The following is a 144,179-nucleotide window of genomic DNA, read 5'->3' as shown; positions in this document are numbered from 1 at the left end:
TTGTTGTATGTTATAGAGCAGTGATTTTTTTAAAAAAAAATATATACATTTTATTGATTTTTCACAGAGAGGAAGGGAGAGGAATAGAGAATTAGAAACATCGATGAGAGAGAAACATCGATCAGCTGCTTCCTGCACAATCCCCTACTGGGGATGTGCCTGCAACCAAGGTACATGCCCTTGATCAGACTCAAACCTGGGACGCTTCAGTCCACAGACTGATGCTTTATCCACTGAGCCAAACCAGTTAAGACTAGAGCAGTGATTTGTGTGTAATTTTCATTCTTTTGTTTTCAAGATGAAGATTTTATTGTAGAGGACTTGTTCCTTCACCATTGTTCTGTACTAGATGAAGGAATAGACAAGTTTTTTTTTTTAGCAAATAATCACTAGATCAGAAAATCTATATCTGGATCTGATAGTGAGGTGTGGACATCATCTAAGATGATTTACTTCAAGCTAGATTCTAAAATGAATGATATTTAGGGTTACTTCCTATGGAAAGGGATAAATAGACACTATTAAAATGTATGTATATGAAGAAGGATAATCATGGATGCCCACTAGTTAAAGGGGTAGGAACCATTGATTGCTTAATTCAATACTTCCAACCTCCTTTTTTCTTGCCCAACCCACCATAGAGGCAAAAAGAATAAAATAAAGAAAACTAAATATATGCTTTCTTGGCTTCCTTGGAACTAGGGTGAGCTATATGACACATTTCTCAACAAAAAGATATAAAGGTCAGAGGTAATGTGTGAACACTTTTACTTTATTGATAAAATGAGAAGACACCACTAATATTTCCCTTACCTCATTTTTCCTAACCTTAAGGTAGACATGAGACTTGGTGATATGCCACCCCTCTGATAACTAAGAAAAAAACAAAACACCAAGAGAATAAAAGAACTACAAGCAATGACACTGCTATGCTACTGAATACATGCCAGCAACAATCAACATCCTGATTCTTAAGAGAAAAACAAGTACTCATATTAGTTTGTGCCACTGTTGACCAGCTTTGCTGTTGTTTGCAGCTGAAAGCATTCTTACTAGCACAGTCCTCTGTAATGTAATTGAAGTCTCTAACATCATTATTCTAGTGAAAACAATGGTACATTTTTCACTTTACATTTTTATCCTTTCTGAGGTCAACCTCTCTGTTTCCACACAGTGCATGTGGGATATCTGTTTTTTTTGCTATAAAATCTGTCAGTGTACAATTTTGTAAGAATACCAACTGGGCAAACAATACAAGGAGGCAGATGGATATTATGATATGTGAATCTTTCCAGAATCAAATTTTATATTAACAATTTAGAACCCCAAAAGTTATCAGAAGGAAACTAAAGATAATTGAATAGACTTGAATCAATAATGGAAAATTCCTAAAACTTAAGCTAGGACTTCCAAGCACCATTTCCATGATAGGTATTACTAATAATTACAGCACATTTTCTCACAGATACCACTTAATACTTGAGAATCCTTTATGATGAAAAGTTCCAGGCAAACCTTACCAAGTAATTGGAGCTTGCACATAATGTGAAAGCTATCTTTATTCAATAAACAGTTGTGTGTTTTTTTAAATTGTAGGTATGGTTTTTGATCCAAACACAAATCCATGCTCATCAGGAATTGATAATATCTTTTCTTGGAAGGAGAATGCAGTGCAATTGAATATTTCAACTGTTTTTCAACCTTTTATTAACCTTAAATCTTAATTGACCTTGTCATCTTCATGTGTACCTAGTCAAGACGATGCAAAGAGTATCAATGAATTATTATGATGTTGTTACACATTATTGTGACATTGTACTAATCACTATAGCTAGTAAATAACTGATGCCCTTTTTATTGATAATTTATTGCTTTTATCTCTGTCCTTTATCTTTGCACCTGAACATTTGAAACTTGGTCAAAACTATTCTATTGTTATGTATAAAAATATGCCTTCACTACTCCATTACAAAATATTATTAATTTTCCCTTTTGGAAAAAACAAACTAGATATGACATTCAGAAGACTGCTCTCTCCAATAAGGAAAATAGATCCTTGCTTGAGTGACCTTCCATTTCCTCTTTCAACTCTATCTGACAACTTAACTTAAAGGACAGATAAAAAGGAGAAGAGTTATTGGGAGTTAATGCTTAACACTTTCCTGCCAGGTACATGGAATGTACTTATTTGATCTGGGCTATACTGAAAGAGTACTAAGAGATAACAAAATAAAGAGAGATGTTATCGAGAAACTCAGGCAATTTCTATTTGGTGACCTGAAAGGAAAGAATTATATATGAGTAGAGCAAATAAAAAAAAGTGCAAATAAAAGAAAATATAGTTTATGGGAAACAAAGTAAAGTTTAGTGAAATTTTAGATATAAGTATATGTACATAAAATGTCTAAGAAAAATAGGCATCTGCTAAAAGCAACACTAACAGTATAAGGTATGTGAAAAATATAGAAAGATTGATATAAAAGTATCCACAGAGAAAAAAATGGCACAAAAATTCTAGCTCCCCAGAACAAGATGACATGATCTAGAAAAAGAACTGTTAAGTTCTCTCATTGTAGGTGACTCTGTGAGCCACCCCCAATTCCCCCAAGGGAGAAAACAGAAACATCATGAAGTAAAGACAGGGACAAAATGAAGAAGTTTTGAATTTGTATTCATTCATTCTCTTATTCAAATATGTAGTGAGTTTTTACTAATACTGAGAACGATTCTAGGTATATATTATAACAGTTAGCAAAAACCTCAGAACCTTTGCCCTTGTGAAGCTTGAGTTTCTAGTGAGGGAGAAGTAGTACAGCAATAAGGAAACAGGGATAATGTCATTCCTTACTGTGTAATTATGTAAAATTAAACCTGAGTATTTGACAACGTCTCAGATATCACAGCCCTGTTGTCTAATGAAATCAGTGTAAGAGATAAATTGCATATTTGCATAAACATATAGCCTTGCCTGTTTCATGAGTCAGCATCCTTTCCTATAGGAAACTATCGTGTGGTAAAAGGCAGAGATTCCATTCCTCATTAGTAAGTGAAGTTAAAGTAGTTATTGCAGGTTGCTTTTCTTGACCTTGGCCTTAGGCCAAGGAGAATTAAATTCACAAAGAAAAGGGGATAAAGCAAGATATAACAGTAGAAAAGTCTCTAAGAAATTAGTAACAATAATAAGGCCCAAGTATTCAGAAAAAGAAAAAACAACAAATCTTTTTTAAAGGTAAATATATAAATATATGTAATAATGGGTTAAGGAGTAATGTTTTCAGTAAGGCCTGCTGTTCTAGGCTGGCCATCCATCCATTCATCCATCCATGTATTCTAGTAGGAGTGAGCAGCTTGTGCAAAGTCATAGGCAAGTTTATCCTCCCTAGAAAAGAGGAGCTCTGATATAAGTTGGCTTGCAAAGTCATATTCAAATCCCACAGAGTTTTTTCTGAAGGCTGATTCATGGGAGGAAGAGAGATTGACATAAGACATATATTTCTTTGCCCAGCCTGTTTCTCTTCCTGTGCATTGCCAACCCTGTATTTCCTATTTAACAATAGGCTTGGATGCCTGCTTTCCCAAAGTTCTTAGATGTCTCTGTCAGTAATAGAAAAAAAAAAAAATCAAGCCAAAATCCCAAGAAGAGAAATTAGCCTCCTGTCAGAGAACTGAGATACATTTGCCATGAATGATATAGAGAGAATTCATAAAGAATTAAAAGAAGCCCTGGGACATTTACGTTAAATACAATCAGTCTTACATAGACATACATCGTGGAAATCCACTCTTTAACATTTCTTCCCGAAGACAAAATTAAATAATGATTCTCTATAAAAACATTATAGATCTCCTTTTACTTAATAATAAAAATAAAAAAAATAAAAAACACAATTAGAGGACACTTTTTAAACTCAACTTTTGTTTAGCCCACCTTGAATTCTTAACACACTTTCAGGCCTATCCTTGCAGCAGTAGAGAGATTCCGTGAACTAGAGATTTATAACATATGACAACTTAACCCAGATCCTTATGAAACTGGAAGTGAGTCAGCAACATTAGAGCTGCTTGAAATTCAGGGCATTTCAGAGTGACAGGGGGAAATCTTCAAAAATTTCACAGAGAATATTTTACTCTCAGAAAAATTGCTGAGACGTCTTCAGAGGCAAAGGAGTGGCTGAGTTTTTATTTTCCATGGCTAACTGGTGAATGATCCAAGGCTTTGCAAGCCTAGATCAGAGAGCCGACAATAGTAATGGCCACAGCATTACCATCATCAGGCTTTCCAGTTGCTTCCTAAAAAGTGCTTAACTTTCAGTGATTCCAGTTCCATTCAAGAAGACAATCTCTACTCCTCAATGCAGGCTACAAAGCATCACTCATGCCTGACTGTCCCCACGGGTCACCTACCCTAGATTCCTATTTCTCTCCTGTATTCCTATTGCCAATATTAGTGAAATTTTTATTTTATTTTATTTCCTCTGTGGATCATGCTCCAATTCATTGAGTTGATCCTTGATAAGTTCATAATATAAAAATACATAATTAGCATACACAGAAATAACAAAAACAGCCTCCATGTATTGTATTCTCAGTGTTTAACATGAGACTTGTGCCTAGGTATATTTTTCTAATTTTCACAAAAACCCCTGAAAAGTGGACTACCTCTCTTTCAGAGCTCAGGAACCTGCATTTTGAGAGATAGGTAACCTGTGTAAGGTAACACAGCTAATATGTGGTAGACATGGAATTTCAGGATAGGTTTGTTTGATGTCCAGGAACACTATCTTCCCCTGCTTCTTTCCCTAATTAATTCATCTGTGACTTTCAAAACTCAGTGATTTGAAACTATGCCTAGAAAGGTTTCCTCTGATGTCCCTGCCCTTATGGATAGAACAGGAGATTCTCTAGCCATTTGAAAGTAATTGAGGACTCCTTGACTCATTGCTTTTACTCCAGAGACCTCACTAGCTTGCTGGTCTGTTTCTCTTCTTAGATGGTGAGGAACAAGCTGGTATTATTTCTTCTCAGTAGCCACATTACCTTGCATAGAGTAGAGCCTGATCCATGACCTTTTGGAAATGAATGGTTTGAAAGGTGATGCTTGGTGATTCAGGGACCAGATTAAGCCCAGGAAGTAACCATCTCAAGTCAATGCCAGTCACTGCTGTCGGAAGCTACCCTTTCTTACACTAATAATTTGCTGCAAACACCAAAGGGAAATATCTAAGTGTTGCTAAAAATCCAGGGCTTTGTTTTTGTGAACCTTCCCTCCTTCCTCTCCCAGGCCAATTCACCTTCCCAAATGATTGAGACAACTAAAAGACAAAGTCATCTCCCTCCAAGGTTTAGAAATGATCATGAAAGGTGGCTGCTAAGGGGCCTGTGTGAAGGGAAGTCTTGATAAATGCCATTAAGGAGCTTTATGCAACTGTAACCAGGAAAAATTAGCTGGGTTCATCAGCTGGGGGTTAGGGGACCTAGGAAAAAAATTTACTGGCTGACCTTAACTATGGAATTGATTTTTCTTTTTTCCTAGATCCCATGGCAAGAGTGGAAAAGGAAAGAACTGGAGGCCACTAGAGATGGAGAGAGGAGACAGTAAAACTAAAGGGACTTTCCTTTCCTTTGAGAAGAAATGTACTTTTTGGAGAGAAGAGCCCTGTAAAGAGGAGACCTCACCAGAGTCTACAGCAAACTAAAGCCATGCATCCCTTGGGTTCTATAAGGTTGGAAGTTAAAAACAAAGTCATAGAGCAGGTCACAGAATCAGGGTCACAGTTGGGGACACTGATTTCCTGCTTCACTTCCCAGGGTACTAAATAAGGCATATGGGCTCTCTCTCTCTCTCTCTCTCTCTCTCTCTCTCTCTCTCTCTCTCTCTCTCTCTCTCTCTCTCTCTCTCCTGCCCTCACTCTCGCTTTCAATCTCTCATTTATCTCTGTGTCTCTCTATCTGTCATTCTTTATTCTCTCTCTCTCATTTAATATCTCTATCTCTATCTTTCTGCATTCAGCAAGAAAGTACTGTTCCACGTAAGAATCTTCATATATGTTTACTAGCCAGTATACTAATATATCTTCAATCATTTAAATGACTCTCTACCCTTCTGTTGAAGAGGACTGGTGGGAGTCACAGGTAGTACTGTCTACTAGGGAGCTGAATCCTTTCCAAAGTATGCCATTTATTAAAGGATGAAAACCTCCTCCTGGCAGAGATGGCTATCACAGAAGTTGCAGTCATTTGCAATTAAAATAAAAAGATAATCAAGATTTCTTTTTAAATGTCAGCTCTAGTGATTTCTAAACTGTGACCATGATTCTGTATAATAATATCTATTGAAGAGGGTTATCACACTTAACTTATGGGAACTATAAGTATCAAAGGAGGGGATGGATCTCAGGCCCCGCAGTGCTTGAACAGAGAAGCAATTACCTTATTGCTGCTTGCTGTTATTATTAGCCACAATTATTAATATGACTCCCATTTTACAGACGAAGAAGCTGAGGCTTTTCAGAGTTACATGCCTGCCGAGTCATACAGCTGGTGAGTACCGATGGGGCAAGGATCTGGGGCCAGGTGGGCTGTGTGAAGAATATGTCATTTTTTAAAAAATAGAAATAGAAATTTAATTTTTTAAAAATAAAATAGAAAGAAATGCAGCATCAGATGAGCAGAGGGGTTCATGTGGCTGCCTCTTTGCCTTAACTAAGAGTGGAGTGCCAAGAAATGCTTTGCACAGGCTCAGTACCAGGAGGGTCCGCACCATTGTTATCTCATGAGAAATCAGCAGTTGCTTCCTGAGCTAGTTTCAGGAAAGCCTCCCTCATCATTGTCTCAGAACAAAGTTGCTCATGCTGCTTTTTTGTGGAAGGTGCGTTAACTCCTTGGAACTCAATTTCATTCTGACAACTTATTCATCTTCCATCTTATTTCTCATCACTGACCCTGAGCTTATTAGAAAAACCTTGGGGAATATCAGTAATGGCACCTTTTCTTTTCTTTCTTTCTTTTTTTTTTTTTTTTTTTTTTTTTTTTTTGACAAGTTAGTCCAGAATAGATTTAATATCTGAAAAATTGTTATTGATTGAAACTAGTAATTCTAAGTGAATAGTTTAAAACTAATATCTTTTTTTTTTTATTCTTTTTCTCCCTAGCCATTTGATACCTGATTTTTTAAAAGGGTGTCTTCCTACATGTTCAAGAAGCTATAAAAATGTCCATGACCAAGGAAATGTTCAGTAGCATAGAACCTCTCCAGGGGCTTAAGCTATTTCCCACTGAATCTCCTACCAAGAACAGAGCTCAATATATAGTAGGTGCTCAATAGATATTTTTAAAAATTAGAGAAAGTTATTCCTAATTGGAGCTTATTATTCAGAAATTTAGATGCTTGGATCCCAAAATGTGTGTGTGTGCGGGGGGGCTTTCAGTGGGACTTCTGTGATCAAGGAACTGGTAGCAGTTAGGTAAAATAGGTGACTGCTACTCAGTGAGATTTGAGAAGCAGCAAGGTTTGGTCCACTTCAAAAATTTCTTTCTGGCAGCAACCTTTTACCAGGTGAAATTCCTATCTTTGACTCTGCTTTCAGTACCTAAAAAATGGCACTGATTTGGCATTAAGACTGTTAGCCCAGATAAATTTATTTTTAATTAGCCAATTGAGACCTTGGACCCCTAAAGGACAAAAGTTATAGGGATAGGTGAGTCCCTGTTACAGAGATAATCTAACATTCTTGACCAAATAAGTGGCATGATTAATGCTGCTTGAGCAGAGGGAAGAGGATCATGGCAAAGTCACCAAGTCAACTAGCCCTGACCCAGTTCCATGTGAATAGCATGGGTTTGCTCCAAGAAAGCCACTTTTGCATGGCCCATGAGAGAAACATAGCACGTTAAACAACCATGGGCTTAGAGTCTGGAAAATGTGAATTTTTCCAGCTCCATCCCTTTTGAGCTATAGGGTTGGTGACTCAGTTTGTGTTTTGTTCAGTTCCCTGATCTATAAAGTGGCTATAGTTGCCTCTTCCATTCTTCCAATTATGGCCAAGAGGCATAATTGAGATCACAAAAATGCCTACTATAGGGTTTAGTAGGAAAGAGGAATTTTTAAATAGTAGCTCTTAGCATAAATATGATTCCTTTATAAGAAATATACATCCTTCCTAATAATGAAAAAATGAAGAGGACGCAGAGAGAGAGGAAATTGAAACAGTAGTGAGGGAAGCAAGGCCTGGAGTACTAGTACTTAACAAGCATCTACTCTGAGCCATTTACTCAAACACTTCCTGAGAGAATGAAATCCCTCATACAAATGTTGTCTTCTCTAACTTTTCTCTCTTCACTTTACCATAACTCTCCAACCTTCATTCTTCATTCTCCCCGAAATACAGAAACACTGATGAAAAAGGAGAAACAAATGGGAGGAAGAAGGAAGTTCTGTACTAACCAAAAGATTAATTGATTGAGTGCCACACCATGCCCTTCAACTGAAAACTCTGAGCAGCTTCATGGGGATGTCCCATGCAGCAAATGAACAATTCCTTCAGAGTAAAGGCCCCCATATCAAGTGGGAAGTTAGTGTGCAGTGCTCCCAAAACTTCCCTCAGAAACTCAAGAGAAAGTGACTAAAAAGAAGGGTAGGTCAATCACAATCACAGCTGAACAGAGCAAGGTAATATTGTCTTCTCGTCTTGGAATATTCCAGAAGAGAAGTCCCATTTCTCCTGTAACTTTTTATCCCCTCTTCAGAAGTATTCAAATGAGTTGAGACAACTGCTTCACTTGGCATTTGGATCTATCTATTAGTGACTAGAGGCCATGAATGCTTAGTCATTTTTTAGCTCATGTCACTGCCACTTTGTTCTCACACTTGACACTGACTCCAATAACCTTGTAGCATCTGCCCTCCTGATTCCCTGAAAACCCTGAGCAGCCTGCTTCCAAGAATGCTCCTTCTAATGTCCTTTTCTCTCTCTTTCTCTCTTTTTTTCTTTTTGACAAGGAAAAGAGCTATCAGGTTTCTTAAACATTCTTGAATAATTAATTTCTGGAGTCCTTGTCCTCACTTCTGCCCCTCTGTACCTCACTGGCATTAGCTCCAAGATCTGCTGCTTTTCAAACAACGACCTGGCACTGAGCTGAGGTTTCCAAATGTTAACTCCCTGGCACTGGTCCTGTTGGTGCTGAAAGAATTCATCCCTGCTTTGCACACAATCCTTTTCATTTTGATGCATATCAGGGTCAACTCTGCTTTCTTGCCTTGCCTGCAAGGTGGTTTGGAGGCCATGGCCCAGAGAAAAGAGGAGAGAAATCTTCCTGTTCTTTTCAGACCATTTCTAGCCATTCTCACCTGAGCATTAAGAAACTAACAGCCCTCCCAGACTCTCACTCAATCAAATATGAGCAGAGTCAAGAAGATAGACTCTCCCTACATACCAGTTTCCAAGACTTCCCTCAGAGAGGTCTGCACATGAACCATTTGCATGAAATTGCTCAGGGGAAGGCTTAAAGTTTCAAAGACAGAAGAACCTTTTCCATCTGGATACCACTATTCATATGATTATTTTAGCTAATTGACAGTGAGCTATTTATGATGTCTCCTCTGGGTTGAAGGAGTAGTCTCATCTGCCTGAATATGGTTTCCATATTCTCTGTCTTGCTTTTATAATCTGAATACAAATAGACCTTAATAAGAGGAAAACAAAGAGAGAAAAAATCATGGGTGAAATAGAGAACCAGTTCATTCATTCGTTCAAAAAGTTTTCTTGGAGTCTACTATGTGGATCTGCAAAAGGTTTTGTGGATTCAAAGACATAAAAGACTTAGTCTCTGTCCTCCAGAAAATCACAAGTCTAGAGAATTAAGAGAAATTATTCCAATAGTGTAGAAGCAGAGCCTATTACTTAAGAGAAGTATTTAACCAAGTCGAAGGGAAGATTAGAGAAGTAAAATAAAAATTCTTAGAAGAAGTAGTGTCTGAATTAAATTTTGATAGAAATGACAAAACAATTTTGGGAGGCCTACTGTGGGTCAGATACATTGACAAATGCAAAATAAATGTGAACAAAATAGGCTCAGTCCCTGATATTGTAGAGCTTAAATTCCAGATCAGAACCTAGAGAAGTGTGGCTGAGGGACCTTGCAGGAGCTTAGAGTTTACTTGTGAAGGGCAAATATTAGTTAATGATTATTAAATGTTTCTATGTGCTAGGTATTATACTAGATATATCATATTTAATCTTTAGAACATTTTGTAGCAGGTTCTGTTATTTACATTTTGGTGATAATATAACTGAAATTTAGAGAACATATATAATCTGTCTATCATTATAGGCCTTATAAATACCCTGTTCCCTCAAAAATAAGACAGTATCTTATATTAATTTTTGCTCCCAAAGATGTGCTAGGTCTTATTTTCAGGGGATGTCTTATTTTTCCATGAAGAAGAATACGGTACACATTTATTGTTAAATGAAAATAAAGGGAATTTATTACCTGTATACGGTACAGTAGTATGGTAGTTGTCAACACAAACCAGACAAACTGTGAATCCTACAGTATCAAGAATTTTCTCATTTATTCAATGACAATCATGTCATCATCTTCTGGAACATCATCATAACAATCCAATTCCTGAATTTCCTGGTGAATTTCTTGTGACTCCATTTCTTTCAGAATCAGTGGACCAAATCTCTCACGTATAGCCTGGGGTGGGGGGCTTATTTTCGGGGGATGCCTTATATTTCACCCAGAAGGAAACCTGTAAGTAGGTCTTATTTTCGGAGGATGTCTTATTTTCTGGAAAACACAGTACTAAGTTTGAGATTTTATCTTAGATGTATAAGTCTTACCCCCAAGCATGGATTCAAGGAAAAAGATCAGGACCCCTCTGATAGAGGAGAGGGAGGACACTCCATGCAGAAGGAATGGTTTTTAAAAAGTTTCATAAATATGATAGAGTAGGTTATATTCCAAGGATGGAGTAAGAATAGAGCTATATAGTACAGGGTAGCAACAGGGCCAAGAGCATAGTGAAAATAATGTTTCGGGGAGAGGGTGAGGGCCATTCTTAGATAAATTCATACTAAATCCTAATAATTCTGCATTTAGTTCCAGAGAGCTAAGTGAAACTACCCATGAACTCTAAATGAGGGCAAATAGGATAAAATGAGAGTTTTAGATGCAATATTTTGACTGTTAAATGGAAGACTTAATACAATTAATTATACCTGGAATAATGAGGATCAAAATGGATCAATTTGAGATATTTAAAAGAAATAGAATAAACAAGACATGGTGAAATTAAATATGGTAATAAAACAAGGAAAAACATTTAGGATAATTCTTAAGTTTTTGTCCAGGGTAGTTTGAATTGATGGCAATCTCTGAAAGGAATTTTAGGGAGCAACATTGTCTTTAAGGAGTAAGGATGCATTCCATTTGGGATATATTGTGTTTAAATTTGCAGAGCAAACTCAAATGAAAATGAGTTAGGTCTATAAGTTTGAAGGTTGCGGGGGGGGGGGAGTTATTTCAGTTAAAAAAATTGGTTTAGAAGTAATCTTTAATAATTTTGGGGAGACCAATGTTATTATAGTTAACTAGAGGCCTGGTGCATGGATTCATGTACCAGTGGGGATTCATGTACTGAGGACAGCCTGGCCTTCACCCTCTCACAATCCAGGACCCCTCGGGGAATGTCGGAGAGCCAGTTTCAGCCTTATCTCCCCTCAGGCCCAGTCCAGAAAGGAGGGAGCTGAATCCTGTACATTGAGTGTCTGCCCCCTTGTGGTCAGTGCACATCATAGCTGGTCATAATAGTTGCTTAGGCTTTTAAATATATATAGATACTAGAGGCCCAGTGCATGAATTTGTGCACCAGTGGGGTCCTTCGGCCTAGCCTGTGGGATCGGACTGAAACCAACTCTCAAACCCTGAAAGGACCCAGATTGTGAGAGGACCCCACCGTTGCATGATTGTGCCCAGGGAGGGACACAGGAGGTTGGTCAGCTGAGGAGGGACTGCAGAAGGGTTGCAGGGCATGTCCAGCCTGTCTCGCTCAGTCCTGATCAGCTGGACCCAAATAGCAAGCTAACCTACCAGTCAAAGCATCTACCCCCTGGTGATGAGTGCATGTCATAGCAAGCAGTTGAGCAGCCTTAGCATATCATTAGTATATTATGCTTTGATTGGTTGAATGGATGATCGGACACTTAGCATATTAGGCTTTTATTATATAGAACAGATTATATATTTCAAGCAGAACATACATAGAGAAGAGATGATTAAAGCAAAAAGCCAGGAGGATATCTACATGAAAACCACAAGTAAAGGAAAAGAAACTAATAAAGGAGAATATGTACATGTAGCCAGAGTGGAAAGAAAAGATAAGAGGTCAATGCACTAAGTTTATTTTCCTATTTCCATACCATGTTAGAAGCTATCCTCCCCCTTCACGTTAGAGACCTAAAAAGTAGTGCCTGGAGAGGTGAAGCACATTGGCTAATCACTTACAGCTGTTCAATGTTAAAATCAGAACTAGAGCTTCTGGTTCCAAACTTGGTCATGTTTTTTGTGTGTAAATGTTTTTGTGGAGGGGATGTTAATTTTTTGTTTGTTTACTTCCTTTTACTGAACTGTCTACAATAATGTATAGGAACTTTAAAAAAAATCTTAATTAAAAAGATGTATTCTTTGACCTCAGATTTCACCATAGCTTTCCATTTTTTTCAGTCATTTAAATTGCCCATCTGAGCCACTAAGAAGACAGGGAAGTATGCTCTTTATTTGCCAAGTTCTTTTACATAGACAAGCCCAGGAAATGTCAGATCCATTGCACAAAATGGACTTTATTTCTCCATTTTATATTGAAGAAAACGAGGCAGAGATGTAAAGAAATAAATTTATTAGGGTCACACTGATAAGGTAGACAGTTGTTCCATTGTCAGGTTGTCCTAATTATTTCTCTTATTGTCAACATGGAGTTCCAGTGCTGACTCCATAGGCATACTACTCAAAGGGACAGTTTTAGGGGAGCGATCAATAATAAAAAGGGGGGGTAGGTTGATTTACAAGTTTTTCTCTAAATTGGGGAACTGAGGTGAATTCTAAAGTTGAACCATAGTTTTGGAAAAAAACAGTGATATCTTTTAAGAAATGCCAATAATTGAGAACTGGCTCCAGAGTTATTAACGAAGTCAGCATTTTCTATTTTCAAAGCAAGTCTATCATTGTGCAGGGAACTCAGCCTCTTGTGTTGGAAATGAGTTAATGTAGTCAAAATATGACATGCTATTTTTATTCCTTACCCAGATCAGCCAAAGTCTAACAATGCATTTCAAAGTACTGCTGATGGAAGCTCCACCTGAAACCTGTTCTCCCAGATAAGTATCTTCATCCCATTCATCGTTTCAAGGAAAGAAATCTCGCTGCACGGCAGCATTTTCATCTGTGTTGGTTTCAGCTAAAGATAAATTGTTCTGGCAGCACACTAATTAATATCAGTCACCTGGAAAGCAGAAATTGGGAGACAACAGGCCTCTCTTACTTGATAAATAGATTGCTGGTTAAAGGATGCACATGATGTGACAATTCATTTGGCCATGGAAATAGCAGAAATGAGAATTTTTGGACAGATATTTAGAAGGGCATGAGCAAATCTTCCCTGATTTCATCCATTTGAGGTCAGGTGAGGCTTTAGCTCTAAGAATCAAACATCCCTAAGTCCTGAGGATCAGCACAAATTCTCTTCCTCCAGAGGAAGTTCCTCTAAAACTATAGCTAGATTGTTAAAATAATGGCCAGCTCTGGGTAAGCCAGCTCTATGCCCCAGTCACCAGCATCCCCCTTGCCTGATCCAAATTCTCAATAGGGGTAGGGTCCAAACAATTGTCCTGGGTAATGTGTAATCCAAGCAATCCCAAATCAGAACCGTGCAGCTAGAAAAGAAAACTAAAAGATGTTGAGAAGCAAGAAGCACAGAGAGCTTCCCCCAACCTAGCCTGTTGGGAGAGAAATTGTCAGGCTTTCAGGTAAAACAGCCAATGTTTTGCATGGACCAGGTGGAGTGAGCTTGTGATAACTACTCAGAAAAGAAGAAATCACATTGTTGCCATAGCAAAACTGTTGTGTCAGAAGGCAGTTCTTTTAATAAGCCAAGAGAGAGGAAAATGCCACCTCATGAGTATTCCTTACACCTAGTTTCTCAGAGGCTTGAGGAATCCGGACTCATGAATCATAACTTGCCACTTACATGTGATCTTGAGAAGAATGATATTTAAGAAACAATTCAGAGCCAGGCCATTTGGAGATTAGTTTAGCTAAAAATAAAAATTCTGTCAATTTCTATCCATCCAACCAGTCAGCCAGCAAACTTCCACACAAACTCAAAGGGCAAAACAAAAGTAAATTAAGAAATAAGAATATATTATCATTTCTATGATAGAGATGAAAGTGCAAAAGACACAAATAGGAAGGTGTCACCCTACCCAGTTTGGCTCAGTGAATAGGACATCAACACACAGACTGAAAGGTCCCAGGTTCAATTCTGATATCTTGGCTGTAGGCTCAAAACTCAGCCCTGATCCAGGTAGTGCAGAAGACAACCAATCTTCTCTCTCGCTCTCTCTCTCTCCCTCCCTCCCTCCCTTCTACTCTTTCTAAAAATCAATGGAAAAATATTCTCGGTTGAGAATTTAAAAAACAATGAAGGTGTTAATTCTACAAATCTGGGGCAGAAAGTGGGGAGACATAGGTCAGGAAAGTTTTTGTAAAAAAAAAAAAAAAAAAAAAAAAAGAAACATTTTAACTAAATCAGTGAAAGATGGCAGACAGATTAATCTTGAATGCTTCCAATTTTCAGTAGAGATCTGGGGGAAAAAAGTTTTATCAATTCTGCTTCTCCCACTGCCCAGTTCTAAATACACAGGGTCAGTTGAGGCAATAAAGATCCCACTTGGCCTTCACTATCCATCCTCCCTTCTGCGTAGATTTGTTCCAGTAGATCTTGGGATATTTCTTAGTTATACATTCATTACTTTGTATGCAGCCACTAGGTTGCAAATTGCTTGAGGTCAGGGTCTCATTAATTCACCTTGTCACTTTGTGACTAAAACAATGTCTGGGACATAGCAGATATTTTTCTAAAGTTTGTCTAATGCTATCTAATAAAGAATATGCTAATTGACCCTCACGCCATTGCAAAGATGGTGATGCTCACAGCCAATAAAGAGGGAATATGCTAATTGGCTGTCCCACCCTCAACAATGACAGAAAGAACCTACAGCCAATAAGGAGGGGATATGCTAATTGGCTGTCCCACCCTTAAAGATGGTGGCACCCAGTCCCCTTAGTCCCAGCCCAGGCCTGCCTCCAGGTGGGCCCAGCAGCTCCGTGCACCTGCCTCCAGAGTCCTCCAGTCCCCTTAACCCCCCAGCAACCCAGAGCCATTACAAGGTTTAGGCAAGCCTTGGAGGGTGGCTACCTAGTCACCCAAGGCCACTCGAGGCTAAGGTAACCAGGTCTGGCTGAGGTTTGTGCTGCTGGTAGTGGCAGCAGCAGAGGTGTGATGGGGTGCACCTTCTCCTGATAGTCAGGTTGCCTCCTGCCCCTGAGGGCTCCTGGACTGTGAGAGTGTGAAGGCCTGGCTGAGGGATCCCCTGCTCATGCACCAGGCCTCTATTACTATGTATGCTTCCATGTTTGATTAAAGGTAGGAACTACATAATTTATTCATTCTAGCACAGTGTTCAAAGTTGACAGTCAATAAATGTTTAATCTGCAAATGAGCCTGGCCAGTGTGGCTCAGTGATTAAGTGTGGACCAGTGAACCAGGAGGTTGAGGTTCGATTTCCTGGTCAGGGTACATGCCAGGGTTGCGGGCTGGTTCCCTAGTAGTGGGGTGGGGGGGGGGGATAATAGGCGGCAACCAATCAATGATTCTCTCTCAATATTGATGTTTCTACCTCTCTTTTCCTTCCTCTATGAAATCAATAAAAACATAGTTTTAAAAAATGCAAATGAGTGAGAAGTTTCTTATAAGAATATAAGTGTGTTAATGATACATTTACTATATGTCCTTCTAGTTACCCAGTGTCCTTGTCCTTCCTGCCTTCCTCTAGAAAGTGAGAATGTGGGTATTAAGATTTCTTTCACTCTTGCCCTAACGTAAGTGGCTTTCAACCTGAAATTACTTGAGCAACAGTGGCATAGAGCTGGTAATGCCTATAGTTTATCTTTCTCAGGGGTGCTTTCAGTTCAATTTAAAAAACATATATGAATCACAAAATGTTGAATTTACAGTACTAGTTGTAAGCCATAGAAGAGGTATTTTGGAGAAAGGACTCTGCCATGAACCTCTCAACAAATATTGTGGTTGCATCTGCCTCATTTGTAACAAGACTGATTCTGCCTTCCTTTGCAGCCACACATGGCTGGTCAGTCAATATCCATGTTGTCTTTATGGACTTGGTTTGTTCCACATGAGTTTGTCTTTGTCAATGTATTGCTGGTTAGTGTCCTGATAGTATATAGTATATAGTGTCTGGCAGCTTGTGGTGTAACAGAAATAACAATGATAGCCTATATTCTAACTCAGTCACTACCATTGTGTGAGCTGAAGCCAGGAATGTACCCTCCCTATGTAACCCTGAGCATCCATGTTTGTGTCTTCAAGACCCTCAACATGACATCAGTTTTATAATTCCCTGAGTTTTACTTATCTTCAAAACTAAGATTTCATAAAGATAACAGATATGGTATGTCACTTTATTTTATTCTTAGGCTTCCTTTGGAAGGAGGAGGGCTGACCTCAGAGAAATGTAGGGATTTCTACCATTTTGTGTGACTTGTTCCTTGGGATGATTCGGTAAGCTGCCAAGAGGTTCACAGACCATCTGAGCCTTCCAAACAACCCATTCAATCCCAGCCTGTCTCCTGATCTATATGGAGGGTTAGCAAAACCATAGAAAAGGAAATTCTGGAAATGGAATATCATTTATATAGCTGTTGGGTAATGAGGGAGAAAAAAAGGAGAAGGGGAAGGGATATATCACATGGGAGAAGTATCTTCTGCCATACAGATTCATGTCAGGACACTCTCCTTGAATTTACACAGGCATAGATTGTACACAGTGGTCCTAAATATGAAAAAGCCTCACAGAGAAAGATGCCCTCCAAACAGATTCACAACCAAATTCCAGCCAGATTTTCCTAGCGTGAAATAAGGCATTTCCTCTATTAAACTCAACTTCCTTTCAACAATTCCTTTCTTACTTGGCCCGTGAAATGACCACGAAGAGATAATTTCCGGGGCAAATTGGTAGAAAAACCCCGATGCGGACAGTTCCCCTTCTGACTGCTGCCTAACTTCCATTTGCTGAATATCACATGAAGTAGTGGTTCAGGGGTTTCAAAGGAGAGCTCAGTCGCAGAAGAAGAGAAAAGCCCACAAAGTTCTCCAAGGTGCCTACTGAAGAGTTATCAGGCCATAAATCTAAATGTCAGTGCTGTTTCCCTGATTTGCACATTTCAGACCAATTTGGTAACTTTTTTTTTTTCATTTTTATCTGCACGCATGAAGTGCTTTGGAATACTGAAACAATTTAGAATCATATTTAGTTTGCAACAGTTCAATTAACTTAAGTGCTCAAACATGCTCCCCAGCTGGTAACTAGTTTAATCGGTTACTATTACAAGAAATAATTTCTTTAGTGCTGGGACTCCCCAATGTCCTCTCTGGAGAGGATGTGGCCATTCACGGGTATGTGGGAATGAGAAGGTTAGAAATGTGGCAAAAATATCTGATTTCACACACACAAAAAAGAAAAAGCAAAGAATTAACTCTTTTATTAAAAAAGAAAAAAGAAATAACTGCCTAGGTATGGGTTTCTGTTTTATGCTGTGATTTTATGACCGCCTGTTCCCTTGGAATATCTTTATAACCACTCCCTAAGCAAGATCACAGTAGATCAAGGGTCGAAAACTTTGAAAGATATTGGGTAAATGCACTTAACCATGAGCCAAAGTGATAAATAGAAAACTAAAGTGAGTGTCAGGATCGCTGTGAAGAATGATTAGCCAGGAAAGGTTAAGCAGCTGCTAAGGCAACTCCAAACACCTGGAAGGAAGGATTTCCTTCTGGCTTCCACCAAGGCTGAATTGTTCTAATTGCATTTGCATTAGAAGGCACCACTAGCAAATTGCAAAAAGGATACATACAGTAAAAAAACATTATGCAAATTTGTAAAAGACACAAAATATACTGCATCTTACTTCTGGATATATGGCTGTGTGGTCAAAAGAAAAATAAATGGATGGGAATAATAGGCACCAATCACAAAAAAACTGGTCACAACTGAGAAGGGAAGGAGAGAAAGGAGATGAGTTTTGTGATTTGTTTTAGGAGAAATCTTAAACATAAAGAACAAATGTTAATATTCATATATGGAGTTCTATTCCATTATTTTATGCATTTATGTGTGTGTTTAAAATGTTTTCTAATTACAATTTAAAAACATAGTTCAAAGAGTCCATGACAATTCCTGTTTTGCAGCCATTGTTAAATCAATCATTTCTTGGACATTTTCCTCTCACTGTGTGGCCCACAAGCCATAGGCTGTTTTTTTAAGGTTCATAGAATTCCAAAGACCAAAGTCCATGACTTTGCACTTCATAATTTTAACTAACCTCATTGAGCTTGCCCACTGGATTGGGAATAGAGCCCAGATAAATGCACCCTCTTGTTTTCTGCTACTGGTGCCAGATCCAACAAGGACATTACCCCAAAAGATCACCCATAAACTGGGGCTGTGAGTGCTCAACTTCTCTCATGTATTTGTCAACAACCTTTCTACAGCCAGGTCTTAGGATGACCTCAGAAATCCGGTACTAGACACTCATGGACCCAGTTTATGGGATTTAATCAATTCTTTTGAGCAGACACCAGGTTGGTGAAAGCCAATTGCTGTCTAACTGATACAGAACCACACACACACACACACACACACACACACACACACACACATACACACACAGAACCAGATGCTTTGAAAGGTTAATTCTCTGCTTCCCATCTCTACTGCCCTAGCTGTACAATCACCTCTTTTGTTTATATAATCCCATAGAGTGAGTGGGCATAAAAGGCAAATAAGAAACCATGGGAAGTCTTTGCCCAAATCTTGCTTTGTACCTGAAGTTCAAATGTGTTTGGTTAACCTTCTATTTTTTTTTTTCTATTTCCTTCAGCTGACCTTTCTAGAGTTGGTCCTTGCCATGGAATGCCATGGCAGAAGGTGACTCTGTGAGAACCTGGTGCCATATGACAAAGAAACTCTTATGAGCTCTTTATGAATTGTTTCATTCATCAGGAACACACATGGGAACTCTCTCTGTGTGCCACCATATCTGTCATTATATATAGAAAAATGTCAGCCCTACCATCAGGTACTTCCCACCCTCACTCACTGGCTCCAAACATTGGGTGGTGAACTCCAATTTTTGCTTTCCTCCTATTATTTTCCTGTTGAACTATCTGAAATACAATTCAGATTGTTGACCATAGGAAAGGCAGCTTACTGAGTAGGTATGAGAATGTTGATTTCAGGTAGCCAGGTAATTGGAGGGCAAGGAAGGTCCTTGATTAGGCCATGCATGGCCCTTGATCATTAAGGTCCCTGACATGAAGGCAACAATGGCCATATCACAGGCTGTGTGACCAGTTTGCTAATTTATCCTTCTCTAAGAAGTAGGGCAATTAATCATTATTCCGTGATAGAGTACACATATTCCCAACAAATAACAGTAAAAAGCTTACAGAGGGCACTACCCCTAAGCATCATGAAACATTAGTCATCAAAGAGCATAGGAACCAGCCTGAAAACCTGCTAAGTGGTTAAACTAGAACAAGCACATCCTCATTTCCTTTCCTATATTCTAGGTGCACAGGGAAGCTACAGGAGGAGAAAAGAGACCTGGTTGGAGACAAAGTAAGAAAGCAATGAGATGAATGAAGACAATGATTTTTCAACAACACCCAATCAAACAAAGGAAGTACCTGTGAATTCCCTTAAATGACTTGCTGGAGCGTATTGTGCCTGTAACTGTATTGTGGAGCCACTTTCATTTCATCAATTAGTATTGTTAAAGAGAAGCTTGACTATAGAGTTCCTAACAGCAGCAAAAATAAATCCCCTCCAATTAAGTAGTCTAATAAGCTATTTAGGATTTTACCACTTAACATTCTTTCCTTCCCATTTAATTTTGGTTTTCACTTGGTTGTCATCTTGTTGAAAATCCATCACAGAAAACTACATGGGGAAAAAAAAAAGATAATGTTGCTAAGTGCCCCTGATGTTCCCAAATGAGCAGAAGTACAATATTTTTTCTAAATCGCCCCAGAGTTTTTTCTCATAATTCAGCTTCTTCCTACTAGAAGTTAATATATGAAAATGGTCAATATGCAAATTCAAATATCACACTAGCTCCTTGCCTTCTGTAAGTGCTATATGCATAAATTTGAAACAATACAATATTTTAAGATCCTTGATTATAATAATGCCTTGGTGTGCATATCTGCATGCATAATTGTGCTCATTTAATTTAATCATGAAAATATTATCGTATCATTTGGTTTTCTCCTCTAAAAGTTCTCTGACTCTTTTCAGTTAATTAATTCCACTTTGCCCCTTCTAGGCGTCAGCTGATGTTCAGTAATGGTCTTTGAACTATAAGGAGTATGGTGAAATTCCTATGGATTAAGAACAAAAAAGAGGTATATGGGAAGGTGGTGACCTCTTGTCCTCATCATGAAAACTGGTAGGCTTTCCTGGAGAACCTTGTCCTAGAAACACCTGTACTTTATGGTCATTTCTTCCTCCTAGTTTGCAGGGCCCCTGAGAATGTGCCCAGGGGCAGTCACCTGGTTACAAGAGAAGCCCTGGAACCCAACCCATGTGACCTACACATTCCACATGCTCTAGTGGACTGGAGCTTTGGGGACCTTGCAGAATTACTGGAATCACATGGAATATATTTAGGTGAGCAAAAAGGTGGAGGACATTGAACTTAACTAAGCACTAGAAGAATAAATAATGCCACAGGAATAAAACAGGATATTTTGAATGAAGGGTAGCAACACCACTCAAAGGTCATTGCACATTATTCTTCCCCCACCAAGAAAACCCTACTGTGTTTCTTGCAAAAAAAAACTATGTTCCATTGCTTGAACATGTTAACAGAGACCAACGAAAAGAAATAGATTCCTTTTTGCCCATCAATAGAATCTATATAGCATCTTTCCCCCCAGGGATTAATTCCACTTTTGATTAAATCTTTCTGAGATTTAAATCACAATGTTACAAACCTCCAAGGAACTCCTCTATGAGTTGTGACCTTCTTTATTACTCTCTGCTGTTTAATAAAGTACGAAGATTGATTTATAATGGTATGTAATGTGTTTGAAAACAAGAAATAGCAATGAGAATTGCAAAATGTAAGATTAATATAAAGTTAAAGATTCCAAAAAGTATGCTTCAGTTAAAATATTGTATAATTAATACTGAGTTATGTGTAGCTACTAACACTAGTGTCAAATGAATATAATAATGTTGTTATGACTGTAAATTATACCCAATGATAAGCTAAATAATGCTACAATGAAGGGAAAACTGGCTACCCTGCAAAAGAGTTTTTGAACCAATATCATGTTATACGCTTTATACAGACTTTGGAGGACTTTTGAAATGAAACAAAGTTCTTTAAAAGAAACTGTTCATATTCAGTGTTCGTTTACCTTAGCCAGCCTAATTTTTGGATTAATAAGTAGTTTGCCATTAGGATCATCAGGGCTGGAAGTGATTTAAAGTTTGAGGAACATCAAATAAATTCGTTACAATTCATCAGGATGTCCCGGCGCTGGATCAGCATCTATATCTGCTGCTTCTTAAAGATCCCTCTTTAGCCTCAAAAGGTTTCAAAGGCTAAAAAGTTAACTCTTTAAAAAGAAAGACTTGTATTATTCTAATGCCCTGGCTTGTTCCAGCCAGAAGATTAAAAAATATTCCATACAATTTAAGGGACAGTGGAGATAAGCCTGTATCTGAGGCTTGTTCACTGCATCTCAGAGTGCTGAGTACCATGGTTTTAGGTGAGTGCATTATTTGGGGAAGATAATGGCAAGTTTTTATTTTGTGCTTTGATAAAATAAGTGGCAGATTTGAAGCTGTTACCAAGAAGAAGTAGGACCTTGGGGAGTCTTCTTTGCATTCCTTAGCAGATATTCATGTACAATGAATAGTTCTACCACATTTCTAATAATTAAAAGCATGCTTTTTTCTCTAGGAGATGGGGTTAAGGGACAGGGACTAGAGTATGTCTAACTACTTCTTCCCAATCCAATACTTCTGTTGGGTCTTTCAGTAAAAGTTGCTGGGAGTGGGACCGGCCAACCATGGGAAATTTGGAGACAAGACACAGTGGACACAGCAGACATCCTAACAGCAAGCAGTGTTGGCAGCTATCAGCTTATCCCATATTTAACCTGATGACTTACATATGACGGGTTGGGGGGAGGGGACTGCCTCCCATGATAAATCTTCAAAAATATTCATTTCTTCCACAGTAGAACCGCTTTCTAAGCTGAATGTTGAGTAGGTTACTCACTAGAGGTAATTGGCTTGTACTTAAAAATACACACTTTCTGGAGATAAGTAGAAAAACAGATCTCGTCCGTGGAATCAAGTCCCACATCACTTCTCATTCAAGGAGTCACCGTTTCTGCCTTTGCCATTCACAAGGAGACAAGGTAAAATGCAGAAGGTACCCGTTACCTTAGAGGGGAAATCCATCCATGAATATGGAAAAGCAGGGAGAAATGAGGACGATGCAGAAGGGAAAGAGAATAGTAAGGAAGGAGCACTGTGGCCTCAACTGAGGAACATGCCACAAGTGTGGTTCCCATAAATAAGAAAAGCAGAAGTAAATTTGAAACATTCGTTTCCCTTTATTAGCTCAGTGAGGCTGATGTGTACTGCACATTTAAAAAAAATCACAGGAATTTTCATACAATGAATAAAACCACAACAATACATGTAGAATTGGCAGGTGGGGAAGAAAAAATAAAGCCCAGCAAGGGCTCAACTAATTGCTCACTTTCCCTCTTCAGCATAATTCAACCAACAGTATTACACTTTCACCTACAAATCTTAAAGTAGCTCCATCAAATCAGCAGTTCACATTATTGAAAATGTCTGTCACATAGGTACAAATTTAGAATCATCACATTATATTACATGGCTATTCTAGGTCATCTATAGATCAGGTCTTAGACTACAGTGATTGAAGTTCTCATTACAGCCATCAGAAAAGGACACATAATCATTACCTACTGTAAGCTCACATCTAAAGGCATGAAAAGGTTTCCTTTTTGCAACTGACCAACCATCATACCCCAATAGTGCAAAGTTCCCTCTCTGCTGCTTTTAATGTTGACAGCCCAGGCGTTGCTCTCTCGGAGTCATTTAGCAAAAGATTGATTCTGTTGCACTGGAAGAATTATTCTGCTACATCTCTTTAAAGAAAAAATACAAACACACACCCACATTTCTAAAGCACCAGTTCAGTCGCCAAAATTGTAGATGTGGTACTTACCACAGTGTGAAGGCAATGGCCTGTGGTCATCTATGCTGAAATTTGCCTCCAGTGGTGATGGGGTGCATGTGTTCATTTGAAAGATCCTCTCCAAAAAAGAAAAATTTAAAAATAAAAGGAATACAGTTTACATTTTGATGGGCTACCCACAGTGTCTGCATAAGATTCAAAAGCTCTATTCAGATGGTTTAGTGATTCTCTCTTTGCACTAATTTTAGATGCAATTTGAAGTCCATGGGAAAAAAGAAAAAAAAAAACAAAAACAAAAAACTATGATCTTTATAGGAACAATATTTGTCAGGCCAGAGGGGGAATAAATTAATTCTCAACATGAGATCTATAATGCTGTCTTTTGATAAGTAAGAAAAGGAACCCAGTATTCTTACTCATGTTAACAATCCAGAGCAAGAAGAATATATTTAAAACTGGATCACAAAAATTTAAAGGCAAAATAGAGAACGCATCTGGTCCTTGAACACATAATATGATTTACTAAATATTGATTTCTTAAAAATAATTTATTGCTCTTAATAGTCTTTTTTATTATTATTATTCTACAACAGAAGATACTCAGAATTCAGAAAGAAAGACTGTAAACTTCAGTTTGGCGTTCACACAGAGTTTAAAATACCTGCATTTAACCTATAGAACAACAAGAATTAGGCGGATTAAAGATGTGTTACTGTTGTAACGCAGAACCTGTGAACGAGTTTATTTCATAGTATTTTTTTATTGCTTTCTATCTACTTAGAAATAAGAAGCCAAAAAACCAAGCAAGCATCTGACAGGACAGACAGTGGATCCACTCAGAACACAATATGCTGGTGATAAATGAATGCAGCCATCAAAATTAGCTGCATTGGCCTGGGGGTGAAATCCATTTTATAAGATCGTGTTGGGCAAGAGAAAGGAAAAGAACGATTAAGAAGTAGGCGTTAGCATGTCTTCCAGAAAAAGTCATGTCAGCCAAACCTTGATGGAATCTTAATTTAAAAACGTGAATACACACTCCAAACTGTACTGACTTCCAGGGCTCCACACTCAGATGAAATCCTGATGCTCAAAATGGAGGTTTTTTCAGAAGTTTTTTTGTTTGTGTTTTTTTATTAAATTTAGCAGAAGCAATGTCATCAAGAACAACATCATGGTCACATCGGAGGCCATGCTAGTGCAAGCAGAAACACTGCTTCTGCAAAAGCTGAGTTTCCCAAACGAAACACTGAAACTCCACCCTGAAAACGGCCATGCATCCTAGGTAGAAAATTTCCACTGGCTTGAGGATTTTCATCATCTCATAATTTATAATAAATAGGCTATCTGCAACCAATAAATATGTCTCTTTAGTAAACAAAGGAATGAGATATCAGTATTTATACAGGATGCATAACTGTAAAAAATACAGATAAATACCATCATCATATTCTGCCAAGGGAAAGAGATACTGGCTTCAGAGATGGTCTTCAGACACACATTGATTATTGTAAAAATCATACTGCAATTATTACTTCAGCATTTTGTATCAAATTAAAATCACAGGAATTAAAATGAAACAGCATTTTAAAAAGATTTTTTGACCTCTAGTTTCAAAACTACTGTTGATAGAGAAAATAAAAACATTTCTTAATGGTTACCCATTGAGACTTTACATAAAATCATGATATCGTCTAGAAAAATTTTAGATGAGAAAATTTTCATTCCCCTAACAAATCCAGTGTATAAAACTTCAAAGAAAAACAAGCAACAAGAAAATGTGGAAAAATATCGCAGAAGTGGTTAATACCTTTAGGGGGCTAGGATATTTCTTGACAAGATGCTTAGATCAAAGCTCACCTAAGAAGGGATGGATATGCGCGAAGCATCATTTTGTTGCTGCACTCAACGGACACACACACTGTCTTTTTTGTTTTTGTTTTGTACAATCAAATATATATAAGCAGTAAGTTCAGCTTCTAAATAGGTTAGTGTACAATAGTTGTTTCACCTCATAATTACATTTGAATATTCTTGATTAAGAAAAATTCAGCAGTTTTGAAAAGAAGGCTGCATTTACAGTGCATAGCTGTAACAAAAAAAAGAACATTGTTGTATAGTATGTACACAAAATAAAAATACTCCATTTAACATCTGTAAATACTTAACTACATTGGAGAGTGTAGCAATTACACTATCTGAACACATCGCAGAGAGTTCTACCCAACTCTCATTCTGTAATGTAACACCGCCCCAGCTCCTCAGAAAGAACCATTGGCCAAGCTGCACAATTGGCCATGGACAAGGCTTTTGAATTTTGCAGTGGAAGATCAACATTTTTGGACATTTACATGGGTGTCAGGATAAGGACGAATGACAGAAACTTCAAAATGTTAGGAAAGTTTATCATTCCAGTGCCCGCAGTATCCTCTCCCACCCAGATTCCATGGCCAAAGGAAAAAAAAAAAATGAGAGAGAGAGAGAGAGAGAGAGAGAGAGAGAGAGAGAGAGAGAGAGAGAGAGAGAGGGAGAGGGAGAGGGAGAGGGAGAGGGAGAGGGAGAGGGAGAGGGAGAGGGAGAGGGAGAGGGAGAGGGAGAGGGAGAGAGGAGGGAGAGGGAGAGGGAGAGGGAGAGGGAGAGAGAGAGAGAATATTAGTTCTATGGAACCTGTTGTTTCCTCGGGATTGTCATATAATCATGTTAAGAGAGAACACTTGCTTCAAGTTGATTTTGTACTTTCTTAAAAAACAAGAGTACGAAGGCTGATGCCCAGACATCAGTAGCTGTCATTTTAGGGTGACTTGTGGTTCGTTGTTAGTTGGTTGGTTGGTTGGTTGATTGGTTTTCTTTCCTTTTGAATTTATTCATTTTTTCCTTTTGAATAGAATATGAACATTTTTGAAGTTCTAGGTTTTACGTGTGTCTTCTTGGAACTGCTGCCATTTGAAGTGGTTTGCCCTGGTACACTCTGGTCAGGAGCCCCCAGTCCCCACCTATACATACACACTTCCCCCAAACCAGGCACACATGCGTACACACACACACACACACACACACACACACACACACACACTCACCATCACTGAGAGACTCCAGGGAAAGCGAAGCTGACACCCATGAATAAACATGTGCTTACTGGATATCCATTCTGTCTCTTGCTTCTTCAGCAGCTGTGTTCATGTAAACCATTGTTGTTGTTGTTGTTGTATTGTTGTTGTTTTGATTTGTTTTTGTACAGAGTGTAAAGTAGGAGAAATTCCTAAGTATGACTTGCAATAGTCTGTTAGGGGAGGACGCACTGTCCCGTGAGGTATTCACCGTCCCTCTGTCATCCTCAGGCAGGGAACATGTTACCTGCGCAAGCTTCTCTGAGCTTCTTTCAGTAAACTATCGAAATCCAGAGAGTCATACTTGCTCTTGGTGGAAGCAGGGTCAAAGTCATCTGAGTTTGAATCTGAAAGAAATCCAAGCCAGGTGAGATGCACCCTTTCCTGATGGTCATCAACTCAATCATCACATTTAAGAAGACCTTATATAAGAGCAGCTTATCTAATCAATATACTTAAAAATACTCTAAAATTATATATAGAATTTAGGTTGAGGTGTGGTGTGCACTCAAAATACTCATATATTGATGCATTTTAGATTTAAACTCTCCTGGAAGGTAGTCAAAATAGACTTTAATAGCAAATATTCAATAGCAACTTATCCAAGGATATTCTTTGACAATAATCCCCCAACCCTCCCAAGGCATGTCAACCCACTCACCTAAGGTTCCTCAGCAACTTAGGTGGAGAGACAAGAGTAGAAGATGGAACTAATTTTCCTATTCAATGAGACTAATTTCATTTAGCAAAAACCCAGCTGAGTTGTAGGGAGAGAATCAGAAGTTCACCCACTCCCCATACTGTTGCTCTCTCTTAAGGTAGGAGAAACATATGACCCAGTCACCTACTACATACTTTTGGGTATCCCAGAAATGACTAGTGGCACAAAAATCTTCCAAATTAGAAGATCTAGGGAAATGTTTCATGTCTAGAGAGCCTAAATTCAGTCTTTTTGTTAATTAATAGGAGACGGAAAATATGCAGGTGAAAATAAAGCCATGGTCTCTCTTGAATCCTTAAACTAGCCCATGTCAGCTTTTGTGCTAAGTTCCACATGCTAGTTCAAAGAGCCCTTTATGAAACCAATGTGTTTCAGCAATGTTGGATGTAAAGTGAAAATCTGTTAACTATTTCTGATTTTCTCCATTGACATCTCAAAAAAAAAAAAAAAAAAAGTCAGATATTTTTGCTGGCCTTGCAAGTGAGAAAGAAAAAAAATTCTTTAAAATATAATGAAAACCTCTTTCAAATACTTTAATTCTAATGAAAGCACTGATTTCTAAGGGAAGACAGTCCTTTCTGGAAAACATTAATAATCCTACCAAAATATGAACATTTCCATGTTTTACCCAGACCAAGTCCAGAAAATAAAAGGCTCCACATGACAGAGAAGTGTAAGACTCAGTAATGTGGAGGTAAGGTCATTGACCTCCAAGATGTTGTGCTGAAATGGTTGCAATCCCTCAAACCCTGTAGCCCCAGACTGATGTTTAGCATTTGCTATAATCCACTCTAACCATCCTAGCTTCAGGAAACAAATAAATTCCTGCACTTCTTTTTCTCTTTCATTCTCACCACTCCTTGTCTTTATGGAATTTGTGTCAAGCAAGTTTTTTCAGGTAAGAAAAAAACAAAACAACATTTAGAGTCAGACCCAGGCATAAAAGCAAGAACAGAAGTGGCCAGTCTTTCCTCACTAACATCTTCTATGGTTAATTCTTAAATGATAATGGCTCCCACCCTTCTCTTCATGGCCAAATGACTAGTTTGCTTGTATTACTAAAATCTCACCAGAAGCTGATGTTCAAATCAAAATCTTGTTTTATAAAAACCAAAGGCAAGAAAACCCTGCTCATTGCTAGAAATCAGCCTGGAATCAGAGTTCCAGTTGCACTGCAGATGGAAGGTGAGAGAGTCTGCTAATGACTGAATGTGCATGACAGTGAGGTCAGCATAGGCCCATCAGGAACACACATAGTTATCTTTTCTTGGAGAAAATATGGAGAAACATTAAAATGTCTTGAATTTGGATTATTCTGCATGAAATCCAGAATTTCAGTGTTTCCATATTTTTATTAGCAAATACTAAATGTACTTTGAAACAGTGGTTCTTAAGACTTTCCTCACTGTGAAATACATAGGCGGGAATTTACATATATACCCACATATATGAGCACACTAGGCACCCTAAAGTCTTTTTGTTGCATGAAGACAGAATGTGGTTACATGTACTTCCTGAGGCAATGCCATCTATCCCACCACTTTTTCTACACTAAAGGAACGATGCTGCAACACAATTCAAATATAATACAAAGTTTGATAGAAATAACCCAAAAAACACTCTAATTATTTTTAAATAAATTGTTACAAATATTGACAGTGTATAAGTAAGAAACAAATCACATTACAACTGTATTCCTGGCACCCAGAAAACTGTTGGCACAAAGTAGATACTAAATTTAATATTTGTTAAGTTTTACTAAAGTTATGGGTGAAAATATTTGTGTTGAGATCTTGGAATGATTTACCAATAAATGAAAAGGGCTTATGAAAAGTTATGTATATATGCATAAAAATTTGTGATGGATATTTTATTTCCTTCATTTTTTTCTTATGTGTTTAAGTTCTACACCATAACTAATTTGTGATCAAAATTATTATATTTTTTTGTATTGACCCAACCTTCTCTTCTGGTCAGATAGTTGTAATTTAATTTTTATACTTCCTCTTTAAGATTTTTTCGTTGGGATTTTTTAGAACGATCCATTTTCTTATTACACAGTAAATAAACACACAGATTACAGAGTCATAGAAACCAAAATTAAATCCTGGCTTCACCATTGTAACTTTGTCTCTTTAAATTCTGAATCTCATTTATAAAACTGGCTCATAAATCGTAACTGAAATCACCATGTTTTGCACTAATATTATTGCAATGGCCTCAAGAGTATTGAAATAGGGTGGGCAAGCTAACTTAATTTGGGGTAGCAAAAATAATACACAGAATAAAATTGGTTAAATCTATCTGAAATACTTGGTCACTTTGCTCTTGGTAAAATGTGTCTGCTTCATATCATTTTCACTTTACATCTGACACACACGACAGCTCACAATCCCCCTAATGGTCCAGTATATACTTCTGTTCATCACATTCAGTGGCCGTGACCTGACACATTGAACGTGAACTCTTCCGGGGACAAAAACCAGACACATATGAATGTTGTTCAGCTCCAAAGCCAATGCTGATTCTTCTATTTAAAAATAATTTGAAACTCCCAACTTCTCATTACCATCACTTTAAATAACCATAGCTACTCTTTATTGAGCAACTGCTTTATGCCGGACACTGTTAACAGCTTCACAAACATTAATTTAATCTCCACAGCAGCAACATAAGATGTGTTACCCAGGAACAACCAGAATCAGAGAGAGTTTGTTTGCTTAAGGTCAGAAGCTAAGTCAGGTTTCAAACCTAGGTCTGCAGGATTCCAAAATTCTGCAGGTTTTTTGATTCCTCTGTGGCTGTGTTCACTCAGATCGGCTGTGCTTCATGCAATTGGCGGGCTTGAGGGAACTGGAAAAACCCATGCTACTACCGTGTGCATCAAACACACTTTTCAGAAAATACAGAGCTAGCTTAGCAAGGCAACGTTTCATTGCTGCTGGCGAGGCGGTGAGATAACGAGAGGGGAAGCATTCTTCTTAGAAATATTTCAGGAAGGCTCTAGTTCAATTTGGAAATACCATTCAATCCTCCCTCTCCCAGTGATGAATCGTGATCTAAAGGCCCCTCTAGGTAGCTTATTTTAAACTCTAGATGTTTTGAGAGACTAGAAGCACCCTTGCCTTCATCTCTGAAGGAAATAAGTCAAATCAACTCAAGACTTCAATCTGTCTTGACTGTTTTTATCAGCCAACATTTGAACAAATGACTTGCCACCGCTTATATTTTCATCCCTGGGCCTCTATCTCTAACAGTCAGCTACCTCTCCCCTGCTTCATACTATCTATTTAGTTTTTGTAGTGAATTATAGCATATTCTCCCTGAACAATGCACACTACCTATATCAATTACTTTAGGAAGACATCGTTTCGGTGGAAGGGAGAGAAAAAATCCTAGTATTTGGTATTCATTTCTTTCGTTATACCAAGCCAAAGTAAGTACAGATAGAAACATAATAAGGTTTAGATGTATATATTAATTTTTTGATTATTAGTGTAACTGATTTAAAATAATTGTCATAAGCAAGAGACATTTGCCACTTTCCTACCTTTACCAAAGAACCTAAAGTCTTACAATACACACATTAGATTTAAAAAATCACATGCAAAAGAAAAAAAGAAAATTTGAAAGAAAATTAAGATGTCAATTGTGACATTATTTATAATATTACAAATTGAATAAATATTTAACTATAATGGAAGACTGAAATATAATGGCATTATTCACTGAACAGAATACTGTGTTGCCATTAAAAAGTGTTGATAAATTATTTTTAATCCTGTGAGTACAGTGGAAAATGAGCTTGTATAATATTAATTGAGATAAGTAGAATTTAAAAGTATATATATATATATATATATATATATACTTATATATATATACTTATATATACATATATATATGTGTGTATATATATATATATATATATATGTGTGTGTGTGTGTGTGTGTGTGTGTGTGTGTAATACGACTCTAACTATAAGAAATTAGATATTCTGAGACAAAATACTGGAATGTACAACACACGCTAAGTCATAGTGGTTATCTCTAGGTGATAGGCTGATAGCTAATTTTCCTATTTTTTTTTTTTAGCTTTTTTATATTTTTAAAATTTTACCCCTTGACTCTGTACAACTTTTAGAACAAGAAAAAAAAATCAATACTTATGGATGCTTCAGTTTTCTTGTCTGTAAAATGGGAATGACAATGATAATATCTATCTTCCATGATTGTTCTGGTAATTAAATGAGAAAACACTTGCAAAGCCCTTGACACAGTGCCTAACATTTAGAAGAACTAAAAAATAACATTTTCTCTTTTTTCTCTTAAAGAAAATATAATGTGATCTAACATATAAAATTTTATTTTCTTCTCTCAGGGTGTACTTTGTTGAAAATATTAACATATCTAAGTTTTTATAATAATAGAAAAGAACAAGACTTTTGTACATTCTGTTCCATGAAACAATGATGGTAAGGCCATAGGTTTGGAAAAAGTCTTCAGGGATGGGAACAGAAAAAATGGCAAATTATAGACATAGATATAGACACATGCAGACATACACTGTACCTACATATACACACAATACATATACACTCAAAACGCAACATACCACCTCCGTATACAAACAATGCAGAATGTCAGCATCTGGGAAGATAGCACAACAAATTTACTTCTTCCTTTTGTTGCCCAAACCTACACCCTTTGTTTCTGAAACTGTCTCGTGCATTAAAAAAATGATAATATAAAATTTCTATTAAAATATTCCCTCTAGTAAAATAATGGTTCAAGCCAATGTGCCTTCGGTTTACATTTACATTTACAGTTTGAGCTCTACATTATGAATTCCTCATTCTATGTACAATAAAATCCATACCTAGGTCTGCATAGTTAGACTTGAAAAATTGCTTGCGTCCACAAAAGTACAGCTCGAAGTCAGTTTCATTCGACCTGCGCAAAGTATATCCATTTTCAAGAGCAGCAAAAGCATCACAGGTGTAACGGTAAGTAATGAAACCATAGCTGTCTCTGCAGTGGACAAAGAGGAGAAGTTCAAAGCTAGTGAGGAAGCATTAGCATATATGACTATAGCACTTTCTACTTTGGAAGACTCTGCTGGTGCCCACATCTGAACCACTGTGCCCATTTATCAGTGTGATTGTCCTGTCAAGCTGCTAAATACTTATTTCTGGGACAGGAAATCTCAACTAGAAAGATTAATAAATAGGGATGAAAGAAAATAAATAAGGTTCTGAACTCAACATGTCATCTGTCAAAGCATCCCCATCCTAGTCATCTTAGGGCCATAATTTTTTACACATGTCAGCTTTTAAACAAGAAATAATCTTGAAGATTCTCACCCATCATCCCGTAGATTTACTGTGCACTCCTCAATTTCACCAAAAACTTCAAAACGGTCCCTCAGTTCTGTCCGTGTTGTGTCAGGTCTGATTTTGCCAACATAAATCACACGGCGTTCTTCCTGGGGGTGGGGGAGGAAAGAGAGACTTGCTAGTTCTGGAGATAGGAAAGAAGTTGAACCTCTAGAAGTATTCATAAAGGGACAGTCATGCAGAAGAAGAACCCACAGAGCATGCCAGTTAAAGAAAAACAAACACTAAACTGAATGAAAGGCTATGCTGGAACCAAGTTTTAATTTCCATTTTGTCAATATCACTCTCTTCCTTTACATACTCTCTTTTTGGAACCCCATTCTCTTCTACTTTTCCTACTCCTCTCTGTTCTTCAGTCACATGAATTTTTATATGTTAGAAAAGAAATATGTGTAATGTGACCACTTTATCACTGAATAACTGAACAATAACCTGTTAAATATTTTAACTCCTGTGACTCAATTATTAATTCTCAAAATTGGTAAGAAACTGACCTGGCTCACATAACTGTATAATTTCTCATTAACTCAGAATATGGAGATGTGCAATTTTTCCCAGTTTTATTGAAAAAATAACTGACACAAATCACTATTTTATTGAAAAATAACTGACACAAATTTTGATACACTGCAAAAGAGTGATTTCTTAAACTCTAGTATAAATAACCATTACCTGAGGTGCTTATTAAAAATGTAAACTATTGGGATTTATACCAGCTATAATAAAAAAAGAACATTTGGAAGATAGGGTTCAATGATCTTCATTTTTAACAAGCATGTCCAAGTGATTCTGATGCAGGTGGTCCAGAGACAATAATTTCAAAAATACAGTCTTAAAATGTAGACTATTTTAAGCCATGAGTATCCAAAGAATTAGAGTTATAAAAGAGGCTATCAATTTCACTTTGCCAATGAATCTTATTTTAGAACCAGACTAGAAGGGTGTGGCCTACTTTCTACTTTTCTCTAGTAGAGTAAATATCATCATAATCTGAAAGTCATTAGCAATTTATAACCTTTAGAATATGAGAGGAATATTTCATAGCCGGTGGATATATTTCTCAAAAATTAAAAAAAACAAAACAAGACAGGTATGCATTTCTTAATGTAAGAAGCAATCTTATAAATCTTGCTCTAAAAAGACAGGCCAAAGGCCACGATGTTCCTTAAAACTGAGAGAGGCAAGAAGGCAAGGAGTTAATATAAAGAATGTGCTTACCAACTAGGCTACATGTCTATCAAAGAAAAACAAGAATGGAATGAACTTCAGGTTGCTGAGATTTAAGTTAGATGGAAGCAAAGACGAGAAAGCACAGGACTAAGGTACAGATTTTGCTTGCCTCAGAGTTTTCCCTGGATGTACTGAGATATCTTGTCTTTGATGATGTGAAAAGTAATTTAGGCCCAAGGCAAAGAGATGTCCCATGTTATTTACTGAATTTCCTTTTTTTTTTTTTTTTTTTTTTATGTGCCCCGCATTTAGTGAAGAACCTGCCAAAGACCAAGCACTCAATAAGTGCTTATGAAATATAACTGAACAACTCAGACTCTGTAATAGATATCATCTGAGGTGATCTAATCACTCATGTTTCATCTTCTTTTATCTTATGCAACCCTCCTATTTCTGTTTCCATGAGGAAGTTCCTCTGAGCTTCACACTCAAATAACCAACTATCTACTTGACATCTTGGGTTAGATATCCCCTTGGTACCTCTAGCTGGACCAACATCACCCAAACCAAACCCCCCAGTTCTGCTCTCTCCCCAGGAGTGGGTCTTTCTTTCCTGTTCTTGGATCAGTGAAATTAACACCATACCATCTAGCCAGAACTCAAGACAAAAACCTGAGTTCCTTTCTTGATTAATCCCTCATATCCAATCACTCATTAAGTCCTGTTGATTTTTACCTCCTAAATCTCTCACTAATCCATCTCCTTTATTATATCTCCCTAAACCAAGCTGCCAGCATCTCCTTCTGGACTAGTATGACAGCCTCTTAATTTGGACCCCCTGTATATGTTTACCGTCCTCTAGTCTATTCTTTCACTTGGGCTGAGTAGCCAATTACTGTCTACCACATTTCCAGGGCTTCTCCTAACATTTAAAGAAAGTCCTAAATCATTAACAGGACCTGCAGGGCCCATCACAGTCTGGACCTGTCATCATCATGGGCTTTATCTCCCTCATTACATTCTTTCCTTTACTCTCTTTTCCAGCCACCTTGAGTGTCCATCAGTCCTTAGTATATTCTGTATTGCTTCCTTCCCCAGGGCCATGGAGCAAGCCATTCCCCTGCTACTTAGAACATCCACCTTACACTGTCTCTAGCCCCCGCTCCACCAACATATACATACTGTCCAGAATTATACTGAACTCAACAATCATTTTCTTTCTGAGACTTGAAATAAGGTCAGGATTTTTTTGGTTGTTCTACTAGGATACTCTATCCCTTATAGTTCTATGCCCAATTGTAATTGAATGATTAACAATTTATTCACTGATTAATGTCTAGTTCCCCTAAAATGAAAGTTTCAGGAAATCAGAGACCATATCTGCCATGTTTAAGGGTACCTAAAATATCAATCTCAGTGAATATTTGTTGAAAAATCAATCAATCACCAATCAATTAATAATTTTTAACACTTACTCCATACCTTCCATAACATCAAAGATGCTTAAGTGTGGACTGTACTTTATGAAGCAAAAACAATAGAGAAAGAAAGCCAAGGTTTGAAGCTTTATCATAGGATAAACCTTGCCCACGTAGCTCAGCTGAGTAAATTAATGATTTGTTAGTACAGGTTAAAGTGTAAGAAATGTGGAATAACTACAAGTTGGTAGGACTTTAACTCTTAAAAGTCACTTCTAAGAATCAGGTGGTGCTTAGCTAAAACAGTCGGCAAAACACAATTCCCCTGACAGTGGCTATTGAGCCTAAGTAACTGACCAGATGATATAAAGCAAATAGAGCAGGCTGCCTGATTCACTTCCATGTAGATTGTATATCTCAATTAAAGGCTGCACCGTGTTGTTCCATAGCAGCCAGCACATCAGGAGGTCAATAAATATAAACGGATGGTGAGGCCAACCTGGCGCAATGCTGTGCACTTGAGCAAGGGATTCATAACATCACATTCCATTCTATTTATGCATCCAGCTCCAGCCAAACAGTTGAATGTGATGGGACCGCTATCTAAACTTCCTGGCGCCTGCTTGCATGGGTGTTCTGAATTTCTTTTTTTTAATGAGCCTTTTTAGTAAGGTTACTACTGAATAGAGGAAAAGGAGAGGAGATGCAGAAAGAGAGAAAGAAATTGAACCATCACAAGGAAATTGTTCAACTACCATTATGGGAATACACATAGCCTACAGATTCAAGTGAATTCAAAGTTAAAGATAAAATCGACCATATGCACGTCCATATGCAGACATATTGGGACAGTCTCTGAATTGCTTCTTTATACAAAGCTTTAGGCAACAATGATCCTACAAAGGAGATAAACCAGAGGACCTTTTACATCAGCTATGGATACAGTCTGCAGGAAAAAGAAGACACAGCCTGGATGAGAGGAACAGAAATCCAAAGATTGTTCAGAGTCATGTATTATTTACTTGTCTATTATCTTTTTTTCATAAAAAACAGAACTGGGGACACATCTTGCTACCTTACAAAGACCAGAGATTGAATACATATTAAAATGAAATTATTTGAGTGCTTGGTTTTCCCAGTGCTAAAAATGAAACTAAAAAGGCATCAGAAGGTCTAAAAAGCAAAGACAAAAATCTTTCCAAGATTGGCCAAAATGTCTAGCAGAAAACTGATTATTTTTAACATGTTGCAGTTTTATTAGACTGATGAATAGATTGCATATCTTTAAAAAACCTTAATATTTGCAGCCAATTTTGCAAGACATTAATTTCTAAACAGGAGATGAAAGGAAAAGAAATCAAAATGCTTAATAACATTTCCAACTTCTTAAAGACTTGGAGGAACTATAAACCTTTGGCAAAAGCTTTTGAAAAATGATTTTCAGACCAGTTTTCACTATCAAGGAGGATGGAATATTTATCAAATATCTTTTAGCTTCAATTTTCATAAGAGCTAGTTTGCTGATGGGGTGGATAATAAAACTAAAGATGTATGTTGCATTAACAGGTATGGTAAATCCTCATTATATCAAAACAGAAGAGATAAATAAAGAGAAATAAAGCCTGACTGAATGACTGACTTTGCATTATCAAAGCCTTTATCAGAAAGTGTACAGAGCCTCCCAGTTAGTAGCTGGAGAAGGCAAACAATGTTTCTCATTAAATAATAAGCTACTCTTGATAAAAGTGATTTGACTATGGATAAAAATGAAATTAGCCCTAGCTGAGTGGCTCATCTGGTTGGAGGCTCATCCTGTACTCCAAAAGGTTGTAGGTTTGATTCCCAGTCAGGACACATAGTATGTAGGATTCAGGTTCAGTTTCTGGTTTGGGCAAAGTACTGGAGGCACTGATTGATATTTTCCTCTCATCTCACTTTCTCTCTCTCTCTTTTTCTTTCTCTCTAAAATTAATAAAAACATATCCTTCAGTGAGGATTAAAATATATTAAAAAAATAAAATTAATAAGGATGCTAACATTTATTGTCTAAAATATATTAAGTACTGGTTCATGTTTTTCATGGGTTAACTCACCAAAATGTTCTGCATTACTAACAACAAAAAACAGAATCATAAAATTTGGATTTTCAGAACTTTTATTCCTCATTTCAAAATAAAATAAATTTTAAAATCCTCCTCCTTTGCTAAGAAAAAATGCATGTCAACTTTGGCAATGAAAGATTTGTGTTCATTGAAACATTTGCTACAACCTGACTTCCTCAAAAATTCCAAGGATACTACACATGCTATAGATGAGATAGAGGAGATGAATGGATAAATTCCATGCCATTTCTAGAATCAATGGAATAGTTAGGTCCTCTATCAAAAGGAAAAACCTGAGGGTGTAGCCATAAAAAGATATGGATAGACAGAACAAAATGCCAAATCTCTGACAAAAAAAAAATGATTTTTTCTTTTGCCTTTAATGTTGATTACAAGCCAACTAATTCAGCCACTCAGTGAGTTTATATTACTAGAGTGCACTCTTAGGTAGAAAACATAACTACAGTATTCCATTTTCGAAGTTATCCCCATCCCAGAAGTACTCAGACATGCTCCTTCTTAGGGTATAAGGTAGGATAAATAGGAATAAACCCAGGTTAGTCTACTTAATAGACAATCTGCAAGTAAGAGCTAAGATGCAAGTATACCCAGTGACAAGTCAGAAAACATGAAAATTATAGACTCAGAGTATGTATAACTACTTGTGATAAAACTAATTTCTAAATAATGAGCTTAGAACTCAAAATATATCCACCCACCTAAAATATTTCTTAAAAAGGGCTGGAATAGAATGCTACTTAACTTTCTCCATAAAAAGAGAAGCTATGAGAAATTATACATTTCTTTTCATTTGGAAGAAGTGGATCATTATCAGTGATGATGCACTATCCCTGGCTCCTCGGCTGCATACTAACCAATGGAGGAGAAGAGAAATGAAATGCCACAGCCACTACCCAAGCACATCTGGTTTTGGTTTTAAGCACTGAGCCATATCATAATGTCTAGATTTGCCCTTTTAATTAACATCCCATTATCATGTTTTCTGGCAGGAAACTGTACAAATTGCAAATGGAGCTGGACTTAGAAATCCACAAGAAATTAGAGCAGTGACAGTTTAGACAGTAAGTACTAAACTCTGGCTTGCTTAGTTTCAATAAAATTTGAATTGTTTCAAGCTTATGAAACTGAGAAAGGCAGAGGGTGAATTGGTTTCTGAAAGTTTACATGGAAATTGGAGGAAAGTATCAATAGCAATATTCAACCACAAGTATGATTCCGGGTTAGTAGTTACTAATCAGTAGTATTTGCTTAACTCTCCTATGTGGTAAACTCAAGTCAATATAACTTGAGTTTACCACATAGACTTTTAGAGGCATTGCTATGAAAACTTTAAAGATCTCCCAAACCATCTCCTTACAGAACTCAAAGCAAAAACAATATGGACCAAAAACAAAGGTAACAAAGACTACCTTAATTCTGTAGAATACCTATTACTAAATGACTTTCACATTATTTTTTTTCCTTATGGTAACTCTGTTTTCTTGGTTCCCTAATGGTATGATTGATCAGAAGTAATGTAAAATCCTGCACTACACCCAAAGCATTCCAAACATAATTTGCTACTCATTTAAGAGTATCTCAAAACTCTGAAGAGAAATCACCTACTTGACCAACTTGGGTAGACTGTCCTAGTTCTTTAACTGTTTCATGAATGACTTTTCAAGTTAATCTATTCCAATGACTCAAAAATCATTGCCTGTATCTCTTTGCCCAAGTACATAAAAATAAACTTCGCAAAATATATTTTGGCATAAGAAAGCAGATCATTTTGAGGAAGGAAATCAATCCTGTGGGTAAACTCATTAAGTAGTTCCACTATGCCTCCAATATAGACTTCAAAATCTTTATCACGACTTACAGAACCCTTCAAAGATTTGGCTATCATGGAGCCCTCCAGACTTATTTCTTGCTGCTCTTATACCCAAGTGTTCTAGTTAAATGACTACAAGATGAATATACCTTGCTTTTTTCCAGAAATTTAGTGTGAGTTATAGCCTCAGCCTAGAATAGCAATGTCCAAGAAGAATATAGTGCAGTTCATATAATTTTAAATTTCCTAAGAGGCACATTTTCAAAGTAAAAAGGACCCAGAAATTTAATTTTAATGATGTATTCTATTTAGCTCAATATCTCAAAAATATCATTTCAACTTGTCATTGATATAAAAATATTAATGAAGTATCTTACACCCTTTTTTTGTAGTCTTTAAAAATCCAATCTCACTTTTAGTGCATTCAAATTTGGGACTAGCTGAATTAGCTACTTAGCTAATAGCTACTTTGTTGGACAGCACAGGTTTAGCAAACCTTTACCTTCCATTGTTTTGGTTACAGATCAACCTCACCCTTTTCAAGGATGACCTCCCTCATTCCCAGGTCTGCATGCCCATCTATATGTCACCATAGCATCTTAGATGTATCTTCTACAATAGCACTTAACACACCTCATTACCTCTTGGTTTATCTTTATCTCTCAGTAGACTTGAAGCTCCCTGGCTGTAGAGCACCAAGTCTTACCTAAATTTATATCCTCAACACCAATAAAATGTTTGTCACCTAAAGGGTCATGAGCTTTCACTATGTTAAACAGAAATAGCATATAGTTATTGAAGTGCACATTGGTTTAACAGTGAGTCCCAAATCTTTATATTAAGCTCTTACTATCTAGAGGTCACTGTGATAGAAAATAATATCTAGGTCATAGATTGTTGCTTAAAAAAAAAAGAGTCAATATTCTCAAAAATATAAGGTTATTTTATAATTATCTAATATAATCCAAGTTGTCATTTGTACTATAAAAGCCATCTTCCAAAGAAAACTGATAAAAGGTTGTCTTAGTCAAATAATTAACTATGAACATTCAATATTTGTGACAAAATGAGAAGGTGGGGTTATATCTGCTTTCAAGAGGTTAATGACCTAAGATGCTTTTGGCTCAAGATGCTTATGGACTGTAGATCAATCATGCTATTAGATCTATTTGGAAAAAAGTTAAACTAGCAAAAAGGCACCTACCTTCCTTCCTTTCTTTTTTAAATTTAAATTCTTTATTGTTTGAAGTATTACATAAGTCCCCCCCCCCCACCCCATTAACCTTTCCCTGGTCACTCCCACCCCCACCCTAGTACATTCCCTCACCCTCCTTTCTCCAACTGTATCCATTGGTTGTGCTCATGTGCATGCATACAAGTTTTTTGGTTGATCTCTTCTCTTACCTCCTCACCTGATCTCCCTCCCCCCACCCCACTTTCCCTCATAGGTTGGACAGTGTGTTCAATGCTACCTCCCTTTCTAGACTCCAGCTAAGTATCTGGCACTAAATTATCTTTGGAAGGAATAAAATAAGCACATGTAATTTATCTACATTTATTTATATAGCTTTGGTTATAGCTATGCTGTATTTTGCCCAAATGAGTAAGTATATTATTCAATAATTAATCTCTCTTTAATGGCATACTTCTAAAAAGAAACATGAAGGCTTTTATAAAATATGAATTTACAAACACTGAAATAACTATTTTTCTTATAGGCTTATGCAACACAATTCTCTTTTATAAAGATTAACTATAATATGCCATATTAAAAGGCTTTGTAAACTACATGGCACTATATAAATGTGAGTTACTATAATTATTGAATAGGCTATTAATTAAAAACAGCAAAATTAGAAATATTAAATTTTTAATTTTCATTAGTCTTCTTAAGTGTTAACTAATGACACTGGCAGATCTTAATATCACAGCTCATTTGAAAGTTGAGAAAAAAAATGAGGAAAAGTGTTGTAATTTTCAAAAGACCCATGATTCAGTCATAGGTAGATTTAAAGTTAAGTGACAGCAAACACCCTAGACCTTTAGCCTAAGTATTCAATTACATCTCCCTTTTTCCCCCTTGAGTGCCTACGATTAACAAATCTCTCATTTAACCTTTTTCCTCCAGCAGATAACTGTTGGCCAATGCTTGATTTTGACTTCATTAGTCAGTTTTTTTCTGTAGGTTTTTCAAGATTTTATTGATGGTAGTGGATTTTCTTAAAGGAACTATATCCATCTACCCTTTAAAATTCCATTCCCTAAGTCTTGGTTTCCTTGTATGCAAGATATGTCAAAAGCTGATCTTCATGGAAATGATTCTCAACAGCTAGCAAGACAGGCAGCAATTGCAATGAACAAAAGCAGTACCATTTCTAACCAATTAGCCATGGCTCCCTGGAGCACCTTGAGACTCTACAGAGCCTTTGGTGGGAAAGAGTGCCATAATCAATTAGCAATGTCTGCCATGGACAAGCACTAGACACTGACAACTGGAGTGTCTCATATGTCTTCCAAGATCTATAATAGATTGATAAGCAATGAGTGGGAGGCAGGTAAAGTCTATCAGTTAGTAAGTAGCTGCTAAAAAACATATTGATCCACAGGGAAAAAAATAATTTAACATAACCTCGATCTTTCCAGTAAAGGGTTAGTATGGTCTATACGTCATGTGAATATAATGCCCTGCCATAAGTGGTGCCAAAATACATAATGGGTTATTGACAAATAGTTCATAAGAAATGTGATGAGTCAACTGCCCAGTTAGGTGTTGACTCAGCACAAGAAAGAAATGATGACTTTCTTAGCAAATTTTCTTCTACTGCCTCCTTTAAATCTAAGAGATCCAGTCTCTTCATGGACAATATAATCCTCACACCTGCCAAAAAGACAGAACAGTGATCCCACCTCATTTTCCACTCAGAGAAAAAAGCAAGAAGAACTTATCAATTGACCCCATGGAACCAGTGCCTGACTGAATAACTCTCTCCTGCCTCCATTTTTGAACACAGTAATGAGCTTCGAGACGAATGGGCTTTACTGATTTATCATTTGGTTCTCCAATACTCTGTGTGAAGAGAGATTGGGGACTCACTGATGTTTTAATGTCAAGAGGCTGGATATTGCATATTCTAACAAAGCCTAGGCTTTAGTTTATTTTTAATAAAAAAAAATAAAAATAAAAAAAGAGGAGAGAAAAGGAAACAAAAGAGAAACCCTCATTTAAAACGAAAGTTAGCTCCAAGCTGCTTACAATTGCCTTCTGCCTCTGCCTCTCCCTTTGTTTGGCCCTTTCAGACTCGCGCTTCTCATACTCTCTGCGGTATTCTTCCCTCTTCAGCCTTTCGTGCTGATATTCCTCGTAGCTGTCATACCTGAGAAACACAACTTCATCATTAAGTCAACCACCTCCAGTGGCACGAGCAAAATGAATAATAAGCTGGGGAGGGGCAGGATTTAGATAACATCTTGTCATCTAAAGGCCGGGATGAGAGGAGCCCAAGGAAAATGACATGCATAATTACCTGGGCCTACGGCTGTAGGGTGATCTTGAACGTGATCTCGAGCACAGGGGAGAATTTCGGTGTGCACGGTGTCTGCAGTGGCTTGACTCATAGTAGTAGCAAGATCTGGGGAGAGAAGAGAAAAACAAAAAGGGCATTTGCAACTGCCACTTAACCCCTGTTGATCAGCACGACTGAACATGCCCAGGAACGCTGTATTACATAAACTGGCTTTTTCTTCCTAGAGACTAGTGAGATTTCCCAGTGACAGTTTCTGATCATCTAGTCAGCTCAGAGGTCTGGGAGTGATGTGTTCTCTCCAGCATCTCTTATTGATGTTAACACCGAGCGCCAGTCTGGTACACTGTCAGCTTTATCTTGCATGGATCTCAACTATCCTTGCACAGGGCAGCTCTCCAGGTAATGGAAAAAGTTAGATGAGCAAGTTTCTTACAAATTGCTCTCTCTGATCTGACTGGCTCAAGGCACTGTGCTCAAGGCTGACAGATTTAAGAGAAGATGAGGAGCGATGTATGTGTAACAACAATCTCATTAGTTCAGTGACACCGGAACGCAGTGATGAGGAGCTGGCCTGCCTGTGGGTTTAAATGTTTTTGGTGGGTTGTGGTGTATTTTTTGTTTGTTTGTTTTATATCCTAGGAATGCCTTTTGCTCTGGGTGGGTGTTGACAAGATTTACCTTGAAGAGGATCTACTGCCTGGGGACCTTGATCTTGACCTGGAATAGGGTGATCGAGAACACGACCTGTGTCGAGAAAAGGACCTTGAACGAGAGCGCATCCTTTGGGGTCTTTGAGAAAATAAGGATTTGGGTGGTGAAACAGAATCTCTACATGGAGAGTTAAAGGAAGAGCAGGAAGGGGACACATCAAAAAATGAATAGGACTGCGTGCCGTCCCAAGGGTAGTTCAGTTTATCACTTTCATCTTCGCTGTCATCAAACAGGCCATCCATGGCTAGTCCAGAATTTATAAACATAGGTAGTTTGGAGAATTGTTCATTACTGAAATCACTGTCCCTCAGTTCACTGGTCTTGTCTGCTTCGTCGTCGAAAACAGCTTGACTGGGATAACCAAAGTGCTTGTTGAGCTCGGCGCGGATCTCCTGGTCCTGGAGCTGTTTCCTGGTGCTGAAAGGAGAGACCTGCTTGCTCCCCTGCAGAGTCTCTCTCATGCAGCACGTGTCTGAATCCATGGAGGAACAAATTTGCCCCTGCCCACTGGCGGAAGCATCTTTGTATTCTAGTTGTCTAGAGTCTTGGAGCTCCTGTGATATATTGATGAGTATTTCTGTTTTGGAATTGATTGACTGACAGTAGTCATGGTCACCAAACAGCCGTAGACTGGGCCGCTTAGCCTTCCTTTCCTCGTGTCCACTGGTGAGCACTGAGGCCTTGCTGAGTTGCGCATACAACTCAGATTGCTCGGGCCCTTTCTTGGTGGAGTTGTTGCCTTGGGTACCTTGGGTACTGGGATATTCGCTGTACCGGAGCTTCTTCGATGGTGGAGGTACCACAGTCTTGCAAGAGGACTTCAGCTTTGGAGAAGCCCTGAAAGGGTTGTCTTGGTTGGCTTTATGAGGAGGAGTTGTGGGTGGAGTTAGGCCTAAGGGGGGGGGGGGGGGGAGGGAAGTGGTGGGGAGAGAGAGAAGAGACAATGTTCTTAAATGCCAGGATACATTTTCCTAACTTTACTGAGATTTCAGACAATGGTTAAAACTGGGTGAAAAAGAAGGAAACAAAATTCAGGACAACACCTGCTAAAATAACTCTCTCCCCCCTAAGCTCCTGTCTCCAAGAAAAGATGGATCAACTGTGCCAGGCAGCTGTGCGAGTCATGATATTGCGTATTTCAAGCACCAATGCTAACAGACCTGCTTTCCTGGAAGCATTAATGCATCCCTCCTGGCCTCTAGGCGCCAGGCACCACCAAAGGTCAGATTTCCAAGGACATCGCATCCTTTGCATTATGGGAAATGCACTCAGTGGGGCTCAGGAGAACCAGGGAGTAGCTTTGATAGCTTTTGTCTGCAAAGAATGCTGCCAAGGATGCAAGTGGCTCAGGATTTTTGTTCAATCAAGGAAATCTACCGGTGAAGCCAGAGAATTTGGAAACTTAAAAAAAAAAATAGATGGATGATGGCAAATGCGGAATGACATAGGCAACGTGGAGATAAGTTTAGTAAAATACATGTGAATGCAGGGAACTAGACAACTCTACAACTCGATGGCAACAATTCTTTGTCGCCACAGTTCATTAACTTAGTAAACCGTGGCTAATGTAGGTATAATACATTCTTGTAAGCATAACTAATACATTCTGTCTAAAATATGGTTCTGCAGCAGAAACCAAAGTGAACAGTAACATGAATTATTGCAGTGACAGGGGACCATTTTATTAAAGCTCAACATTAAGGTAGGTTATGAGGCTGAAGGACTGAAAGGAATCCAAGCTTCAGCAACTAACTAATTTAATTTTTTTAAATAAAGAAAAAGGGGGAAACCCCATTAGTTGTTTGTTGCCTTTTGTGATTTTCTACAGAAGGACAGAAAATTCCATCAGCAGCCCCTGTGGGAGAGTCTGTGAAGTATAGTTGCCTCTTGAAGTGTAGTTGCCCCTGAGTAGGTGATGCTCATCCCCTTAGAATGAGGAAGGGTAATTGCAATCTGAGTCCAAGGAAATTTGGAAAAGGGAATACTGGAGTTCAAATGACTTCATGCTTTGGAGGGAGCATTTTAGTTTACAGTACACTTTCTATTTAGAAGAATGGATGAATGCTATTCAGCAAAAAAGAACTTCAAGTGTGCTAACAAGCCTGGGGTTAGACTTAAGGCAACTGCATATTTCAAGGAAAGACAGAGAAATTCTACCTTCCTGGGGGGAAAAAGTGTGTGTGTGTGTGTGTGTGTGTGTGTGTGTGTGTGTGTGTGTTTATATAGAGAGAACCAAGTAGGTCACAGAAAGCCACGTGAAATTTTGGTATGAACAAAGACACTGTCTCTCTCTCCTACTTTACAATAAAGAGATGGAAGAAATGGATACTTTACCTAAAATGAAATTGTTTCTACTACTCTTTGGCGATTTTATTATGCATAGCTAATTCTGCCTTATGTGGAAAGAAAGGGGACAAAAATGCAAAGTGATTTCACTTTGGAAATCCATCCCAGAAAATTTCAGAAACACCAGGAAATACAAACACAAAGAGTCTCATAAAAGCCTTCCTTCATTAACAGTCCCTCTGCCTACCCCTCTTTGCTTATAGATAATAAGGTGACATATCATTGAATGAACCACCCAGGTTACTGAGACACACTCTCCTTTCTTCCTTTTTTCATGGACAAATATGTCTTTTACTCAATTTTAGAAATTCCTATGTGGTCAATCTTTTCTTTTCTCTCTCTTTTTTTCTTATTTCTTTACTTTCTGCACTGCCCATTCACACATACTGATTTCTACCATGTGCTACCTTCAATTACCATGGTAACAAATTTAATGATATTAATAACCAGAAAAGAAATGAGAAGTTCTCAAATATTTCTCATAGAAGGCTAAAATGCACAAAGAAACAATGCTGGACAATCTATCTTTGCCAAGTAAATAACAGTCAAATATTCCAAATGTCATAGCCCTTGAATTGGGGGAAATGACATTCAGCATACTAAAATTCTAACTCTATAAATCTTTTCATGACACCTCAGATTAAGGTAATTTTTACTTTCCCAATAAGTTACTGCCAGGATCAACCGCTTGATACTTATCAGAGATAGCTGTATAGTCTTGCTTGTCTTTTTTGAATGTGAATTATATCTTATCTCTTCAAATAGATTATAAACTCTTAAGAGGATGTCTTATTTTGGCAAAAAGTTGTACTCTTTTTTGTTTTTATTTTTCTAGATCCTCCTTCACTGGTAAACCCCAAGGATCACTTGGGAAGCTGGTTAAACATTTATAATGAGCTGGTTCACAGACCACATATGGAGAGCCACTGTCCTACAGAGCCCATGAGGTGCACTGCCACCTACTCAGGTCCATGTATTTTGACAGACATTCTAGGCTTATGAAAAGAAACCCTAAACTTCAGAAACACCAAATTAGGCCACTATTAAAGAGAGACTAGTTCTAAAAATAATTCAGCTATCTAGGGATTTTAAATATAGAAATCCTTTTTAGTCTTGAACATGTGAAACCCTTGTCCTAGTACCTAAGCTCATTACCACTTAAATAAGTGACTCTCAAGTTGCTCTTGGGAGTGGAAATACCCTGATTGTAGTGTCTTTGAGTTAAAAACAGAGTCTTTCACCTCCTTCACGTATGGGCAGCCTGTGGCAACTGAAGGGACAGTCCCTGAACTCCTACTATGTGTTGGATGCTACCCACCCCACCCGCTGGAATTTCAGAGACTCCGCCCAAGGGGCAGCACAGTTCTTTCTAATAAAGAGACAAAATTAAAATGTGTCTTTAAAATTTGAAGTAAGTGTATATTCTTGCATGTGTGCTTAAAATGTACAGAAACTTCCTGAATTAACCAAGTAGACTCTGGGAGTAAAACTATCAGGGCTGTAAATTTCTATGGGCACTATTTGTAAAAAACAAATAATTTCTTGCTTAGTGGATAAAAGTTACTTTAAGATGAGTGAGTAGGGGAAAATATTTTAGGTAATTCCTTAAATTTTAATATATTTTTATTGATTTCAGAGAGGAAGGGAGAGGGAGAGAGAGATAGAAACATCAGTGATGAGAGAGAATCATCAATTGGCTGCCTCCTGCACACCTCACACCGGGATTGAGGCTACAACCAAGTCAGGGACTCTGACCAGGAATGGAACTGCGACCTCCTGTTGATGCTTAACCACTGAGCCCAACTGGACAGGCAGATAATTCCTTAAACTTTTTATTGTTTACTGAAGCATCTTTAATCAGGGAGTGCCTTCAAGCAAGACTGAAAAATCTTAAGACTCATAAGACCTCCAACTACCAGTGCCTAATTGAAAATCTATTTCCAGAGACAGTTGAAACCCAAAGCAAAACAACAATATAAGAAGCACTTTTTTCTTCTTCTTTCCACATAGTATCAAACTTTTAAGAGTGGCTGATGAGACAGGGGACCCCTTGCTGTACCCAAACTAATTGGATTTCTCTCACCCCATCTTCCCTACCCAGATTTTTTTCCCCTGTGGTCGGAGGGCAGTCAATACCAATTCCTTTTTGCCACTACCTTTGCTCATCCTCCCACTAATCGCTGGATCCTCCATTTCATCCCACCAGCCTAAACCAACAGTCTAATGCCTTCCATAACCTCCAGATTATTTCCCGCGTGTTGATTTCCCGGGGAATGTGTACACTTTGGTGTTGACAGTACAAGGTATATTCCGTGCTCTCTCTTGAACTTAGCAGGTTTCGACAGATTTATGGGAGGACAGATGGCCATTACAGGCTGAAGGCTGACAAGAGGCAGTTCAGAGCATTGTTAACACACTTGCACAAACTCTCAGCAGTGCAGCTCTGTGCAGAATGTAATTCAGCCTATAGCTTTTTTATTGCTGCCTATTTTCTTTTGTCAAAAGAGCCTGCTGTGCAGAGCAACAAATGGCTGCTATTACCCAGAATGTAATGGGTGTCAGACAAATCACGTAACACAAACAATCAAGAGTATGTAGGTCATATTTCAACAGAGCACAACCTTAGCAATATTTATGATTACTGCATTGAAATGTGCTCTATAATAAACAAGTACCTCTACATCACTCACACTTATGCACTTCTGCACAGCAGATCCGGGAGAAGTGACGCACACTCTACAGTCATCTTTTTAAACAGCCCTTTGATTCAAAAAAAAAAGAAAGTCGAAGGCAAGTTTTGTTTTGTTTTGTTTTTCATTATGTGCCATAAAACAATTTTCTTGGAGGAGTTCTCTTTTGGGTTTCTTTGTTTAATTGAATGACTCTGGTAAATGGCGAGTCCTCTGTTCTGTTTTCTGTGCTCCACTATCCACCCAATGACTGCAGTGGGATCTTTATTGCAATAGTTTACAGCATTTTACAGAATCTCCTGCTAAATCTGGGACTCGCTTTGGAGTGTATTTGACAGTGAGATTTTTCTTCCGTCGCATGCCAATTCAGATGTTGCTTAAGGAAAAACAACGGGAAGATGAGTATCTATGTGTTTAAAAACTCACCAAAAAAGGAGGACTGGGCCAAGAGAAGTGTGTGACTTGTCCTATTCACATACTTTGGGCCTCGAGAACTTGGAGGAGGAGTCAAGAGGACATAGGGAAGGCTGATACTCAGTATGAGCTGTTACTGTTATAGGAATTGTTAGAATACTTCTTAATCTAAGCTCCTCCAGTGCTCTCTGCCCACCCTCAGGACTGCTGGGAGCTCCATGAGAGCAGCAACCAGAGTGTTAACAGTAGACACGGAGGGGGCCCCCTCGCCCTGCTCTGGCCCAGAGTGCCTCTGTCCCTATTATTTTTTTTAGGTATTTCTTATATCACCCCTGATTGCAGGGAACAAACTGGCCTTGCAGCAAAGCTTCAGAACATTCCTGTGGCATGTGACTAGTTCCCCAACTGTTGCTCAGGAAAGATGAAGATCTTATCACTGACCCTGTGCACTCTCCCACAGAGCAGGGGCAGGAAGGGGAGCAGGGTGAGAATGAAAAGGACCTGGCTTTCTAGGTGTCTGCCACCAAAGCCTCCCTCCCAAGCTAATAAGGGAAAGGATTCTTGTTTAAAGAAACATGAGAGTACCATTTCCAGAAAGAAAACAGAACAAAGAAATTAATCTTTCCCAACATTGGGTCAAGATGAAGGAGATTCAACGAGAAAATGAATGCTATGTGTGAAATATGGAAGGAATTCCTGACAGTCAGAGCTGGCAAACATTGCAATGTGCTGTAAAGAAAATTTGTTGGGTTTCTGTTCCTTGGATTCTTCGGGCCCAGGAATGGATTATATGATCTGTCAAAATCACTTTCTAGTTCTCTAATGCTGTGGTTTTCCCTTTGAAAACTAATGACCACGGCTCATATTTTGCTTTTGGTCTATTTCCCCAAAGATAAGTCGCATACAAAAGAAGTATATACAGACAGGGCAGAGCGAATTTATGCTTATGCTGTTTGTCAATATCCCATCTAGCACAATGAACTTTTAAGTGGGAAGTTTAAAAAAGAAGATAAAACTCCACATAAAAGAAGACTAAAAAGTTAAAAATTGATTGGTTAATAAGTGGGTTTTTTTTTTAAATGCAAGTCCATTGATGTGCACTTTGAATGATTGCCCATTTAAACCGAGGAAAAACATTAAGTGAAAAATAAATGAGACCAAATTATACACCCACTATCATCAAAACCATGGGGGGAAAATATATCAAAGGAAGAAAAAGATTGCTAAGACTTAGTGTGTTAGGGGGATGAGATTGCTGATTATGTTGCTCCACTCATTTCCCTAATTAGTTATAAATTAGTTATATTGCTTTTTATTACTTGTATAGTAATAACAATAAAACAACTTACATATGCATGTGCATATACATAGCCATGAAATTTGGGGGTCAGTCACTCTGGTCCCTAACCAAATTTCTCTCTATCTTGTGGTTAAAACCATCACCTTGTTCAGCTGACATTGCTTTGCCATTCCCATTTGAGAAACAGAAAGTCTACTGCTCTGAAAATCTCCATATGCAATAGAGTTGAATGCCTTCTGCCAAAAGAGCATTCTCTTTTCCCTCATCTTGCTTTACTCACAGCTATTTTGAAATCACATTAGTTTTTACACCTGTAAAAGAAAAGTGTTTCTTTTATCAGCCAAAATGAGCTAGTTTGGGACAATCACAAAGTCAGACCAGCTGGCAACACCTACTAAAGCAAACTTCCTATCTCATCCCTCCTGTTTCCCAAAGACTCTGCAGATGGGACAGAGGGATTATTCAGAAGGTCTTAGAATTTTGTTGACTCTTTATATATCCACTGAAATGTTCAGAAAATTTCACTAAAATTTGTGAGAGTAAAGAAAAACAAGACATCAGAAAAGCTTGGGCAACAGCTTGATATGATTCTTCTGCCACAACCCAACCGATTAAGTTTGTAGATCCAAAATCAACAAATCAACAACATAAATGCTGTTTCTACCCTGTCCACCCCCCTACTGCACCTATGGCAGACATCACTAATTGATCATGACATTCCTACTGAGCACAGACTTGGCCTTAGAATCCTTCTCAACACAATGCTCCTGGCAGCCAATACCAATCAATGACACTTGGCAAGTGAAATGAAACCTATTTAACATAACAGATGTCGACTACTATCTTTAAAATCCAGGCTTCAGGAAAGAAACATATGTCTAGTCAGACAGACCTGCTTTGAACCCTAGGTTCACCACGGAGCTAGAATCAACATAAAATTTTTTCCTCAACAATTGACTGGGCAGAGAGTAAAAAAGATGATGTCTGTGCGGTGCTATTAGGGAGTGCTTACGCTGTAGAATTTGTAGCAATAGTAACTGTTGTAGAGAGAATATCAAAGAGGACGTTTTCTACTTTGATTTGGTAAATCCCAAACCCACGCAAAAAGCAGTATTTGTTCAATTTCATGGGGAATTAATGGGATTTTGCCATAAAAACACACAACTTCATATATTAAAGTGCCAAAGTGGAGACAACATTAACTCAATTAAAGGAGACAGGAAAAGATCATCAAAAGATGTGCAATGTCCTTAGTACATGTGGTTAATGTAGTAGTTAAATAGCTAATATTTATTGAACACATATATGCTGGTACTGGACCAAGTCTTTTTTATGTTTTTTTCTCATTTAATCCTCATGGTGACTCAATAAAATGCAGGTATAGTTATCATCTTCATTTGATGCATAAAGATCCTGAGAATGACAAAAAATTTCTTATATTGGCCAAAAGCCATACATCTAGATAGGGGTAGATTCAGAATTTGAACCTAACTTAGTCTTGTATCAGAGCCAAGTTTCCCCAATAGCTTCACTAAGCTACACTGTCTGTTTTTTGAAAATCAAAATAAATTACTTTTATTTGGAGTATTGCTGCTTATAAAGTGTATTGGTTCAGGTTAAACTACATGAAATTGCCATTTTTGTATGTCAAAAATGGTTGAATACTGGTGATTTTAAGTTTGAGTCTATAATTTAGTCCTTTGAGTCAGACAGTAATTTCATTTGGGAATTATAAATAGGGCTTTAAAATTGAGGAATCTCAGACCTAGAAAAGATTAAGGATATTGGAAAATGTTCTAGAAATAAAAAGATGAAGGAGGGAAAGTACTTGTGTTATCTTACATATTTCCTTGCTGATTTCACTGCCCTTGTCAAATTCCTTTCTCCTAAACATATCTTTGATTTTCTTCCTTCTTGCTTCTACTCCAACAATATCTTCTCCTCTTCCTACCTGTACATTTCAAAATCTGATACACATATTTTTCTTTTTTAAGGCTCCCAAATATACCGCGTGGAGAGTCCAATTTTCTCCAAACTTCTTTCTATGGATCACTTCACTCATTCACTGTATAATCAGTCCTTTATGGCTTTTGTATTTCTCTTCAATCTTCTATAATCATTACATATAACTTGAAACCAGGTTACAGGGTTCCCTTTGATAACTTCGTTCCTACCTTCAGTGATTCTCTGAGGCATAACTGGTGTTGATCATGTTCTCCAAACACTACTGCACAACAAATTTTACTCAAGGGTTTTAGTGGAGATGGAGATCATGTACGTCACACATTTCAGATCCACAGTATCTCTTCCAAAAAAAGCAAAACAAAACTCTCCTCCACTAGTCTCCTTCTCCATACATCACTCTCCAGGTACCTTCGATACTCCTTCCAGATTTCCTCAGTATCCTCCAAGTTCCTCCTCACCCCTTCTTTTCCTATAGCTCTACATTTCTTCTCTGTTGCAATGCAATTTGTCCTACCACAGCTTCTCTGATTTGCATCTTTATACTTACAACCACCATGCTCAACAAACCAAAAAATACACCCTGTGCTCATCTTTCTTAGGAGGTAACTGAACATTACAAATAATAAATACTCCTTCCAGATTTCCTCAGCATCCTCCAAGTTCTTCCTCACCCCTTCTTTTCTTATAGCTCTAAATTTCTTCTCTGATGCAATGCAATTTGGCCTACCACAGCTTCTCTGATTTGCATCTTCACACCTACAACCACCATGCTCAACAAACTAAAAAATACCCGCTGTGCTCACCTTTCTTAGGAGGTAACTGAACATTACAAATAATAAATGCTATTTTCTCTTCATGTTTCTTATACAATGTGTTCTTTTCTCTGGACAGCCTATAAGCCCACACCTTAAACAGAAAAACATTTACTAGCATCTACTGTGGTATTAGCTCCATGGATTAGTCTCTCTGTTTGACACTTGCTGTGCATCCATCAGCCAAGAGCTATCATATTGCATGATATGATATTGCAAGCATAGAGCAGGCATGGAAAATATGTTGTTAAACTGATTTCCATTGTATCCAATAATCTTTCAAAGCACCAAGAAAAAGGGATTTAAACAGGTAGAAGAATTCTGACAGAAATAAATCCACTGTATATATTTTTAAAGATTCAAAGTATTTTCTATAAATCTCTACTTGCCTTTCAATAATGTATGCCACTATCTATCAAAATTATGATTAAATTGCTTAAAGTTAGTTATCTATCAATAAGAGACACACTAAAACTTGTGGTAAAAAAATCAAAGTAATTGACTTTTTATAACAACATAATCTCACTAATAGAAGAAATGCAATATGAATGATATTTTCATACAGATAAATTAACAAAACATTTTAAAAACAAAGACACCCAATGCTAGAGAGGAGGAAATAAAGCAAATATATCCAGAGTGTTAATAGGATTATAGGTAGAAACACCCCTTTCAGAAAGCAATGTGGCAATATATATCACAAAGCCCCCAAGATATTTATGTCCTTATATTCAGTATGAGTAACTACTTGAAATTTATTTTGAGAAAATCAGAGTAAGAGATTTATGAATGAAGATGTCCACTGCAGTAACAACCTCAATGTATAACAGTATGAATAGGTAAATTTAGATGTACCTACTCAAACTAAGGTGATATAGCATCCTAAAAGCATTGTAATAAAGGGCCATGATTATACAAAAATTCATGATTAAATTGTTAATGAAAAACTGGAGAAGCAAATTCACATATATATGAATATATACAAAAAGATCACAGATATATAAAATATCCATAGAAAACATTGGCATAGATATCTTTGTATCTTAGAACCATGAATAATTGTTCTAACAGTTTATATTATTGACATTTTTACAGTAAAGTTTATTATTTATAATTTAAAAATAATAAAAATATTAATTTTATACAAATCTTAGTTTTGGTATATATATCATGGAAACTTTTTCAATCCTGTCTAAAGGACAGTAACTGACTAATACAACATTCTGAACATTCTTACTTAGTAGATTCCTTTCAGTTAACTTGTCACAGTAGGCCATTTTTTTCAAACCAGTTAATGTTCATTATACTGGTGACCAAAATTATGTGAGAAAATATAATATCGTGTAAATAAAAGTTCAGTAAAAAAGTTGTTTCTATAAAAAGACCCCATAAAAACAAAACAAAGGGCTGTCAAATGTTGTAGGTTGGTGTTAATGAAAAACAGTGAGGAAAAATGAGGACTTATGATTGCAATTTATATGAAAGTCTTAAAACTCTAAAATGGTTCTACAGTAGGAATACCACACAAATATCTTTAACTCTTTTCTTTCAAAAAGTAAGAAACAAAAAATGGGACCATCTACAATGCATTTTTAGTGAGGCTTGTGCTAGAAAGATGATGATTCCTTAGTTTGCCTACTTAAGTTCAAAGTAATGGTTTCAGTTTTCCACCAAAAATTGATATTTTAATGTATGTTTATGTTTTAAGCAAAAGTAAAATGACAAGACAAATGTATACTTTAATCAACGCTTTGGCTAAAAACACCAAATACTCATTCTCATTGGTTGGATATGAAGACCTCTACTGCACATAGTATATGCACAAAAAATAACTTATAATCATATATGTAAATTATAATTTATTTAAGCAATCATGTATGTCTATGCTTATAGGCAAACATATATGTGTATATATATGTGTGTGCATGCATTTAAAGATATATTTAGACATGTGTGTATGTATATATATACATATATATATATATATATATATGAATTTATAGACACACACATATATAAAATATATGTAAATACCATGAAATTAACTACTCTACTCTTTACCAAATCATGCAATCATGCAATAGACCTTTCATATGGAGGTAATTTAAGGAACTCAAAGTGTGAAATTAAACTTAGTGATAATGACCACGGTGCATGTAGGCATCGTGGTTCTGGTCGGAAGCATCTTGTTTAGCTTACTGTTCCTTTACCCTTATCAGCAATGGCCAGAGCCTAGAAATTTCTTGTTCAGACATTCTAAGGTTCACCTTCTGGTGGGGTTCAAGTCCCGAAATCTAAAGCTCTGTGCAAAGACACCATTTACAACCAAATCAGAAGTCTGCTTTGGAACTCTTGGTTTAGTAAGTTTCTCAGAGTCCAGTCCAAGTTTTTAGTGCTCTTTCCTCTTCAGTATGTGAAGTCAAGACTGGCTAAATGAGTTCAGAAGTCCAAATGGTGAAGTAAATAGCTCTTCTTTAAAATATATATAAGAACGTTTTGTATTGGTGAATGGTTATATTTTCATTTTTCTCCTTTGCTGAAAAGATATTAAAATGGTAACATACAGAGGAGAGCATTGCACTATTAGGCACACCAGAGAGTGAGAAAACATTCCAAGTGAAGCATCAAGAAGTAGTAAACCTGGCCTTAAACCTTTACTCCTTGCTTTTTTGCTCTGTGATCTTGGGCAAGTTACTCAACATCTCTGAACCTTATTTCTTCATCTTAAAAATGAGAGAACTACCACCATCCTTATGAGATTTTATGAAATTAGTCCAAACCAATTATGTGCTTGGCATGTTTATTGAGAGGGATATCAGTAAATGTTCATTTCTCCTATTACACAAATTTTGGTGTCTTAATCTGAAATAGAGTTATTTGAGGATCTAAAGCAGTAATAGATATGGGGAAGAGAGGGGGAGAGAAGCGAAAGTAGATTTACAGTTGTGAGTGTACAAAACAGTTTATTCTTGTATTATTTATTAATAACTAGAGGGCTGTTGCACAATATTCGTGCAAGAATAGGCCTTCCTTCCTCTGACTTCACTCCCAGGACCACCCGGGAGCCTGCAAGTCCTTGCTCAATGCCGGAACACCACTCCTGGAGCTCCCTCCACTAACCCCCTTTTCCTCATAGCAGGTGTCCTGCCCCTCCTGGCTGCTCTGCACCTGCATATGTAAATTAACCCACCATCTTTGTCAGGTTAATTTGCATATTCACTCCTGATTGCCTGTGGGCAGAGCAGAAGTACAGTCAATTTACATGTTTGTCTATTATTAGGTAAGATTGTATTATTTTTCCATACAAACTGTAAACCTTCTTTTGTTCCACCCTATATACACCAGACTTTAGCTCAAGTCTGATCCACAATAAATATTTTCTCTTAAAGAAAGTAAACAACTAGAAATATTTATAGACAACTTCTTATCCAATGTTGTTTGTTCTCTATTAATGCCATTAATCACATAAAGAAAACAATCAATTTAACATATATTCATCACTCACACACACACACACACACACACACACACACACACACACACATACACATGCAACTGCAAGTGAAATGTAAGGCTCACCTGCAGTTCCAGAGAGTTCCACACTTAAGGTTCGTTCAATAGTCTTGTTCTCAAATGGGGAACCCTTGGGGTCACTGGAAGATATGGCACATTTATAAAAACAAACTGAAATGGAGTTGCTGTAGCCAAATGTATTAGAACCCCCTTCCCTTTCTGAAAATGGTTACATTTCTTAATACTTACTTTGGTGACTCTGGGGTCAGAGGAAGAGATAAAGTTGTTGGTTTGGCTAAAGGAAAAAAAAGGAAACTAATTATGAAATATTGAGTGTTTTTTTTTAGATTTGTTCTCTTGCTATAATAGTCACGTGGGAAACTGGAAACTGTAAATCAAAAGTAAGGAAATCCCTGAATATTGGATCAAAGTCAGTCAACAGTCCATTAAAAAAAAAATCCAAACAACAATTGTATCAGAAAACTACCATTCAAAAAACATACAAAAATCGAGTTTAAAAAAAAACAAAACAGGTTGCATCCCTGTTAAGGATACCAAATGTGCATCACACCATCAGAAAGAAATGTTTTCTATTTGAATTTGGAATACAGTACACGGTTTGTTTAGACAAGAAAAGAGCAGAGTAACTATAAGATGACAGAACGTTATGAATATTCAGTTGATTTTTCTCCTAAAACATATAATTTTATATCTAGCCTGAGAATAGGTTATTTGTATGAGGCCAAAGCTCACCCAATAACCATTCCCTTCACTAAAAATGAATTGAGAGATTATGGCAAATTTTGGACGTGGATCCAGATGGTTGAAAAGGGCCGCAGATTCGCAAATCTGATAAACAAGTAAAGTAAGATACTATGTTTATCAGTTGAGAAACCCAGAGCTGTGTAAAGAGAGCTCATCTACTTCCCTTTATGCTTCCTAAATTTTACCTGTTACAGAAGGCATTTCCCAACTATAAAGGGTGAAGTAAAGATCTTCTTACTCCAAAATTTCAATTGCTACTCTTCAGAAGTCTTGTATTTTGAACAGGAGGGGAGAGCATAATGTGAAATGTCCTTAGGATATATATCTACATACCTATAATAATAAAAGTGTAATGTGCTAATTAGACTAGATGTCCTTCCTGGATGAATCCAGGGCTGCAGCTGCAGGATCCAGGCAGCTGCCCCCGACTGCCAGGGAGGGAACCAGACAGCCAACGTGGCTGCAAGGGAGGGATCGAAGCAGCTGCCACAACTTCTAAGGACTATTCTTGCATGAATTGTGTGCATCTGGCCTCTAGTATATATAATAAAAGTATAAGTGACCATTAGGATGGAACGACCAGGACAATCAGTCACTATGATGCACACTGACCTGGGGAGTGCAGCAGTGGTGGCAGGAGCCTCTCCCTCCTCCACAGCAGCTCTAAGGAGCAGTGGATTGAGCAGTAAGGAGCATTGAGGAGGCGGGTAATAAAGAGCAAGGGATTCTGGGCTGTAAGAGGGCACAGGTTGGGCTGAGGGACCCCCCCCCCCACCAGTGCATGAATTTCATACACTGGGCCTCTAGTTATTTATATATATAGCCTATCTAACAAAGATATATGTATACATATGTCCATTTTTTTCTCAGTAAAATAACTACTTTCAAAAGGTAGTCATTTAAATAATGAAAATCACAGAATTGAAATAAAAAAGGTTTTTATAGTAATCTTCCTTATTTTATGGGGGAAAAGCCTGAGAAATATCTTTGAGATGCTGAAAGATATTGCCAGAGCCATAAAACTAGTTACTGGCAGAGTTGGCCCAGAATATGTTTCCTTTCTTCTATTATCAAAAGGGACTGCAACCAATAGATATTCAAGCAAATTAATCAACCCCAGTAATTAAGGTCCTTTGAAATGTGAAAATATTATTTATATCCAAATTAGGGTGAAATTAGCTACTTTACTTGAATAAATAGTATTAACATATTTAATTTGTAGATTTAGATTTAGTTTTTAAACAATGGAATGGTTTCTCATCTATCCAATGTGCATTCAGTAATACAAAGCTCATGCTGTCTTCTACAAATTAGGTACATTGATTGATTGGCTCTTCCATATAAACAGATAAATGAACTGGTCTTACATTTTTTTGTTTTTTAGTATGTCTGATATAATGAACCTTTCAAAAAGAACACACTTATGAAGGAACTTTACCCACTTTTAAGGTGCTCAACTAATAATTACAATAATGCATGCAGGTTCTATAGAACATGTCTGCCTATGAACTAGGTACTATCACACACAATAAAAGCACATAGAAAATCAATCCCTAGAATTCCAGTTTTCAAGGTATGGAATTGGCTTTCTGAAATGCTCAAAGGAAGACCCCCAAAATTCTTATAGTTGGGTATAGGGAAGGCCAAGGGCAATGGAAGGAGGGAGTAGGCAATGGAGATATTTAATGGGACCAAAGGCAGCAGAAAATGAGGGCCATAGGGAAGGGTACAGCTCAAACCACAAGCAGACTGGTATCAATAAGTCCAGGCTCACAAAAGCTCACTAAAGGAGCACTGAATTGGTTCACTCAGAGTTTCATCCACATTGTTCTATCTAGAGACTTAAATCCACATTGATCCTTGAGGGCAGGAATTCATCTTTTTTATGCAGATCATGGTATTTTTAGTTAATGAATACATTAGCAAATGCGTGAATAGGTGAATGAGGGGGATACCAACAGGTGCCAAAGGCCTGACCATTAACCTAAGGAACTTGACCTCACTACCTTACAAAGAACAAACAGGAAGTTCAGTGGGAAAAAAAAAATTATAATCCATTAAGGTAACCTCAGCAGAATCTCTCAGTCATCACCTCCAAGAGTTCATGTATTTTTCACTTTCAAATTTTGATAATAATTTAAGTAACCCCTGAAGCTGAGCATTGATTTTCTATTGCTTATTAGCAGCCAGCCATGTTTGCTTTGTTTTAGGACTTTAATAACTACAAGAATATATATATATATATATATAGATTGTCAAAAGGCTTTGTTCTGGGATACATTCTTTATGCCTCACCACAGACATATACCTTAAAAAAAAAAAAAAAAAAAAAACCACATACAGCATGTATCTTCTAAAGAATATTTCCCCCATAGGCCAATTTAGTTCCTCACTGCCATGGTTTGCAACAGTTTACAGTAATATTTAGTGGTAAGCAAATTTAAATATTGGGGGGGAAAAAAAGAACCTCAAAATCCAAAAGGGACAATTAAAGTTCCAAAGCAAGACCTTTAAAATGTACTGCTGGGCTGTCTTTACTGACTCCAAGGCTTCATCGAGCTCAGGACTTCATATCCAGTTCCAGAAAATGAATGCAAGAATAGCAGAAGGTGAAGAGTAGCAGTGAATTCTTCAGTTCACTCACTAAAGCAAGCCCAGGTGGCTTTCCCTCACCTGAGGCCTTAGACAGCTATGTGTCTGTCCCCCAGAGGACTGGTTCTGCTCTGGGAAAAACTCCTCCAGTGTGTGAGGGGCCCATCAGGCCTAAGCAAGCTAAAAGAATTTGGCTCCTCTACATAAATGTATTTCCCTGAACTGGAAGAAAGGGATATGTAGTGATTTTGAGGTAGCCACTGTGAAAAACCTAACTGGGAGCCAATTTAACATATTAAAGAAAGACTCCTAAAAAAGCTGGGCTTATGGTGAGCTGGGGATGAGAGAGGGAAAGTCAAAACACTGGGGAAGGAAATGCTGTTGAAAAGCAGCAGCAGCAGCATACCAGTGCAAAGCAATCATGGTTCATAACAGGGAGGCGGGGCTGCTGCTCTGCAGCTGCACAGGGAAGTTAGGAAAACAAAAGGGAAAAGAGAGGTGGCTGTTTATAAATACTATATTAGCAAAGGCCTACTTCCACTACAAGGATAGAGGTCAAGTTCACAGAACCAGGGATATTTTTAAGCAACGACAACTTTTACAAGTTCTTTTTGCACCTGTAAGACTAGAATTTTTGAAAGGAGGAGCCAAAAACAAAAGAAAAATTTATCTCTGCCAAAAGAGGTTTCCCCCAAATCAGCCTGATCTGCCTCAGAAGCCTTCTGATAATGTAGGGGGGTAGTACAAAATCAATCTAGCTGTTTCATTTCATCTAGGCAATCGTTTCTTTAGATAGAAAGCAAATTTTTAAAATTCTAGAAATTTCCAAATCCTTATTTCCAAAAAGAAACAAAAACAAAAACACAAAAACAGTTGAGAGACCAACATGTACTCTTAAAAAAAAAAAAAAAAAACTAGGAAAGAATGCACTTAATAACCACAAGAGGCTGCATAATTGTTATTTACAATTTCTTAAGGTACATACACAGCAAGTCAACAATGCCTTATTTTTTCCATTATTGAAAGAGGGGGAAAAAAAATAAAAGCTCTGTAATGAATCACCTAGCCCAGCCTGCCCAGAACTTCAATGACCTCAGCATTTCAGAGCTCCTGTAAACCTTATCTGAGGTTTCAATGCTTCCCTCTTCCTCACCCACCTACTCGGCTAACATTTCAGGGGCCATTGGGTGATTGTGAATCAGGCTGCACATCAGCTAAATAGGATATGTTCACCCTGTGTCCACAGAAGGATTATTTTCCCCCATCTACAGTGCAGTGCTGAATTCTCTTTCCAGAGTGAAACTGTGGGCATGGAAGCCCGCAGTTTGGGCATCGTCAGCCCAGTGTATGCCGGCTCACCCTTTGGCACTCTCACCCACAGACTACGTGTTGGCCCCCAACCTACCTTGTAAATGTTGCGACTGCGATTGTGTATGGGACTTCTTTTTGGAGGTGCATTTGTCTCTGCTGCTGTTCCTGATCTCTGTGGGTTTGCTGTGAGGAGGGTCATCGTTTGTGGTCAGATACTTGAGAAGCTCTGAGCAGGGACGTCTTTGTGGCTTTTGTTGTTGACAAATGCTCTTTGCTTTATTGCTCCATGAATTCTCGGTCTTAAAAAACAAGGCATAAAGAAAGCTAAAATTAGTGAACTGAACCTTAGCAGAATGGATATAGGTTTTCTGAAGAGATGAGATTTTCAATGAAGTGTTCAGTCTAAGTGTACTGGATCTATGAGCTGTGAATAATTGTTTGCAGAACAAGGAAAGAAAATTACATTTAAAATTCCTAAATGACGTTTATGCAGCTTTTTATTTCATTTCTCCTACATTGCAATGTTCTTACTCAGCAACATGTAACTAACAAGACCCTACAGCGCCTTTACTATGAATAAAAAAAAAAAAAAAGCTGGTTTAAACCTTAATTTGCCACTGATTGCCAGAGCCCAGTATTCACAATTCTCTTAAGTATCCCTTAACGCTCCGTTTTCACTCGCAGTGAATGGCAAGACAAACATTGTTTAATACAGCCCGCTAACCGAATTATGTCATTGCCAGCATTCCATCCAATTAATGGCAGAGACAGATCTTTTGCGGTGATTCCAGAGCCATCTTTCTCAGGTTGGACAGCTGGCAAAACAGCAACCCTGCATCTTGAAGTCACTTAGAGTTAATACCAGCCTATCAGCAAATTGAATTGCAGCCCGCCCTGCTGCATGTATTAATACAATGAGCAAGGAGCAACAGACGGCAGAACTTCCATTCCAATTGTCCAAAGACAAAGAGCAAATGGGCTCTGCCTGTTTGAAAGTGGCTGGAGTGCTGCTTCTAGACACCCATGTCAGAATCAGTTTCAGCATTGTGAAGTGGCTGAGGTGCCCAGACCCATGAGCAGCACAAATAAGCCCACGACTGGCTTTACAGCTTCAAGTAAAAACCCTCTGGGACTTCCCCTCCTGTGTTAAAAAAGAGTTTACTTTTGTACCTTAACGACTGCAGGGTTTGTTCTCATCCTGTGACTATGGTTTGCATGGTTCTGGGTACTGAGACCACTGCATTCAGTATAACTTAGCTGAGTGTTGGCTGGTGCCAGTAAGAGCTTCTTAAGCTAGAAACATATCAGGGAATGGGAAAAACAAGAGAGTTATGAGTCTTCTGAGCATTAGAATAAGTCATTAACATTTCAAACTTAAAATTCAGTCATTGTAGTGATAAAAAAAAAAGTAATTCTATCACACCTCAGCACAAAAAGCACTAACAAATGTGTATTTTAAAAAAGTAAGAAGTTTGGCATTATACTACCACCTGTGAAACTATTTCCTTTTTCTACATTTGAGACTTAGTGTTGTCTACCTCAATATTTCATTTATATAAAGGGGAAAGGGTCTTCCTAACAGGATTTCCAAATCACTGCTGGGTGGGAAAAGCTGCCTTGCTAAATGAGGATTTGGGGCGTAGAGGGAATATATGGATGTTTTCCCATCAATAACCCAAATGAATCAAGTGGCAATAAATTAAAGATTCTGTGATGTTCTGAATCATGTTACATAATAAAGTATAATACTTGACTGATTCAAAGAATACTTGGAATAAAAGAATGGCTATTTTTGGTGAAGATTTGTAAATAGCCCTAGACAGTTTTGCTCAGTCCGCTTGCGGACTGAAGGGTCCAGGGTTCCAGTCCAGTCAAGGGCACATGCTCAGGTTGTGGGCTGGATCCCCAATAGGGGGGCATGCAGGAGACAGCCAATCAATGATTCTCTCTCATCATTGATATTCCTATCTCTCTCTTCCTCTCGGAAATCAAATATATATGATTTGTAAATGTATAATCAGGAGATGTGGGTTTTGGCTTAGACAAAGAATTTACTGTCTTTTGACCTCTGTTTATTTGTTTAATTTGAGGGTCTTCTAGACCTCCCTTCTTAGACATGTAGTATGATTCCAGGAAAACAGCACCTCCTAATTGAGCCAAATGTGTGGATGAATGTAAAGAAATCAGAGTCTTAGACAGCAAAGCAAACAATATTGACAAATGGAGAAAATGGGGATAAAGAATAATCACTTATGAGAGATTTTCTTCTAGACCAGAAATCTCAGAAGGCAAAATAATACATGTAAAGTGTCCATGTGTTTACTTGGAGTGTTTTTAACATTTAAAAATGTAGAAATGGGCAAGAAACAAACTCTAATGGCAGGTAGAAGCACATTACTAAAGTTTGAAGGATGGCATTCTGTAATTTACATAGTGTGTTCTTGCATCAGATTTATGGCAAATGACAAATGGCTACCACAGATGAGAAGGTAAAACTGTGTCTTAGAACTAATAAAATTCTGGTCAAGCACTGCATTGAAAGGAAAATTCACTCTTCATTGCCAACAAATTCACTCTTCATTGCCTATCATAAATTTTGGTACGTTGGTTTGCCAGTGTGCTATTACTTTTCAATCTTCATAAGAATTATGGATCAAAAGCCTTAAAATATTACATATCCCTTGATATACCTTCTATTTCTAGAATTGCATGCATAAGAATAAAACTACAAATATGTCAATGATTAAACAATTTATAATAGTAAAAATAGAAAAGAAAAACAACACTAAATATCTAACCTCAGGGATTAATTAGTAAGTAGAGACATCTCTGAATAATAAAATATTATACCACCATTAAATAATGCATACATTTAAAAATTCAAAAGCATGTCAATACTGTACCTTAATGATAGAAATTTCAATTATTTTGCATATTAGAAGTTACTAGAAATTACAGGTGAATATTTAGTCTGTTCTCTTTGGTTCCTAGATTTTCTAAATTTCTACCATGAAATGTAAGTAATACTAAGAGGAAAAAAAACATTGACACAAAAGATAGTTTAAAAATGTAGTTAGGCTCACATGAAGACTGTATTGTCAATATGTTTAAACACAGAACAGAATTTGCAACTGCAAGCATGTTTGGGGATTGTTTCAGCATCAATCTAAGTTAAAAATCCAGACCTTATTGTTACTACATCATACCCATGCAGCGGGTAGCCAGAGGCAACTCCAATTCGTGTTAAACAGTAGGAAGGGTTCTTACTAGAGACGGCTCTTCTGCCTCCTGAGGCGGAGGGGTGCCGTCAGGCATGGAGGAAGGACTAGCCTCATTCTCAGTGGTCACATCTCCATCTGTCAGTGCATCAAATGAGGGCAATCCGTCTTCATCCACAGGCAGACTGTCCAGTGTCTCTGTGAGAACTGCTAGCAAGTTGGCCTCATTCTCTTCATCTATCTTCTGCAAAAACAGAAGACAACGTGAGTGAGTTGACATTGGGAGATGGGTAACACCATTAATCAGTATAGATTGGACATGTTTAGCCAAATGAATAAGAAAATACATGAAATTTTGAATGTTCATGCCAGAACACTAAGATCACATCTTCCTTTAACTCCAAATTCACTTTTGGTCTGAAACACACAATTAATTAGTATCCCTTCTGTACCAATTTCTGATTGTTGACCTGTCCAATTTAGCAATTTATTATGTCAGTGCTTAATACGGCTGTATATAATTCTGTCTTGTTCACAGTTATTTTCCACATGTTTATGTCTTATTTCCCTAACTAAAAAGATGTGATTTAGAGAGTCTGAGGCAACTTGAGAGAATTTTGACCATCATCTCTTTAATCCTACACAGCACATCTGTGGAAATGTGTAGAACACTGCTTGAACATCACCAGAAGCTAAAACTATACCAAGAGAAACTCCACTGTTATGATTTCAGTTATAATCTCATCACTGAATGCTCCCCAGTCATTTTTTCCCCTAACACTTTTCCCAACTTTAGTCATAAATTTATAACTGCCTACTGGACATTTCTACCTGGTAATAGCTCCCTCATCTCCAAACTCAAACTTATTACTATCTCTCTTGACTTCTCATCTTTGGGTAACAATTTTTCAGACCTAAACTTTGGAACTACTTTGAGTTCTCTTTAGCTGTTCAGTTGCTAAGTACAATCTTACTTTGCAACATTGCTTAAATGCATTCATTTCTGTGGCCAATGGCATCTAGTGCAACCTTACTTCTAGTGCTGGATCCTCCAACCATACTCTAAATCATTTTTTTTTTTTTTACATTCATTCCCACAAACACATTCTTTTTTTAAAATATATTTTATTGATTTTTTTTATAGAGAGGAAGGGTTAAGGATAAAGAGTTAGAAACATCAATGAAAGAGAAATATAGAACAGCTGCCTCCTGCATACCTCCCATGGGGGATGTGCCCACAACCAAGATACATGCCCTTGACTGGAACCAAACCTGGGACCCTTCAGTTAGCAGGCCAGTGCTCCATCCATTGAGCCAAACCAATCAGGGCCCAAAAACACATTCTTGAAAAACTGTTGTTCACTCCACAAATATTTTTAACCACTTATTCTATGTCAAAACCATGTTAGGTGTTGAAGGTACAAAGAGAAACAATAAAAAACTGCACCCCTCTAATACTGCTCTAGTAAAAGGGAAGGACCCATAAACAGTTTATTATAAAGGATAGTATTTATTTCAGTGGTTTCAAGCTCTCCCAAACTGGAACTTATGCACTTTGTTTATAGGAAAATATTCTATATTAATTATATTATACTAGAGGCCTGCTGCACAAAATTTGTGCTCAGGTGGGGTCCCTAAGCCTGGCTGGCAATCAGGGCCAATTGGGACAGGCTGATTAGGGCCACGCTAGAAAGAAAGTGATGGTTGCCAGGCCAGGCACAGAAAGAACGGACATCAGATGCCAACACTGCCATCATTTGCGCCCTGCCACTGTGCGGTTTCCCGCCTTCCCCACCCCCTCCTTCTTTGCTGCCATGCCTCCACTGTGATGGGTGTGCAGTGGGCCCATTAGGACCTGACAGCCAGGGAGTGAGGATGGGGCACAGGATGTTGGTTGCCAGCCCCAAGGAAGGAGCTGGCCCTCAGCACCCCTGGGAAAGGGGTCACGACTGCTACCACCCACCCCTGGTTCTCTGTCATAGCCCAGAGGCAGGTCCCAATTGGACAATCAGAGCCTGCCAACTATAGGGAGGGACTACAGGAGGTTGGCCAGCAGGCCCTGATTGGGCTACCTGGGCCTGCCAGCCTGGGGAGGGACCATGGGAGGTTGGCTGGCCAGGGTAGTTTGGCTGTGGGAACACACTGACGACCAGGGGGCAGCTCCTGCATTGAGCATCTGGCCCCTGGTGGTCAGTGTGCATCATAGTGACTGGTTGCTCCAGTCGTTCCTGTCATTCCAGTTGCTTAGGCTTTTATATATATAGATAGCTGGACACATATTATAGTATAGGTAGTAGTCACTGATTACTTGCTAAATAGTTCACTGGTCTGCATTTATTGCATAGGATGTATGTTGTGCATATAACTTTCTTTTCCTTCTGTTAGCATTTCACATAGTTTATTCAATTTGACTTGTTTCATAGGTCCTTTTTAAAGGTTCTGTGTGCTATGACATTAACAATAGCTAAATTATCTCATACAGGTCTTATTACAAAATGCACCTAAGCTGCTGACATCTAATGAAGCCAGCAGGACCCACACTCCCTTTCTCTCTAGCAGTGAACTCCAGTTAATTGACCTGACAAAATTACAAGAATCACAGAATAAGACAGCTAATCAGAAAATCAAATTGTATCACTGGAGAAATTAGGCAGGTCTTTATCATGTACACATTCTATTTTCACATAAAATTGTTTTTCCTCATTACTGATCAGCCCCCATCCAGATTTCTTTCTGTTTTGAATTCAAGATGCCATGAAGAGCTATTTGCTACTCAGTGGACTTTACTGGGCATGTTTTCCATTTGCATAATACCCCTCTCTAATTCCTAATGCTGTTGGATTGGATGACATTGTGTGTGGAGTGACAACTATGTGAGTTTTAAGACTCTAATGCACCAGGAAAATGTTAACTTCAAAATGGTACTACTTCCAGCAACTGACCAATTCCTTAACATCAAAATTGCTCAATTCAATAATAAAACTTACTGAACATCCCTCTTTATCCCTCAGTTCTTCTGGACAATGTAACTGTAATAATAAAAATACTGAAGTATATTCCCTTATTTTCTAGCCAGTATCATAATTTGATATCTAAAGATTCCAATCTCCTTATTTTTATTTTTATTTAGAAATCCATGTACCAAAAAAGCAAACCAGGTTATGAATCTGTTCTGAATAAAAATTATAATAAGATAAAATATATATTATTGCAAATATATAAAATATATTTAAATATTGCAAATCATGAAATTTATATTCTATAAATATCTCCATATAATCTAATTAAGATAATTTTGAAAATGTTTAAAGCACAAACACACATATATATTTTAATAACTTGGATATTTTCCAAGTGTCCCAATTTTATAAGTATTTATTTAAAATTTAAAAATAGCTCAAGAAAAAATAGTTAAGATTATTCACTAATAAATGAGTAGTTTTGTTTATACCAATATATATTTTGTGTTTGGCTTTCCTACAATCTGACAAGCCTCCAGTTGCTTTAATCACATAATACAATAGTGCTTTAGTTTTATCCCTGGTGTAAACAAGCTATAATAATTCCAATCAAGTCAAAATTACAAAGATCACTTAAATTAACCAGTTTCCCCCAAAATTCATTAATAAGCCTGGATGAATGTATACCAAATGCAATGCCAGAAATATCATAGGTTGATAATGTTATAATTATTTTACAAGATCTGATTAAATGGCCAACTATTTAATTCTCCTCTCTACTGGGGCCACAATGAGGGGTAAGAAGATTTGAATTGTGTATCAGTGTGTGTGTGTGTGTGTGTGTGTGTGTGTGTGTGTGTGTGTTGGGGTATGTAGGTAGAGCAGTGTGGTGTTCAACTATTATGGAACAGGAAGGGTTTAATCAGTAAGTGTCCATTTGCAGTAATTTGAATCTCTTAATAATCATCTCTATATGTGGATGACTTCCAGAGGTTCCAAGACCAATTATTTCAGGAAGGTAGTTCTCTAAATAAGAAGAAAAGGATGCTATTATTTCAAATTCTCTGTTTCTTTAACCATAAAAATTGGGGGAAAGTCTGATATTACCAATGGAACTTTTCTGTTGAAGCTCAACAGATATTCCTACATGTAAACTTGAATGGGCATTGCCCCTAACTATGACAATTTCAATTAGTTTACCATGAGTTTCAACAACCAAATACCCCCACAAAGGCCATGGATGTGACAAAAAGAACTCTGTTAAACAATTAATGTCACTTTCCATTATTGCTTTGGTCCCAATTGACAGAATACGCAGGTCAAAGCAGCTGCAGAGGAAGCTCACTGGGCTAGTAACACATGTCCGTTTGCAGGTGACAGGTCCTGGGAACACATTCATCAGTAAAACCACATTGCAAGATAACCATTCAAAGATTTGACTCTGAGACTGCAAATGACTGTTCTAACAAAAACATACTTACTAGCTTCAAATAAGTTTTTATAAAAGAAAGAAAAGCAGCACGGTGAGGAGAGAGCAGATCACCAATTGGATAGTGGAGTAGAGCAACACAAACTGAGCTCAGCCTTGCAACTGACAGCTGATGGGTGCAGCCAGGTACAAACCAGCCAATAGGCATCTCCTCCATTGAGCTCTAGAGCAATCAAGCAGCATTTCCCAAGGTGGGGTTCAACCTTGGGCTCTCCTTACACAATGCTAGTCCGCTGCTGTTCTTCCCAACCTAAATAAAGGTCCATGTGACTGTAACACTTCATTCTCTAAGGGCTCTCTAAGAATAAAGAAAGCACATCAACAATAACTCATTCAAGGTATAAAGAATTTCCAGTGACAGATGATATGCATACATGAATATGAACAACCCAAATTTAGAAAGTGCAACAATTCCAAAGCAATGTCATATCTTTAATAAATGAGAGTTCAGAACAGTCAACAAAATCAGAAAGTTCATGACTCTTCTTTGGGACTGCTGGGTCCCGACATGACCTGTACAAAGTGTTCTGTATTTCAAAAGGCACAGTGGAAGGAAGGAAAATACTGCCCCTTCTAGTGCCCAGTGTCACCTCAAAATTAAAATATTGGATCCAGTGTATAATCACTGGGCCCTCTTCCTTTGTGAGCAATTGGCAAACAGATCTCCCAACTGGTTACATATTCTGGGACAGACAGTGCATTTCACTCATCCAACTACACCTGGAGAGTGAATAAATCCACTAAATTAAAGAGGAGATCAGGGACTTTGAATTGCTAACTGACACTTGAGGGAGAAACCCAGAGTGAAACCAGCATGTGGTATCCCCACGATTTCTAAATGCAGGCTATTATGGTGGGACCATGCCTTGCTCAAGATAGTCATTTTTTCCACCTCTTGTAGAATTGCAATTACACTCTGTGTCCCTAGATTCTCACACTCGCTTGATCTCTGTTTGATAAAAATAGTTTAATAGCCATTTAATCACAGCTTCATTATCTTAGCTCTCTTAATGTGAATTAGGCCAGGAGGATTCTTGCTTCCTCATTATTCAAATCATCAATAAGATAGAAACAGTGGGATCTTCTTATCACTCATTAATCAGTTTCAGTATCTTAGGTATTGTTTACTCAGAGATCAATCTGTGTGAGAGGTCACTTAACCTCTCTGAGCCTCTATATTTTTCTGTATAAAGTTTCAGGATATTATCTGCCTATTCCTATTATAGAAGTTTTCTCCACTCATAATTAATAGGGAGATAAAAAGAGTAGACAATGACTTGAGAATTTCTGAAGAAGGTGCTCAATAAACATTTCAATGTACATGACCAACTTTTCAATTACCCAGGTTTAAATTTCATTCTTTGAGCAAGATATACCACTGATTTTCAGCACTGGGCCTGCTTCCTCCAAAATACCCAGTATGCCTTGGGGTTTCTCCTTGCCCCATCCTGCTAATTTGGAAGCAGCTAATGAAGACAAAATTAACTCCTACTTTAAGAGAGCCCTAATTAGGAAGGGAAATCTGCTACAGGAACATCTGGTAATGTATTCTGAAGCCAGATATAAATTACATTTTTGGATTATCCACTATTTTGGATTATTTGTTCTACAAGACCCCACCAGAAGTTGAAATAAATAAGTGAGAAAGCAACTTTATGATAGATTTAGGAGTTCAAATAAGGACTACACTTGGTCGTAGGAGTTCGTTTCCTGAATGTCCATACATAAAGATCTGTACCTCAGTTTCATGCACAAAAAGCCAAAAAAACTTGTGCATGTATAAATTTTGATTTTGATGTACAAAGTGTGATTCAAGATTTGCAAGTAGCTGAATTTGCAATAAAGATTTTTTTTTTACTGAAATAAAATGTAAAAAAATAACAATTTAGACTAGACCACTGAAATAGAATTAGAGGGTTTTAGCTTTCTTTAAAAAACATTTTAAATAGTATAGATATTATGTTGCTGATTGTTTATTGTGCATTTCCACTCAATGGTCTAAACCTGTACCAAAAAGGTTGTTTAATATTTTGAATATTAAAACAAGAAGGTTTCTCTCTTTTCTTTTTTCTTCCCTTTATCTCCTTGAATGCTTCTCTTATACCAAGGAAAGAGCACCCACAGTGTGTCTGCTCACCTTCTTACACCCCAACAGAAAATGGACAGAATCCCCACCTAATGCTTCTTATAAATTACTAACTTATACCCCATGCAGTAGGAAGAGTCCCTAAAACAAACCATGAGCTTTAGGTTTAGTATATGGAATAAAGAGTTTTCAAAAGGGGGTGGGCATCTGAAGGTAGGATAAAAAGGACATAAGCAATCTAAAGCATATATGTGTAACAGAAACATAATCAAGAAATGAAGACCACAATGTATAATGTTATACATGTCTTATGAAAGCACTTTTGTATCTATTTATTTCTTACAAATGCCCTAAGAGTTAGCTTATTCCCCTATAATTATTCCCAAGAGAGATAAGATAAGGACTTTATGTGACAAGTATTTGCCCTGGGGGATACCAAGGTTGCCAAAATTTAAGGTTTTACTGATTTAGTGGCTAGCAGAAAGAAGGCAGAATTTAATTTCACTAACTGGGTAACTCACCATGGACATATAGTCTACTTAAAATATCATATATGTAAATGTGTCTATACATAACATCCCATACCCCTCCTGACACATAAATTTGCATATCAAGTGCACATATTTAGAGTCTACGTAAATACATTTAAATCTTTTAAGTGTAGTCCAAGATATTCAATTGTAGTTGACTATATAAGTATATAATAAGCACATGGATTCTTTCTTCCAATTATCTATTCTAAGGAAAGCAATGATGATACACTGAAGATAATTCCCACAAAAATAAAATAAAGTAAGCATCAAGTGGAAACAAATATAAGCAAAACTGAATTATCTCCTCAGATATATTTATATCTATTGAAGTCTATATAATTCCTGTTAATATCAAGGCTTCCATTTAAATAGGTAAACATGCACATTCACATCTGTCCTTCAGCTCCATTCTAACTTATTAGCATATATTTCACACTCATGATCTAATAAGCATGTACTGAACATGTGAGATTCATTCCTCTGAATAGATTACATGAGCTAAAAGTATAAAAACAGAGGTTCAAATGAAAGATCTAAGAAAATCAGAGTTAATTCACTCAAAATGAGCTACTTATGGGTGTGGGGGAAGGATGAGTTTCATTACATTTCTCAAACACATCCTCAAATTTACTAGTAAACTAAGAGAAAAACAAGGCACTGTGTAAGAAAAACCAACACCAGACTGGAAGTCAAAAGAATTGCTTCTAGATTCATTTGCACTATTATCTAGCTACATGGCCTCAAATGGAAGAACTCAACTCTGGCTGTATTGGGCAAACCAGAAAGATAATCCTATAGCTTCCCAGTTAGCTTCCCAGATTTCACCCTTGCCATTTTCCATCCCATCCCAACAATCCATTCTCAACACAGAAGACTAAGTCATTTTGATAAAACCTAAGTCATATTGTGGCCTTCCTTTGACCAAACCATCCATGGCTTCCCATACCTCTAAGAACAAAAGTGAAAGTCTTAAGAGTGACCTACTAGACTAGGATCACCATATAATGTATCATCCAAGCCAAGAACACTTTTCTCAATGAGGGGGTGAACTATAGATAATCCGCCACTCAGGGGTTAATCCAGACAATTGTGGGCTAACTGAGATGTATGGTCAGTGATCCTATACTAAGATCCACATCATCTCATCCTGTCAACACCCCCATTTATCTGTCTGAATCCTTTCCAATCACTCTGACCTCTTCATAAGTCCACAAAAATGTCAGGCATTCTCCCTACAAAAATGTCAGTCATTCTCTTGCCCCAAGGTCTTGGCACCTGCTGTTTCCCTTGCTAGAAGGATCTTCTGCCAGATGGCCACATGGCTTCCCCCTTTATCCCCTCATTTACTCAAATGTCATGTTCTCAGTAAAACTTTCCCAACTATTCTAGGCACATCCTATCTATCTTCCTGGCTTATTTTCCCTTTGACACTTATTTCTGTTACTCAATATAGATTTGTTTGTGATCTACCTAAAGTAGAAGGTCTGTAATGCCTACCTGATAAACTATCAAAACACTTGGAATATAGTAGATGTTTAATAAAATTAAAGAAGGAAAATAACTAAAAAGTCTAACCAGTCCTAAGTAGCTAATGTGACTTTTCGTTTTTCTATTGTCATTGCTGTTTGGTCTGCACATCCTACTTCTCTCCACCTCCTGCAGATGTAGCTTATTAATGTTTATCTTAGGCTATGACTTAAAATTAGCTTGCATTCATTTCCTATACACCAGCTGATAGGTCAGGCAAGTAGCCAATATATTCTTAGTGGGAAAGAAGTCAATGAACAGCGACAAGTACAGAGGAGCTAATTCTGAAATTAGTCCCAAAGCTCTGAATCTGTAAAAGTCAATGAAATGTCCATCTTTTATAAAGGAAGGGTTTGGAATGCATCTTGTCAAAGCAGAGAATTATACCAATTCTAGTGTTTGGGAGGACACTAGAATGCATCATCAAGCAATTAATTTGCAAATATCTATAAATAAAAAGAGCCAAGATGATTTAGGAGAAAAAAAATCATGCCAGACTAACTTACTATCTCTGTCCATACATTAGGCTCCCTAATCAAGAGAAAACAATTGATGTGATTTATCTGGACTAGAGTGTACTTCTTCATTCAATACTACATAACACACTCATGGTCTTAGCCAGAGGTTTTTTTGTCTTTGTTTTTGTTTTAAACTGTATTCCATGGAACCCGGCACATCCATCCAGTTACTATAAGGATTGATTATAAATATGACAATACTAGAGGCCCAGTGCACAAAATTCCAGCTCAGGGCATGGTGGGGATCTCCTTCAATCCAGTCTGAATCCTTTCATAATCCAAGACCCCTCAGGGATGTCCAATTGCCAGTTTAGGCCCAATCATCCCTAACTCTGAGCTTGCCTAATCATCCCTAACTCTGCCTGACTGCCTGATGGCCCCTAACCATTCTGCCTAGCTGCCTGATCTCCCCTAACTGCTCTCCTGCCTGCCTGATTGCCACTAACAGCCTTTGCCTCTGCCCCTAAGAATACAGCTTCATCCAGAAGGACATCTGGAATGACACCTGGAAGGTTGTTCGGCTGTCTAGTTTAATTAGCATATTATATTTTTATTATTATTTTCTTTATAAAATTGAACTCATACACATTATAATGAGTTTGTTTTTGGAAAGCAATATGCACACTCAAATGTCTTACCATTTCAATGCACTAGAAACCACTACTACATTAACCTGCCAAGATGAATCATTTTGTGTTGGTCTTAGGAATAAAAATATCTTGAGAAGTAAGGGTAATCAGGTTAAAACCTGAAGCCTTTTACAAATACTAATTTCTATGTAGCAGAATATTCTCAATCCTCTTTGATCAAAACAAAGTACAAAATAATCAGTTGCTAAGATTGATATAAGATACTGATTATCATCTTAAACCCCAATGTCACTTTTTTTTCTGTTCATTTAAATAGTATCATAACTATTATAATAGAGAAGTATTATTTTAATTTAAAAAATAGTCAATAGCATCTGACCTTTACTAAGTGCTTCTATGTGCTGTTGAGTTAATTTCTTTTCATGTACTATCTCATTTAAACCACCCATTAACCCTATTATTAGCTCCAAACTCATGGCGCTAATGAGAGACAGGCAGAGTTGGATATCAAACTAGAGCTATCTGATAAAATCCTGTTCTCACTTCCTATATATATTGGAATTTAATGAAAATTATTAGAACAAAAAACGGGCATAAATACATGCTAGTCTAATCTATTTTCTTATCAGTTAATTATCAACAGATAAAAACTAAGAGGGGACATTCAATTCCACCCCATAAAGCAGAATTAGTCTTCCATGTAGAACAAGGAGGTTGCTTTTATTTATTTATTTATTTATTAAATTATCTTTATTGTTGAAAGTATTACAGATGTTCTCCCCTTTCTTCCCCTATTGACCCTCTCATCCCCACTCCCACCCCCCACCCCAGGCTTCATGGTACTATTGTCTGTGTCCATGGGTTATTTACCTATGCATATAATTTTTTGGTTAATCTCTTCTCTTCTCGTACCCTCTCCTCTGAGATTCATTAGTCTGCTTCATGTTTTTATGTGTCTGGGTCTGTTTTGCTTATCTGTTTACTTGGTTCATTAGACTCCACATATAAGTGAGATCATATGATACTTGTCTTTCTCTGACTAGCACAGAAGGAGGAGGTTGATTTTAGATTGCTTCTCACTGTGTATTGCTGACCCAATGTTACTATGTAGTCTACCTCTACTCCTACTGGTAGTGGTTTGCTCTACTACTGGAATGTTCTTCTTTTGTTTACATAATTTTCATCCTTCTCATCCTTCATTTGCTTACATAATTCCCTATGCCAAAGCCTTCGTTAAGTGTTCCCTCTTTAATGGGATGCTTTAAATCCAGCTCATACTTGTATATTCAACCTCTTAAAGCCTTCATAAGGATAACCTGGATCCCTGGACAGAAGTACAAATTTCTGGGCCCCATTGCAGGACACAAAATAAAATCTCCATATCAGTTTCTCCACTTCAGCAATATTGAAATTTTGGGCTAGATAATTCCTTTCTGTGGGATTCTGCCCTGTGCATTTCAAGATGTTTTACAGTATGCCTGGCTTCTGCACATTAAATGCCAGTAGTACCTTCCAATTATGACAACAAAAATGTATCCACATATATTGCCAAATAATTGCCAGAAGGCAAAGCTGCCCCCAGTGGAGAAATGATTGCTTGAGGAATAGTCCAGAAAGCTGAAGTTTTGATGAGCAGTCAAATGATTCTGGCAATCATGTAAGTTGGTTAAGTTGCTGTTTTGTGGCTGTTGAACAGTGTAAAAATCAAGTTGGAATTTATAGTTTCAAGTATGCTAGATTTATCCCCTCTAACACATGCAATTATAAAAACTCTTAATAGTTATTAATAACATTTTTATTTATTTGATGTGAATTCTTATTCCCTATATTTTACATTAATGTGCTTAGATGTTTCACGATCTATGCTTCCTTGTTGATTACAGCTTATTGTTTGTTAACTTCATGCCTTTCTTTGTGATTAGTCATATGCTATTTCATTCTTTTTATTGCCAATCCTCCTCCTCTTTCTTCAACATTTTCTGACCATCACAATTATCATAAAGTTCATTTTGATTAAAGTCTATTTGATTACATATACCATACTAAATTATTCTTGAGAATTTTCCTCTAAATACTGTCATAGAATTTTTAAACATTTCTTGACTTCTCGAGATCTTTTTACATCTCAGAAAGGGCATAAAAGCCATATAAGATTTTTTTATGTTGTTATGAAAGAGGCAGTGAGGCAAAACACAGACTCTGAAATTAGAATGCCTGAGTTTGCATACTGAGTTCATCACCTACAAGGTGTGTGATCACCAGCAATTTACCTAACCTCTCCGTGGCTCTGATTTCATGTCTGAGAAGTATGTTATAATCATAAGACTTATATTGTAGGGGTATTTTGAACATTAACTGAGCTAATCCATACATGGAGTGCAAATCAGTGCCTGGTGTATAGTGAGGACTATGTTTGCTGTTATTACTATTGCTGTGATTATATTATTGTCCTCATCTGCTACATTGAATTCAAAATAAGTGAAACAAAATGTGGATTTGTTGGGAAAGAATTACATAATAAAGGGAACATTAAAGTTAGACTTTGAGTTGGAGATAAGGTATAAACAAATGAAAGGGAAAGGGAAGAATATTCTTTCCTTTATAAGGGAAGCCTACAAAATATAGAGATTTTAAGTATAGTATTAAAATCACTAAATACATGAATGCCCAGAAATGCTTACAATTTGTAAAAAGGTCATTGTCTATCTGTTACTTGTTGGGATTACTAAATTAGAATTAAAGAACATACTTTGATATAATCACTAACTGCTTGTATGCTTATTGCATAGAATAACTACCTGAAATCCACACCAAGATGAACTATGACATCTACATTGACATACCCTCAGTTCTGCACACATTTGCAGACCTGTACCATATTTATTGTATATTTACAGGTACAGATATATTTATTACTTACACATATTTAATGAGTGCATACTATGTGCTATAATGTTTCTAGGGAATTAATTTTAGTTGGAGGAGAAAGGATAGCAAAAAAACAAAACAAAACAAAACAAAACAAACAAACAAACCAAAAACCAACGCACAAATGAGCCTCTTTTGATATATGTATATGGAGCTATTTATCTATATACATACATATAGAAAGAGAAAAGGACAGAGTGTATTTATAAATATGTACATATATAAAGAGAGAACATAGAGTTTATATAGGTATATAGATAGGGGATATATCTCATACATATATGAGAGAGAGAACAGAGAGTATGTATTCATAGATGCAGGAAAAGAGACAGCATTTGGAAATATTTAACAAACATTACACATAGGCATTATTCAATGAGCACAGCAGCAGCAGGATTTCAGAAAGGAGGCCTACTGCAAATGACTTATAAAGTTTTATGGTTACAAATTAGTAGATATTAACCCTGGACATATGCAAGATTTTTTTAGAGTAACTCTGTAAGAAATATCTTATAGGAATTCCCCATTTCAATTAATAAATTATCAATAAGATAGCCCATATTCTACCCCAATGTAGTACTTAGAAGGCACCATCCCCAAAGCTAGTGCTATCTATACATATAAAAGCCTAAGTGACCATTATGACCGAACGACCAGAATGACTGGAAGGAATAGTCAACTAGTTGCTAAGATTCACAGGAGCTCAACACAGGAGCTTCCCCCTGGTGGTCAGTGTGCTTCCACATCCAGCCTCCCATGGCCCTTCTTCCAGATGGCCAACCTCCAGGGATCTCCCCACAAATCAGCAACCCCCCCATGGGCCTCATTGCTGGCCAGGCCACAGAACCTCACCCATGCACAAATTCATGTACCTGGCTTCTAGTTTGTTCATAAAGACTTAACACCATGAGATATGTGTGTACACCCTGCAGCTGCAGATACCTGGTGCCTGGATCAGACCTATGTGGTGTATTAAGGTTGGAGATGTCAAGATATGGGTGATGTCAAATGATCTGATTACTGCAATACTCTGGCAATAGCATTAAAGTGGAGAAAATTATCTCAGGGTGGTTACAAGCTATTCAGAGGCAAGGATGTCCCCTCTGTGGGGCTATCTAGGATGAAGGAAATCAAAGTGTGCTTTCTGATAATCCTCTTTGCTGCTTCTGGCCCTTCCCCCAAGGGAATGGGAGCCATTTACAGGCTGAGATTGGGCCTTAAACTCCCTGAGAATATTTCTTTTTCCACTTAAGTGTTCTGCACAGAGTTTTGGGCTGTCAATAAACACTTGCCAAATAAATACAATATAAGAAATTCATCTTCTCAATGACTTTGTATCTAAGTATTTCATGAGGGTTTAAGTTTCCAAAGCATCTAAATCTGCAATCTCTTAGGATTTAGAGATTGAGCTTCTTTTAATGCCAGACAGAGTGGACCCCTTGTGAAGAATATTTAAATACTTTATGCTGCAGAATCACTCATAATGATCACTGGTTTATAAGTGGTGAGCATGCCCAGTAGGTTAGCCAAAGTGACTACTAATACCAACAGGGACATTTTTTAAAGGACATTTTTTGATGACTGCATTAAAAAAATCATATGTGCCTATAACAACATGGGAAATGGACCAAAGATATACAAACAAAACTGAATAAATATTTAAGACTTATAGAATGACAAAAGGAGATAAAGTCATTTGATGATAGGCTCCAATAATAATCAGAAATACCAAAAATAACAGCTAGAAAAGAGTTAACTCTCCAAATACATGATCTTGGAGATGAGAAGACAGATGCCCAATGACTTAAAGAAACTTTCTCCAGGTCAATAATTAAAAGACAACTCATGTATTTGTTTGGATCCTATGGGCTCCTTAGTTTCTTTATTATACTATGTTGCTTCCCAGAAGAATAGACGGAAATAATAATGGCAAAGAACTTTTTTCATACGCTTGCCATTTTTCTTTTTGAGGCCTGAACATTGTTTAAAATACTGTAAATGGGAAGTCTCTAGTGCACATCTCTATAGAAACACTGGATGTAAGCTTCTTGGGAAAAAGAATCATGATTTGTATGTCAAACTGAATGTCAAAAAAAATGTTACAAATATTTATTGAATATCTACTATATACCGGGCATTCTTAAAAAAAAAAAATCATTACTTAAGAGAGAGGAAGGAATGAAGGGAAGAGGAGGGAAGGAGGGAGGGAGGGAGGGAGGGAGGGAGGGAGGGAGAGAGAGAGAGAGAGAGAGAGAGAGAGAGAGAGAGAGAGAGAGAGATTATTCCACTTATTTATGTATCCATTGGTTGCTTCTTGTATGGGCCCTGACCAAGAATTGAACCTGCAGCCTTGGCATATGGGGAAGACATAAGACACTCTAACCAACTGAGTTACCTGGCAGGGTACCAGGCATTCTTGACACTGAGGAAATAGCAATAAACAAAATAATTATTAAGCATTCCTGCCCTCAACGAGTTTATTTTAGCAGAGGAACACAAATGATTAACAAAATCAATTATTGTAAATAAAATAAACTACTGTGAGGAATAAATAAATGTATAAAGCAATAAATACTCTACTTTTATTTAAGGAAAGCCAAATAATTATTAAAATCATATTTATTTATGAAAGCAGGGCATAGTTATTTTTCTTAGAGGAGCTTTTATACTGGAACAACTTAGAAACACTTAAATCTGTAAAACCGTCGAAAGTACAATTCTTAGTACAAAATCTTGACTCAAAGAAAAGCTTCCTGCTGACAGTCTTTTACACAAATTAAAAGATGCCTGTAGAGCTGTGAATCTCCACTTTGGCTATATGTCAGAATCACATGAGCATTTAAAAAATACTTATGTTTGCCTTCCACTCACCCCAGAGAAATTAAGTCAGTATTTTTGGAGGTGGGAGCCAGAGCTTTTAAATGCTACCAGGGTGGGACTATAATGGGTTTCAGTATTATGAATTATTCCTGCCAGGCCTGTGTAGCTCAGTGGTTTAACATTGACCTATGAACTAGAAGGTCACAGTTCAATTCTTGGTCAGGGCACATGCCTGGGTTGCAACCTGGTGCGCAGGAGGCAGCCAATTAATGATTCTCTCTCATCATTGATGTTTCTATATCTCTTCCCTCTCCCCCTTCATTAAATTAAAAAATACATATTTTTGGGAAAAATAATTTTGGTCCTATGAAAGGTTGAGTGACAGAGTTTTTGAGGGAAGATGAAATATTTGCTATAATCTATGTTACAGGCTGATGTAGACAAAACTTCCCCATCAATGTAGACCAGAGTCCCACATCAAGATGCCCTGAAGCCCTCATCTTTCCACAGAAGGTGGTTGCTTCACCTTCATCCAGTGAGTATCAAGTCTTGTCCCTGTACTATGAAGGCTATCTTTCCTGGGTCCCAGTCCTCACCTCAATTACCCACAGCTTTGACCTTTGAACCCCTTGGTTAGTTCTTGTCAATATCTTTCTCCAATGCTAGATCCTTCTTTAATACCCATAAGTGCATCATATAGATCTATGTGATGTATGGCCAGGACATCCATCAGGCAAGAGCCTATTACGATGACTGCTGCCATCAGATTAGATTCCTTTTCTTTAGTATGTATTTATTTACTTATTTTTATATATTTTTAAAAAAATTTTATTGGGGTGACATTAGTCAATATGATCATATAGGTTTTAAGTGTGGATTACTAATTTACAAAATCTGTATATAGGATCATGTGCCCATCACAAAGCAAAAACCATCACGATTACCGTATTTTCCAGTGTATAAGACGACACCCTAATTTTACAGTTAAAACATAGGATTAGGCCTATATTTGCTGTATAAGACTCCCCCCCACTTCAAAGAAAAGACTTACTTTGCCGTCAAGATCTGCAGATAATTTTTGTGCAATTTTGGTCTTTTGCCCCTGATTTTTTGGTTGACTTTTTTTTGTTTCAAAAGTCGTCTTATACACCGGAAAATACATACATTACAGTGACCTCTGACCATAGGCTGAGTAAGCTATGGAAGCTTAAGTTCACCCAGGAGAACCCACACAGTGGCATGCTACCTTCATGAAAATGATGACATAGATGTATAGCATTGAATGAAACATACCCTTTAGATCAGCGTTTTTCAGCCGCTGTTCCGCGGCACACTAGTGTGCCGCGAGATGTTGCCTGGTGTGCCGTAGGTGCAGACAAGACAAGAATTTTATAATTTTTCACTATTTTGTTTACTTAATATTTCATAATAAAGTAATTATAAAATACTTTCTTTGTGTTTATTTGATTCCTATTCAAGAGAATTACTTTATATATAGTCCATATAGGCACAGAGTTAAATTTTTTAACATTTTCTAATGGTGGTGTGCCTCGTGATTTTTTTTATGAAACAAGTGTGCCTTTGCCCAAAAAAGGTTGAAAAACACTGCTTTAGATATTATGAAGGCAATCAAGAAAATTGGAAAAGTGCTCTTGTCTACCCTGTGACCTATGCACATAGATTGGGAACCATCTGTAAGAATAAACTCCAAATTATTACAAGGAAGTGAAACATCAGATGACTTGATTTGTCTTCTTTTTATCTACATGTAATAAGCATATTTTTATTAATAAATTAAAATATAAAAATAAAATGCCTGTGTGGGATGTGACTACTAGGACAAGAGAAAAACTTAAGTGAGACTGAATAATTGATCTAGGTAAGTCCAGGTCAACTCAACTTTTGGCCCTTGCATAGAATCCACTTTCCTTAAGCCTTAATTATCTCATCTGTGAAAGGGCAGCAGTGAAACTTGCTATGTCTATCATTTAAGGTTACTGGAAATAAAAGTAGCAAAATGTTCTGCTTTGCAAAAGAGTAAGAAGCATTCTACAAAATCATAGTGCTAAAGATATATGTATCCCAGATGAGGATAACTCAAAAAATATTTACTAAATTAGAGGCCCAATGCATGGAATTCATGCAAGAGTAGGCCTTCCTTCCCCTGGTAACAAGCCCCAGCTTCCCTCAGGCACTGGGACCTGGGCTTTCCTCAAAGCCCTGGCTTCATCCAGAAGGTCTTCTGGAAGGACATCTGGTCTAATTAGCATATTACACTTTTATTATTATAGATATGTATTATACTTACATAGTTGAATACTTCACTTTATTACTTCATTACAACACTTCACAACTCAAGACAACTATAACAACCTTTATAAAAATAATGACAGAATTTGCCTGAGATTCTACAGCAAAGGCCACAAACAGAGACAAGAAACCATTTGTGCCTTCTCCCCTGAGTCCTTGTTTCCCTGTGACATCACTGGTTGTATACGAACCTTCCAGGTCTATTTGTGGTGATGGTGTCAGCCAGCTGTAATTTGTTCAGGGCTGAAACATCTGATACTATTCTGCTAAAGGTGTCCCTGGAGTAGACCCTTTCACAACCAGGCACAATATGAAAACATCAAGCTTTGGCAATTGATAGAAAAATAGTTCTGTGTCATTATAGTATTCAACTTGTCCCTGGAAGAGTATTGGGTCCTTCAAGATTCCTGAAACTTTGACCCAAGGTCTCTTGTTTTTCTTCTGTTCCTGTTGATATCATGCCAACAGTGAATACTTACATTTTTTAGAATACTTCTTTAAGAAGAGGGAAGAAGTCCTCAGCCTAAATTTAAGTCATTTGATATCCATGGCCATGTTTTATTTGATGTTATTACTTCCCTCCTTTTTTTCATTCATTTGTAGATTTAGAAAATCTCTGTTGGATGGCAGGTGTCTGAGTCACACAGCAGTGTTTCTAGCAGACACATCCCTGTACTCGTGATGTTTACAGCCTGGCTGCCAGCAGTCGTTGGTATAGAACATAATTATTTAAATGTTAAATAAAGGGAAAAGTAGACTTAAAAATCAAAACATGGGGCAAAAGAAAATTGAAAATTAGAGGAAATGGAATAAGAAGAACAGGATAATCCTTACTTTTTATCATCGCTTTTAGTTGGAAATGAAATACTTTTTTTCTCTCATATTATACTCTTTGTTTGAACTATGGACATCAGAAAATAATTATTTTCTGTGATATGTGAAGTAAAGTTTTAGTCACCAAGCACAACTCTTCAACTGCTCTGCTCTTGAATATTGCCAGATCTTCTCTGGGGGCTACAGCAGCAATAAAGCATTAGGAGACAAACGGAGTTTTCTTTGAGCATCAGTGACAGTATTATTGCCACGAAGGCCAAATAAAATCAAACCACAATCTACCAGGAAACTAGAGAATAAACTCATGTTTTGGAAAAAACTGTCAATTTCTGTGGAGTGCAAACATGTCAGGAAGATATAGCCTCTTTCTAGTAGATAATACAACGGCGGCAGCTTACTAATGATTGAACCTTGAAAAAAGTGAGGTTGCTCTAAAATTGAACTATTTCAAGATAAAGGCCAATTGAAAAAAATCAAGGTTGACAATTAGAAGAAAATAATAATCTTTGAACTCTTGCTACTTGCTAGGGCTGCTTCTTAGCACTTTGCATATGCTATTTCTTTTTATCTTAACAATGCTCTGAAATAGCTATTATATTACCATTTTACAGATTTAAAAAATGAAGATTAAAGAGGTTAAGAAACTCACCTAAGGTCCCATAATAAATGTGGCCAACTGGAAATTTGAACCCAGGTCCCCTCTCTTTGGTGCCCCTAACTTTTCCAGAGTATTTTTCCAATGGCAGAATTCAAACCTCATACCTCCAGAGGTGTTCATTTGAGTATAACTGTTAATTTTATTTTTAATATTTCTTTGGGGCAAAAATAAAGTTCAGTGAATAGACTTCTAGTGGGGGGGAAAGTCACATGTTTCATTGCTTCTAATGAGTTGCTTCAGTTCAGAAGATTCCATTACAGTCTGACAATTAAGTTTCTAAAAAACTGAAGAACCACTAATTGACTTATCCATCTCACAAATTCGAGATCCAACTAGTGCCCTAGAACACAACTTCCATTATGGGACCAAAAGTTATTGACATGTTGCAATCCACTTGGCAATTAGATTTGCTTTGGGTAAACTGCCTATTATTCCTGCACTGGAGGTGAAGTTCTGATTTGGAACATACACTGGCACATACACATATTGCAGGTAACAACAAGCTGCCTTGAGAACAGCTGTCCTGTGACCAGCTGCCCCATCAGAACCAATGATAAGACATGGTTATGCTGGGCCCAGTGCACTGGCAGTAGACCCAATAAAAAAATGTATAGTAATGGAAACCATAGAATCTTAGGAAATACAGTTGATTTCACAGAGTATCAAAGGGTCACTCTATTCAATTTATAGTCGAGACTGGGCACAATCTTAAAATAAAAAAATAAAAAAGACACGGAAGCAAGCTATCTTATCAGTTGTCGAAGACTGAACATTTACTGACTATATAAGGTAATTTACTGATTACCAAATAAATGTGTTACTTGTGTCGATTGTATTTGGCTCACCGGCTTCTAAAGAAGTTAATGCTGTGAAAGCACTAAGGATGTGTCAACATGAATATGTTCACTGCTCTGTTCAAGCTTCAGTAAGAGTGAACTTGTATAGTTCTATATTCCACTAGTAACAGTAAAGTTCTCAGGAACTTTGCTAACTGCTCAAACTTTTGCTGTATGATTTATCTTTCAGAGCTATTTACAAACAAGAACACTAGTATTAAGTATACTAAACCTGGTGATCTCGAACAATAATGTGCATACAAATCACCTGAGGATGATGATAATCTGTAGATTCTGACTCAGGGAGTCTGAGGCATGCTCTGAGATTGTGAATTGCTAACAACTTCCCAGATGATACTAAGCTACTGGTCCATGGAACACAGGTTGAATAGTAAGACTCCAGTTTTCTTCATTTCTCCATCAAACATGGCATGTTTTCCATAGTACTTCCCCCACCATGCAAGGCAGAAATTACAATTGCTCCCTACTAGAAAGGCATTCTATACCCTTTGAATAAAGTCTTATTTTATGTCACTTCACCCATTCCAGCTCAGGTTGCAAACCTGAGGCCTTCAGACCACAACTAGTCCAGACATATGTTTTGTTTAGATAATGCGGTATCTGCCTACAAAAGCTTTTAGACACTGTTTGGTTAGTTAATGATATTTACTAAACTTAAGATTTCATCTAGAATTCCTGTTATTTTCAAAACAAAGCAAATCAGAAGTCCTGAGAAGCAGCTGATCATTACATAGGAGATGACCCCATCCACCTCCCTCTCTCCCCACACTGTAGCCTTGAGTGACATAGACTTTCTGTGGCCATCCTCATTGTATTTCCCATCGGTTTTGGAGTCACTCACTCCTCTGATTTTCATTTTCCTCACATTTTTTCCTACATCCTCATTATGGCATCTCCAATACAAAATGCTTTCCACATTTCTCTTCTTCATAAAAATCCTAAGTATAGCTTAAGATCCTGTTGGAATTTTCCTGTCTCATTAAATAGTACCGTATTCTCCGACATATAAGACGACGCCCTAATTTTACAGTTAAGTCAGAGAGGCGGTCTATCAAAAAAAAAAGGACTGGTGTTGCCTCGGAAGTGAGGGGTAGTCTTATACAGCGAATATAGGCCTAAACCTATGTTTTAACTGTAAAATTAGGGCGTTGTCTTATACGCTGAAAAATACGATACTTCAGCACACCAACTTAGCTCTTCTAACATACCTTAGCACACATCACACCATGTTTTATGTTATTGTTTAAAACCTAGTTTTTATTCATAAGCACATTTTATCAACCTTTTTCTATGTAGTGAAATATATATGTACAAGATACATGACTAAGATCCACATGTGGGTGTATGTGTGTGTAATTGTACAATAATAACCTCAACTTTCAACTAGACTGTAACTGTCACTGGGAACATTACAATGTGCTATGGGATCTGCAAGTTAACGGGATGATTCACATGAAGTCATTACAATGTTATTTGTTATTTTTCTTCTGAAGCTATGATAGTTCACCTTTCACAGGTTTTTCATTTTGTATAAGGGATTTGTAAAGAGTATTTTTCTTGCCGAAACTGGTTTGGCTCAGTGGTAGAGTGTCGGTCTGAGGACTGAAAGGTCCCAGGTTCTATTCTGGTTGGGGGCATGTACGTTGGTTGCAGGCACATCCCCGGTAGGGGGTGTGCAGGAGGCAGCTGGTCGATGTTTCTCTCTCATCGACATTACTAGCTCTCTCTCTCTCTCCCTTCCTCTCTGTAAAAAGTCAATAAAATATGTTTGTTTGTTTTTTAAAAAAGTATTTTTCTTTTCATTTAAATATGCAGCATTAGGATATTGGTTTTCTATAATGAAAGGTTTGAGATATAGAAAGCAAAGCCATAGTCAATACTTTTAACTCTTTAAAACTTCATAGTGTGATTAAAGATTAAATACAAAAAGAAGGGATCATTTTTAGTGGATTCTCTAAAACATCTCTTAGACTCGGGCAACTGAAAGGCATATAAGAAAGAAGGGTGGTACGGAAAATTCATCATGAAAGCAGTATTTACATTAGGGTCATGATACTTCATATGCTCTATTACAATGGGCTAAAAATATTATTTATTAAACAGGTAAGAAGAAAGATTTTATAAGTTATAAGTTATTACTACTATGTTACCTCATAAAAATTAAGTCCATTTTGAAGCCTGAATGTATACTAGATGAATCTCAAATCTGAGAGCTACACATGTTTCTATATCTGAATCTGATGAGCATTTAGCTTCCATGAATTTTCAGTAATGAGAATGAGGAGGGATTTCTGCAGGAAATTATTATGCTGTACCTAAAATAATTCCTGCTCCTTATTTAAACTCTCACCAAGAATATTAAAGTAATAATAACTGCCTTATGTCTCTTTAGCTGTGATGCGCAGTGATCACCAGGGGGCAGACGGTCAATACACACACCTGGAAACATGGAACAGACTGACTAATCTTAGAGGGAAGTGGAGAGGGGGGAGAGGGGAGGACGGGAAGAGATTAACCAAAGTTTTTATATGCATACTAGATAGAGGCTGGGTGCATGGATTTGTGCACCTGTGGGATCCCTCAGCCTGACCTGTGGGGATCAGGCTGAAACTGGCTCTCTGAGATCCCCTAAGGGGATCCTGGATTGCAAGATGGTGCAGGTCAACTATAATGGAAAAATAAATAAATTTGATGAAAATATGGGAAAAAATTGATAATTATTTGGTAAATCAATCATTTAATATTCCTGGAGCTCCTTCCATGTCTGAAACACCATGCAGTAAGCATGAGGTATGTAAAGAATTCATACAACAAGGAAACAATGAGTACAGCATCTGGAGCCAGACTGTGTAGGCATGAATCCTCATTCTGCCACCAACTAGGATTGGAAACCTGGGCCAAGCTACTAAACTTTTTGGGGACTCAATGCTCCATCTGTAGTGAAGATAATTATAAAATATCTGCCTCAATATTGGTGTAAGATTAAATAAATTAAAAGCATAAAGTGCTTAGAATACTGTCTGGCACATACAGGCTTTCAATAGAATCACTTATGATAAAATGTTATTTTTCTCATCCCTAATGAGTTTGTAATCTATTCAAGGAAGTGGGACAGGAACAATGAAAATATAACTCCATAAGGCTATGGATATATGACAAATGTCAGCTAAGTCATTAAGATACTGAGGTTTAGTTCTTAAAAGATTCATTTTTAGTCTTAAATAATGTTGCCAGGAATCCAAGCAAGGGAATTGTATTAAGTCATAAAAGTTTCTTTCACAGTTATATTATTTTGGCCATAAAATCCTGACAACCATTACAAAACAGACCTTTCCTAACTTTTGGGTTTTCCCTACAATCTGGAGAATGAAACATCATAAGCACACAAAACTTGATCATGAACCTATTCAACTACCATAAACATGTAGAAATTGCCACTGACCTTCTACGATAAACCTAATGGAGATACAGTCAGATAAGGCTTAGCAAAGAAACATAGCTTCAGAGAATACATTAAAAATATCCATAAACAAATATATCACCAAAGATGGGTATTACTTTTATTGAATTTTTAAAAACAATATATGTACCGTTTATTCAAGTAAAGAGGTAGAGTTTTATTTTATTTTACCTTTTGTAATTATAAACCCAGTAATTTTAGAATCATGAATACAACTTAGGAATGATCTAAAATTAAAATAGAGGGCCATTTGAAACAATTGGGAAAATATATGTATTTGTGTTTTTTATATTAAGTATATAATAGAAATCTATCAGGTCCATTTAAAAGCTTCACATAATAAGATTTACCACCAACAATAGAAAATGGCAATCCACATTTTTGCTATCATGTATACCCTTTAGTTCATTATCTGAATGTCAATAATAAAGGTGTGTTTTAATATGATAATAAGCATTGTACTAATGTGTTTGTCTCAATGGCAGGGATCACCTTTAAAAAACATTTAACGGTGTATATTTCCTAAGGAGTATCATGCCATTTAGTTTTATATTCTGAGTATTGAATATAGCAGATTCTGAATAAATCCCAGCTGGGCAAATTAACAAATGTGAGGAAAATGGGGCAAAGGAGATTTAAAAAGGTCGTATTTCAAAATAAATTAAGTTTGAATGTTTTACCAGCTGATCTTCCCACCCACACCACTTTTCACTTCTCATTTTCTTATTTGAACCTAACAGCACTAGAGACAAACAACACCTAATAGTAGCTATCTTTACAAATAGTCATCTTTACTTCCAAAGAGATGGTGACCAGAAACATAGTAGGCCTTGCAAAAGCACTTGTCAAATACATGGGAATATGGCTGAGGTAGCTGGAAGCTACTTTAGGACAAGTAAGTACATGCCGATGCTCAAGGATCTCAGCATGGCGCCTTTGCATCATATACTCTACAAATAATTTAGGTTTATTTAGTTCCTTATTCATTAAATTTATACATAATAAGAACTTACTATATTTCAGACACATAGCCCAGGCCCTCAAATAACTTCCCATCCAGTAGGAGGTACAGAATAGACTAGAAACAGTCAGATTGAGAAATCATGGGAAAAAAGAATGCAGTCGGGGCACCTAAATGCCTTAGGAACCAGAGGGGGGAGATAGCCTAGAAGTGATGTAGAAGGGGGTGACCGAGTGATAATAAAGTATTAGGCAAGCAAAGACGGATAAAGAGATGTGCTACATCTAAACACTAAAAAATATAACTTACACATAGAAAAACCCACTGTCCTATAGTAGCTGTTCAATAATAGTCATTCACTAAGGCAGTGGTTGGCAAACTCATTAGTCAACAGAGCGAAGTATCAACAGTACAATGATTGAAATTTCTTTTGAGAGCCAAAATTTTTAAACTTAAACTTCTTCTAGTGCCTCTTCAAAATAGATTCGCCCAGGCCGTGGTATTTTGTGGAAGAGCCACACTCAAGGGGCCAGAGCCGCACGTGGCTCATGAGCCGCAGTTCACCGACCACGGAACTAAAGGAATAATTATGCATGTGCTCTATTATGGGAATCATTGACCTTTGACTTTTAACTACCAACAACTTATCTTATCCTGAACCAAAATAAAGTGTGGTACTTGGAAATGTGATGCCATATTTATAGTACAAAACCAAAACACTTATTTCCCCCAACTTCACCCCAAATTGTTCACACATGCTACATGAGAGCTTACTGCCTTTCCAAAAGGTGCCACTACAACTGTAAAGAAAATCAGACTGCAGTTGTTGCAAATAGCAAATGCTGAACTATTGCAAGGAGTGTGCTGAGCGAGGATACTCTGGGTCTGTATTTTCTGTCAAGTAGTGGTTTCCACTCAAACTGGGCTAAGTAGTCATCACAAACATCATTGACTAAAATGTGGCTCATTTTAACATAGAAAATGCCTTTGCTAGTTGCCTCTCACCAGCCACATCAGAGGGAGGCCTGCGTGCTTGGAGCTGCAGGGCGCTCTGAGGAGTTACACTGTGGTTGCTCATCTTCCCTCCAAAGGTTACATTTTATGACAGAGATTAAACATCTCGCCTGTTCTAGGATTGCTTTTGAAAATTATGCATTAATGATAGCCACTCAAGCAAGTAGCTTAGTCATTTTCCTTTGGCCTTCATCTAGAGCTTCCCAATTTTGTCATTTCTTCAACAAATATTTCTTGAGTGCATACCTTGTGCTAGGAACCATGCAAAGTCCTGGGTGCAGTAGTGGATGAAAATAAGGGTTGCCCCTCCCTTGTGGAATTTACCTCGGATGAAAGGTACACGTTGGATGCACACTAGGCAGCCAGTAAACAGCCCCATTTCCCCCTCATCACAGAGGGGCTGGCACAGAGCCCAAGGGCTGGCTGCTGGACACTCCCTCCCCGGAATTTGAATCTTGCCCAGATTCTCTCGCAGTTTTGTTACCAAGGACACTGTTGGTTTTACAGAGCTATCCAGGAAGTTTGAGGTACTGAGTGTTCCTACAAATTGCCATTTACTGACTACCAATTATGTACAAGCACTGAACTATGCACTTCCTTTACATTAATTCTACATATATTACCGTATTTTTCGGACCATAAGACGCACTTTTCCCCCCCCAGAAGTGGGGGGAAAAAGTCCCTGCGTCTTATGGTCCAAATATAGCCTACACATATACTTTAAAAAAAAGTTTTTTTACTTGTCCGGCTCTGTGTGGTCTCTGTGTGCTTGCCCGGCTCTAAAATGGTTCTAAATGCTGCTGTTTACTTTACAGGGTTGATTACATGTGTTTATGACTGTGATGTTGGGTTTTAATGCACATAAAATATTTTAGGACACTATTTGTTTCAGAATCCTTTTTTCTTCATTTCCCTTCTCTAAAAACTGGTGCATCTTATGGTCCGGAGCATCTTATGGTCCGAAAAATACGGTATTTGGAAATTTTTTAAAAATGAAAAGGCTAATGTTTCTTGGCAGAGACACATGAATGGTTCCTCAGGGATAGCAAATATATGCAATTATAGAAAGCAATTTAATGCATCCCTCTGTATTCCCAAAGCCGGCACTCTACTGGGCTCATGGAAGATGCTCACTGTCAGTGTTCATGCATGTTTCTGGAATTGTGGGGTCACTATAAGGCAATGAGTACATTCTGTGGATTTCCAATGAAATGCACAGACCACAGATAGATAACTCCCCCTTGACAAATAATATCAGAGGCAAGGTTTTATGAAATGCAGCTAGTGTGTGTGTGTGTGTATATGAATTTGTATATTTAAAAGGCACATATAATTAAAATATCAGCATTATTTTCAATTCATGGAATTGCAGAGGATAGCCACTGGGTGGTAGAATTCCTACTGTTTATCTGAGAGCAAGAACCCCATCTCTTTCCCTAATGTCAAGCAATCTATGCTCATAAGATCCTCTAACATCCTTTAGAACTCTGGAGCTTTCGGGTGTTGTATCCTGACCACCTGGAATATCTGAAAGAGCACCACTGTTTCCTTTAACAGAATCATCTCTTCTCTGCTAGACACACATGGGGGCCAGACAGCAAGAGGCCTACTCTCTGCTCATCACACAAGAGCTGGCACAGGACTCAGGGGAAACCTATTAAAATTTGAACTGTGATCAGAATTCTCTTGCTGTTTTATTGCATGGCTTCTGAGCCCAATTCAACACCCTCTCATCAAGTCCATGGGCCCCTAATATCATCCTGCTCTTCTGCTTGGAGAAGTTGGAGCAGATTGAAATGTTCTTGTATTCTGTTGTTTGCTCTGAAACTCTTAAAATCCCAATGACTATAAATTCTGAATTTCTCCACAGACTAGACTCATTCTTGCAAAAATAAAGGCTTTCTTACTATTACAGTGACTATCTTTATAGACATACTTACAAGTAAAAGGTAAATATCATCACCTCCAGCTATTTATAAACTTTTTGTTCACTGTGTCAAAAAACATTTACCACATACACACTATATTCCAGCCACAGAGCAGAGCACTTTCAATCCATTATCTCAGTTCATCCTAAAACAACATAACCTCCGGGGGGGGGGGGCAGGATTTTCCATTCCCTCATTCACAACTGAATCCCAGTGACTACCAGATTTTTCATAAGGAATAAGTGATCAGTAAGATTTGTTGAATGAATGAATAATCTTCTCAGGCAGGCACTATTATACAAAATATGAAACTGAGATTTGGATGGGTTACATATCTCCGATCCCATTACAGGGAAGTGGTGAAACCTGAATTCTCTGATACTGGGACTCAATCTCTGAACCATCCTGCTATGCTACAGACTCTTGGAATACAAAAAAGAAAGAGTCATGGATGTCCAGGAGCTTGGGCAAGCCCCTCTGATTTATGGTTTCCTCCTTATGAAGTACAAATATGGCCTTCATTTGTTTGTTTGGTTTTTTTTTGGTGTTTTTTTGTACAAATGGACAATGTCATGTAGAGATAGATAATATATTGAACTTAGAAGAGGACATAAAGTCAAATCTCACTTTTGCCAGCACTAGCTTATGGACTGACAAGCCCCTTAATTCTGAGAATGCCTTCCATATTGGATGATTAAGAATTCTGTGATGATAGTATCTCCTCATAATCCTTCAAAAAATGGATGAGAATATGAGGATTAATACAAGAAGAAAAAAAAGGAGTCGGGAGCAACAAAGGAATTCCAAAGTCCAGGGAATCTAAACAAAGAGTAAAGAGGTGAATGTAGGAGGAAATAAGACCCAGAATACAAATAGTGGTGCTTGGAGAGTACTGCATACCACTGCCTTGCACTCTACCTAATAATATTCACCTACTGACCATTCTTATCCTTCATGGGATGATGGGACTCCTGGGAAAAACAATAATGCCAGGTAATACCAGTTGCTTTCTTATGTATTTGCCTTTATCCATTCAGCAATAAAGCTGTTACCATAATACCCTGATCAATAATTTGCTATCCAAACCAGAACACCCTGACCTTTAAATAGAACATATTTCAAATGAAGGGCAACTACACATAAAAATCCTTTCTCTGAGTGCCACAGGAGTGGTTGCGAGAACTCTTGATGTTTAGACAGCAATAAAACCCTGTTTTGTAAACATAACCAGAAATACAGAATGGGCACCACTTTATCTTAAACATCAGTGCACAAAAACTTGTATTATTTGAATCAAAGAATGAATAAGATGAAATGGAATCCTTGGCCTAACCAAAAATTTTGATACAGTCACCAGACCCAACCTGGCAGTTACTCAACAGATCTTGTTATTCAGGTAATTTTCCTGTCCCTTAAAAACATTTCCAGGATGGCTAGAAGATAACAAGTTAAATGCCATTAATTCATGTATTTCATTAGGCAGTACTGAATGCCTTTTGTGCACACAATTTTGAACTGGGAACTGAAGAACTCAAATGACATAAAACCCATCATTTCTACTTATAAATTTGCTGAGGGAATAACACACAGTCTTATGACGTGTTTATTGGGCTACTATTATGTGCAAAGTATTGTATATGAGAAAAAAATACGGATAAGGCATGATTTCATTCCTTAAGTGAAGAGTAACAGAAAGCCAAAATATTAAGAAAAAGGATTTACAGCCTCAAACGCAAAATGATTTGATGCCTACTAAGGGAAGGAGAATGTGAAATTTGTAAGAAATTGTTTATTTGGGGGGAATATATCTGTTTTCAATTGAATTTTACAAGAGTTATATATTTGACACTAAATTTGTCTTTCAGAACACTTATCTTACAGACTTGGTCCTCCAAATCTCTAGTTTATGAAGTCATGCCCAAGAGTTCAATAAAGAACTTCAAAGACAAGTTTAGGGTGTGTAATTGCCTGCTTTCTGGAGTAGATGCCCACAAAAACCTCGGTCAGTCAATAATGATCAAGATTATATACACTGAGGATGAAGAATATCACAAACAGTTCCTGGCCTTAGAATTTTAATCTATACTTCCAAGTATCATCCTCTGCAAATGAAAACATCTACAGCCCAGTCTGTGGTGGAAAGGATTTATGCTGATTTCCCCACTAAATAACATGAAATCTACTCCAACAAGGTCTGCAACTGTTTGGGTAGAGGTAGAATTAATCAGAAAACACTTTCTGAATTTGAGAGTTTCCTGGGATTTTAAGATTTAGGAGGATTAAAAACAAGAAGACAGAAATAGTTCTAGGCATTCAGAAAATTTGAAAAAGGCTGGGAGGAGAGGTGAGGGGAGACTCATAACCTGGCAATGCAGGTATGAAGTAAGAAAGGCAGTATATGGGTGTGGTTAAATATTTAAGTGTAGAGTTAGGCAATCCTAGTGCCTCTGGTTACTTTCTGTACCTTGGCCCTGGGCAAGTTACTTATCTAAGTCTCACTTTCTGAACTGTAAAGTGAAGTAACACCTCAACCTATCATGATGATTATGAGAATCAAATGACATTTTTTCAATTAAATTTATTGAGGTGACACTGGTTAATAAAGTTATACAGATTTTGAGTGTGTAGTTCTATAATACATCATCTGTATATAGCATTGACTTTAGTTTAATTTACTAAATTAAACTTCATAAAGCATTTTTTTACATTAAAACACTGTACAGAAATGTTCAGCCCCAGCGTCTGGCACATAATATCCAAATTTACAATTATCATTGGTAAGAAGAAATCTAGCAAATTATCGACCTCAAAGCAAAACAGAAACATCTTCCCGTATGTCAGACGAATGGGAACCCTGAGGGCCCTCCTCTCCTATGTCTACAGAATAAATATTTCCTTCAAGGCACTCTCATCACATAACTTCCATAACTGTTCCTGAGTGCAACTATTATAATTTCTTCACAGACCTCCAATAGCAGCCATCCCATGTACTGTGCAATCTACACACATTGCCTTCTTCTTCCTTTCTCCTGGATCCTTCCATGGACTATATCCACCCTCATTCTCTTATTTTCCTTAACTGACCCCACATTCTCAGTCTGCCCACAGCCATTTTTACTACTTTTTCTCTAGCTGCAGCATTGATCCTATGTGATCAAGATCTTTATCAATTCTTTCTGCACAAAGTCTCCCACATCCATCTCTTCCTTTCATTGTCAGCTTCACTCCCTGACTCAAGCCCTATCCCCTCCAGCTTGCTAACAAAAGCAGGCTTCTGCCTGCAGCCTCTGTCTAGGATAACCCTTCCGCCACGATGACAAACCCTCTAAACCTTTTCTCGCTGCTCATCCTCACTTATCACTAATATTTGTTGTGTAAGTGAGTCAAGTGCCTGGGTCTTGGTCTCCCCACTGCTAGACTAATGCTCTCCTCATATTACTTTGCAGTTGACACTTAAACAGCATGGTTTTGAACTGCATGGGTCCACTTACAATTTTTAAAATAAATACTCTGAATGTATTTTCTCTGCTTTATTGTTTTCTTAATAACAATTTCTTTTCTCTGGCTTACTTGATTATAAGAATATAGTCTATGATATGTATAGCATACAAAATATGTAGTAATCAACTTTTGGTTATTGGTAAGGCTTCTGGTCAACAGTAGGCTATTGGTAGTTATGTTTTTTGGGCATCAAATGATTATTGACTCCAGGAGCCTGCATTGTTCAAGAACCAACTGTTGTACTATTGAGATGTTCCATTCATTTGTATCTAGTTTATCTCCCACTCAATTAAATTAGCTTTTATTTTCCAATCATCTCTTGGGCTTTCCTTACTAGTCTAATGGTGTTCATACCATTGTCTCTGTCCAGTTTGCTATGCCAACCCCTAGCATAAATTCTGGCACATAGTAGGTGATGAAATAGTATATGCTAAGTAAAAATGAGATGAAAGCTGATGTCAAAGATACTTTCCTTCCTCTCTTCCAATGGAAATTTCTCTCCATCTCAAAAATGTATTTCAGAGGCTGCCTCCAGAGCCTGGCTTTGCTCTCCCCGCACAGGTCTCATGGGTCTCTTCTCACCTCTGAAAATCCTCGAGCAGTTTGCTGACATCACATTTCCTTACGGGACAACTAGTTTTGAATGGAAACTAAAAGCAGGAGCTAGGACCCTGACTCTTATATTCTACATAGTGCCTGAAATAGGACTTTGTGGAGTGACCATCCACATTTCACCCATTGTGTCCCATGGTTAAGTCTTGCTTTCTTGTGAAGCTATGCATCCGAGAGGAAAATAACCCCCAACGTCCATGTACTTCTTGTGTGCCATCATTTCTGGCAAAGTTCTAGGCAAACAGAACTGAATGACAATGCTTGATTCCACAGCTCAGTAGGGCGCGTGCGGGATATGACACCTGCGGGAGTAGCTGGAACACTGCCAGGAGGTGGGGGCGGGGGCAGCAACGGAAGCTGTGATCGCCTAAGCACAAGTTAGTGAAGACTAAAGAGAAATGCCCGGGGAAGTAGGAGAACCTTCACCTAGGAACAAGAAGGAAGTCCTTGGCAGCAGACGGAATATAGAGAACAAAAAACAGAAGGAGTGACCCCAAGATGTGTGGTTTGAGGGGAAAACAGCAAACTGGGTTCTGATCCCTGAGAGCACACAAACAAGAAGTTAGGCAACCTGGTGCGCACCGTGCTGCAGAGTCCTCCTGCGCTAAAGATTAACAGCAGGTCTTAAAGGGGACAAAAGATCAGGAGCCAGCCTGCAGAGCCACAAACACCTCAGTGGCAGCAGGCAGCAAACTGCAGGGTGATGGATGTCCACAGCCCGTGCATTCTCTGCATAAATAGGCAGCATTTGATCACATAACCGTCTATGGAGCATCTCAAAAAAGCAGAAATACCCTTGCAGGTGGCTATACAACCAGCCAGGGGTACTGAGGCTTCCTGATAGAAAATACAAATTCCATCCTCCTGATATTGAGAAGAAGCTGTGGCAACCAGGACATCGGAGTCCTGGTTAATACTAACTCCTAAATTCCTGATCTGTGGGAGAACAGAAACCATGCGTAACCAAGAGCAATGATCAGCACTCAGCCCAATAGAATGTTTATGAGAAAGCTGATAATTGAGGCAGATCCTCTCTGTAAGACAGAACACCCAGGCATGGTGCAAGGGACACAAGTACGATCTCTGCAAATGCCCTCAGCTTCCCTGGGTGCCATGATGTAAGCATGGAGATCATATTTTAGCAATTCAGTGACGAGGCACCTTGACTGAGGTCCTGCTTTATACACCTTGCTGCCCCTGCCCACCACATCTGGAATGACGCCTGGCATATCATATGAGTTCAATCAATATCTAGCCAGTGATTGCTAGACAGGTAGCATCTGTGGCTACAATCCAGCCCATATCAACCTGGCAAACCCAGTCTTCTGGATTCCAGTTAACTGGCCCACTAACCTTTGCTGATTAACAGCATTGTGTCTGATGAGCAGAGTAGATCAGACTACATTGAATATTGTACTCCACCCCTGTGGTTAGAGGATTTAAACTGAAATAGCTCACACCAATGCCTCCAAACACACACACACACACACACACACACACACACACACACACAGAGGCAGAGAAGGTTGTGAACAATGAAGGGCTGATAAAGTTGTTTGTATACACTATATAGACACAGATAGACAAGAATTGACAGAGCAATAGTCTCACCAAGAGTTGTTAATATGTAAGAAAGAAAGATACCGGGAATAGCCAGCCAAGTGTTTTAAAACTGCATTTTCTTGGCTTTCTGCTTTTAAATTACACACTGCAAAGTCACCGAGGAGAAAGCTTTAAGAAAACTTTCATTTGCTATGGTACAGCTCGCCGGTCTTCCTTTGCCTAAAAAAATAAATAAATAAATAACCCCCCTGGAAACGCTTCTTTCTTCTCATAGACATTAATAATGATCGCTTGAACTGTAAAGATTTGGTTTTACTGAAGGTAATGGAGTAATGTTTATTTCCATTAGACTGGGCCTATAAAATCCTCTTTTTATAACCGTGAGCCCTACAATTTCAAAACAGCAAAGCTTGACATTTTGGTCTCTGACAGGCAACACTTAATATTGGGATATTTTAAAAATCTATATGGAAAAAGCTCTTAATACAAGATAGGCCAAACATTTTCCCTGCAAATGGTTTGTTTTAGCTATCTCTCTTCCTCCTGGACAGACCGGGGAAAGCAGACAGCTTATTGGCTTAGTTCGTTAGGCCAGGTTAAAGGATGCAACGCCGAAAGGCTCTTAGAGGAGCTTACCCCGAGCTAAAAATAGCAGGCACTAGAGAATTATCTTAAATACGACCAAATTTGTTCTGTACTGTGAATGCAGATAACTAGAATATGTTTCCATTTTTGGTCATTTGGGGGCTTTTTCCCCCCTCCTTTTAGTTTGGCTGGCCATAGCTGACTATTTAACTCATTTCCGACTCAATTTGTCACATTTGTTCTCAGAGATTCGGCCCCAAGTGCTAGACTGAGGAATTCTTATTTCTCTCTGCTGCTTTTGTTAAAATCTAATGAGGTGTGAGACTGCTGGCTCAATGTAGACAGGCCTTTTTGGAAGGCAGATTCATAGAAAATGTTATTAAGAGCCTACTATGTGCCTCCTTTCGCTCAACCTTTCTGTCTTCCCCCTAAGTGGTGAGAAATGCAGTTTCCTCCATTTTATAACTCAATGGGCTGTTTTACTTTCAATGTGAGAATCTCCTGCGTTAATAATCTACCAACAAGGATCAATTGTCCTATCTGCTCACCCCTTTCAGGGACAATTTTTAATGCTTGGAACTTTATTTCTAAGTTTACCACCAAATCCATCCAGTTATCTTATAATTAGTGATTGAAGACTGTCTTTTCCACCAGATAATCAACTCTTCTTTTTTCATAAGAATGATTTTATAGCCTGACCAGTGTGGCTGACTGGTTGAGTATTGGCCAATGAACCAGGAAGTCACAGTTTACTTCCTAGTCAGGGCACATGCCTGGGTTGTGGGCTTGGTTCCTAGTTGTGGGGGTGCAGGAGGCAGCCAGTCAATAAGTCTCTCTCATCATTAATGTTTCTCTCTCTTCCTCACTCTCCCTTCCTTTCTGAAATCAATAAAAATATTTTTAAAAAGAATTCTGTATCTAATACATCCTTGTGTTTTGAGTACCTGAGTTGTTCCCTGGCCCATGGTTAGTGCACTTTAGATGTTGATAAATGAGTCAATTAGAGCATTCTGTGTAATAAACTGTATATTGAATGTAACACATGAGTCAGCTTATAGACCTGAGCTGGGTAAGCTGTTCCCTTCTAAAAAGACAGTACATCAAGGCCTTTGCTAAAATAGCAAAGATGAGCATTCATTCCACTGCTCTATAAAAAACAGTAAGAAATTTGGGTACATGGGACCCTCTCTTTGCTCTTTTTTTGTATCCTGATTTCTATGATCACAGCCTATAAATGAAAGCAAGGCCACAAACATGTATAAGTTCAGAAAAGCCCAAATGCCTTGTGAAATTAGACATCCTTCACCATCCCACCCTTTTATCCTGTGCTTGATTTTTCCAAGGTATCAGGTAACTCCTCTACAAGGATGGCACAATAAACTTGTTTAGTCATATGATCACTTTCTACAAGAGGTAAGTTCTTTTTATTATAATTTTTATAAGAAAACTTCAATGATAACAAAATATTTTCAGTCCTGTTAAGATTGGATGTACTGAGAGGATCAAACAGGTTAGGAAGCATGGGCACAGTATGAAGACAGCAAACTGAGTCCCTGTGGCCATGCATCTCCTGAGTTCCCAGGTGAAAGCTGCTTCCTGGTATGGAGGCCCAGTTACTCGAATGCTCTGAAACCCCGTAAGAGACCTATTTTTTAGCTCTTTGTTGAGTGTGAGAAATGTTTCCTCTTTGGTGGAGGAGAGGAGTCAATGCTCAAGGGCCATTATGGAAATATGGTGGTGCTTTCACATGCCAGCGCACATTGGCTTAACACAGCCACATGTCTTGGAACCACCATTAAAATCACCCATGTATTTTAATCTGAGCACCAAGTCTCCTCAGTGACTTAGAAGGCAAGTTCACAGCCACCCTGGCAGGCACACAACATACTGCTGTCACTATTGGCTCCGTTTACAAACCATCTCTTAGAGAACATGCTCTCAGATCTTTGATATGTCTTATTTTTAGCATGATTGGTCTGAATGGCTGAAAGGTCATATTCTCTCTCTCTCTCTCTCTCTCTCTCTCTCTCTCTCTCTCTCTCTCTCTCAGTTTGGTAGAACTGCTGTAAATCCATCCATTAACAGACATCAAAATAGTGCTCTAATGTGCATGGATTTGCACTGGGCAATGAGGAGGTGACGAGGCACCAGCTGAAGGCATATCCTTTTCCTCACACAGTTCACAATACAACTTGAGGGACACGATCACCTAGAAGGTTATAGCCACAATGCAAAGGCTGCCACAAAACAAGAAAATACCCCTTTAGTCATGGAACAATAAACACTGACTTTGTGCCCAAGAGGGCCACCAATAGTGCCCTAAAGTCAGGGACTTAATAGTCCCTCCTTTGCCTGGTAAGAGCTCCAACTGAACACAGACCAAAACAATCCGCCTTTAGAATAGCTCCTTGTTATAATACAATTTATGAAAATGGTGCCTATGGAAAACTGGACTCTCACTACCACAGACTTATTTCCAGGGGCACTCAAAGGAGGACAGGTTTAATTTCTGACAAGCCCCAATGGCATGCCTCTCTCCATTCCTGCCTCTGCACTTAATTTGCATTGACACTCTCCTTTCTACTGCACAGCTCCACAGAGGGCCGTGAGATGGCAGGGCAGCCAGCCTTGCACACAGCCTGGAACCAGCTTTCATGCTCTTAGATGAAAGGTCAGGTGGAAAGGCCCACCACTGGCACCATTAATCTGGTCACCCAGAGACCATCCGCTGGCTCAAGAATAGCTTATAGGTGAGTGATGGACAGGGTCATTGCTGGCTGACTGTATCAGGGGCTATTATGACAGTCATAAAGAGAAAGGGAAAAATTGAACAAGGGAAGAATTACTCCTGAAAGGGACATGAAGAGAGATACAAATGCCTTCATACAAAAGATAAGCGTGAGAAAGTACCAGGGGAGCCGGGCTGCTCACGGTTCTTAGAGCAGACAGCATTCTTTGAAATTGCCAAAGTTTGAATATTAATGAGGGGTCACTACCTACCAAAGCTCAGGTCCAAATAGAGAAACCTGAGCTGTCCATTCTCCCCCCTCAGGTGAAAGGTGAAAGAACAGGATGAGAAAGTTTGGATAAAGAAGACATGGTGATAGCATTCCTTGGGTTTCTAGACAGAAATTAGACTTAAGGAATGCAACCCTGTACATTATCTGAAATCCTTTATTCAAAACCAAACAGCACATTTTAGCAATTATTTTGCAGTTGCTAAGGTTGTTGATTTATTTACAAGGATCATCAAACAAAATGGGGGAAAGGAGGACCTAGTCACAGTACTAATATTACAGTTTAGTTGGGCTCCAAATGAATATATGCATTGTCCAGTGGTGGTTAATATAGAGACTAGGTAGGAAAGCATGATGGGTGGGAAGTAATTTCATTCTACAATAACATAAAGTGGGGAGGTTAGTTTTAAGGATAACTTTGCTGAGCTGTATTCATCTTGACCCCCGAGTAGTCTGTATTTACTATTGGCAAAAAAAAAAAATAATAATAATCAGTGGTCTCTTTATCAGAGGAAATTTTGACAGTTGTGTATTTTAAAGGGAGGAAATAATCTAACAGATGATACAATGAAGTTCCATATTTCATGGAGCATTCTCTTATTTAGCTCTGCTACCTAGGAAAGACTTACAGGATGACATCAAGGCTCCAGGAACATGTTGGGGCTCTAAGCATAGATATGTGTGTTGTATTCATGCCTCATTGACCTCCAATCATCAGGCCATATTCCCCAAAGGCATTTGTGCAGATGAACCAAGAAGGTGATCACACTTGAGCACCACATTTTTTTTATTAACACATTTAATGAAAAGATTTCTGAATCATCTACATATTTCCCCCCATCCAAAATACTGTAAGAATTGATTTCGTTAGCTTGCTGTGATGTTGCAAAGTGACTATAGGGAGCCATTTAGAAATACAGCCCTGAGAAATACAGGGCTATTTGCTTTCACACATATGGCCCGAGACAGTCATATTCTGGGTGTTTGTCTACTTTCAGGAGTTCTTAGTCTTATCTCTTTTAGTCAGGGCCCACTTCCTGCTATGATCTCCTTAACTTTCTAAATTATTTCTTCTTATCTCTCCTGTGCTTGGGAAACAGATAACTCAAATGGCTTACATTGTACGTAAGACAAAAGGAAGCTAGTGTGAGAGCTGGACAAGCTCATCTGGGAATAAAATGCAGTTGGTTCTTGGTATGATATTTCCACATCTGTTTGGCTTTGCAGAGACATTTTTTACAAATGGTGTGTTTCCCAGCTACATTTCAGACAATTAATAATACTGAGTTAATAATGGCCAGAGAAATGAGGTCTACTAATATGAATTATAAAAATAACCACCGTGATTAAGTAAAATGCACCTTACCTATGGAGCATGCATCTTTTCTTTCAGCTCCAAAACATGTAGCTGCAAATAGCAATAAATCAGCAATGGAAGGGAAAAGATGGGGGCTGTGTTTTGTCTTTCTGTTCCACAGATCCAGTGGGGAGGTCACACAGGACTGTCTGAGGGTACCGTGCCTTTTGCTGACTCAGAGCAAAAACACATTTGTCATTCAAAAGAGAAACGAAACAGAGCATGGATCATACTACCTGGATCTCCAGACTCGGTTATCTGCCAGCACCAGGCAACCGTCAGTTTTCCCCAAATGCATTTAAAACACAGAAAAGTCTTCGCTTCTGTGTGGACAGGATGTCTCTGTCGCCTTTTTAAGTTGGAACAAACATCATCAAGCAGTCCAGACTAGCTGTGTCCCAAGAGAAACCGACACAGATTCCTTTAAGACTGTAGTAGCCGCCTCAGCTCCAGTGCTGAGATGGGCGGGTGACAGGATTAAAGGAGCTAGAAAGTGGCTTTGTGACCTGACATAACATGCAAAGCTATTGCATCCAGAGCCCTGGAATCGGGGACCAGCTGGGGAAAGAATTCCTATGTCCTGTGCAGCATCGCTGTGTTCGGATGCCCCGGTGGGGACAGAGGTGAGCCCGCTTGTCAGGTAGCACTGCCTGGAAGAAAAAGCCAGGCTGCCGTGTGCAGCTCAGAGGAGAGCAGGGTGTTGCTACGAAGCATGTGCTGGCAAGACGCAGGAAGATCCTGACATAAGAACATTTCTGGACAGAATCTGAGCTGGCAGGGATCCCTGAACACCCAGGGCAACTGTGTCTGGAACACAGAGGCTCCAACTTCTCATCTGAACAAATGACATGGCACCCAAGGAAGCTAAGGCCCTTAGGCCAAGAGCCCATGGAAAAACCAAGGGCATTCCTATAATAGAGGCCCAGTTTCCCTGTGTAAGCACTGTTCACAAGCAGAAATAAACTTCGCAGAAAGGATGGGGAAGAAGAGATTTAGTGGGAGCATTATAGGAAAGCCACAGCAAACTGTGTGAAAGGCTCAGCGGATGGGCAAGGAGAGGAAGGGGAGAGGAAGCATGCCCCCTGGAAGGGACAGGACTGTCCTTGCATGGGACTGCCCCATGAGACAATAAGAAGAAGGCTCCAAGAGATCAAAAAGCCACATGTTAAGGATGTCAAATAGAGGAAAATAATGTGCCAGCCCTGCCAGCAGGGTTGAAACATCATTCTCAGAGAGAAAGGTCAACAGACCCTAAAAGGCACAAAACATTTTTTTCCAAAGGGTTCCCCACATGTGTTGCCAGGGGCACCGCATTCTTGTCCTATTAGCCTTGTAAGCTGGTTAACAAGCTTTCTGCTGGCAGCCTCACTCTCTTCCCCGAAGTTGCCTTCCTCTTGTCTTCCCACATCAAGTGCAAGAAGCAAACTGCTGTTTGTATCAATACGCGATGTGATGTGGAGAACACTGCAAATCCCAGGTCTCTCAGTATCAGGTGCTCGGCCCCACCACACAGCATTCACTGGCCCTTCCACCTGTGCTCTAACTTTGCAATAGAAAGTCCCAAGAGTGTGGAGGAATGCTCTCTACAAATTCCACTTTAACATCAAGGTGAATACGCTGCTGAGCATGGTAAGTGAGCCGATCCAGAGAAGGGCAGAAGTGATCTGTCAGCGATGACCTGGATACCAGGCAGGTGGGGATGTCCCTGCACCATTTCCTGGCCAGAGAGCTGATTTCATTTAACTCCAAAGGCCTGTCTTCATCAGGAACCATGAGCTTCCTGGAGCCACAGACCATGCCACCTTTGAATCATTTTATCCCAGACATTGGCATGCCCATGAGCACTCTCATGGTTGACAACAATTATTTTATTTTTGATGAATGGTAAATAAACCAGTGAGAGAACAGAGAAACTTTTCAAATCCAGAAGCAGGAGCATGGGAAAACCTGCAACAATGGAGACCCAGGGCTTTGGCCAACATGTCATTTCTCACGGGAGGAAATGGGACCACCCCACCAATGGTGACCTGGAATGACACGCTACTGACTGCAGTTACAGACTGTAATACCTTCTGCCTCCAGAGCCTTGGAAGGAAGTTGGGGAGGACCTGAACACATGGAAGAATTTCTCAAAAGTGAAAAACGTCCTCAGCATCCATTTCTATTCATGCCTTTGGTGCAGAAATATTAGCCACCGTGGATATGCTCTACATTGCTCCCTCGCTACTGGTGAGCACCTTTCATTTTCCCTCCTGCCTCTTTCCTACCTGCGGCATATTTGGATCGATCATGTCTTTTCTGCACCTCTCATCATGGGAAAGTTTGACCAAAATGTTCAGCTCACAGTTAACAGTGCTCCTGTAATGAATTAAGAATTAGCTGGAAGTGCAATGAGAAGGCTTTCCAGAGTACAGTGAGAGATTTTCATGGCAATTAGCACTGATTTGCACTACAAGAATTAAAAAAGAAAATACCGAAAAATTGTTTTGAAGGAGAACAAAAAAAGCTAGTCACACATACACAACCGAAAAAAGGCTCCCAGCACTGGCTGCAAATGATACCATTGGATGACAGAAGAAACACACCAGATTAGCCAATTAGCATTCACCCAAGAAAAGCAAATGCTTTGGAGCGAGGGAGGGGGAAGCAGCTCATCAACAGTAATATCAACTTTACAATAGCTCTGGCAGTTTATCTACCCAAGGCAAGGGCTGCCTCCCCACGTTTTTGTGACCCTCTCAACAATTCTGGGGGGGGGGGTTGGGGGGGAAATGTTAGTTCAACATTATCACCAGCCAGAATATGGCTCTATTTATGTGACAAGTTGACAACATACAATTTCATGCTTGTTGAACTGATCGGTGTTATATATTCACTGTGAATATTATGAAGCTTCACCATTATAAATATGAAACGGTATACACTTATTCAAAATAACTCCAGCAGTGGCAATTTATAGCTCAGTTGTTTGTGTTCTTGGGAGGTCCAAATGCCACCTTAAGAAGCTGCAGCGTGCAAAAACAGATGTGCAGTGTGACTGCGACCAAAATGGATTGACGATGACCTATGTGAAAGCAAGCTATTACATTTTGGTCTGCATGGCAGCTGACACCAGTTTGTATTTAGATATGTGACGGTTGGGAACACTGTGTCCTTAAAGCTCTGTTTAAACATGGGCCAAGGCATTTGTCTCCCGGACTAATTATTTTACCACCCTTCTATGGCAAGTATCACTTTTTTTTCCCCTTTAGAAAAAAAAGTAATGTGAGTGTGTATGCACACACACAGGCACACATTTGCACTGTCCTGTGTAAAGTTACAAGCACTTTAAACATTGGTCCTGTCAGGTGGATGCTGGCAAAAGCTCTCGAATGACTGCATAACAGGATTGTACCACTTTCTTGATCAGGCGCCTGGGAATGGGACAAGGCCGCAAACCATCAAATCCTAAGCGGCCCAGGCAACTGTTTTTTTTTTTTTTTTGGTCAGATTTTTCCTCCTTTTCTCTTCCCCCAAGCCCCTGCCGTTTCTTTCTTTCAGCAGGCTTTCACAAATGTGCAAGTGTTTACTCCCACAAGGACACATTTGGAAAAGAGAAGAACATCACAATTTATCCAAATGTGGAAGGAATTGAAGGAACCAGGCACCTTGCTCAAGCTAGATATAAAAAATTTGCATAAGTAGTTTTCCAAGGGCAGGGGAGCTATTGGGAACAAAATTAATTGCTTGTATTGTATGCAAGGGTCTCAACCTTGACCGAGTATGTGGTCCCTTCCCTGCTCCTCTGTTACCTAAGTACACCTAAGTACATGCAGAAAGTCCTATGAAGTTAGTTGTCCTCTGCAGGTAGACCTAAAAAGGTTATGGTTTACTAATTTATTATTTAATTGAGTTATTTATTTTTAGGGAGACCTATCAAAGCTATTGTTTACCCAAGAGTTTTCAACATCTTGATTTAACTCTTCAGAAAAATAAATCCAAAATAGCTGAAATACAGATGAAGTTTGTTCCAGGGTTTCTGATCATTCTTTTGTCTCCTTTTTGTTTGTTTGTTTGCTTCATATTCGGTGACACCCCGAGCTCATGTTTTGAAATCTAGCAAAGGATTCAGTGACCAGAATCTTCGATCACTTCTGAGACATTTTAATTATAGTGTTTAGGAACTTACCCATCCTAACAAAGTTAACTACCCAAAAATCTGTCTTTCTCTCTAGTTTTCCTCTTGGACTAAAGTCAAGGTGTTGTAGGTCTATCTAGTAAATCCAACTCACGCGATAACATAATCACATACATTCATTTCTCGGAGACCTTGGTGGTTCTTATCTCCTTGCTTTTATGATCTCTTAGGAACAGCCAGGAATAGCAATCTGCAGCCTGTTTGTAAAGTCATCTTAGCCTGAACCTCGCCTTCTCCTCTTTTATCACACGGCCGGATTCCGCAGCTAAATCTCACTCACCCTGGCAAAATTTGCTCTTAGCTCCATTTCAGAATAATGTAAGTATTCTCTGCGTGTGTGGAACACATCAAAGGTGTCACGGAGGGCAATTATCATTTCAATGAACTATTCATTAATAGAAGATGGTGTGTGTGCTTAGCTTAGATGCATTGATATACTGCCCACTGTACACGATATAGCCTGCAGCTACCAAGTTCATGGTCATTGGCATGGCAGACAGGCCGCTCCGCAGTTCACAGGGCCCCAGTTCCTCTCTGTGCTTGGCTCAACTTTATTTTTACCACTATATCACCTAGAACATTAAATGCAGTGCTCAAGCTCTGTGTTAAATCACAATTGTTTCCTATTAAGTGTTCTGAGCTACCCATTTTTATTAACCGTTATTTATTAAATCCTTAATAACATAGATAAAATAGTTAGTTAATTTGTGTGTTGAGCCATGGATGTTAATTTGTAAACATAATAACATACTGCAATCATTTGCATAATAGCATTTTAATCTTTTTAGTAAAAGCTGTAATTCCCTACAAAGTACACTGCAGTAGAAGCTAAGTGACTATTGGTAATAATACAAAAGGCCTGAAAATTCTGATCCTATTATGGTGTTGGAACATACCCAAACTGCTTCCATAATCTCTGAAATGTTACTGTTCTCTGATTTAGGTGTCTGTGTCAAGAATAAAAATGAAGTATAACTGCTAGCAGTAGACTATTTCCTAAGTGTAATTTAGTATTCACTAAGCACCGGCACTTTGCAAATAGCTCTGAGGCTTTCCTTCAAAGTTCCCAGCTCCAGCTATGCCTAAGAAGTGAGGAAAACCAAGGAATTGGCTCTCCACCCTCTGGTGCCAAAGACTGGGCTCTGATAAACCTTGCTGATTTGGCAAGGCAGGGCACGGGCTACCAAGGATTTGGCAACTGAGTCTTCTACTCCCTCCTGACCTACCAGCCTGCTTGGACCCCCTTGAAGTGACTGCCACCCACCGAGCAGAAGTTTGGGAGAGACTGAGAAAGTAGGAAAAATACTTAAGGAAGTTATTTCCAGGGAAATAAAAACTATCTACAGGGGATTTGGTATCTAGACCCCATTAACACAAACCATGAGGCTGTCCAGAAAAAGAAAAAGAAGGTAATTGTACAAAAGTCAGGCCAAGTCATTTTACACAAGATCTGGTAATTCATTAATCCATCCTGCCACAAACCTTGAATGAATAACTTGCAGTAGTAATGGAGATGGGCAGGTCTATAAAGTATGAGTGTTTAGAATCTGAAACTATGCAAGCTGTTACATTATTTTGGACCAGAAAAAAGCACAAAAGTGTCTCCCATCATTGTTTTGTGACAAATGATGTCATGGATAAGAAGTCATTTGTCTTCTTAAAATGTTGCTCTTGCCAAACATATGAATGTGTGTATTTCACTGTGTTATCTCTCGCCCCTTTCCCTTGCTCTCATTCTAGCTGCTTATAATTCAGCATCGTTCAGCAGGCAGGCCCCGGTAAAACACAGCACCCAGCTCTGCTTTCAGATTCTAGACCTCAGTGTGCACTGAGTTGACAGTAACCTGAGAGCTTAAAGCAGAATGGAGAAGAGGGTCCTTACAAAATGGTTTTACACCATAGGCAATTCGTGTCATAAGAGCCACAAGAAAAGTTTCTGCTGCTAAAAGAATAGGTGCATAATTATAGGGACAAATTAACCTTGTTAAAAATGTAAAGCTGGGGTATGGAGCACAGAGGGAGCGATTTGGCTTAGCAAGGCGGTCTCTCGTGTTCATCTTGTTATCTGCTTTGTGTGTTGATCTCATTCAGAGGTGAGCCATCTGCTGGGCTGTGTTTCCGTGACATTGTATGTAGACAGGGGACAGAGACAAATAGACACAGAATATGTAAAGATTATCACACCGTTGCTATACAAACGACAGTCTGTCCCATGCAGCATCCTGATTCATGATTACTTTAATGGAGTCTAATATCTTTGAAGTAAATCAAGGGGCAATGAACCACTCTTTCCCTGATTCCTCTCCAAGTTTTCCTCCTTGTGAATGTGAGTCTGGATTTTTTTGGCCTCAAAGATATCCAACTGGAGTGATTTTTATTGAGATGACCTCGTGGAGAGTTCAGGAGGTGGGAAAAGCCTAAGACGGGCCCTTAAAATGGTTCACCAATTTCTTGCAGTGCCCAGAGTATCTGCCACAAAATAGTTGGTCTATGCCCAGAAAAACACTACAATCAGTGTGCCTAATCAAACATACAGATTCTCACTTTCCAAAATTGCAAATGGCTAAGAACTGGGTCAACTTCCATAAAAACAAAACAAAACAAAACAAACAAACAAACAACAACAACAACAAAAAATCACAGCAGACAACCTCATGTCTTATAACCACAACCTATATTCAACGAAGCATCTGCCAGGAAAGTTCGTGATGGTGAGAGATTGTCATGTAACCAGCACCCTGTGACTTGCTATTTATTCGTAGGGGTTGATGCCAATAGACATAACACCATGGGTCAGGACACCCAAGCCATATTTTTCCTGTGGTCAGCATAATGGTGGGGAAGAAAGAGCGTGATAAACCAGATGTTCCCAAGATAAGGCAGATGTTATCAAGCCAAGAAGTCTAAAGCTGCCTTTAACAGAGGTGTGATGAACACACACACACACACACACACACGCACACACACACACACACACACAGAGGAACAAAACTATTTCGACTCCCCGCAAGATAAGCTGACAGGAGAATGTGCAACTAAACAGCACACAGGCTGGGTCAGATCATTGCTTCCTGATTTGTGACTCTCCGGGATGAGCATCTCGCTGATTTATTCCCAGAATTTGGAATTTTGTGGTAGACTACAAATGCAAAGATAAGTACAACATAAATTTTTTAAATACTCCATAAGTCTCCATGAGTTTCAACATTCTTCAATGTTCTTATGTTACAGCCAATTATCTCCCCACTTAAATGGCTATTATTTTCTCACTTGAAGTCTATGTGCTCCATAAGTGTCATTACCAAGTGTGGCAAAAATCTGGTGGTGGGCTGTAAATTTAATTTAAATGACAAACATTTATTGATTGCAAATTGGAAATTCCAGAAACCTTGCCAAAGCGATTATTACAAATTAACTCAGTCTCTCTACGTAACAGAGGAGAATTTATGCCTCTGATGATTGCATTCAGGTGAGATGGTTTCTACACACACCTCATTTGCTCTGTTTGTTTTGTTAAAATTCCGAGAGGTTTGCCATTCATAGAAAAGTCTGTTTGACCGAGGCACAGTTAGAAGCAGGAATTCATTAGCATGGAAGGCTGCAGAATTTCCTCCAAGGAGACAAGTGAGAAAAAGCAGACACCATGCAAATTGGTGGATTGGGTTAAAAATGTTCTGCCTAAGGCAGCAGGGAGATGGAGAGCCCCTTTGTAAAAGGATTCAGGAGTCTAAGAAAGTACTTCAACTCCTGAAGGTGGGCAGAAACTTAACCAGGAAGTCAGCCATGGAGTTCTGATTCTCTTCGGAACATTTTTGAGTTAGCATTCTTTTCACCTCCCTCCCTAACCCAACTCATATTCATCAGGGCTGATGGAATTTTCCTTCAAGGTATTTCAAGTCTTTGTTCCCTAGACACTATCCCTTCTGCTGTCACCTTGTCCCTTCCTTGCACCTGCCTCACATAGAGTTGGGAATGTGGCTGTGCCTGCTGTCTTATTTTCCTTTCTATCTGCTTGACCATAGTTCTTGCATCTATTGGAATTATCACTCTTAAGTACCAGCTTCATTATATGACTCTGCTGCTTAAAAAAACTCTCTAAGGACAACCTAATTCCTACCTTCCATAGAAACTCTAAACATTTTTAACTGGGTTCTCCTGCCAGCTTATGTTTTGTGCCCACCCCAAATCCAAATGTACTACTACTCCTATGTTCCTGGTAATTTCCCTCCTTAGCTAGGACACACATGCGCGTGCGCACACACACACACACACACACACTTGCATTGTTTGCTAATTGTTTCACATTTCATTTTTTTCATTAGGGAACAAACCTTTAGTGCTTTATAAGTAATCTTCACATTACCTAATGCAGTCCATATCATTAAAAATACATGATGGTCAACTCATTCATTATGCTGCACATATTTATTGAGTGCTTTGTGCTGTTTTCTAAGAAAATGTCTAGGAAAATGTCAGTGAATAAGACAAGCAGGTTCCCACCCCCTAAAATGCTCAGAGTCCATGAAATGGCCAAGATTGTTTTGAACTTTCTGGTAAGTACAGAGTATATGCTCATTTTAGAAAGAAACCAAATATAATTGGAAGTCTAAAGAAGGAATGTAACATCTATATTTCTATCAAGATGATCAAATATTCTTGAAAACTTTAAGCCATCATTCCTTTGGTGGCACACAGAGGATAACTAATAGACAACTAACAGGACACTGCTCCCCACTTTTTGTCCTGTAAACTTCACAGTATCACAGCTTACAGAGAACTGAATAATTGCCCAAGGTGAGTTCTGGCTACAGCTGTGAGCCTTTCTCTCAACACTAACAAAGGCAGACTTCAGAACATATTTCGAGATAACGACATTCTCATTCACCTTGTTCTAAAGGACCCCAAGTAGCTGCATCCTTAAGTAAGAATGAATGAAAGATACCCATTAAAGCAGATGCTAAAATAAAGCAGGGCCAAGGTGGCTCACAGGGACCCAGAAGGGTCACTATGTTATTTTAACTAACCCTGTGCCACCCATCTCTACACAGTGGCATGTGATGAAAACAGTCCTTTATTCTCCTCCTCCAAACAAAGCACAAAGGCAAGACAGGGAAGGAAGTTATGTTGCAATATTTCTGAAACATAAATCTTGCTCTCAGCCAGTCCAGGGGCGGTATCCTGTTTTCCTGACACATGGGTTGGATCCACTGGAGGCTGCACCATTGGGCCTCGAGTCCTGTTTTTCTAAGTTGCTTCTGAATCACACCTGGCTACCTGCGTTTGCACATCTAAACATAGGTTGTGCAAGCAGAGAGCGCTGTTTGGTGTACAGTTATTCAACCCACGTGTACAACTGCATGTTGGCACACTTTGCTCCCACTTAGGAATTCACTATTTCCCTACTTTTGACATTCAGTGCCAACCTTTTTTACTTTCTCTCCATCTAACATTACATAAAAATTAAACTTAGATTCAAAGGTATGGAATAAGCCAGAGGAAGAAATGCCTAGTTACTCCCAGGGTTTTAACATTCTGCATTTAACATTCTACTGTCTGTGGCTTTAAATATCCCTTTCTTTCTGCTTTGATTCGGCTTCAGAAACCCTGTGCCAGTAGTGCCATCCATCTGTGAGTCAGGGGGAGGGTGCAACTCTAGGGCCTTATTTTATTCTCAGAATCCCAGTGGCGGAGACCGTGACTGTTTCTGGCTTGCTCAGTCCAGGGCCTTCACAAATGTGATGAGGCAGGGTTTTGGGAACTGGAGGAAAGGAAGCACAGGTTGAAGTCCGCGGTGGGAGGTTTAAAGGCACAGGCTCTGAGAACTAACTTCATGGAACATGCAGCACAAAGCCTCAGCCACTCAAGGGTTATTTTGCTGCAGATGGTCCTTCTTCACAGGAGAAGACACAATTTTAGATTTCCACCTAAGCTCAATGTGCCTCCTCCCCCCACCATTAGAGGAAAAGATGTCTGAATTTAGCACTAGGGGGCAAAGAGTAGAGGCCCGGGATGCACGGAAATGCTGGGGAAGCTGCTGTTGTTTGCCATGGTGTTGCCTGTTTCGCCGAAAATAAGACAGTGTCTTATATTAATTTTTGCTCCCAAAGATGCGCTAGATCTTATTTTCAGGGGATGTCTTATTTTTCCATGTGCTAGGTCTTATTTTCAGAGGATGTCTTATTTTGGGGGAAACACGGTACATATGGCCTTACCCTTTGCACAAAGAAGAATGGGTCCTGTGACATCAGAGAACACTCTGAGGGGGGTTTATCTAAACAGTCACTTTTGCTGTCTGTCACCAAGAGAATTCCTGACATATCAATCCTGAGGTCCCGGGTGTCTTGATTATTTTGTCTGGCTTCTGATTCTTCATTCCCCATTTTACCTGAACTGTATTTTGTCTGGGAAATCTGACCAATTCATCTTCAGTGTTCCACGGAGGGATCTTTCAATAACTTTGTGTTTGTTTGTGTTTTTTGTGTGCATGATCTCTCAACTTTAGCAACGTTGTCATGTGCAGCCAAATAGTTCTGTGTTGTGGGGACTGTTCTGTGCATTGTAGGATATTTAGCAACATCCCTGGTCCCCACCCAGCAAATGCCAGTAGCAACTCCTGCCCCTAGTCCCGACAATGAAAAAGGTCACCAGGCATCGCTAAATGTTTTCGGGGGGCACAAAACTGCCTTTCGTTGAGAACCACTGGGTTAAAATAACCTAAGTATAGATTAAAATAAATGAACCTGGTGTCTTAGAGCACCGAGAAAAACTCAATCAGGGGTATAAACTCATATAGGAAAATAAGAAAGTATGTCTTTGCGTAGAATAAGCATCTATAAATAACAAACTAGTTACTGAACCAAGTCTCCCAAGGTGTAAATGAGGACACCCTCATGCAGGGGCTACAGCATGAAATACGGGGAGGCAAGGTCATGGAGAAAGTTGTCTTCTTTAAAACCAGCCTACCAGGGCAGCATTGACTACCATGCCACCTCCACCACATACACCTTTTATTTATTCCAGAACCACCATCTACAAAATGCATGGCATTCACCCAATACGGAATAGCTGATTTTCAGATAAGGGTCTATAGAGATGGACATTTTCAAAAGTACTGTTTATTTAATGCAGCATGACTTAAAATGAGCCTGCAACCTGACAAGTGTACTGAATGAGGAATGTTCATTTTACCAGTTCTAACCAGCCATGTCCTCACGTGAACTCTCTAAGACCCGGCTGAGAAGCCTGGGAAAGTGTAACTTACCACAGACCTTCAGCATTTCCTCCCTCCAGATCCCTCCTCCCCAGCCCTGCCTCCAGCACCTGAAGGCCTCTTCTCAGACCCATGTAAGGCCCCAGCTGTGTTACAGAATCTGAGCCACAGGCAGAACCTACAGCCACCTCAGCTGACCAGCTCTCCCTGCTCATGTCAACCAACACTGGGAGGAAAGATTCTGTTCTATTTTTAAATATATTGAGCAAAGAAACAGCTTGATATGTCTTTGTAAAGGATGGCTGTCACCCAAATTCACTGTTACTCTATTTTTATAAATGATATCGACTTTAACGTCAGATAAATTGAGGGGTTCAGTTCCCAGCTCTTTATTTGTCAACTGTGTAACTTGGGGAAAATCACCTCACCTCCCCGAGACTCAGTGTCTACTGATGTAAAATGGAAATGGCAATCCCAGTATCTAAGCAATGGGCTGTTTTGAGGGATGAGTCAGAAGACATACATCAAGCACAAGTGCTCCAAAATCTGGCAATTTTGTTATCATTAAGATTGTTATTAACATGCCTATATATTCAGCATTCACTCATTATTCAATCAGCGTTTCTATGTGCTGGTTGCTAGAAGCACTCGTTAAATATTATAAAATGGGTTTTCCTAATGACTCGATCTTTCAACCAGATAGCATTGAAGTGTAAAAAATATCTCCGCTGCTGGATAAAAATATACTCAAAGTGCTTTCAGTGGAGTCCAGCACACAGTAGGTAGAACCTGTTGGCCGATGACGGTGGTGATGCTACTGGAAACTAATAGACTTGATAACTTGTATTTGACTTACTTGCTATAGTACTCAATGTTTGTTTCCGTATAGGAAACCATTTACTCTTGAGTCAATGAGTACTGATTATGTGAGAAAGAACATTTTCCCCCTCAAAGTAACACTTTAATAAGGGTGTGTTAATATTCTTTATTATAGGGTGGACTTATACTAAGAGTATAGAGTCTGGGAGGCAATTTTCACAACTGAAAAGGTAATAAATTTTGACAAATGTATAAGTAAATATTAGAGCAGTTGGGTTTGAAGTTTCCAAGATATATAGACATCAGAGCTATGGTCAAAAACATAATAATGAACGCTCACTTAATTTAAAAACAAATTAAATGTAGACAATTTGGTTAAAAAGTAATGTCTTTTTTTGTATTAATTTATATTAGGCACTATTTTCTGTGGGAAAAAGGGGGTAAACAGGCTTAGATTTTTGTTCTTCTTTGTCACTAATCCTTTCACAATCCCTTAGTGTTTCAACATAGTTTAAAGTACTGTGTTGTGGGTCCTTAGCCCCTTAATTAAAAAAAAAAAAAAAAAAAAAAAAAAAAGTCCATGTGTATTCCAAACAGTTTTTCACAAAATAGGAAGTGCTTAACGGTGATAAAAAGTCCTTTGAGGACAGCAATGTAAGAAGCCATTATGGTTTCAGGCCAATAATAATCATGTTCATCTGGCCCAAGCCAAGTTCAGTGAGAAATTAATTTTCACCAAAGGGTGTCCTTACCTCAAATATGTTTGAAGGCTCATTGTTATACTGATTGGATATTATTTCTGATTGGTCACTGCACCACTTGAGTCCACCCAGAAAGCTGTCTGTATCCAAGTCGTTCACGTCGAGTTCAGAAAGGTCAAGTTCAGGAAGATCTGGGCAAAGAGGCTGGTCTTCACCAACCAGAGCAGCACACTGCAGGAGGCAGGAGGAAAAAAAAAACCTTCATTAACTTCAGGAATTTATTAAACTGCAGTAGCATGTGAGAGGAATTAAGCCTGGTTAATGCAACGACACCACCAAAGCTGGTTTCCAGGGTTTCAGTCCCTAGAAAAAAACATCCCAATTTCTTTAACTCACTTTGCTCCCAAAGAGTACTTTGCCTGATCCATTTGCTCCAAAATTCTACCTCTAAACTCATGCTTCCACAAAGCCTTCTCTAGTTCTTCCAGTTAGAAGTCAACTAGATTGGTGTGGGCCCCTTTGATAGTCAGCACTTAGCAAGTTTCAAATTATTTTCTGCTTGACTACATGTAAAATTTCACTCTATCCTTAGAGAATAATCCCTTTGAGAGAGGGATACAGATTTGATTTTACCTTGGAATTGACATCACCGGTAACAGGCACTGAATAAACAACTGCTAAATGAACACTAGAACAGAAGAACTCTACTAGGCAAACTTTCTCCATATGTGCTAGCTCCTTTAAACCATCATAATCCATAGAATTCATTTAGCAACTAATGATGCCAAATCCTCTAACTTGTTCATGTTCTCTTGCAAATGTGACTTAAATCTTTTAGTCTCACTTGACTTTTTATGAACTTCTGAACTTCATCTCAAACAGGTCAAAATCAAGTTCCTTGCAATGAAGGACAAAAATCTTATTTTTTTTTCCCCTAAAAGACCTTTATATTTTTCACTATGTCTAACACACAGTTGTGTGTGTGTGTGTGTGTGTGTGTGTGTGTGAGAGAGAGAGAGAGAGAGAGAGAGAGAGAGAGAGAGAGAGAGAGGAGAGAGAGGAAGAGAGCTTTGGGATCACCTGACATCTGGAAAGAAAAATCATGATAGCATATCACAACCATATTATTTTTTTTTCATTCATGTATTCCTAAACTATAAATAAATTCTAAGCAACTTTTCTTTGGCATTTCAAAAATGATGTTGATATATTAATAGGTTTAAAATATGCTCTACGGTGTTGGCTGGGCTGCTTGTCACCAAGGCTCACCTTAGACTGCCACTGTCTTTCACCTCCGTGGAAGGAGGAGATGGTCTTTCCACGGTCCCTCACTGTAGCTTAGGGAGGAAAGTGAACCCCTTCACCAAAGAGGTCGTATTTTAATCTCAAACTGCCCGTGTGACCGCTGTTTCCTCACTGCACACGATGCAGAACCCCGCCAAAACTTCCTACTGCAGGGATCTCGTGATGCCAGACACAAGGGACTCTATCCGACCGCATGCCAAGGTGTCTAAACCGGCAGGCGCCCGCTCTGAAGGGGCACCCTGCTGGCCCTGCCTTCGGAGGGCTGAGAGACTTTGTGAAGTAATTCACATCCAGGCAGTGGTTGGGCATCAAGCTGAAGATCCTGTTTGACATTTAGATTTTGAATAAAATAAGTTGTATGCAGATCCTGCTCTCGAGCACCCCTGTCGTCCCTGGCAGGTGGCATTACACGGGTTGCATGCAGCAGCATGATCAGAGGAAGCAGCTCAGGTACTGGGTAATGGAACCAGCAGTGGGTCAGGGGACCCAGGAAGGTGCCTTGAAATCCCTGAGACCCCAGGCCCCAGTGAGATCCCCAGGGCAGGTGCAGAGGCAATGCACAGGAAGGGCCCTCCTCTCCACATCAGAACTCTCTCCTTATCATTTTATTGGACTTCCCGTTTTTATTATCTGAGTTAGGCCAAAGTTACAGGTCAGTATACTGGACGAGGGTGATATGTGAGCAGAGGCTGGGCTGAAGTGATTTCATTCCGGTGCAATGTCCGTGGTTTGTTTTGGGTGTAACACTTCCCTCACTGCTTATCCTCTAAGCACAAACACACCGTGTTAACTCTTCCACACCATGGCCAATTCAGAGGCCAGGGCGGAACTTTTTCAGTGGCACAAAAACTACTAGGATTTCACTGGGAGCTAGTCCTTAAACACACACACACACACACACACACACACACACACACACACACAAAAAAAAAAAAAAAAAAAAAAAAAAAAAAAAAAAAAGAGAGAGAGAGCCACAAGGAAAATTAAAGTTAGGAAACATCAGATCTCTATATCTGGCTCAAGTTCCCTCTGTGAAAAGCAGGTCTTAGAAACCTGCTCTGCAATGCTTTGAGGTGTTTGTCCCACCTACTGGGGGCAACCTCTTGCTATCTTTCTCCTTAACTGCCCTCCCTGGCCATGGCTCTTTCAAAACCCTTCAACGTTTCATAAACATGCATTTTTAAGTTACTTTTGAAAACCACGAAAAAGATCGATTTTGTTTTTTTAGTGTGTTTTCCTGTGCTGTCACTCACCCACTTCTTCCCTTTCCTCCTCCCCTGCCCTCCTTTCTTGTTTTCACTTTTATGTTATGATTGAAAAATGAGCCCGTGCTCTTGCCACTGTTGACATGCTCATAAAATCAGTGCTTCTGAATGGGGCATTCTCCTGGTGATCTAAAACACGTTAGCGGTAGCAAGTGTTCCTGTTATTCATTTATGTGTGGCCCTGGGAGGCTGCCGGACTGGTAGGTCCAGGCTTGGTAGCTGTCTTCATCTGCCACGCTGCTATTTACTGCTTCCTTATACATCTGTAACAGGTGTGCTTTATGGCAGGGAGGGCCCTGCACTCTCCCGGCTCTCCGCCGCTATGGCAGCTATTTCACCACAGCAGCCTGAATGTTCTAAGAAGATTTAAGAGGATAAAGCGGTTACTAAACACAAAAGGCTAATTATTATTGTACGTTATTTCACCCCAACAGACTTTTCTCTTAGTTAAGGAGCAGACAATAAATTAGCCTAACTGCACTGATGATAATGAATCATTATAATTAAGTATAATTCTCCATTAACCTTTCAGAGGCTTTTTTGTGTGCCGTGGATGGTAAATTTTAGAGAGAGAGAGTGAGAAGAGAGGGTGGACTTGGCCACATTAATTATATTAATGAAAAAAGATCCACACTTCTTAAAAAAAAAAAAAAAAAAAATTTAGTCCAGACAGGGGAGAGGGGACCGGGAGGGGGCAGTTCCGAATGACAGTCTTCGCAAGTGTGTGTCGTGTGGATCTTCTCTATCCATCTCAGTAACCTTACTGCACATCACTCCGTATTAAACTGTGAAACACCGGGGACTCCGAGTCGCCGTAGCGATGCAGGCCTTTATTAACCGACGCGCTGTCCTGTCATTATGTGCAAAGGGGCATCGTACGTTGGAGGATGACAGCAAACATTAATGATTCAAAAAATGAAAGCTGCCTACGCTACCTGCTGCTGGTGATATGTCAGACAGGCGAGGGTGATTCCCTGAGCTGCCATGGCCAGCGCCAGGCTCCCAGCCGCTTGCTGCCGACCATGCGACCGAGAAGCGACCAGCCAGTCGCAGCCAGCCGACAACTCAATCCCCGGCTGGACAATGAGCCTGGGACCTCACCTCCTCCTTGAGAGAAAAAGGAAAGGGCCACCGTCCTACAGGGTCCTGTCGCTTGTTTAAAATGACTCCAGCAATTGCAATGATTAAAGCAAACCGGCCGTGTTTCCATATGATCTCCTTTCCCCCATTGACTCTCCCGGCAGCATCAGGAATTAAATACACGATGGAAAAATGAAACTACAGCAGCTGAGACCCACGGTGCCGGCCAGACAAGCACCCACAGGACGCGCCAGCTACTCCAAGACAATTAGGACTTTGAAGCCACTTAGAACCCTGACTCATCATAGCTCCAGGACCTATGCATGATCCATAGGCATCCCGCCTTCCCCAGAAATCACAACCACACCAGAACCGTTGCAATCCGCAGATAAGACCTGCCAAGGCAGAGCGGGCACGCACACACACCAAGTCCGCATTTGCAAACCCAGCAAAGAGTTAAGAATCCAGGGCATGCCTGGCTAGATAGGAAAAATGCACTCGCAGCCGGCCTGGGCCAAATTATTTTCACTTTAGATGTGTATCGCTGCACCACAGGAACATCTTATTTAATCAAATCACGTGTGGCTCCCCGACCCTCCCCCTCACCCTACGTGCCCCCAGCTACCCGGAGGAAGCACTGGCAGTCCTGTGCCAGGCTCATTGTGCGCTGCTCGGATCCCCGTGCACCTCAATCCGGTCCCATCACGCCAGAGTCCACAGAAAGTTTCACTTGTTTCCCAAGTTGCCCAAACTTTCCGAGAACATTGCCCTGTGCGGAATGCAAACACGCCAGGTCCCCGACCCCCCGCCAGTCACTCCAGACTCCAGAGATTACGAGGAAATGGCTTGCTTTCTCCCCCTGGTATGAATTGTAGCCAAGCAGAGACTGTGGAATTGATGTATTGCCGTCTATTTTTACACAGGCAAGCGAGCGAGCAGCTCCACACACAGTCCTGCATAAACTCTATTCTCTCTCCGGCTTCAGGCAGCTCTCCGTGGTACAGCGAGATTTAACCATTGGATTCCCTGCCACCGATGCGAATGGAAAACCTTGCACCTTACTTTTTTCTTTTCTCTTCCTTTCTATTTGCTGGCCAGACCTTTCAACCACACACACCCACAGAGGAGTTTTAAAGGAATCAGCTCCGTTGTTCTGTGTTCTGTAAGCAAAGCAATCTAAAACAGCCCAGCAGGATTATTTAGGATTTTTTGAGTTTTCTGTCGGATGAACACAGAGACATGAAAAGAAAAAAAGAAAAAAAGAAAAAATCCAGACTGGAGTCAAAACTGACTCTATTTGAGCACATCCATTTTAATATTTTTATCTTCATCTTATTATAAATAGAAATGGCATTTTTCCAACCAGGCCACTAAATACCACTGGAAAGACATCAGCTTTCTGATTCATATCAATATCTTAGAGCATAAATATTGCATACGAGCAGAAACAGAGCCAAAGGCACATGGAAAGAGTTTCCAACTGCAACAGATACGGATGACAGCAGCTCAGCTTTGATTTGCTCGTGGCATCCCAGAGCCACCTTAAAATAGCAAACTTATTGGAGTTAAGATAAGATTAAGATTCCTTTGCAACCGCTCCTTCCCGGACTCCCTTTCTCCAAGCCCTCTTCCCCCAGGCCCTTCCCCCCCTAACAGGAATAATTGCATTGCGAGGAAAGCTTCAGTCCTGGCTGCAATGCCTGCCGAGCCCAGCCCCAGCTCACCTCGATGTCACTCCATACAGAGTCCTGGTTGCACATGTCCCACGCCATCCAGCTCCTGAATGACGCCAGTCAAGCTTTTTCAACTCCAATTCACAGTGACACAGAGCACACACTCATGCAGGCAACCAGCCCCTTACTGAGAGTGAACTGAAGGCACCTGTCTTACTACAGTCCCCAGTCACATGACAAAGCTATTAAAAAGTAGGCTGGGCTGTCACTCACCCAGCCTCCCTTCTCCTGTGCAGCTTGCTGCTCAGACTCGTGACGTCACTCAAAGGCAGCCCTCTGCCTCAGTGAAGTAAGGCAAAAAAAAAAAAAAAAAAAAAAAAAAAAAAAAAAAAAAAAAAAAAAAAAAACAGAAAGAAGAAAGAAAGAAAAGAAACACTTGGACTTTTGGAGGCTTTGAGCATCCTGCTGCGATGAAAGCCAGCTTTGAATGCCACAGACTCTAAACAGAGCCCTGGCCATATAATAACTAAAATCCCCTCAATCTTTTTTTAATTTATTTTTCTTCCAAAGCTAGCAAGGGGGCAAAGCTCCCTGTTTCAAGACAGAGTAACTGTATTCTCAGCTACAACGTGTACTCCCCAGAAGGACTAGAATCCTAAGAGCTCCGTGTGGGACTAAAACAAGAGCTTATCACATGATGCATTTTTTATGAGACATTTTCTAATTGTGAGAAGTGTTGGAAAGCAGAGAATGGGGCATGCGTGGTTTTTTTTTTTTTTTCTTTTGGTTTGTTTAATCAACAAAACAGCCGGTATTTGTGAAGATATAAACAAACTCCTCCGCCCAGAAATTGGCTGTCCCCTTGGCAAGAATACCAGCGCCTGAAGTGTCACTGCAGTTTGATATGCTCCTTATAAGGAGAACAGGCAACAAAAATACCACCCTTTCGGGTCCCTTCTGATCCTTTCCATTCCTCTCCTAGGCTCCCAGAAAACAAGTGTTAGTCAATACAACCAGGGTTGCTGTGCCCAGATCAGCTTAGTTTCTGGGCTCTTTTTTTATTTTATTTATTTATTTATTTATTTATTTATTTTTAATACATGTAGCATTTTCTCTCTGACTGCCTTAGGGTGCCTTTTTGAATAAACACTGGATTCCAACCCCAGTGCCCTGGGTTGTGCAGTTTGCATTTGAGATCAAGAATGTCCGTGGATTGAGGAAAAATACCGGCACACTATTAGAGATATTCATTTCTTGAGCTTTTTAATTTTTCCCCCCAGCTTCTACCCTGAGACAATGAGGGCTAATGCAGGTCCAACTGTTTTATGATGATACTACACATTGAATACATAACAAACTCAAGGTACCAGACACCAGTGAGAAACACTTTCCATAATACTTCAGTGGTCTGATTTAACTCTTCCAAGCTCCAGGCAAATGAACACATACGTATGCATTTGTGAACATATATGATTTTTATAAAAATCATAAGCCCAGTATACTTTTAAAATTAGCTCAATTATTTTACTGATCAGTTATCTGAAAAAGTCCCCAGGTGTCTAAACATAATTTTTAAAGCACAATTACCTTAAACTCCTATCCTTTTGAGGTTAATTTCATATGTTCTCTGTTGTTCACCTCCTCATGAAGAAAAAAAAATGGTAATTTGCTCTACCACCTATTTTAAATATAAAGTTCCTTAAATATTAAAGTGGGAAAAAAATCAGGCTGCTCCCTCTTTCAGACCACATGTATTATGAGAGATTTGTGTACTTCTGAAAACTGCAACAAGTTGCTAGTAAATTTCTGAATAATGCTATGAAATTGACAGTTTGTCATTATTGGACATTAAAAAAAAAAGCTTTGGCACTTTATAGTTAGCTGAATACATTTTACTGGCACATTTTCCTTCTTACAAATAGTGCAAAATTATTGTAGTTTTAATTTTCTAAATCAAGCAAGAACAGGAAAATATAACCTCAGGAAGGATTTTATGCATGCAATTAATGGCATTATTTCGCACTACCCACAAAAAAAACACACACAAAACACACACACACACACACACACACACACACACTAATTTTCTTCAAAATTATATTCTGATTTAATGTAAAACTATAGTAAATTATTAAAATTCATGGGAAAGGTCATTTGCTCTACCCTCAACACAGTCAACTGTGAAATAATATTGGTCAGTTGACCAAGAAGAGTTGATGTTTATTAATTATTATCAAGTGATCCCTGTGTCGCGATATTCTCTGACACTTTCTATTGTGTTCATTGAATGTGAAGCTTCCATTACATCTTTTAAAAATCCCATTCACACCTTTTAGATAAGTTCTTTACACTGGAACATTTTGTATTATTGTTTTTGACATTTTTACCTGCTCACATTGTGTTGTTGTGGTTTTCTTATTTGTTTTTTGCCACCCAATTCTACTTTTCCTTAGTCAAATCAGCACATGAAACTAGAAATCCTTTTATATGTTTTTGGAGAGTTGTTTTTTGTTGGATTTTTTTTTTTTTTTTGCCTTTACCATCACAAAGGGGGTTAGTAGGAGTCAAATTATTGAAGTGATTTACAAATTACAGCATATTGTATTTTTTCCTCTAATTTCTATTATTGTACCAACCAAAATATAAATAGGTTCTTAGGACAAATTAGAGTGCCTTCTATTATCTTTTTAAGTCTAAAAAGTACAACTCTAAGAACAGGGATCTTTTATAAAGGTCTTATAATTTGCTTAATTAGCCTTTCAGATTAAAATTTCTCTTCCTCTAGGTTTTGTTTATTTGTTTTCTCTTTTCTCTTTTCTCAGGAGAGCATACATTGTTAGTTGCTTCCCAACCGTGGTCCTTTCTGATTCCCCAGGCAGTTTCTATATTTAATTGTGTGTCTGCCTTGACTATTCTCTTCTCCCTCCCCACAACCCTCTTTTCACCCCTTTATCAACTCTGCCTCCAAAATTTCCAAACATTTAGTTTCAATCAACAAGGATCTATTGAGACCTTACTGTGTCCACAGCAAAGCATCACAAGGACTGCCAAGAAGGCATGTGACATGAACACAAGAGAACTCACAATTTTAGGGAGAATGACAGACCTTAAAGACAGAGAATAAGTTGATCTGAAAAAAAAAAACAATGTTCCTTCACGAAATGTCCAGATTTCTATTCTCCTTAAAACATACCCTATTTAGGGCCAAGTTTCTCTCATTAACCACTACAAGTCACACCCAGATCAACCCCATTTTGTCTCAACAATAGAAAGAGGTTTTTATTAACATCTGTTGAGAGCCCATAATGTTTCATATCTACACAGAGTCTAGAATCAACACTGAGAAAGCCTCTCCCTTCAATGGTTCAGTTAACATTTCCCAAAGCTCCTACATGGGTAAAGGCAGGAGAATCTGTCCTTAGAGTTAATGACAAGAGAGAAAATAAACCTTCGGAGAATAACTTAATTTAATAACAAAATATCTGACCAAGTGTATAAGATTTGAATTTCTTTCCCTACTCTTGCCCAAAATGACATACTTGCCCACCCTCCATATTTCAGACAACTGCCCATTTCTAACACTGAAACACAATCAAACCCAAATACATAGGATTCAAATACTCAGGTAGACAATAGCAAAGACAACTGATTTTGATGCCCTTGTTGCACATAGGTGACAACACAGAATTAAAGAGCTATTAGTATGAGTATCTTTGCCCATCATTACAATAAACAATAAAGGAATAAGCTTAAGCTAAAACCTTTCAAGGAAGAAAAACAGAAGAAACAGATACACCAGAGTTTGCATGCGATAGACATTAAAATCAGTATCTAATATACCACAGCTCGATCCATTTTGTCTTCAAAACAACCCAATCAAAATGATCTGTGTACCCATTTTACAACAGAGAAAAATAAGAGCAAGAGTGTTTATAGCAGCTGAAAAGAGCATACAGATTCCTGAAACCCCTTCTAGGAAGAATTAAAGTTTCATACATCAAAATAATATTCATTCCCCCGTCAAAAGCAGTGCAAAGACTCCTGAGGCAACTTTATATAACTGAAAACATTCCTGGGAATACTGCTTGTCTAGAGCATTCTACCAGAAAGGAAAGGGATCTTCCAAGAATTGCTAATATTTCTAAAGTTAATCATTACTAACAGGCATTCAATTGCTTGCTTTAAATACTTAGAGGATTTATGATAATTGATCCCAATGTCCCATGTCAGTTTCTGAGCACAGGCTCTGAGCCTCTGGGACATGTTGGAAGCTTAGGCTGTGCAGGGAACCAAAGATGGTAACAAGGTAGGATATTAACCAAACCCTCTGGCCTATGAACACTCTAAAATCAAATCTTATTTTACACAAAAGCACCTTTGGGGAAACAAATAGAGAGTCTGTGGGCAGCTGTAATGCCCCTAGCATCCATTTATTTGTTTATTTTTCATAAATTGGAGGTGATAGCAACCTCAGTAACTACCTCTCCTCTCCAATAAAAAATTCTGCAGACCAGCTCTATGCAACCGAGTCAGCCTGCATTTTAATGGGAATCTCAAAATCTACCTTTGGCATTTTTTCACATTAAAACAAAAGATAACATGCAGATTAATTTCAGTTGCAGTCATTGGACTAATCTAAACAGAAAGCAAGAAGTATGCTTATTAGGCCCACAGATAAGAGATTTTTTTTAAAAAAAGATAGTTAAAATATGATTTTGTCTAATGTTTAACACTCCCGTATTTGTGCATCTACAGACATTTCCATTTACCTTAATTATTTCAGGTTATTTCACCTAGAAGGAAGTGAATTATTGATTATTACGACAAGAAATGTTCAACAGGATTATTCAGCAGTGTTTCTTTACTAAAACTGAAAATAAAGCACATCATATTTTATTGTTTGGTGCTATTTAAAAATTTTAAGTGCTACTTAACCTAAAAAAAAAAAAAAAACAGAGCAGTTTGCTTACTAACAAAGATATTTTATCCCCCAATTGCAGTTAGTGAAGGCCAGAAAAAAAAAAAACAAAAAAAACTGAGGTACATGAATTCTTATATTTAAAATAATATTTGTTAGTCAAACATTTACCCCTGGTGCTTATTTCTAGAACTTGGGTCCTAATGAACTTAAGTTGTGATTTTAGGGTAGAAAAATTATATTTTTCAACTAGTCTCAAACTGGAAGACTTAAATAAGTGAAGCTTTTTTAAATTCTTCTTCTTCTTCTTCTTCTTCTTCTTCTTCTTCTTCTTCTCCTCCTCCTCCTCCTCCTCCTCCTCCTTTTCTTCTTCTTCTTCTTCTTCTTCTTCTTCTTCTTCTTCTTCTTCTTCTTCTTCTTCTTCTTCTTCTTCTTTTAATCCCACTAGACAAACCTAGGGAAAGTTTTGGTTGTTTTGCTTTTCTTTTGTGTTGTACATTTTTACAATGCTTTGATATTTGAATTGCACTCTAGCAGAGCTAATATATATCCTAAAACTGTGATGTAGAAAGAAAATAAATTCACATATTGAGAAGCAATTAGCTTAAGGTCTAAGCTAAATTTTGGATGACACATCAAATCTTACTTTATGTTTGCTATAGCCCAAATAGATACAGGATGTTTGAAGTAGAATTCTACACCCAGAAGACCACTTCTAAGACTGACCCCCACACTTACAGCTCAATCAAGAATAGATGTCAGGTGCTACTGGAACAATAAAAAATGGGTACACATTTTTCTAGAGGACAAGCAGGTGATGTGTATCAAGCATGTTTAAAATGGGTGATCCTGTGAACCCAGAAATTCTATTTTTTAAAATTCATATTAAAAATATTCATATTAAAGACATAACAGAGGAATGTGTGCACAGGCTTTTGGTGTGAAGATTGTCAATGCTATATTATTTCCATTACTGAGAGCTTGAAAGCAGTGCAAATGTTCGACAGTAATGACCTAGTTAAATAAATTATAGAGCAGTGTATTTATTCATAGATATAGATTCACTATATATGTCCAATAATATAATTAAAACTGTCGTGTAAAAATATGTATAATAGCACAATAAGAAAATCTTCAAAAATATAGTAAGATTTAAAATTATGTTTGAAAAAACTATAATCAGAACAATTGTAGATATAAATATATACATTTCCAAAAAACAAGAGGAATGAGGACAAGAAGATTGTGAAAAGGTTTAATAGTGGCTGATGACATTAGAAGTACTTCTTAATTTTCTTTGTGTGTGTACCCTTCTGTAATTTTTAAGTTTTCTGTGATAAACTTACATATATCATGTGTTTAAATGAAAGCCATTTCTCTCTATTTTGCTAAGTCTAGCAGCTCCTTCACTCAGGCTCCGGAGCAGCCCTGGGGAAGTTCCTACCTGGCCCTTTGGAGCCCTCTGAGCCCCGAATTATGGGGAGAAGGAAGGTATTACCCACTATTAGCTCCTCTCAAAGATGGGCCTATGCCACTGATCTCCAGCTGCCACTACCATCTGAACTTGGTTCCTAAACTTATAATTTTGTCAACTAAGTTAAATAAACTTCCCACTCAAAAAATGTAATTATCCTCGGTATGACTAAGGGCATTTCAGTTATTTATACAAAAGCATTTATTTGTTAGTCTTATTTTATTCCTTCTCTTCTAGCATCTAATAAAATTCACAAACACATGCCAAGGGGGAGGGGGAGAGCGGTAGTAAAGACTTTAAAAATGTCATGGTTAAATTATTGAGAAAATTCCTCAAGAAGAGATTTTATTGATAGGAAAAGGAAAGACATTCTGGGAAGGGTTAGGCATGAGCTATTGGAGATGTGGCTTTGACTGGAGGGAACTGAAATTGGCCAGGTAAGGAAAATGCGGTGCAAGTTTCAAGCCAGTGTGACTTGCCAGTGAACTTTTGGAACCAGTCTGTTCCTAAATGTGGAGCAACCTATATACATGCTATCACCCTGCAGCCCTGTCTTTAGGCAGAAAGCTCGCCCAGGGCCCTCCAAATGTCACATGAAAGGTGAACTCCCCTCTTACCTATGGGAGGCTGACTAGATGCTCAGGAAGACAAGCTTTGCTATCAGCCTCTTCGAGTCAGTGTTCACAGTTTCATGGGCCTTCCCTGCAAACCACCTTTCCTTCACTTGGGTTACCATTACTTTGATCATTAAGATTTTTTATGGGAAGAGAGATAACAAGGTTAGAACCAAGGCCAAGCTCATGAGATTACCTAGGATCAAGTTTATCTGATAAGTAGAGTGAATTTGTGAATCTTGATTTAGCACAAAATGAAAGGAAAACAATGGTAGAAAACACATAGGTCCTTATTCAGGTATGTCACTAGCCTGCAAGTCAACTTTGGGCAGTCCACTTAATGATTCTCAGCCTCAGTTTTCTTATCTGTCCAAGGAGATGGCCAGATTCAATTACATCTAAGATCCCTGTCAACTCCCAAGTGAAATGATGTGTCTGCCTTGACAGAGACAGGCAACTTGGGAAGACCTCTTTGACAAGGGGAATCCAAAGGTTTCATCACACAAAAGGCACTGGAAATCAGGGAGGAGGTATAAGAAAAGTGTCCAGTGGTCATCTTTGCCAATAGGACATAGCTCCATCAGTTTTCATAAAATATGCATATTTTACTTCGTAACCATTCCAGAAAAAGATCGCAAGAGAACTCATGAAATATAATATATCTTATTTATAATACATCCAACCATGCATATTGCTTGAGAAGACCAACTTCTACACACCTAGGTTTCTTACAAATCTCAGGTATTTACCCCAGAGAAACAGCAAGCTATCCTCTTATCTATCGTTCATTTTATTAAGTGGCTCAAATAATGAGTAAAATCAATCCCTACTCGCACAATAAGAGTGAAAAGCACACACTGATGTGAAACAGACATTTTATTTATGCCTGCCTGTGGGTGCCATTTAACATATTTACATGTGACTTGGTTTTACAACAGGTAATGAGCATATTCACAGAGAGGAGATTTAGAAAAGAGGATGGATCCTAAATTCAGGGTTCTATCAATAGGAATAAGGCCTATAGCACCTAAGGAAATAGGAGCTTAAAATAATCCTTTGCCTCCTACCACCACAACAGCTCCCCCCTTAAATAAAAAGCTCATTATATTTGATAGATGGAGACATCACCTCTTCCTCTTTTTGAGGGAAATCATCTAAGTTAGGGGTGTCGAACTCAATCAGAGAAGGGGCCAAAATCTAAAATCCAGCCTAAATCGCGGGCCGAATGGTTTACTGAACAGTCATAAACTGTCATTGTGATGGAAACGCAGCGGAGTGCAGTGATGACAGTGCGGTGCAAGTTAATACGGTAGGGCGTGGATGGAGGAGAGATAACTAAAATATGTTATCATGGAGTTATCAGCACTGTATTAATCCAAAGCCATATCACAGGATAGATAGTTGATGCATCAGTGGGAGTTACAGAGTTTTTCTATTCAGCTGTTTTCTTTGCACTTGCATCCCTATTGAGCAGGAGGCAAGTCCATGCCTCAGAGCAATCTAATACACACAGCTTGGAGACTTTCCTTTAAGGCTGTATGAAGAGCCACAAGCAGCTACATTTCCTTAACAGGCAATTTGGTGAGGGAGCACAGGTGTAAGGAAAGTAAGACCAGGTATATGATACACCTCCATAAGTACAAAGCCTTGATAAACCACCAGTGACCTTCCTCCAATGCTGGCTGGTCAAGCAGTAGTCACTAGCATGATGTTAGCTTTACTTATTCCTGCAACCAGGGAAAGAGGCAACACTAAAACTAACACAATAAAACTTCATTCCTGTGCCTATGAAACAACCTCCAAAAGGCAGTTGGTAAGAGTTTCCCTTTTAAACAGGCCCCAAATTCTATTATTCTTTGAAGATCCCAAGTTTCACATTGGCCCAAGGAGATGATCCAGAAAGGATTCCTTTGCTACCTCTTTTAAAAACAAAAATCTCTATCAGCTCCTGAGTTGTAACTTTCTACCATCTATCTTAGATCCATTTCCACATAGTGCACCTAAAAATAGGCCATACCTAACCTTTTGCACAGCCATACAATGCTACTAAGTGTGAATCCAACTCAGCGCTGTCTTGTGGGTATTCTCAGACGGTGCCCTCTTTGTCTTCTATGTTACATTACCCTATGTTAAATATCAAATAAAACACAGGCCAAGAGTAGTTTGCTAGGATGTATCTTGCACTGCAACCACTAGGATAGCATATTTGAGATTCGTTATTTTGATTTAGACTGAATCAAATGAAACTATGGCTAATAATGTTCTCAGAGGAGGAAGTCTTTTAAATAATAATTAATGTTCAATAAACCCATTAATTACAATTCCAATACTATGGTTGTGGAGGCTTTATACTTTAAATGTATAGTCAAATCAATGAAAATGAATATACTTCTATTGTACACCAACATGTGGATAAATTCCACCAATAATGTGAAGTGAAAGAAGGCAGATACACCAACAGAAGTCCACACCTTATTATTCTATTCTTTATATAAATAAGTACAGGATTTATACACTTGGAAGTCAAGACTGAGGTTGGCTTTGGTGGTGGCTGAGAGCATGGGGCATGGTCTGGGGAAAGGATTCCATAAAGTTAGTTACTGCTGTCAGTGTTTTTTACAAGGGTATGTTCAGTTAGTGAAAATTCATGGAGCTAAACCCTTATAATATATGTACTTTTAAGTATTCATATACTATAATCAAAAGTCTAAAATGCATAGAAAAGATAAAGGAGACTTCCCTACATTATAAAACTTTAATGTTTGCTATCTTTCTGTTAAAAAAAAAATTCTTTATGTTCACCTTATCTTCTTAAAGAAGCCATTAAGCCACATGGACAAACAGGAGTAGAGCAGGAATCAAAGAACCCATGGTCCAGGTTTGTTTGTTTGACCTCGGACAAAGTCACTTCCTTTTTCTAGATCTATTTTCTCTTCTATCAAAGATGGGATAGGATTGGGTGTTTTGTGGATGTATTTCTTAAATTAATGAAATGAAGGAAACTGCCGACTCTAAAACTATAGTATTGTGTCCTTTGTTAAAAATACATTATTAAAGGGTGTCATTGAGTTGGTTTGAAAACATGACCCCCTTCTCAGAGACACAGCCTTTGGGGTCAAGTCCATGCATATCTGACACTTAGGTCATCTCTATGATACAAAGACAATTACCTAAACTATCTGGACCTCAGATTCTTTATCTGTGAAAACAGCACTATAAATATCTATTTTACATTATTGGAATTAGGGTTAAATGAAATATATCTGAGCCCCGTGTTGGCATGTATTAAGTACTCAAGAATGATACCTACTATTCACATACAAATACTTAGAACTCAATTAACATCAAGCAATATTAATTGCATAAGAGTAATTGCACAAGTTTGCTCTTTGCCTGGCTTCCTCACTTAAAAAAGTAAAAATAAAAATAAAAAGATCTAGACACAATGCATAGGAGACTTTCCTTTGAAGTCTTACATTAAGCTGACTATGAGTACACACAGAATCACCTAAGCTGTGTCCTGATACCAAGTGTCTATTGGTTTCTCATATATCCTGAAGAAAAGTAAATCCGGCCATGTGCTGGTCTTAACCTGGCCCTCTCGAAAGGAACCAGAATCAGCAAGTGCAGAAAACAGTTCTTGGTCCCATTATGCTGGCCACAGAAGCTATTTGAGCCAAAGGTCAAGAGTTTCTCTGTTAAGAAACAGGACATCTATATGGTGCATGAAAACTGACAAGATACCGTGAGTTTGCAAATGAGAGAAGAGCCTCAAAGTGTCAAATCATGTTTTAAAATGATGATATCTATGAGGGAAGAATGTAAAACAAAGCCACAGGATCAAAACAGTTCAATATGAAGTCTATTTGGCCACCAGTGGCCTATTAACTGAATTGCCTTCGTAGTCACATTCCTCTTGAAAATTTATGATTAATCGTGACATCCCTTTTTAAACTGACAAAATGACAAAAAGGATATGGTATATTTTCTCAGATATTTAAAAAAATTTAGCAAGTAATTTTCCTGTGCAATGACATGCTGACAAGTTGGCATGCAACTTGAAAACTGTCCTGTCCGACAGGGCAGTCCCTAACCACATGTGACTACCAAGCACTTGAAATGTGTCTAGTCAAAATTGAGAAGCACCATAAATGAGAAATAGCCATAGGACTTCAGATCCTTAGTATGAAAAATCAAATTAAAATACCACGTTAATGATATATACTAATTACATGTTGATACAATGTATTGGATACATTGGGGGGGAAATATATTGTTAAATTAAATATACCTTTTCTAAATGTGGCTACCAGAAAATTTAAATTATGTGGATGATATGCATAATCATCTAATGAGACAATGCTAGTTTAAAGTTTTACACTTTCCCTCAAATGAGTGATATCATACATGCAAATAAAAAATTTGTACAATCAGGGAATTTCAGAATTTATAAAAGGGTATCAGTGCAGGGCCTGAGCAATGCACAACTCTAGGGGGCACTCCTTTCATCTCAGTCCGTGAAAAGTGATTGGTGGAAGCTCTACTGTATTCAGCTTGTGCAGCCCTGTATTAAAAGCTGTCTAACCCATCCTCCCTACATAATCAGGAATCCCTCCTAGAACATCCCAGAGGCAACCCCATATATGTTTTCAACACCTTCCACATTTTCCCAAACATATTCATAGTAATGAGATGCAAATTTATAAAGGAAGGTCTACCCAGTCCTCCAGATTAAGAGGGTAGAAAATAGAGCTGATCCCATTATAAAACCCTAATGGAATGCAGAAGGCCAGAGCAACACCGAGTATGTGAAGTCTGAAGTATGGGGATGCAATGTTCTCAGGAAAGCTGTTTTCTTCCGGGAGACCAGAGGCATTTTTCAGAGGGTAACATTCACTTTAATTACAAAATGCACCCGCACCCGCCTCTCACTTCCAAGGGAGAAAGGCCTGTTGTTGCATCTATAATGTAGCTTTAGTTTTTGATGCCAAAAATGATTCAGTAAACACAGTTATGTTATGGTATACTATTTCTTGTTCAGTGCTCAAATTAATCTCACGGCGGTGCTGGCATTAATTCAACTTGATGCCTGTACTTAGGATTTCACATAGGTGCCTTCATCCAATTCTTTTTTTGCAACTAATAAAATCTTAATTCATGGTAATATATTTATTTCTAGTTCAGTTCATGTTAAGGAGCGCAGTGCTTTGCAGAAAACTAATTAATATCAATCATATATTCTAACACTTTTAATGGTTCAGAGGAAAATCCTGGGGGAAAGATTAGATGAACCAAGGGGTCTTAGCCCGTGCTATTTACTCCACTTTCAGTGTTTGAGAAAAACAAATCCCAAACACCCCTACAAATACTAATTTAATTGCAGGTGTGCAATTCTCTGGGATGGCTGGGAATTATAAGCCCTGGTTCTGATCCCTAATAGGACATTGATTTGATGTGGCCCAAGAAGGTAATTTACCTTCTCAGAGGCTCTGTTTTCCACCTAATTTTTTCTAACAACCATATAATTTGCAAGTTGGTAAAGAAATTCAAATCCAGATGCACAGCACTATTAAAACAATGAACAACTCCACTACAAGCTTCCTGCAATTGTTAGTAACAATTCTATTATTTGTTTTATCATGGGTTTTAGTGTTCTTTTCAAATTATTTTTAAATCATAGTTGTCATACAATATGATATTATTTTAGGCACACAGATTAGACATTTATATACCTTCCTAAGTGATCACCACAGTAATGCCTATTACCCATCTGTCACCATGCATAGTTATTGTGATATCGACTCTATCTCCTATTCTGTGACTTATTTTATCACTGGCAGTTTGTACTTCTTAATCCCCTTCACCTTTTTCATCCATCTATTTTTTTAAGTGTTTGCATAACTCTGAGAGCATCATATTTCCTGGGATTGAACATATAGTCAACAGAATAGTTCAAGCAGGAGTGGCTTGGCTATGACATAAACAGTGCCCTCTGGAGTTGTGTGTTGCAGTGGCCCTCATATTTCCTTCAAGAGCTATGTTTCAAAGACCTAATTGTCCACTGGGCACAAAGAACAAAAGCAGTGGGTTATACAACTTGAAAATTACTTAAAGTAATCATAATAATAATGCTAGGTCCCTTAAAATGCATGGTCATAATATCCAGTTTTTCCAAATTAGGCATTTCATCATTCCATTCTCTCTATAACAATTTCTCCACACTGCCATGCCACTAGAAAAAAAAAAAAAGAAGAAAAAAAAGCACATACTCTTTTTATAACATTTTCAAGTCTGACACATATATATTTTTTTAAAATCCTGATCATGAGAAATCAAACAAAATCCAGAAAACCAGCAGCCCGGTGGCTTCTAGGTGAAGAGAGCATGCCTCTTAATACTCACTTTCAAAACGGGATCCATGGATGAGAACCCCCAAGACTCGGGTCATTCATTTTAATGCAGAGTAAGTATATGTATGCCAGTGGAAGGACTACTCAGGCTGGGGGCTCACACACGCTACTTTTTAATTCACAAGGGCAGAGTGACGTGGGAGGGCACTTGGAAGTCACCGCTCAATGAACGGCACAATAGGACTCAAATCTGAAACCCAATCTCGGCCAGATATGGATGTAAGAGCAAATACATACAGTATCATGTGCTCTCCCACAGCCCTGGGTCTCGAGGGAGCTCTCTGACATCAGCAGTTCAGACAGGTGGCTCCCTTTCTAAGTGTGGAAAATAAAACCCTATTGCAGAGGCAGTTAAGTAAATATAGCTGTACTGTAATTTTTCCTTGCTGCACTCTCCCTGTGATTGCTGTCCTGTGATGACACTTTCTCCGACACACCCTTTCAGGGCACGCTTCCAGGCTAATCACTGAACATGTGCACCCCGGCTAGACCCGCATTGAAGATACAGGTAGAACACTCTGTAAGCTGCCCCAGTTGGGAGAGCCGGGGGTTTCTTCCCTTGATTCGGAACAGGTTGTCAAGTGGCTGCTGAAACCTCTGCTGGAATATGTCACCCTCTGTCCCGTGTTCCTAATCCAACCCAACAAAATGACAGGCGGGAGTCAGACCATCTTAAAATCACATGCACTGAGCAGGTCAATACCAATCTGATCCAGTTTGAGTGTGAGAACCAAAATCAGCTGAGAAGCACTAAGCCCTTTGTGGCCACAACTGTTTGCTTTTGCATTTAAGAATCATTCGCAGAAGGGCGCCCTGTAACGTGTGTATAAAATTACTTAAATCGACTTCCATTTCCCTCTCGGAACATAGATACTTTTACACTCTGGCAGCCGCTGGCTCTTAAAGCATTCTCCTTTTTGTTGTATCTCCTTAGAAACACAAATCTTGTTCCCTGGCAGCGGCGGCTCTCAGTGCTGTACCACATGCCCAAACTAGTCCTCCCTCGCAGCTTTAATTCACAGTAAGTGGCATGAAAGGAGGTCAACCCTTCTCAAAAAACACTCTGAGTTCTTTTTGACTTCAGAATCTATTTTGGAAAGACACACTCCCTGCTACATACAGAGCGGCTTCCCGTTTTGAAATTCTGGCTGTAACTGCTGACAACTTTATGGAATGGTCTGCGAAGGGCAAACGCGGGGCGATGAGCACAGTGTCAGCTCTTGATCATAATTCGCTCAGAGATTTCGGGAAACTCCCTGAGACAAGGAAGTTAGCAAACACCATTCCCTGTTCACCCCCTACCCCACCCCCGAATAACCCCTTCACTCGAAAGCCACATAAGGCATGCATACATGTTCGAGCTTTTCTTTCCCTAGATGTTCATTGAATGCTTAACTCAATAATGCCATCTTAATCCTGAAAGTTTCCATGGTAACTTACCACTATAATAAACAAGTCCAAAGAATGGGAAATAAAGCAGGGTATTCCCCCTATGCTCCTTCAACTTTCAAACAGTGATTTCTCTGCATCTTTCATGTTCATAGTCCACAGCTCTTTGAACTCAAATAAAAATAATAGCTATAAAGGAAGGATAGCCAACATTTGGTGGATATGTGCTGTGTGACAAGGACTGTGCTGAGTAGTGATATGGATTATCTCACTTAATTCTTACACTGACAGTAAGAGCAGGCACTATTATTATGTTAATTCTGGGGATAAGCTTGCTGAAGCTTAGACGCGTTAAGTAACTTTTCTAAAGACAAAACTCTGTTATAGGGGAGACCCGAAATTTGAAGTCAGTGTTGTCTGACTCCAGACATTTTTCTCTTAATGAGCAAGACTGTGCAGAGAAAAAATACGTTTTTGTTTGTTTCCAACAGTCACATAAGTTAGACATTTAGGAGTCTCTCCACAAATCAGAAGGGAACCACAGCTTCACATTCGGAAGGAAAGTAGAACACCAGGCACATCCAGCTACAACCGCCAGGGAAGTTAAGAAAAGTCAGGACCCACCAGGAACCCAGCCAGCACGTAGCACCCTGCTCAGGTCCAAGGAAGCCATACACGTACCTATAAATGTGATCTGGCATCTCATTAGAAGGAATGCATCTTGCTTTGTGGATCAACCCCTAAAGTTAATGCGGGTATCTGATTCAGATCAGTGAGAGCACCCCCAAAGGAGAAGGAGCCCTTATTATATTGTTATCCTTCTCCGTAAGTGAAATTAGAACTCCTTTGAAGATGGCAATTGCAAATAAAGGCCATATTAGAACACATCTCAAGACCACATGGCAAACCATACAAGAATGTTTTCCATGCCACCAATGTGTTTCCATGCAAATCTATACCATAAAGTCCATTCAATGTATTTATCTTACTCTAGAATAAAACTCAGCAAATAGATTTTTTAACCTTGACTGTTAACACCAATCATTGAATCAACTTCCTATAAATATGATAGCCTTTGGTTGAAAGTGTGGTCAAATAAGAAATGGTCACATGCGTTAGAGCCATTCAAAACTCATTGTAGTACCAATCTTCAAAAAGGGGGCTAAATTATATGGTTTTCTAATCTCCTCTGATTTAGGAAATATAAATAAACAAATTCCATTGGATGTATTTTTTTTTTAATGTAGGCTTGGAGAACACTATGGCTCTTATTTTGAAACAGTTATAACTAAGACCCCAAATACCTGGGTGGCCTGGCAAACTGGAGGGCTACCATTCAGAGGAACATATTCCAACATAAATGGCCCAGAATACAAAGCCAGAATAGGCTGCCTCCTCTGATCTCTTCATACCTTTGGGGCCTAGAAGAACAAAGAGGAACAGGGATGGTCTATAGCCATTTTGGTAAGTCAGAATTGTTAATTCTGATATCCCCATGGCCACCATCACCACCTCACCTCAATAAAATCAACACCACACTCATTATAATGGTAGGAATGAAAGTTGCATGATTTTTATTATGTGCTATTTTGAGATCTTATCTGAAGGTAGTGATTTAAAAAAAAAAAACGCTCACTTTTTCAAAGAGCATTAAGCTAAGCCTATGTTTATGATCCATTTCTATGAATTCAAATTATGCTGCAGGAACAAACACTTCACAGAAGAATCAAACCTCAGATGAATGCAGGATAGGTTGGTTGTGAAGACCAAGCACAAAGCAGAGAGTACTAGAATGTGAACATGAACTTGAAGCCAGTTCAGTGCACTCCCCTCAATACCACAAATCTCAATACCACCACTTAAGTTCTCTGAGTCTTCATTTTAACATCTAGAAAGCAGGAATAATTCCTACCCCACAGGCTTATCATAGGGATTCAACAAAATGCACTGCAGGGACATAGGGAAGGAGCCTGCAGAGTGCCTGGTATATAGTAGATGCTATACCAATGCCCAGTTCTTTTAATGGTCAAATTTCTCAGCTCCAACTATTTCTCTGTCCTCTCAACATTTCCTTTCCTTCTTTTTCTAGATATTTTAAGATAAAATACATGCTATCATATTTCTGTGCTTCTTATCCCATGGAGTAGAAACTGAGATTGATGAATACACAAACAGGTATGGGAACCCTTTGTGAGGCTATTTTGCCCATATATAGAGCATAAATAATAGCCTCTCTGTTTGGAGAGTAAAATGAGCTTCAATGGAATGTGTAAGAAAAGCATTTTTATTTTTATTTATTATACTTATTTTTTTATTGATTTACCGATAACAATAAAAGCATAATATGCTAATTAGACCTGACATCCTTCTGGATGATCTTTTAAATGAAGCCGGGTTGCAAGGGAAGCCCGGGTCCCAGGTGCTTGCCAGCAGCTGAAGGGAAACTAGGGCTGGCAGCCAGAGGAAGGAAAGCCCACTCTTGCATGAATTTTGTGCACCATGTCTCTAGTTGGTTAATGAAATGATATAGGTTTCAAGTGTGCAACAGTATATTATATCATCTGTATATTGTATTGTGTGTTCACCACAAAAAGTCAAGTTCTCCTTCCATCACTATTTATTCCCCCTTTATCCTCTTCTACATCTCCCCACCCTCATTTCTCTCTGGTAATCATTATACTGTTGTCTGTGTTTACAAGGTTTTGTGTGTGTGAGTGCTTTTGGGGTTTTTTGCTTAATCCCTTCATCTCTTTCACCTAGCTCCCCAATGCCCCTCCCCTCTGACAGCTGTCATTTTGTTTTCTGTATGAGTTTGTTTCTATATTGTTTGTTTATTTTGTTCATTAGAATCCACATAAAAGTTAAATCGTATTAAAGACCAAATAATTGTGTAGGGGGAAAAAATCTTGAAAACTTTAAAATGAAAAAAAAAAAAAATTTGGATTTACTGCCAATGCTTAGTCATTGCAAGTTTGGGCAAATGTCTGAGAAAAGATACAGTACAAATTGCCACCAAACATCACTTTCTTTAAAAGAGCTAGTAACAGACAATGTCTACATTTTCAAACTTTAATTATTTCTTCAGGTTTTTAAAGGACTAAATATTAAGGACTAAATATTTTTTTTAGAATTAAAACTTTGGAAACTCAAAAACAGTGAAGTGCTCTAATTTCCAGCTCAGAAAAAAAAGAAAAAGAAAAAGGAAAACCTGAAAGTTAGATTACTTTTATGCACCAAAGCTTTCTTTCAATATTAGAAGAATAAAACTACTCTAGAAATTCTCAAAGTTTAAAATATTTAAAACATAAATGGTGTTGAAAAAATTTGACAAATACGTAAAAAACAAAAAGAGAGACTTCTTATGTTATATATAAGAATAAACTCAACATGGATTAAAGACTTAAATGTTAGACTCAAAACCATAAAAATCATTGAAGAAAATGCAATATTTCACATAGCAATATTTTTTTTCTGATATATATATTCGGGCAAGGGAAATAAAAAAATAAATAAACAAGTGGGACTAGGTCAAACTAATAAGTTCTTGCTTGGCAAAGAAAAACCATCAATAAAATGAAAAGACAACCCACTAAATAGAACATATTCACAGATACATCTGATAAGGGCAAAATATCCAAATTTATGAAGAACTTATAAAACTCAACACAAAAAGAAAACAAAAAACAGGTAATCTAATTTTTTTTAAAAATGGACAAAGGACCTGAATAGACACTTCTCCAAAGATGACTTACAGATGGCCAATAGACATATGAAAAGATATTCATCATCACTAATCATAATAAACATTAAAATTAAAACTGCAATTATATAAAGCTGCATACCAGTCAGAATGGCAATCTTTATATATAAAAGGCTAATATGCAAAGTATCCCCTCAGGAGTTCAATCAGAAACTGAGAATTGGATAGCTCACCATGATGTGCATTGACCACCAAGAGGTGGAGTGGAACTAATGTAGGCCACAGCCGGCAACTGGCAGCCAGAAGGAAGGCCCCAGTCTGTAGCTATTATAGAAGGCCCCAATCGGCCATGATCACCAGCCAGGCCTATAAACCCTACCTGTGCTTGAATTTTGTGCTCCAGGCTTCTAGTCATTAATAAACGTGGAATATAATGAACAAAATAAACTAACAAGCAAAATAGAGACAGACTCACAGATAAAGAACAGACTGACACCTGTCTGGGAAGGGAGTGAAAATGCAGGAGGTGGATTGAGCAAAAAATGAAAAAGAAAAAAGAGAGAGAAAGAGAGAGAGAGAACATATGGACATGGACAACAGTGTGGTGATTGCTAGGGGGGAGGGGTAGGTGGGGAAGGTTGGAGAAGGGTATAAGTAAGATTAAAAATATATAAATAAATAAGTAAAACCACTGAACCAACTGGTCACATTAGGGAAATATCATAAAAAAATAAAATGTATTCTCAGAATCCATACACTGTGTGTGCACTTTTTTAAATATGATTAGTGCTACCACCATTTGAAGGGTAACAGGGAACAGCAAAGAAAACAGCATATCACTTGGTAAATTATCCACAAAGAATCCATCTCTTAATTCACAGCTCCAGTCGTTATTTATAGTCTCAGACAGTAACTTTAGACTTGTCAAAGGGTTTGGAATGGACTTCCTTCCCTACATGAGCTCTCTGTGAATAATTACCATTCACAGTCTTCCTACCTTGGGAAGGTAGATAAAGTTTATTCTAAAAATTAAAATTAAAACTAAAAACCCTTCCTGAAAGATTATACTAGGATCAGAGAATAACTTTAGCTCCAGGATGCCAGAGCTGAGAAAAAAAGATACAAATCTCACTATACCTCACCACAAGTGTGGGAATACGTGTACCTCCCTGCAAATATGTAAATCATAAAAGGGGAAATAGCTGTTATAAGTTGGTAAATTATTAGGAATCTACAATTTTCCAAATGATGTTCCAGCAATGTGCCAGGTGCTTACCTTGTGTAAGAGTTTATATCTTCCTGCCCAGAATGTGCTCAAGGTTTAACAGTGAGTGGAAGGTCGCCCTCACAACCAATCTACCCACAAGTTAACAATAGCAAGTGCTCAGGGAGGAGAAGCAGAGATCAGTGAGGGGTTTGAAAACAGATCTAATTAACTTTATAAAGCCTGAACTGAGGATGACAGCCAGGCCCTGTATAGATGTTTAGAGGCCTGTATACCATATGTAATTCAATGCATACTATATGCATAACCCCTGGACACAGACAATAGGGTGGTGAAGGCCTGGGAAAGGGGCAAGGGTGGGCTAGAAGAGGTCAGTGAGGGAGGGGGAATAAAGGGGACATACATAATACTTTCAACAAAAAGATTTTTTAGAAAATAAAACAATAAAAATCAGACTTATGACTAAATTATTTATGTGCAGAGAAGCCCAATAAAGGTTTAATCATTGTCATCATAGAGCTAAAATGATTACATTAAAGGATCAAACATAATAGGGCTTCAAAGGAAAAATGTTGGTGCCCCTGCTTGAGTGTCTTGCTTTGCTGGGCACCCTACTCACCAGTTTAGTGTAGAACTGGGTAATCCTGCCAACATACAAATGAAGGAAAACAGAGATGTGTTCTGCCAGGACCTTCCCATTCATTCATAGGTCCTTCAATAAAAGTTCTGGAATCCAGAATAAAGGCCTGTAAGAGGCATACTTGGCTGGGAAAACAGCATGTGGATTTCTCTAGTTTATGGGGTGCCTGCTGGGATCCAAGAAAGACAAGAGGCAGAAGGAGGAAGGAAAATTAGGGGAGACAGCCTGCCCTTTGAAATAAGACAGAAGTGGAGGCAGAGCCAGGCTCTAACACTGCCTATGCTTTGAAATGGGTGAAGATACTTCAGCTCCCTGGGCCCCTATAAAATAGAGATGACACCACTGTCCTCACGGAGAAAGTAAGGATCTGATACTTAGCTTGGCACCTGGTAGGTACTTGCTAAATGCTAGTTCTCCTCAATACTAAGGGCACTAGGAAATAAAAAGTCCTGGTGACAAGTGATGAATCATACAAGGTCCAGTGTTAGCTGCTCAGGGAAATACAAAGAAATATAAAAGGTAGTGAGAAGCAAGGCTTGGCTTTCAGCCAGGCAGTGGAATGCGGCTGCTCATGTGATCTCATTGAAAACCTGTCTTTAACCCACAACATTCCAGTAAGTCACTGTAAGCCAAGAGATACAAAAACAAGAGCAGTTAAAAAATGGATAAGATCTGTTTTTCTTCATCAGTTTATGTTGTTCATTCTACTTCATAAATGAGTGAGATCATGTGATATTTATCTTTCTCTGACTGCCTTATTTTGCTTAGCATAATGTTCTCCAGTTTCATCCATGCTGTTGCAAATGGTAAGAATTCCTTCTTTTAATTTTTTAACATAAACTGATGAACAAAAACAGATGCAGAGACAGAGGAGCATCAATCAGACCGTCAAACCTCAGAGGGAAGGTAGGAGAAGGTGGGGGTAAGGGGGAGAGATCAACCAAAGGACTTGTATGCATGCATATAAGCCTAACCAATGGACACAGACAAGAGGAGGGTGAGGGCATGAGTGGGGGGGGGGGACAATGGGGCAATAAAGACATATATATCATACAATACTTTAATAAAGAAAAAAAATGAAAAAAAATGGCTAAAAATGGCTGAGGCTTTTTAAATATAAAATTCAATTGTATAATGTCTGCCAGGTACCTACTACTATTCTAAGTGCTTCATATGTATTATCTTGATAATATGGGAACTGTGGGTATCATCACCCACCCTTTTATTCCAGAGGGAGAAACAGACACAGAGCGTTACTTAACCAAAGCTACCCATTTAATAGCAGGTAAATGTTGAGACTTAAACCTAGGCAGCCTGGTGCTAGAGCATATACCTTCTCTCTTCCACTAAACTGCCACCCTCTACTACCTGCATCATTCTACGTCTTCACGTATTAAAATTGTGTGAGGCACTAAAGCTACACAGTTGAATAAGACCTGGCTCCTGCTCTCAGAAGATCCACAGGCTAATGGGGAGAGTGGGATAGATGAGTCTGGAGCTTTAGAGGGATCAGCAGGACACATGAATGAAGCACAGAGAACAGAGAGACAAAGGCTCTGCCCAGAAGAGTTTGGGGAAAACACACAAAGAAGTCATTACTATTATTTTGAAAAGATACCCAGTATAAGAAACTACTTGTATTTTAATTAGGAAAATGTCTCAGAAAATATTTTATACCAGGAGTTGGGGTGCATGGAAGAGAGAGAATTATAGAGGAAGAGATGTCATTTTCTTTTTCTTTCTTTCTTTTTAAATTCTTACCTGAGGATGTGCTTCTACTTGAGAGAGGGAGAGGGAAAGAGAGAAAGAGAGAGAGAGAGAGAGAGAGAGAGAGAGAGAGAGAGAGAGAGAGAGAGAGAGAGAGAGAAAAGAAGAAGAAGAAGAAGAAGAAGAAGAAGAAGAAGAAGAAGAAGAAGAAGAAGAAGAAGAAGAAGAAGAAGGGAAAAGAAGAGAAGAGAAGAGGAGAGGAGAGGAGAGAAGCATAGATGTGAAAGAGAAACATCAATTGGTTGTCTCCAGTATTCTCTCACCCCACCCCCCATGTAATGAATAAATATATAGAATGTAGACCCTTCTTGAGCAGTAAATCAACTGGTGAAATGTCTAAAAGCCCAGGAATTTCATTCTTAATGTTATTTTAAAAGCAAATTTAGGATTCTTAGAAGAGAGGAAATGCAAATAAAATAAGAACATGATTTAAATGGTGACTGAACAACTTAATACATTAAATGTGCTGAAAACAAATGAATGCTAGAATCCCATAGCTATGTAAAGGAAGTAGAAAAAAAATTTCCTATTACTTTGTATCAAAACAAATTATTTTATTTCTGAGCTAACAGAGCATCATTCATCCATCTCTACACCCACCCGATCACAAAATAGTCAAATGAATCTTTATTAAGATGCACTATGTGCCAAACACTATGCTGTATCTTGAGAACACTCAGTATAATACACAATATTAATGTTGGCTAAATTTTATTGACTACTTGTTATGTTTCAGGCATCTTTCTAAACCCTTCACATTTTTTTTTTTTTTTTTTTTTACTAATTCTCCTCATGCCACAGGGAATCTGGTATGTATTTCCATACTCTTTTCTATAACATAATATTACAGGCATATATTCACATACTCCTCAAAGAGTCATTGATCACCTACTATCTGAAAGGCACACTACACTGTTAGGCACCAATTTGATGAATACAATCTCATCCTTAAATCTAGTGGTGAAGATAGTCATATCCACAAATAACTACAATTTCAGGCTCTATGACTCCTATGGTCTTGCAAAGCCCTTGTCATTAGCATAAGTAAGACATCTCCAAAGCTTTCTGAAAACATGCAAATCTGATTTTGAATACAAACAACAGAAATATTTTGAGAGTGAAAATAACCAAAGAGAAATATTGTTAATATGCAAAAGAGAAATTTTCAAAATTATATTAAAAAACAAAA

General features: G+C 38.4%; 1 protein-coding gene across 1 annotated transcript; it reads right to left on the bottom strand.

Annotated features, from left to right (window-relative positions):
- Positions 1–22,972: 22,972 nt before the first annotated feature.
- On the bottom strand, positions 22,973–121,082 carry PPARGC1A (PPARG coactivator 1 alpha). Its single transcript, XM_036419434.2, has 13 exons — positions 120,905–121,082; positions 115,582–115,761; positions 64,565–64,759; positions 62,468–62,590; positions 61,392–61,596; positions 56,879–56,924; positions 56,696–56,769; positions 43,557–44,481; positions 42,879–42,983; positions 42,608–42,728; positions 32,801–32,922; positions 32,317–32,468; positions 22,973–27,064 (listed from the first exon to the last, which is right to left on the bottom strand). Exons 1-13 carry the CDS (start codon positions 120,950–120,952, stop codon positions 26,961–26,963), a joined length of 2,400 nt encoding a protein of 799 aa, XP_036275327.1. The 5' UTR covers positions 120,953–121,082; the 3' UTR covers positions 22,973–26,960.
- Between the last annotated feature and the right edge of the window lie 23,097 nt (positions 121,083–144,179).

This window comes from Pipistrellus kuhlii, unplaced genomic scaffold (genome assembly GCF_014108245.1).
Source record: "Pipistrellus kuhlii isolate mPipKuh1 unplaced genomic scaffold, mPipKuh1.p scaffold_m20_p_1, whole genome shotgun sequence".
In the NCBI taxonomy this organism is placed as follows: domain Eukaryota; kingdom Metazoa; phylum Chordata; class Mammalia; order Chiroptera; family Vespertilionidae; genus Pipistrellus; species Pipistrellus kuhlii.
This window is presented reverse-complemented; position numbering and strand designations above follow the sequence as displayed.

Coding starts and splice junctions, on each gene's coding strand:
- PPARGC1A (XM_036419434.2), bottom strand. CDS start 120,952: ATGGCGTGGGACATGTGCAACCAGGACTCTGTATGGAGTGACATCGAG. Junction 56,925..61,391: donor GCAGTCGCAACATTTACAAG/GTAGGTTGGGGG, acceptor TTTTTCCTTTAG/CCAAACCAACAACTTTATCT. Junction 32,923..42,607: donor GGCAGAGGCAGAAGGCAATT/GTAAGCAGCTTG, acceptor CCCCACCCCCAG/GAAGAACGCCGTGTGATTTA.